General features: G+C 42.1%; 2 protein-coding genes across 4 annotated transcripts in view; one reads left to right on the top strand and one right to left on the bottom strand.

Annotated features, from left to right (window-relative positions):
* The window catches only part of COL2A1 (collagen type II alpha 1 chain), a 65,400-nt gene extending 48,575 nt beyond the window's left edge, over nt 1–16,825 (top strand). For both annotated transcript variants that reach the window (XM_040340790.1, XM_040340789.1), the window contains 16 exons: nt 1,311–1,418; nt 2,051–2,104; nt 3,740–3,793; nt 4,948–5,109; nt 5,252–5,359; nt 6,516–6,623; nt 7,169–7,222; nt 8,662–8,769; nt 8,858–8,911; nt 9,770–9,877; nt 10,684–10,737; nt 10,835–10,942; nt 12,033–12,321; nt 13,060–13,247; nt 13,407–13,649; nt 15,361–16,825. In XM_040340790.1, coding sequence (XP_040196724.1) covers nt 1,311–1,418; nt 2,051–2,104; nt 3,740–3,793; nt 4,948–5,109; nt 5,252–5,359; nt 6,516–6,623; nt 7,169–7,222; nt 8,662–8,769; nt 8,858–8,911; nt 9,770–9,877; nt 10,684–10,737; nt 10,835–10,942; nt 12,033–12,321; nt 13,060–13,247; nt 13,407–13,649; nt 15,361–15,507 — 1,947 coding nt within the window. In that variant the 3' untranslated portion in view covers nt 15,508–16,825. The remainder of the gene's footprint in view (nt 1–1,310; nt 1,419–2,050; nt 2,105–3,739; nt 3,794–4,947; nt 5,110–5,251; nt 5,360–6,515; nt 6,624–7,168; nt 7,223–8,661; nt 8,770–8,857; nt 8,912–9,769; nt 9,878–10,683; nt 10,738–10,834; nt 10,943–12,032; nt 12,322–13,059; nt 13,248–13,406; nt 13,650–15,360) is intronic.
* A 33,812-nt stretch (nt 16,826–50,637) lies between these two features.
* Nucleotides 50,638–100,475, bottom strand: TMEM106C (transmembrane protein 106C). Of its 2 annotated transcripts, XM_040340788.1 has the most exons (9): nt 100,258–100,475; nt 81,557–81,653; nt 79,265–79,476; nt 67,943–68,006; nt 64,863–65,022; nt 61,121–61,261; nt 59,614–59,663; nt 55,203–55,256; nt 50,638–52,698 (listed from the first exon to the last, which is right to left on the bottom strand). In XM_040340788.1, exons 3-9 carry the CDS (start codon nt 79,458–79,460, stop codon nt 52,584–52,586), a joined length of 780 nt encoding a protein of 259 aa, XP_040196722.1. In that variant the 5' UTR covers nt 79,461–79,476; nt 81,557–81,653; nt 100,258–100,475; the 3' UTR covers nt 50,638–52,583. The 2 variants fall into 2 exon arrangements, with proteins under 2 accessions (XP_040196722.1, XP_040196721.1); XM_040340787.1 differs by lacking the exon at nt 81,557–81,653.
* Between the last annotated feature and the right edge of the window lie 43,704 nt (nt 100,476–144,179).

Genomic DNA, 144,179 nt, shown 5'->3' with positions numbered 1-144,179 from the left:
CCTATCTACCAGGACCTTTGGGTCTTAGGTGTTTGTGCACTGCATTTTCTACGATGTAAAAACAAAATAAAAAATCCAAGAAGAATAGTGGGAATATCTCATAACATCCATGGCAAGTGTTCAGACCTGGGAAATCAAGAGCTTAGTTCTTATAAACAGAGTTTCTAAGAGATATAAAAATCCATCAGGTGATTCTGTCACTTTCCAGCATCTACCAAAACACGGATTATCAGTGTTGGATTAACTGACCCTTTGAAATTCACCCTTCACATGTGAATGGACAAGGACCAATGTCACCATTTTTGAGCCCTACGATTATCACAATTTAAAAAATGTACCACTTCTTGTCATATGTAGAAAAACTGTTTGTTTAGGCTCATGTTATAGGCTACATCACATGGCTTCTGCTTTCCAGCAGAGTTATGGATTTCTCATGTCATTAAACACTGTTTTTGGGCATTCTTCGCAAATATAATTTTTGCCACATTCACTAAGCTAAGAGGAAATATGCCTATTTGCCCAATCAACCACAGTGTGCTCAATTTGTGGTGGCTTGATTTATATCAGATTGGGCCATAGATGTTTATTTTTTAATTTTACAATCTGGTAATTTTTTGGGGGGCAAAAAATATCCATGATAACCACAAGAACAGGCAGATGTCCCATCCATATGATTACTATCTCTCGAATTTTTAGACATTTATCAATGAGCCCCACATGTGGATCAACTGTTGACAAATTCATTAATAATGAGTCTATCTATAGTAATCTGAACTAATATATATATAACAAGATAAGGGCTATCTGCCCATCAAATTCCATCCAATTAGAAATATACAAACCTATTTCTATACAAGTTTAAGGAACTGTGCAACCAGTAATATATTGATGGAATACAACACATTGAGAGGGGACCTTTATTAAAATTCAGCCTTCTGCTAACATGTATGTGTGTCAAATTCCAGAATAGATGGCAAGATTGTGTACTCCTTTGACAGACATCTTCTAGTGACTACTTAGTTTTTCATACTTGGAGATGTAGAGTTTAATTGCTCAGAAAAGTAGAACCATATTTAGCTTAGATTTGTGACCGCTCTGTACATTATAAGCCCATTTTGGTGAAATTGCTTTGTCAAAGAAAACTGAAGTATAGTCAGATCAATGGTATGAATTACCAGTCAACAAGCTTAACTGCTGTTATATAAATGTGGAAGAACTCACATGTGCCCTTATCTAATATACTGCTCAATCAATTGTTCTGATTTACTTTGTAGCAGTTGTCCTAATATGTCTATTCATTTATCTTACAGGGTGCTGATGGTCAGCCTGGTCTTAAAGGTGAACTGGGAGAGTCTGGCCAGAAGGGTGATGCTGGTGCCCCAGGTCCTCAAGGTCCATCTGGTGCTCATGGTCCTCAGGTTTGTTTAATTTTCCTTCATGTAGATATAAATTAGAAATGTATCACAATTATAAAAATAATATAGAGAAAATAAGTCACATAACTATTTTACTACTGCAAGATTCCACAATTACTATTACAACACTCTATGCCTATATGAAACATTGAAATCATTATATCAATTTCATATATTAGCTGTTCCCTATTATGCAGATATGTAGGACCTTCTTCCAGAGACTGCATACTAGAAAGCGCAATCAGAATTTTTACATAGCAAATATATTTTTAACCAGTCTCATTGGACCCACAGATTTGCAAAGATAAGATGAGCAGGAAACCATGACCATTGTCTTACACTACAAAGCATAATGTACACAATGTGATGAGGAAAATATAGCTGTTTCCACAAACATATATTTTAAAAATCACAAATAGAACCAAGGTTTTGAAAACATTAACCCACATTATTTAAACTAATCAGATCACACTGAAGAAAAAAATGAAAATAGACTAAAATTACCTTTAACAAGCAATTCAATTTATCATCAATGATATATGAGTAAACAGTACATAATTGATACAATGTTGTATATGAACCACGAGGAACAAGAAACTGTGATCACAATAAATAATACTATATTTTCCTTCTAGGGTCCAACTGGTGTTACTGGTCCCAAAGGAGCTCGTGGTGCCCAAGGTCCAGCTGTAAGTATCACCATTTATTTTTCTCTTCTAATTAGTAGAAGTCTTCTAGTCTTTAACATTATATGGCATTTGATAAATACATGCACATCATTAGAATGGCATGATACTATTTGGTAAAACTAAACAGGTATTTTCAGAACCAGCATCAAACTGGATTATTGTGTGAACAATTCAAGTTTTTCTGAAAAACCACTCGCTCCACTTTACTTCCCCCACCCAGTGCACCACTTTTCTTTGATTTAATACCCCCTGCCACATACTATTTCCACTGGGCATCAAGATGTTTGGGCAAGTAAACTTGTCATGAGAATAATACAGAAGCTGCAGTTGGGGACCTTCTAAAAATGCCTTAAAATTATGCAGGGCCTAGAGATTTTAATCTACTTTTCCTATGGAAGATCCGGTTTTTCTGTCAGCACACTTTAACCCCTGGACAGTCACTTGGTGATATTGGCAGGTGTCTCTGTAGCAGTGTTTTATTCTGGGGTTTCTGTGAAAGGAATGTATAATTTGCCCTAATAGTGCATGGAACACACATGAGGAGGCATTTGACTGCCATGGGAGGTTTTCTGGAAATTCTTAGGCAGCATGATGGACATAATGGGCAATATTTTATTACTGGACAGGATAAGCCCTTCCTCCTATTAGAAGAGAATGGTACTGGCCAACACTCTGTGGACTGTGGCGTAAAGGAAATGCAATGGAAAATCCAAAATCCTAAAGTTGTCACCTAAGCAGGAATAGAGGAGGAGTCATTCAATGGGACACCTGTTCCAATTGCATCAGCCTAAAGCTGGCCATAGATGGATCGAAATTCAGCCGGTTCAGCAGGAACTGATCGAATTTAGAACCATGGATGGCTACTATGGTTGAACAGAAGTTGACCCACGAATGTACTGTTTTACTTCTGTTCAACAACCCTGTCAGATTAAAACCGCCCAATCAGTGCAGAAGTCTGTGGACTGCCGCACTGATCTGTGTATTCTGATGGCGGAGGAGTCTCAATATACAATAGCGCAGCAATTATGGGGGATTTGGGTCAGTTCCATGATCCATGTATAGCCAGGTTTAGAGAGGATTTCTGCTGACATTGTTGTGTATGCTGTCCCAGATACACAACAGAAAGTAAGATAAAATCTCTCCAATGAGACAGGCAGTAATCATCCCCAAATCTAGTGAGAACCATTTATAAAAAGATTTAATTTTCAATTCACTTTAAACTATCTGAAAAAAAAACTATTAGGTTATTTTATTTTGTCCTTTTATTGCTCACATTCAGTGTATTTAAATAGAAGTTAAACTCTCTATTGGCATGACAGAAGCTGGGCAGTACAAATACAAGGTGTGGTAAGGAAGCTCACAGGGTAAAGTTACACCACTCACCTTCTGCCCACTGTCTGGAGCCATCTCTGGGTTTTTTAGCATAATTTGAAAGGCAAAAAAAGCATCAGAGTTCAGGCCACTAAAGTTTTAAAATTAAAAAGCAAAACAAAAGGAAAATAAGTAAGACACTTCAAATCTCATTTTTAGACAAAGGGATAATATTTTTTGAAAAATTTGCATTTTTTACTTAACTGTTTATACAGAGGACCGATTTTGCAAAAAATTAATCTATCTATATCTTCCTATGTATAGGGTGCTACCGGATTCCCTGGTGCTGCAGGCAGAGTTGGTCCACCCGGTTCCAATGTAAGTAACCTTGTTTATGAGCTTTAATTAGTGTATTCATTATGCATTATTTTCATGGTGGACATCACCTTTTTTCATGGACTTTCTGGCATCTCTAGCACCCTGAGGCCGTTCTACTTCTTCCGCTGGTCCACCAAGTTAAAGCGCTGTGATATATAATAACATCATCTGACTGTGCTTCACTTTCTTCACTATAACATGTTCAGCCCTGTACCAGATTAGCTAATGTTAGTAAACTACTTGATATATAGGTAAAGGTACTTGTTGTGTCTTTACACCAGCATTCACAAATATTGTTGTCTGTTAACTTTAGACTGCAGCTACTCTTGACTTAGAACACTGGAGACTCCTAGTATCATAGCCTATTAGAAGAAAATTGGAGCACTGTGTCTTTGGGCAAATTAAATCTTAATTGTCCTGTAACCCTAGGCCCTGGGTTTTGAAATTTGTAACAGTAATTTTTAAAATGAGCAATGAATCTAAATTATTTCATCTTGTAAAAAAATGTTTTCAATAGTTTGTAAAGCGGATATTTGTGTAAATTAAAAACAAATTCAGCAAGTGCTTTAAAGATCCCTGACGTGAATTATAAAATACCATAATATTTAATTACTGGAGAACATCCTATAATTTCTTAAAGTAGATCTGTTGTTGAAAATTATACCGCACATAAACCATTAGAGTACGTCAGCATTGCTGAATTACATAATTAAAAAAAAAACATTTCCTTTCTATTCTGATCCCCAGCTTCCTGCCCAGGAATTGTAGATCACATGTCTCCAGTCATTACTGCAGATGGTATTTAGTCTGCAATTAAAGGATCAGGAAGACTGAGATAACAACAAAATATACATAAAAATAAGGCTTTCAAAACCTTAACACATACTATTTAAATTGTTTACCTTAAGTTGATCCCTCTTTCACATGGATATATCTAAATGTATTACAAAGTCTACAGTTTTGCTATAAACTGTAGAAAACAAACATACATTTATTAAAGTGTGTATGTTAACACTAGGCAATAGCCTCTCAATTACAGTTCGTCAGCCTGCCTTGCATGTCCCTTCACTTTGCTGCTGTGCATCCTATCTGGTTAAAAGTTCATTTAAAGTTTGATATCATAAATTTGACTTATCTTTTAATTTATGTCTTAGGGTAACCCTGGACCTCCTGGTCCTCCTGGAGGTGCTGGCAAAGATGGACCAAAGGGTGCTCGTGGTGATGGTGGTCCTCCTGGCCGTGCTGGTGATCCTGGTTTGCAAGGTGCTGCTGGTACTCCTGGTGAAAAGGGAGAGCCTGGTGAAGATGGTCCTAATGTGAGTATAGATATCAATACATTTTATAAGTTACCCAATAAAAGTTAACCAATATTGAGTCATCAATTTTTACATATAAATGTAAAGGCCTGTCTTGCTACTGTCCCAGCTCTATAATTATTGCGTTATTCCCATTCATTAGGGTCCCGATGGTCCCCCTGGTCCTCAAGGTTTGGCAGGACAGCGTGGTATTGTTGGTTTGCCTGGTCAGCGTGGTGAAAGAGGTTTCCCTGGTCTTCCTGGACCTTCTGTAAGTATGAAATTAAATACCAAACAGTATTAATACAAAAATAATGTCTTCTAGCCTATAATAACTACAATGTAACCTTCAGAACAGAAGCTGTTTTGCAGGTAAAAATTGCAGGTTTAAAGTGCAGGCACATACAAAAGCCCACCCATACCTGCATCACCTTTCAAAATCTTGCAGTTAGAGCCAAATGTTGGGCTGTTTTGATAGATAAAACCCAAACACTCACTGCTAGTGAGATAATATATCACAATGTTGGGCCAACAGGAATATTGGTAGGAAATAGTTTGAGCTTTTCCGATCAAGTTTTTTTTCCCTGCAAGTTGTGGAGGAAGCTCCAGGTATTTGCAGGCACCTGTAAGGGCTGTTTTTATTACCTTGACAAGATCTTTTTAAGAATAAAAAGAGAACATCTTTAAAATCTTTAAATTATAGGAGCCTTTCTAAAACAACTAGGGATGATATAGTTATTATAGATAGTGGTGGTCATTATGGCTAGAAGTTGGAAATATGCTATAGATTTTGTTAATAGTTTTAATATTTTCAGAATTATTTTCACGGTTGACATTGCTCCTTTAAAATATAACTAAAAGTACTTTTTTTGTGTGTGGATAGAGGGGAGAGGCATGAGAACACCTGTCAGGATGTTATGCTGGCTGTGCCCCTGTTAGGATGATTTACCCTCTCTATCCAGTTTACTGTTATTACAGAGAGTGAAAATGAAAGAAAATCACAAATTTTGGGTTGCTACCAAAACAGGAATGAAGGGAAAATCTTTCAATGTGCACACTAGGTCTGTTGACCCTGTTGACAGTCAGAGATCCCCTCACATTGCAGGAATTTCATCTCACTTCCTGTTTTTACTTTGGGGCAGGAAGTGAAAGGAAATTTCTCTGATGGGACACAGATGGAAAAAACAAAAACTGACATGGGTTATAACCCTCCTATATGCCAATTGAAAATATCCTTCTTTAAGTATAAAATAAAAATAGAAAAACAGATTGAGGATTGTTTTTGTTGTCAGCTAATAATCATGTTGCTTACTTATTAAGGTAATGGAAGTCATTATGACTGGATACCCTAAATTAGCCACAGTTATTTTTCACAGGTTTACCAGTTTTGTTCTGCATCATTTTCATAATTATTATTGTTTCTTTAGGGTGAGCCTGGTAAACAAGGAAGCACAGGAGGTTCTGGGGACCGTGGACCCCCTGGCCCTGTTGGCCCACCTGGTTTGACTGGACCTTCTGGAGAGCCTGGACGTGAAGTAAGTTCTCTTTTTTTATACCAAAGAAATGCTTAAAATGCAGTTCTGAGTTTGCAAAATGTATATATATATATATATATATATATATATATATATATATATATATATATATATATAATAACAATTTATAACCACAACATTTAATACTTTTCAAAAAAATATAAACTTATATAAAATTATAGTTTCATGTACTAGCAGATAATACATTCTATACAAAACATATTCGGGTATACATGTTTTATTGAATCAAAATCATGGGGGATGCGTCAAAAACAATTACATACATCTAGTGGGTATTGATAGTAAATGCACAAGGATAATGCAGAAGTACTTGGTATTGCTAGTAGTAGACAGTTCCATTTAATTTTCAATTAACATATCACCACTCAACCCACTAGCTACCTCTGTCGTTTTGTTATTATAAACAGGTACATAATTAGGAAACACATGTTAGCACAGGGAACATACCCTAAATACATAAACACAGTGCAAATACAATAATAATCAGTTTTTTTCAATATGTAAATTGTTTATTCTTGCTTTAGGGAAACCCTGGATCTGATGGTCCTCCTGGCCGTGATGGTTCTACTGGCGTGAAGGTGAGGTTTTGACTTTAGCTCTAATGGAAAACCTTCATGAAACGTATGAGGGTAAACCAATTAGTGATCATTATGCAAAATTTATGTTTAATAGATCTCTGAGTTAGTGAATAGCCAGTGACCTTTTAATCCATATTCACAGAGATCTATATGTTTCAAGAGCTGCATACTTGGAAATATAGATAATTATGGTAAAGTTCTACTCATGAGGAGGGATATTTGTATCCAGTTGCCTTCCTCTTATTAATCCAATCATGGGGCCCTGTACAGCCTACTTGACAGGGTCCTTCTCCCTCTAAAAATATAAAATTTTATTTTCCATAAAATGCCATGGCAGAAATTATACCCTCATTGATCAAGACCCATTCAATTGAATAGCGCTGTTCTAAAAGCACCCCACAACCACATGCAAAGCATGTGGTTGTGGTTTGCTAGTGTGGGATTAAAGTAGGTAGTGAGGTGGCAATATATCAAATATATCATCAGAGAGCAAAGCATATTTAAAGAAGTTCTTGATTTTTTTTTTTTTTTTACATTTTTTAACTGCCTCTGGGGCCATTGGTGACATATCAGGGGTCTTAGGCCCCTAATGTCTCACATTTAAGACAGAGAAAGGGACTGAGGACATAGATTCATTAGTGCCTTTTACTGCTGCCTCATCTGCATGGGATAGTGATTGAATGGAAAGTGCTCTAAGGCTTTATATTCATTCACAAATGGAAGCATAGTAAACACAGTACTGATAGCTCACTGTGTTCATTCAGGAAAGGAATATGACATATTTACCACATCCTTTCTACATCCTAAAATTACTAACCTGTGTGCCAACAGCATGAGGTGAGAGAAGCTGGCAACGCTGCAGGCGAGAGGGGCACACGGGGGGGGGGGGGGAAGGACAACAGGCTGAATGGGGCTCAAATCTTAGAACCGCCCCCCTGCAGCACAGCCAGAGGGAGAAAGAGGAGTAGAAGCTGGAAGAAATGCAGGGGGGTTTGACAAGAGTCACAAGTCACAGCAATAAGGTAGTACAGTCTTTGGCAGGTGCCCAGGCCCCCTTTTGAACTGATGGGGCCTAGGCCCGATACAGGAGGGCCGGCTGTACTGCCTAATCAGTGGCCTTGTTTTCCATAGCCAAAAATGCCAGAAGATTAAGAACAATAACTGCATTTAGCATCACAATGTAAAGACAGTGGCACTCATCAGTGATGTCTAGAGATGTGTGCAGATATAGGAATCTCAATAAACTATATACTGTATTTAGTGATTTTTAGTGTATTTCATGATTATACATATATTTAACAATTGTTCTTTCAAAAAGATATATATCTGGCTTGAAACAAACGCTAATATAATTAATAGGTTATACCAATTATTGGTATTAACAGGACTAGTGTTCAAAACCTTATACTGGTACTTAACCATTTATTTTAATATTCAAGGGTGACCGAGGTGAGACTGGACCTGTAGGTTCTCCTGGTGCTCCTGGTTCCCCTGGTGCTCCTGGCTCTGTTGGCCCAACTGGAAAACAAGGAGATAGAGGTGAAGCTGTAAGTATCTTTTGAAATTAAATAATATAAAACACACATTTAATCTAAAACATTTTAACATGCAATTGTTTGCACCATTTTTTTTTAGGGTCCACAAGGTCCTTTGGGTCCATCTGGCCCAGCTGGAGCTCGTGGTCTGCCAGTAAGTACTGTTTCTTTTTTATTTGCTTTTTGTAATTGTCCTTCAGAGTTTCACATATAAAAACCTAATCCTACTCATGCAGTGCAAGCATATAAAAACATATTGATTGTGTGCACTTTAAAGCAAAATAACAATGCAACACACACACATTGCAGTCACTCAATGCAACTAAATTCTAACCAGATTTCTAATCAGTTTGGTTATATACATACTAAAAAGCCAAGTTGCAAAGAAATAGGTAGTTTTATCATGACCATCTTTACTGGAAGATGTAGCCTGCTTGGATTATAATAAGGGAATTTGGAACAGCAGTTCACGGTTTGTAGATCTTAGGGGATGTAAAATCTTTGTTCTAATTAAAACGTAAAAATTGATGTGTACAGTATATGGTTTGTGTAAGGGACCTGAAATATATTCCAATGGTAATATAGGGGATGCTTTTTACTTTGTTGTTTGGTTTATTGTTACTTTGGGTTTATTTTAATGTATTAGTAAGTAAAAAGGTTTATGACTAATGCCACTTGGCTGAAACATGTAACCTGTTTTATCCTGTAATCGCCCTATAGCTAATAAAGATTTATGCATTCGGATATTTCGGGCTTCAGGCTGCCTATCTTCATTATTATATTGATTATGGTTATAAAATGGGTCATGACTATTCAGATTCATTAAAGTAAGCATGTATTAACTACATGCAAAATAACTAACAGCACTGCATCTATGACATAACATAAATATAAATAAATATTCATAAATATGAACACAATTGTTCAATAAATTGTTAAATGTAGTCATGCTTATATTGTGTTTATCTAGCTTAGTGTTCAAGTTTTCATTGTGAAACCTTATGTATTTTAGGGTCCTCAAGGCCCCCGTGGTGATAAGGGTGAAGCTGGTGAGTCTGGAGAAAGAGGTCAGAAGGGTCACAGAGGTTTCACTGGTCTTCAGGGTCTGCCTGGACCTCCTGTAAGTACATTTGTAAAAGTATTAATTTTACAAAAAGCATTTTTTACACAACTAAGAATTCCCAGAGCACTAGAGGATAATGGAATAGACATCACAGCAGGTGCTTCTTACATTGAGACTCCCTTTGACTAATTAAAACCTCCTCTTCAGGTATTTGATAAGGCAAGAGTTTTAGCTGTAATGGCTCATTGAGTTCTGTAAACAGCCAACTTCATTTAGCTTGTATTAGCAAAGATACAATGCTTATACCATATGTAAAGCAGAGTGTGCCACTAGCTATCTGTAAAGAAGATTTTTTTTTAATCTTGAACATGATAAAGAAAGAACATATGTGGAAAACACATCAACTTTAAAGTGGCCTACTTAAAGCATTGTCTATACATAAAATGTGTTTTTCTAACTTTTTTTCTTCCTGGAACCCTTAAAGGGCAGAGATATAGACACCGGCAAAGTTTTAGCCTTTCCAGGCTTTGTTGTTAACAGTTCTAATGGCAGGGTTTTATCCCAGTGAGCGCAATGCAAATTTGCTTAACTTTTAAAAAATTGTCCTGTCGATAAATCCAGATATATTAATTTTTCTGCATATTAATATGCATCTTCCTTTTCTGCACAAAAAATCAACTGAACTGAACTGAACCTAACTTAGGTAGCAAAGCTAGCAAAACTACAAAAGGACAGAGTTAAGAGGATAAACAATATTTTTAACCAAAACGTCATGTTTACCATATAGTACAAGAATCCGTCATATGTGAAAATGTACTAAATGTAATATTCAAATGAAAACGTTATTTTTATTTACCACCTAGGGTACTGCTGGTGATCAAGGTGCCACTGGTCCTGCTGGTCCTTCTGGTCCAAGAGTAAGTATAGGTTTAACTCAAAATACATTAATATTAGCATTATTCCTGCTATCTTTCATGCTGAGCATTATTAATTTGTGTATCTTGATTTGTTTAGGGTCCTCCTGGTCCCACTGGTCCTTCTGGCAAAGATGGTTCCAACGGTCTGCCTGGTCCAATTGGTCCACCTGGTCCACGAGGTCGTGGTGGTGAAACTGGTCCTGCTGTAAGTACAAACAAAATGTTTAATGTTCTAGGTATGCAAATTTAAATGCATAGGAGTTTTACCTTTCTTAAAAGTGTTATTTGGTAGGTAATAACAGTGACAATTAAAGTGATTGTAAAGGTAAAAATAAATAACAAAATTAAATAAAAAACATGATATACTTACCTGTTCTGTGCAATGGTTTTGCACAGAGCAGCCCCAGTCCTCCTCTTCTGGGGTCCCCCGCCAGTGCTCCTGGCTACTCCCCCCTGCTGAGTACCCCCATAGCAAACCGCTTCCTATGTGGTCACTCATGCAGGCTCGCTCCCAAGCCACGCTTTGTCTGTCCATTGACACACACAGTGATGCTTGGCAATGCCCCCCCACCCTGTGATTGACAGCAGCAGGAATAAATGGCTCCCACTGCTGCTTCTGAGCCAGTGAGGAGAGAGAGAGAGCAGTGATGCCCTCGGAACACAGCGCTGGATTGACATTGGACTAAGGTAAGTATAAGGGGGGCTGGAGTGGGAGCTGCACACAGAAGGTTTTTTACCTTAAAGCGGACCTTTAGTAATTTTTCCAACTTTCCATCTATTAAATCTTCTGCCATTGTTGTTTTAACTTTGGATAGTGAAACATTTTTTTTTCTGACAGTAAATACCTTATACAGCCCACTTCCTATTTCTTGCCTGGTAAAAAGCCTATGCTTATGAAATCATACACAGCTCTCTCTCTTACTCTCCTGAGAGTTTGGCAGGAAGGGAGAGGGAATGAGTCATAAGAGGGCCAATGAGAGCTGCAGAACTGGAGGTGTGTCTCTGTGTGTCCACAGTTAAAATGGCTGCAGCCAAACTCAGTGGAGGGAGATTTCTGCAGCATATTTGGAAAGTACAGCATCACAATATATATAAAATAATATACAAAGTGGTTGGAGAGAAGCTTCAGAATGGCAAAGGTGTTTTTATTATAAATTATGAGAGCAAACTGCAGTTGCCCTGTAATTCATAAAATGCATTATGGTAAAACACCTTCTGCCTTTAGAACCACTTTAAGTAATAATAGAATATAATTAATCTCACAATTGTTAATTTTTCCTTCCATATTCCATTAGGGTCCTCCTGGTACACCTGGTCCACCTGGTCCTCCCGGTCCTCCTGGCCCTGGTATTGATATGTCTGCATTTGCTGGCCTGTCTCAGCCTGAGAAAGGACCCGATCCCCTCCGTTACATGCGTGCAGATCAAGCCTCCAGCAATCTCCGCCAACATGATGTTGAGGTTGATGCCACTCTGAAATCTCTGAACAGCCAAATTGAAAGCATTCGCAGTCCAGACGGAACTAAGAAGAACCCAGCTCGTACCTGCCGTGACCTGAAACTGTGCCATCCTGAGTGGAAGAGCGGTATGTGCAAACCAGCTACTAAAGTATTTATAACACATTAGAGAACGCCAGAGACAAGAATATTTATTTAATGTTTTTATAGCTGAATTAGATATCCACCTTTAACTCTCCATAATGCTTACATGACAAACTGTGTGGCTAAATCTTGTAAATCTGCATAATCAGCAACTGGACTGTGAAATTGGATCCAACATAGCAAGATAAAGCAGTTTCATGATTACCACGTTCCCATTATAATCTGAACAGATTTTATTTAACTACAAGAGTAGATTTTCCCCCATACATTGTATGAATGTTAGGACTTTAGACCTACAGGCTTATTAAATACAACCAGAGGTTTCAGTTTACCACATTAAAGCCCGGTAAGATTTCTAATTGATTACTGTGGATTTCTCCATTTTGCATATCACCATGGCTCTTTCAATTTCCTTATTAAATAATAATGTTGTTAATTTTTCTTAAAAGCTTCCATTGTGTTTTTAATCTGGTTTGTAATATTCTTCATCAGCCTATTTCATAGCTATTTATGTTCTCTCTTCTTCCTCAGTTCCTTTTCCTCTTTGCATAGTATTCTCTGGTTGAGATCACTGTGTGTATGTAGTGCCCAGTGTTTCTAGGATATAGTTTGTGCAATTCCTATACTGAATCCTAATGTCAACTAAATACTTAGATTATTCTTTAAGAAAATTATAGTTTCTTGCATTATTATATTTTATTGAATCTTTCCTTTTTATCTAGGTGAGTACTGGATTGATCCCAACCAGGGCTGCACAGTTGATGCTATCAAGGTCTTCTGTAACATGGAAACTGGGGAATCATGTGTAAACCCAACTCCAAGCAAGATCCCAAAGAAGAACTGGTGGACAAGCAAGACCAAGGACAAGAAACACATCTGGTTCGGAGAAACAATCAATGGTGGCTTCCAAGTAAGTGCAGCTTCTTTTGTTGGTAATTTTGATATTCATCTTTAAATCTGACCAAAACTGTTGTCTCTCTAGCTTTGTTTTGATACATTTCCCATTGACTGATATATGTTATTTAACTTGTCACCAACCAACAATTTTGTTTTGTTTTATTTATTGCAGTTCAGTTATGGTGATGACAGCTCAGCACCCAACACTGCCAGCATCCAGATGACCTTCCTACGCCTTCTGTCTATGGATGCATCACAGAACATCACCTACCACTGCAAGAACAGCATTGCTTTCATGGATGAGGCATCAGGCAACCTGAAAAAGGCTATTCTTCTCCAGGGCTCCAATGATGTAGAGATCAGAGCTGAAGGCAGCAGCAGATTTACATACAACGCCTTGGAAGATGGTTGCAAGGTAAATGTAAAATATAATATTAAAATGTAAAATAGAACATTTCACAAATCTGTAGTAAATGTTGAAGCTGAATTCCAGGTATACATTTAAATACACTGATAAAATACACATATAGATGCTGGTTTACCTGCCATTTACCTTAATGTCTATACATTCAATCCAGACATTTACATAGCTGTATTATACAACACAGCCAGGACACCACTTTTAACTTTACAGTGGTGTCATCTGATTAGCTCCTTGTACAGTCCTCTCCACATTCAGTATGAATAGGGGATTTTAGGAGGGTGATGCTAAGTCAGATTCAGGTACTATCACGTACCTGTTAGCAGAGCCTGATATGATGAGGAAGGCCTCTCTTACACCTCTGACTCTGGGCTGCTGATAGTGTAGACAGGAGGTGCAGAAGTACAGAGTGGCACAAGTGACTGTAAGTCTTGCTAGCAGCAGGGCAGGTGTCCACGCTGGGCAGGAGAAGTCCTCCAGGCAGGCAGCTGGTACTGGCAACAGCAGGCAGTCTGGGGTCATACACAGACAGGATGAATTGGGTACAGGGCACAGGCGGGAGCGTGGTCAGGAAACAAGCCAGGCCAGAAACCGATAGGTAAAGCAGTGCCAATGGAGCAGACAGAAGCAGAGGTCAGAGGACAAGCCAAGGTCGATGCAGGTGGAGTTGAGAGATTGGTCAAGACCAGCTAGGTCAGCAACTGGAATCAGGATACAGATTCACAGGATCACAGGTTACACAGGAGGCTGAGGACAAAGCAGCACTGATACAAAGCACTGGCAGAGTTTAAATAGCTCGTTTGGCCCCAACATCTGTCACAGGTGCATGCAATCGCTGGCATGCATTAGAATGCGTGACGGCTCGTGTGCGCACGAGTATGTGCAAATCTATTAGCCAGTGCCAAATTCTTGCAGGCATGAAATTGAACATGTTTTAGCCTGTGCACAGAAGGCCTTTCCTTACAGGTACTATACTAGTTGCATCTAAAACCTTCATATAATGATTATCTACATTTATATGTTTATTTAATGTCTCCCTGGAGCTCAGCTTTATTGGTGCAGTCCCCATGTATATTAGTATACAGATAATATATGTAGAAAACACTAGTTACCTCTAAAACATCCATATAATGATCTATTAATGAATACATAGAGTGTCATAGAATGTATTCATTAAATTATATATTTAATATCTCCCTGGAGTTCAGCTTTAATGGCACAGTTTCTATGTGCAGTAACATATATGTAGATAATCTATGTGGAAAACATCTTTCTATTATAATTTTTACAAAATTGGCTCAGCTGGGACAAGATCTATTTATTGCTGCACAATATTACTTTCTGGTTGACCAGAAATGTTATAGCATGATGGAAGATCTTCTGTTCAAGACACTTTTACAACACAGTTATAAGTCAGTCAGAGCTGCAGCTGTAATATTGTTAGCCCTTATAAAAATTAAAACATTGCCATTGATTAGACATATGGCTCCTCAATAAACTTTGCATGCTGCGGTTCACAGAATGTGGGAAGATTAGTGGTGCAGCTGCATCTTTAAATGGGAAATCAAGAGTTGAATAGTCTCCTGCCAATGCCAGAGGTCATGATATGATGTGATATATTATATGATGAATGTCAATTTTGCAATTAATTAGCAATTAATTTGTCATGAGTATAACTGACCACTGTTTTTATATTTTTTTCTAGAAACACACTGGCAAATGGGGCAAGACAGTTATTGAATACAGGACACAGAAAACTTCCCGCCTGCCTATAGTAGACATTGCACCTATGGATATTGGTGGAGCTGATCAGGAATTTGGTGTTGACATTGGCCCAGTCTGCTTCTTGTAAAAACCAAAAAGTAAATAAAATAAATAAAAACCCTAAGGACCTGAGTACTTTCCAATCACTTTTAGGACTTCTGCACTGAATGGCTGAACCGACCCCAAATTTCCATTCATCCACGCGCTTACATTTTGGACACTTTTATTTTGTATTGCAAGGCCAGAACTGGGCAGACTGCGGAATAAAATCACGGTATTATTTATTTATTGTCTTCCTGTAAGACCTATGGGTCAGGTGAAAGTGTGACACTAACTGGCATGGTTGAAGGCTCCCCTAAACTGATGTACGAAGTGCAGTTTAAAGCATCCCTCCCCCCCTCACAGTGTATACCAGCAGAAGTACTGTGTGTCATTGAATGAAATGGTGCTATTGTTGTAAAAAAGTTTGTATTTTGTAACATCAACTGATATAAAAAATAACTTTTTTTGGAAAGTACAAGTTGATCTGAGCTTTGTTCTTTTTTATTTTTATTATACTGTAGATAGCAAAGAAAATTCCAGGATATTGAGTTTGTCTGCCCGTTTGTTTTTTATTTCCAGTACAAGATGAAGGAAGTTTAGGGCAAAATCTACAACTTCCCAGGCTTAAGCTACCTCACACTAAGTAAAAAAAAAACTAGAAAGACACAAGTGTAATTTTGAAGCTGAACTAAACATACAGTAGAAGCTACGGAATCATGGATGGAAAGATCATGAGTCGTTTTACCAAGATAAGGTGCTTACCTTATGTTTCTGGGTTCTCCATTTAGTCGAAGACTAAAGAGACGGATCAAAGATCAAGGATCATGATGAATCAGTGGAGTTGAGAATGGTAACCTTAAGTGTTGCTGTTTTATGGTGGAACTTGGATAATGCCAAAGTTTAGCAGCTAGAGACAATAAAATCAGTATTGTAGTAGGCAAGTGGATGATTTATTTTATTCAGGTTAAAGCCATTCAAAAGTATTCCTTTGTTGTTTTATTCTTCCAAATTGTGTATGTGAATTACTGATCCCTGTATCCTTTTCCTAAAAAAGAAAACTGGTTTCTCTGCAAAAATGACAAGGGACAAACAGGTAGGCATTTCTGGCCCAGAGGGGGTGGGGGAAGCAAAACCAGAACGGATAAAGAAATAATATGTATTATTTTGTATATGTAAAATAGATTTTTTTTTTATTTTGCAATACTGATTTTCAGCATGGTAGGCTAGCGAACATGCCCAACACCAACACTAATCTTTCTTGTGAAATAATTGTCTTACTGTATCTTATTTTCTAATTTTCCCACCCCTCCTACTCTTCCGCAATAAAGATAAAAAGCTTTTTCTATTAAAAAAAATAAAACACGTTTTGTTTGATTTATTTTTTTAATTTGTATTAAATTCCGTCCTATGATGTAATCTTTGTTGAATGATGTTAATCTTATCTGGGATATTTCATGACAGAACGAAACAACACAAATAAAAATTTTAATTAAAAAAAATCATCAGGCTTTTTATTTTAATGGAATTCTATGTGATGTCTCACCTCTATACTTTAAAGATTTGAAGGATGAGAATCAATAATAACAAAACATTAATCTTAGAAACACAAAGCTAAGCCCCACACCAAGTCAATAATGTGAGTAAAGACCAAACAATTCTGGTTTTAGAGTGCCACCTATTTAGTTAGTTTAAGGGACTGCTCCAAGTAGGCAACCATTATAAAATAATTTGTTATATAAATAATAAACATTCAAATTATTGAAGGAGAAAAAACTGTGTGATTTTCTTGTGTCTCTGGCGCTGTTACATTGGTACCATTTTGCAGTATATTGAGTATATTTAAGACGGCCGTTTAGGAAAGCTGTAATATATTAGATCTGCATTGTCCAATTCATATGGGTCTGATCTGTATGAATGTATAAACTGTCTTTCTGTCATACGTTTTTTATGTAAAGAATCCAATGCTGTAGGGTCAGGGGGTAATAGGGGGTGAGGGGGTAATAGTTTTGCTTCAGTCAGGTCTTATAAATCTAGGCCTTAAAAGCCACGCAGGACATGTAGCATAGATTCATTTGATGGTTGTATTTTCTTCAAGCGTATCCCTATTGCCCTAAGGGCACTTACAGGTAACTTGGGGAAGGCATGATTTTTGACAGGTATAAATGTATTATATTGCATTGTACTGTCTTTGAGATGCATTTACCACTTACTATTAGCATTGCATGCCAATAGACTTAACGAATAAAAGTTGTTGAATGCAGAATTTGAAAAATACTATGATGTAAGGCAAAGCCACATAACTTTAAGCCTCTTAAAGTTAAAACTGAAAACTAATTCTAAATTCATATACTGCATTCCTAATCTTGAAAAATACTACACAAATACATTTCAGCAAATGCTCATGTATACTACCTATAAGGATAAACTATGAGGACTGCAGGGTTTCCTGGACACTGTCATCATTTCACTGTTGGGTTTCACATATTGTTTGGAATAGCTCCCTAAAGTGCATGTCCAGCCAAAACTTTTTATTTTCTAATTTTGCACATAGAGTGGGGAAGGAATAGAACCTCTATCTGGTTTTTACAGCCTGAGAGGAAGATTTTCCGGTCACTTACTGATGACAACAGTTTCACAAGGCAGGAAATGAGTGAACATCCTAAACATAGGCACAAACATTAATAATAAGGCTCTACCCTTCCCCTACTCTACTAAAAACTTTTTTATTTTTACTTTGTTGGAGAGTCTCCCACATGTCCTGTCTGGTGAAACTGATAATACTGGGACAGTGAGGGGAAATTTCTCTAACAGGACCCTGGATAGCATTACAAAAACTGCAAATCCTTCCCTGTTCGATAAAAAAAAAAAAAAAAAGAATACATTAGCTGGGCATACATTTTAGGAAAGGGAGGATCCAATGGTAAGCAGATGGAAAAAAAAACTGACAAGACTTCTTTAACCCTTCTTTACTCTATCCAAAATGAGAAAAAAAGGTTTTGCCTATAGTTCTACTTTAAATAATAAAAAGGGTGAGATTGGAGGTTCATGGAGCAGGAGCAGTTGAGTAATATTTCTTGGTATCCAGATCAGGTTATTATTGGTGCACTAACTATAACTGTACTGAAGGTATTGAAGAGAATCAAATGATATAGCATGCCAGTATTTTTTTATCAATAATTAATATATCACATCCAAATTGCAGTGGTTCCCGCAACGAAATGATAAAAATATGGACCACTCCCACTTGTGTTCTTCTATTCTGGAACACGTACATGGGTGATGTCTGCTTAACAAAATCTGTACTGAAAAACATATGTAGGTTTCGAATTTATTTTGGCAACACTGGCTGCACATTTGTTCTCAATCACTCAAGTACAAGTACAAAGAGCCAGCCAGACAGCTGCCATTTTAAAAGATTGTCAGCAATGGCAGCCTGATTATTTCTCTCAGTACAATTAATGCAATTTTTTTAAACTCTGATTTTTATTTCAATAATTCTAAAAGGGTGATCACTCTGGTAAGAAGGTAAAGGGGGAGGGTCCAAAATATATTTGCTTGATGTTAGGGGGAAATTAAGAACAGAACCCAGGACTGTAAAAGAAGAGTAACCAATTGGTTAAAAATAAAGGATTGAGCAAGGCTTGCAGAGGAGAAATGGTAGTGGACCAATTCCAGTTGATTTCCACTGAAAGAACATGAACAGAGTAGGCCCTAGGTGTAGAATGAAAAAAAAACCAGGTAAGACCATGTAGTTGAGGAGAACCATGCTCTGATGTAGAGCAAAATACTCACCAATAGTACCAATGATAAAGGAGGGCAGTTAGATCTTCAATTTGATCTCATTGACTTGAGCAAACCATTGGTTCAGGGTGGGGGAGGGGGAGTCTGTCTCCATAAGTTAGGATTAGTAGCACTGACAACGTTATTTGTTTTTTGTTAATGAAAGAGTAGTCAGGTGGTACAGGAATGGGGGGGGGGGGCGTTACTTATTCGGACATGTAAGTTTGCAACACAATGTTTGGACTGAGGACCAAAATATATGTAGAATATATGTAGAAGTGTACTCAGGCACCAACACTTGAGAGAGATATGAGGGTACATTCTGTTCAGTAAGTCTGGTGTCTGAAACCATCACAGAAGTAGTTTGTATCCTGCTTCTTGAGCTTTGTGCCAAAAGGAGACAACAATATTTAATATTGTGTAAATATATAATTGAGGTCTTTTTTCCAGGCTTGAATGTAAAGCAGTGGAAAAAGCTAGTTTCTACTTAAACTTAAAATGTAGCGTAAGTAAAAGAGAGAATGTGTCTGTGTGGGGATGATCCTAAACCATAGTTTGTCAAAGGGTGTGGTGTCATTAAATAGGTGGGAATCTGAAGGTAGGGAGCATAAAAAATGAGAGAGTTGGAGCTTTTGCTAATCTCCCAGGTGAGGATTTAACTGCCTCTCAAGCTGATGGGGTGGTAGAACTTACACTCTGCAGCAAAATGGGAGATGCAAAAGATGCCCAGACATACAAGATTGATGAACATGATGTCAGTGTATCACGGTAAAAAGGCAGAGGAACCCAGGATGGGAGATAGTGGAGCCTGTATTAAAGAAATTATAGTGGACAGAAAGAGTTTACAGGAGACCATGCATGTAGGATTGATCAGAAAGTGGTGGTTAAGATCTGGTGTAATTTAATTGGGATCCATGGAAGGCCATTAAAAGTGAGAAAGTAAAGCTTTGTTCAATCTGAACCCATGATTTGGAAGAGTAGGAAGTGTTCCAATCTAAAACTTTTGCCAGATGAGAGGCATTGTAATATCTTATGGATTTAGGGAAACATGGAATTTGATTCTTGTTTTTTGCTTGGTGCATAACAAAAGTATAAAAGTTGAATGCAGATCTTTGAGGTAATATGAGGGGCGATAGATTGGTAGTGTCTGAAAAAGATATGTTTGTTTAATGTTAGTTGAGTTTATAGAGATGATGTAGATCCAGGGGGTAATGGTGCCTGGGTAACAGAGATGCGAGGAAGCCCATTAAATAAATTAGATAGATTTAATACAGCAGAGTTAGAGAGTTGACTAAAATGTTGTAGTTGCGCCATACGAGCTGGTAGTGTGGTTTTGGGTCTAGTTAAGGAAAATAGAAGGTCATTGGCATAAGCAAATACTTTATGCTGACTGGATTGTGTGGAAAAACCCTGAATAGCTGATATGCTGCAGATTGCACACAGGAGAGGTTCCATTGTGAGGACAAAAATGAAAAGGGAATACAGGACACCCATGTCATGTGTGTGATCGGAGTCACTTTGGGCAGGGGGGCTTGTGGCACCCAGCTTACCTTAGAGAGCTCCCCTGGCCCCTCCTATATGTAAGTAAATCTGTGTCTATTAGGGGCACAGGGTGACCGAGAGCCCCAGTCTGATCTGCACTAATCGGACTCACCATACAACCACACCAGCATTTCCTTTTACCTGTTATTCAGGGTCTTATATGTGTGGTTTGTGTTGAAGGAATGAAGGGGCTCTTTCACTTGGGACATTATGTTTCTGAACAATATCCCTCAAGAATAAATGAAGATAAAGTCCACCTTTCGTCAGCGACCATTGCTAGATGGTTTGAGGTGGGGTGGAGGTTGCTATGTGTTTGTTAAATGCCTGTATCCCATTGTTCTATTGATTGTGTCTGCCTTGGGAGAAACCTTTTATGGAATATATATGTCTATGTGGATTAGCTGTGAGAGGGGAGGGGGGTATTTCTCCAGCAGCCCCTCTTAAAGACGGTCTACTATGGGAAAGTTGAATACACCTGTGTCATGCTACTGGAGGAGGTAAAGTTTACCCCACCCTGTGTCATTATGCAAAGAAAGGGGATTGTCCCCTGAGTGTATATTTGTGTACCTGTGTTCAAATACAGAGGTATTATTCTGGTTTACTCCAAAACTGGTATTGCCTAGTTCTTGGGGTAGAGAAAGTTCCTATAACAGGATGGGATGTGGAATTTTGAATGTTGCAGAATAGATATGTATAACAAATATATGTTTCAGCCTGGTCAAACCCCAAACAAATGGAATATACAAGCACAATTGATTAAGTAAAAAAGGTTTATTACAAAGACATAGAAAAAAATATATATAGAAATTTGGACATATGTTTAAAATGTTCAGACAAAAAGTAGAAAAAATACTAGTAGTGCAGAAAAACTGCACATAGTCTTCTTCAGACCCCACGTAGAAAGGTTCTACTAGTTTCGCCGTTACGGCTTCATCGGGAACCCGTGGAGGGTGAGAGTCTATAATAATCAAATAACATATTTACAATAGAATTAGGGACAGGAAAAAATATACAATGACAACATCACATACAACTGTTGCAAAAATAGAGTGATCATTAGTAGATATACAGACAGAGTATATATTGCGTACAAATAGATTAAGGTAGTCATATTGGGCTACAATGTATCAAACATTGAAAATCATATGATGAATGTGGACCGGGATGCCGCCCCTACCTGATAAGAATGAGATGAGGTCACAGAAGACAGCAAACGCGATAAACCCATTAACTGGATGCAGACGCCCCCTATTGGTGGAAGGTAACCCTGAATCACAGAGATATACCTGAGAGATAATGCAAATTCATGAATGAACCTATTCAGAGGAAATGAAGGGAAGATAGAAAATATGGAATAGGGAGTTCTTTCAACAGTATATTGCAAACAAAATTATTCCATGGGGTCTTAGGGTACAGATCTTCCCCAATATCAACAAGGTAGAAAATAAAGTCAAAGAGGCCTGGGAGTCTAACTTACAAAATTGCTCCATTAACATGATGCTTATACTATGTGAACAATATGCTCTTGATATGGCCAACATAGATAATGAAATCAAAGATTGGCAAGATTTGAATAAAAATATACGTACCTTTACAGGTTACGCTCTCTATGATGACCAACTCAAGACCCACTTGACCAAATATGCTACGAACCTAATTAAATTGAAAGAGAGCAAGTTTCAGAGGGACAAGAGGGCCTACGACAGTGCGCAGGCCTATAAATGGCCTAGCAACTTTCAACGTAAAAACAATATTTCTCAAAAAACTTTTGAGAACAAAGGCCAATCAAAAGCCATTAGTCCAAGAAGAGGATCAGATACATCATCTGTATCCTCGACGTCCTATATTCCAATAGAAAGGCGGAATGCTGTAGACAACAAGAAACGCAAAAGCGACTTAGATCGAAGTCTACAAGAGATCTCCCGCTCCCAGGACAAGCGCTCTCGGTCTCAGAGATCACGGGCTAGGCAATCCACCAGTAATACCAGCTCAGTGAGTAACACCTCCCTTATGCTCCCAACGCCTCCTCCAAGTGTAATGACAACCTCAACCCTTGCACCCCCCATGACCCCTACCCCTCAGGGTCACAACCAGACAGCCCCCAACCCAATAACAGATCTGAGACCTGCACCGATTTTTTCTATAGAGAGAAAGTCTAATGTCTCTGCATCTAACATCCAGCAGACAGTAAAAGAGCAGGTCCCGGCCCACACAACAATGTAGACCGGGACATGAAAAACAAAGTAGAAACCCAGAATGAGACTGATAACAAAAACATCATTAACCTCTCCTCGTACCCACTCACTCCAGAACAAGAGACCGTTCTACAACTAGGGCTATCGTTTTGCCCGGACGGCGAGGCTGACAAGTTCGAACTTGTTAAGGACTTGCACCTCTTCGCCCGGCGCCTCATGTATAAGGTTTTATATGATAAAACAGATGCTTTACCAATTATCACTAGTAATGACAATTCCATCTTAGACAACGCCTCTCTCCAAGAGTTGCAAGCCCTACAGGACTTAATGTCCTTATGGGACGAAAGCAACCCGGAAGAGGAAGGGTGGACATACCAGCTCCCTGGTATCCAGCCGGGCAGTCTGGTACAGTCCAGACATAACAAACCTGTCTACGTACCACCAAAATCTTACAAACCAAAGTCCAGATCATTTCCTGTCCTGCAGGGCAACCCCAACATTTGGGCGTTTGTCCTGCAGGTTACTAAGGCCATAGAGGCTACCAACTGGAAAATAGGCACTGCACCCAACCTAAGCCCTAAACTCAGAACAGCCCTCAATTCCATCCGTAACAATGATGACTTGGTCATCAAACCCTCTGACAAAGGGGGCAACATCGTTGTTATGGATGGGGCAGGATATGAGGAAATGTGCCATAGGATCCTCAGCAATAGAGAATGGTATAGACCTGTACCAGCCTCTATGCTATCACAAAGTATTGCCAAATATCGCTTAATCCTGAATCGGGCCCATCGTGCAGTAGTCATTGATGATAACACACTTCAATTCTTAAATGTTCTAAGCCCTACAACCCCCACATTTTACGCCTTACCTAAAATTCATAAGGGTACCTTACCACCTCCAGGCCGTCCGATTGTATCGGGCTGTGGCTCCCTGACTGAGAATATAAGCCGCATAATTGACGAATATCTGTACCCACACGTGCAAAGTCTGTTTTCTCATGTCAAAGACACGATAGAGCTCCTCAAAATTGTCGATGGACTTAACATTCCCCCAAATGCATGGCTAGTAGCCATTGATATTGAGGCACTTTACAATTCTATTCCCCATGCCTTTGGCACTCAAGTGGTGAGGAGTTTTTTGAATGAACGTGATAAGAACACGTCCAAGTACAACAATTTCATAATCGAGATGCTCGAGTTTATACTCACTAACAATATTTTTCTTTTCAAGCGCTCCCACTACCTCCAGGTGCAAGGTGTGGCTATGGGGGCTATGCCCCCTCCTATGCTAACTTGTACCTGGGGGGGTGGGAGCGCGACCTGTTCAGTGAGGAACATAACTGTAACTCGTCAGATAGCGTGCTTACATGGCACCGCTATATCGACGATGTTTTCATGGTGTGGGTGGGGTCTAAAGAGGAATTGGTGTCTTTCTTGGATGGTCTTCAAATCAATCATTACAATTTAAAATTCACACACAATTTCAGCCAGGAACACATCACCTTCCTGGACGTGGAATTGTATATAGATGAGGGTGGGTTTCTCTGTTCCACGCTATATAGGAAGCCCACGGCCGGCAATAGTTTACTGCACGCCACTAGCTCACACCCTAAGTCCCTTATCAATAGTATACCCTACAGTCAGTACCTACGACTGAGACGAAACTGCTCTCAAGAGAGCGACTTCAAAAGGGAAGCTGCGTTATTGTATTCACGCCTTAAGACCAGAGGCTACAGCAAAACCTGCCTACGTAGGGCTTACAATAAGGCAAGTGCCTTACAGAGAAACTCCCTTATATACAAATCCAAAGATATACCCAAAACCAACACCACCAGAGTGATTACACGCTTTAATCGCCAACATGGCTCAATCCACAAAATCTATAACAAATTTTGGTACTTACTCACCTCTGATGAGAAAATCAGCAAGTATATCAATTCCACACCTCAAATTACCTTCAAGCGCTCGTTATCGATCAAAGATAAAGCAGTCTCAAGCCACTATGCGGTTCAAACTATCCCCAAACCTACCCAGCTGGGTACTTTCCCCTGTGGCAAATGCAACTTTTGTCGCTACATTCTGAGGGGTACTAGCATTACCCTTCCGAATGGGGACACATGGTCACCAAAATTTCGGGCAACCTGTCAAACAGTGGGGATAATATATCTAATGAAGTGTAATTGTGGGTCTTTCTATGTGGGAAAGACGAAACGCAATTTCTTCTGTAGGATTAGAGATCACGTCCTATCAGTATCCAAAAAACTAATGGAAACACCCATCAGCCGGCACATAGGATTATTCCACAATCATAACCGTGAAATGCTAGGTTTTTATGCTCTAGCACATATACCACTGAATGAACGTGGTGGGGATGCTGACAAGCGTCTGTTACAGACAGAAGCCAGATGGATATACACGTTGCGGGCCACCCAGCATCCTGGACTCAACGAGAATATCAGTTATAAACCATTTCTTTAATGCTTACACTGTTCCATCTAGCCCGATATGTTGGGTGGGACTGCAAGGGAATATACCGCAGAGACTGTGAGGCTCTGACTATCGGATCCCGCTTTGGTTTTGGTGTTGTTTGAATTATCAGCACTTTAGATCTTTTTGAACTGGCCTGTTATATACTCCAATAGAGACTGCGCTTTTTGGTTAAATTATTGCGTGTACCTTTTGGATTGATATCTAATAACTGACATTTTCCCCATTCCTAAATGTCCCTGATCCCCCCCCTTTTTTCCCAACACCCTCACACCCTGTTTTCATGTACCCGTCCTATGCTTCAATAAGCTGGAATTTATTCCTAGCTAATCCAGTGCCCTATACCCTCTGACTTAGAGATCAGGTATCGTTTCTGTCGTGTCTGTATGCTATGCTGCCACTAGGGGAGAACTTGGACTCAAACCATTTTCTTGCAATACCCGGACAGTACGCCCTCAGCATGACAGTATTATGTTTTGATACATTATAGTTGAATATTTTCTCTCATGTCATCTGTGCGACTTCTCGCATGGTAAGACCATTATGCAGGTAGTGAACTTTGAAAGTTGTGGACTTTTGGACAGCCGCCCCTACTTCTTCCTTTGTTTTTCTTCCTCCCTTTCCCTTTCCCTTCCTTCTCATTTACAGTTAGTATTGTTTTTCACTCTTCTTTATTTTATTCTATTCTATTTCATTTTCTTTCATTATTATTATTTTTATTTATTATTATTTTTATTATTTATTTATTTATTTTATCTTATTTCATTTTTTTATTATTATTTTTTTCTTTATTATTTTTATTCAGTTTTGTTTAGTTTTATTTTTTATTTATTTTTTTTATTTTTATTTCTATTTTATTTTATTTTTATCATTCTTTATTATTATCTCCCATACTTTATATATATTTATACTATATCTGCATTTATATTTATACATTTTCTTTCTATTTATATATTTTCTCCTCTTCCTTTCCCTTTTTGATATTCCTTATCTCCCAGATGGGAACTTGTTCGCCGCACACAGCACTCGCATTATAGCCCTTTATTTGGCGTGCAGCACCTCTCACGATTTTGTTACATGACTGCCTATGTGGGCGGTTGGGGGCCCGCGCCAGCGTTATTCTCTATCTCGCTGAATTCATGCGGAGGCATGAATGCCAGCACGGGTCCGCTTACAGGCTCCTGTCACAGGTTTGTGCATGCTGGTCATATTCTCTATTATGCCCGCTGCTGGTCCCCGTTTGATGCAGCCCCCTTAAGCGTCACAGGATTCTCCTGTGTGACCAGGTTGGGCGTTATCACCAGGGAATCCCCTAATGACGTCAGCCGCCTTCCTCCGCCCACCCACATCAGGCTGACAGCCCACACTCAGGTGGTGCTGCTTCAGCCTGATTGAGGATACTACATATGCAGCTCACACAGTTACCAGCTTCAGTGTGAGCTTGCTGTGTTGCTGAAGATAGCAATGAAAAATATCTCTGTGGTCTCCCAGTTTCATTAGGTATGCTGCTGGTCATTCACTCCTTGTTTCTTTTCTTTCTTGTTGCATGAAGCAAATATTTTTATCTCTTTTTTTCTATAAAAAAATTTTGTTTATTTCTTTCAATTTATTTTTTTCATTTTTTGTATTGCTAATTTCCATCTTTGACCTTGCAGACTCATCTGGTGTTTTCACACTTGTGAGTTCTGAATATACTCAGCGCTGAGGTCCTTTGTGCCTTCAAGCAATTAAGGAGGACACACTGACTAGGTATTCCCGGTTTAACTTTAATATTTTTTTTTTCTTTTTTCTATCTTATTTTCTTTTTTCAAATAATCTCTTTTCTTGTTATACTCTAAACTGTTATGAATTAACTGATCTAATTTACTTTTAGGCTAATCTCTGCTTCACAGTAGAGGTCTTTGCAGTTTTGAATGACCATTCAGCTTACCCTCTTGGAACCACGTATCACTTTAAACATCCTCTCCTTGACATTGATTTGGCTATTTTCCCTTTGAAATATTCAGTAGACTATAGCAGTAAGTTTTTTGCTATTATCTATTTATATGTGACACTTTTCTATGCAGCAATTTGCGAGGCAATTTGCTGCTATGCTTTTTAACTGTTAAATCTCCTATATTATTCTATATTGTGTTTCTAGATATTTTCTATCTTCCCTTCATTTCCTCTGAATAGGTTTATTCATGAATTTGCATTATCTCTCAGGTATATCTCTGTGATTCAGGGTTACCTTCCACCAATAGGGGGCGTCTGCATCCAGTTAATGGGTTTATCGCGTTTGCTGTCTTCTGTGACCTCATCTCATTCTTATCAGGTAGGGGCGGCATCCCGGTCCACATTCATCATATGATTTTCAATGTTTGATACATTGTAGCCCAATATGACTACCTTAATCTATTTGTACGCAATATATACTCTGTTTGTATATCTACTAATGATCACTCTATTTTTGCAACAGTTGTATGTGATGTTGTCATTGTATATTTTTTCCTGTCCCTAATTCTATTGTAAATATGTTATTTGATTATTATAGACTCTCACCCTCCACGGGTTCCTGATGAAGCCGTAACGGCGAAACTAGTAGAACCTTTCTACGTGGGGTCTGAAGAAGACTATGTGCAGTTTTTCTGCACTACTAGTATTTTTTCTACTTTTTGTCTGAACATTTTAAACATATGTCCAAATTTCTATATATATTTTTTTCTATGTCTTTGTAATAAACCTTTTTTACTTAATCAATTGTGCTTGTATATTCCATTTGTTTGGGGTTTGACCAGGCTGAAACATATATTTGTTATACATATCTATTCTGCAACATTCAAAATTCCACATCCCATCCTGTTATAGGAACTTTCTCTAAACCATATCTTAAGTGGAACTATGTTGCAGATGGCTTTTCACTATTAATCAGTGTGCGCTCTACAATCTAATCTAGTTCTTGGGGTAACTATAGCCAGACTTGCGTGTTTCTGTGTTCCAAAACTTGGGAAGCAGCTTCTTGGCAGAGATACCTAACAGGGTGTCCGGAACCCATCACATTGGGTTGGCAGCGGTGGGATGCTTCCTTGTGCCTGGAACATCCAAACCACCAACGGGACCTAAGATCAGGATAGCAGACTTCAGTCACCCTAGCTGAGATGTGGACCTGGCATCAGAGTTCCCAGGACTGCTGTGGATCGTCCTTTCAGCATACACCAGGTCTGTGTCTGTGGATGAATACCTGGAGCTCAGGCTGCAGATTCAGGTAGGGCTCTGGATTGGAGCCCTCCAAGTCACTGGTATACACCAGGGCAAGTGCTTTCCAACCCCAGTGACCGGGGGTGACCAACGGGAGATACAAATGGCATCCCTGAGAGAGATGAGGAAGTGATCAGCGCATGTATTTCAATAAATAAATGATGAAAAGGTATACCACTGATAATATAAAACAAGGTGAGTGATATGTGACAATATTGTGCAATAAATGCTAATAGTCCCAAGGTGCAAACAAATGAATAAACAAATATAGGTAATGAGGGTTCTTGTGTGAATCCAAATGTAAAGGAACTTCATAAACTTATTGTGCAAATCTTCTAGCAACAATGTCAGCGGTGTTCAGACTCTTCTAGCCAGATTCACGTAGTCCGGCGTATTTTTAGGCGGGCGTAGCGCAGCTCATCTGCACTACGCCGACATAAAATAAAGAGGCAAGGCCAGTATTCACCAAACACTTGCTCCCTAAGTTACGTCGGCGTAGCGCAAATGGCCCGGCGTAACCCCGCCTAATTCAAAATAGGCAGGTAGGTGTAAATTACCCGTGACCCCATGTAAATGAGGGCCGTTGGTACGGCGCATGCGCGCGCATGCTCAGGATCACGTCGCAAATACTCCTTGCTTTTCGACGTGAACGCGACCTATGCCCAGCCCCATTCACGTACGCTTAAGCAAACGACGTAAAATACGACGGCAGTTCCGACATCCATACTTTGCATGGGCTGCACCACCTACAGAGGTGTTTTATTTTTACGCCGGCGTATGTCTTGCGTAAACGGCGTAGCTCACTGAGACGGGCGTATGTACGTTCGTGAATCGGCGTATCTTAATCATTTACATATTTGACGCGTAAATCCACGTACACGCCCCTAGCGGCCAGCGTAAATATGTAGCTAAGATACAACGGCATAGGAGACTTACGCCGGTCGTATCTTAGCAACAGTGAAGCGTATGTCAGTTTAAGAATTTGCTTAAAGATACGACAGCGCTCATTCGGACTTACGACGGCGTATCTACTGATACGCCGTCGTAAGTCTCTATGAATCCGGCTATTCCTGTTTCCTGGTTCAGGAAACAGGAAGAGTCTGAACACCGCTGACTTTGCTGCTATTTGTTTACTTTTATGTAAGTTTCTACATCTTTATCCATTAAAATCCCTTGCTGTACTTCTTGATGGAGTGTCTTTTTTTATACTGGGGCACATACCGAGGAGGGAACCAATGAGGCCATCTACACCCGTGGTGACGGACAATAGCCGGGGATCAATACGGAGGAACCACCTCTGGACCTACCCATGCCCATACAAGCTTACATTTACCTGCCTTAAGGTAAGCGCTCTGTGAGCCCAGCACCTAGAAGATTTGCACAAGAAGTTTATAAAGTTCCTTTACGTTTGGATTCATACAAGAACCCTCATTACCTATATTTGTTTATTCATTTGTTTGCACCTTGGGACTATTAGCACGTATTGCACAATATTGTCACATATCACTCACCTTGTTTTATATTATCAGTGGTATACAGTACAGACCAAAAGTTTGGACACACCTTCTCATTCAAAGAGTTTTCTTTATTTTCATGACTATGAAAATTGTAGATTCACACTGAAGGCATCAAAACTATGTATTAACACATGTGGAATTATACATAACGAAAAAGTGTCAAACAACTGAAAATATATTTCATATTCTAGGTTCTTCAAAGTATCCACCTTTTGCTTTGATTACTGCTTTGCACACTCTTGGCATTCTCTTGATAAGCTTTAAGAGGTAGTCACCTGGCGCAGCACCCCATCACTCTCCTTCTTGGTCAAATAGCCCTTACACAGCCTGGAGGTGTGTTTAGGGTCATTGTCCTGTTGAAAAATAAATGATGGTCCAACTAAACGCAAACCGGATGGAATAGCATGCCGCTGCAAGATGTTGTGGTAGCCATGCTGGTTCAGTATGCCTTCAATTTTGATAAAATCCCCAACAGTGTCACCAGCAAAGCACCCCCACACCATCACATCTCCTCCTCCATGCTTCACAGTGGGAACCAGGCATGTAGAGTCCATCCGTTCACCTTTTCTGCGTCGCACAAAGACACGGGAGTTGGAACCAAAGATCTCAAGTTTGGACTCATCAGACCAAAGCACAGATTTCCACTGGTCTAATGTCCATTCCTTGTGTTCTTTAGCCCAAACAAGTCTCTTCTGCTTGTTGCCTTTCTTTAGCAGTGGTTTCCTAGCAGATATTCTACCATAAAGGCCTGATTCACACAGTCTCCTCTTAACAGTTCTAGAGATGTGTCTGCTGCAAAAGGTGGCTACTTTGAAGAACCTAGAATATGAAATATATTTTCAGTTGTTTCACACTTTTTTGTTATGTATAATTCCACATGTGTTAATTCATAGTTTTGATGCCTTCAGTGTGAATCTATTTTCAATAGTCATGAAAATAAAGAAAACTCTTTGAATGAGAAGGTGTGTGCAAACTTTTGGTCTGTACTGTACCTTTTTATCATTTATTTATTGAAATACATGCGCTGATCACTTCCTCATCACATTCACTGCAGGTATTGATTCACTAATTTACCCATATAGATCTAGCAGCATTTATTTCATTGTTGGTTAATCTTTCACGGTCATTCTACACTTGAGTGGTGGAGCGGTAGCACCTTTTATCTTATTCCTGAGAGAGAGGCCCCAGGAGCAATGGGTGACTGAGTTGGACAGTCTGGTCCAGCAGGAGATAGAGCTGGACAATCGATATCGGGCTCTGCAATGGCACGCACAGCAGGAATATTTAGCAGTGACAATAGTCTCTCCGGAGGGATATGACTTTGGCGGCCCTGAATTGCTGTGGGAGAGCCTTACAGATCGTTTTGTGTTTGGCAATGAAGGGGAACCCACCCTTGAGGACCTGTGAGAACACAGAGAGGCTATGCTCAGTCTTGCAGGGGTCTCAGAGCTTAAACCTGATCTCGAATACTTGCTAAGGAAAGAACAGCATCTGCAAAGGGCATACAGGGAACTGCTAGAACACGTTCAGCAGCATGCTCTAAAATTAGCAGCGGAAACTCCGGAGATGGCCGCCCCCAAAGCTAAAGTGCTGACAACAGGGCATAGCGCTGCTTACCCCTGCCCAGCACTGATAACATCTTCTGGGTTCCACGGACAGGAGATGGTGAACCTCTATCCCCAGGCACCAGTTCCAGAGACTTATGCCGCATACACACCATCACTTTATGTGATGAAAAAAAAACGACACTTTCTGTGAAGTAAAAAATTACGTTTTTGAAACTTAAATTTTCTAAGACGAAGTTGCCTACACACCATCGTTTTTCTCACAATGTTCTTGCAAAGTGAGGTTACGTTCCACCACGTTTTACCATTGAAGCTTGCTTCATAAGTAGCTTCTGGGCATGCGTGGATGAAAAAACGTCTTAAAAAACAACGTTTTTTGCTACACACGGTCAATTTCTGTGAAGTAAAAAGTGCACTTTTGAAAAACGACACATAAAATTGAAGCATGCTTCAATTTTTTTTGGTCGTTTTTTACAAGACATAAAACGACGTTTTCCCCCACACACAGTCAATTAAAGTGACGTTTTTAAAAACGTCATTTTTTTTCATCACATAAAGTGATGGTGTGTACGCGGCATTAGGATTTAATAGACTTTTCTACTGAGGAGGAACAACCTAGAGAGCCTTCAGCAGAAGAGCTGGCTTCAAAGCATGGCAGTAGCTCCAGGAAGAGAATGCAATCGGCACCTCACAATTGCAGCTTGAGCTGATATCGAAGGATGGGACTGCGGTCTCCACTGCCAGCAACCCAGCAGAAGAGTACTGCTGGCCTCTGCCCTCAACTAACAGAAGATGGGATTCCTGTGGTAGTGGATGGGACTTCGGTCTCCACTGACCCAACCCCAGAAAAGGTCCGAGCATTGGGACAGGAGGATGTCAGCCTTGCTCTGCAAACACTGGGGAATTTTCATCTAGTAACAGTGAAGGGGACTTCAGTCTCCACCTGTATACCCCAGGGATGCTGGGCAGACGGCCCAGATACCCAACAGCATGACGAAGTGGGCCCAGTCACAATGTCTTCTCTCCAGCAACTGTAAGGACTCCAGGGGAAAGGACTTTGGTTTACTCCAAAACTGGTATTGCCTAGTTCTTGGGGTAACTATAGCCAGACTTGCTGGTCTCGTGTTCCAGAACTTGGGAAGCAGCTTCTTGGCGGAGATGCTCAACAGGGTGTCTGGAGTCCATCACAACGTGCTCTTGGAAATTGGAAAGGAGTTAAACAGTACTCAGTTTGACTTGACTGGGGAAGAAGTAGTAGCTTGAATCCACTTTCACATGTTGGGACTAATGTGGGAGGGTGTTTCAGTATGTAATTTTTAAAGCTAGTTTGAATTTCCTTTCCTATTCTGACCCTCTTTTGTTCATTCATAATCACAGTAAAAAAAGCTTATCTCATAGTTTGTGTCTCAAATGTTAAAGAATACGAAGTGAAACAAAATATAGAATGTGGAAAACTTGTGGGCAAGTTCTAACCCATCCATCAGCAACCCGTGCTTGTACTGTATATAAAAGCCCACAAAAACAGGGTGAGAGAGCCTTACCCAATGCTGCTCTACTGTTTCAACTTTGCTTTCAACAGACTGGAGGACTCTATGCTAACTCAGATTTTTGCATATCTTTTTGAGACATGAACTATATATCTGGTGATTTTTGGATGGCATTAATTCAACATTGCTTGCGGGGCGTTCCACACTAACATATGTGTTTTGAGGAACTCTCTTGTTTTCCCCTGTCTCTGTGCTATTGGTGCTGCCAGATATTTTTTTTTTTACAATTCTTGTAAATCCATAAAATCCATGGATCACGATCCAACCTATTTTTTTGTATGTGAAAGCTGAAAAATGAGAATTTGAAAAAGTGACTTAAAGTGATACTAAATAGAGAAGTTAAATTGGTTGTAAACCCTTGCAGACCACTTTTTGCTACAGGTAAGCCTATAATAAGGCTTACCTGTGACTACCCAGGATATCTCCTAAACCTACACGGTTTAGGACATATCCCCTGTATTTGCAGGGGCCCAGAGTGCCAGTGGTGGACCCAAGAATAGGAGGATCGGGGCTGCCCTGTGTAAAACTACTGCAGAGAGCAGGTATGACAAGTATGACAAGATTTTACAGAAAGCCTTTACCAAAGCCCATCAGGACAATACATTTTTTTTAAAGGAAAAGGAGAGGTGACCTGAGTTTCAAATGTGGAAACAAGGTGTAGCTGTCAACCTAAAGTTATCGTGCCTGTCCAAATATTAGGCCCTAGATATATTGGTGCATTTAGTGTAAAGAGAAAGATCAATCCAGCTGTTTACAACTATCACTACCAGAAAGATACATTTCATAGTTTTTCATGCATTTCTCTTAAAGCCTGCTGATTCGGATCCATTTCCTGGGCACAATCCTCCGGCACCTACAGTGATTGATAATAATGAAGAATATAAAAACGAGACTATTTTGGACTGCAGAAAAGTAAGAGGCCACATTCAATATCTATCTAAATGGAAGGACTACGATCCAGAAGAAAAACAAAACGAATGTTTAGGCTCCGTGACTGGTAAGAGCATTTTTTCAGGCTGATGCTTAGATGTCATCCCAGATGTGCATCTGAAGGCTGCTCATTTGAGAATGGCAGGCTCAGAAAGGTCAGGTTCATGCCAGAATAAGGAAACCAGTGCAGCATTATTTGTGTGTGCATACTTTTGCGCATGGCTTCATACATAGGGTAACTGCTGGATGTGCATTAGCGAGTATGCATGGACATTAGTGTGTTCAGGCATTAGCATGCATTCTGAGCACTGGTAGTGCCACCTAACGGCATAAATAACCTGGAACATTGTAGAGAGAAGTTGCTGAGTATTCTTCATCTATTTCTTGATTACCTGCAGCCTGACCTGCTAACTTTGCCTTTCGCTGTATGACCTGCCTCGTTCCCGTTCTGCCTCTGGACTGTGTTGCTTCAATGTGATCTCCCATTCTGTTTTAGCTTTCTGACGTACCACACCATCAGCCTTTTCTGACTCTGGTTTGTGCAACAACTGTCTTTTGATCTAGAACTCTGCTACCCATCTATTTCTACATTGGGCAAATGCCTTTAGCTAGTTCCTATCACCTGATCTGGTAACATTGGTGTTCCTGTGCTTGGTTCCAGCTCTGTGGTCAATAGTCCTCTGCTCCTTGCAGTGACACAGATCCAGAACTGCCTACAAGGCTAGCACTTGTGCCACTCTGCACTGTCTGTCACCACTTTCGGGAGTGTTAGGCATGAGGTAAGAGGTATGTGATACCTGCACATATTGTCCACTGCTATGCCCTCCCCAATCCTCTCCTGTGCATAACGCCCACTGCCAGGCCCCCCAATCCTTCCATTTACATATTGCCCAATGTCATTACCTCCCAAATCTTGTAAATATTGCCCACAGCTATTCCCTCCCAAATCCCTTCCCGCACATTCCACCCAATGTCATTCCTTCTCCTGCACATACTGGCAACTTTCATACCTTCTGTAATCCTCTCCTGCACTTACTGCCCACTGTCATAATCTTTGTAATTTGCTACTGCACATATTGCCATACCCACCACAATCCACTTCTGCACATACTGTCCACGGTCATACCCTCCACCATGCTCTACTGCCCTACAGCTGTCATAACCTCTGAAATCTTCTACTACACATGCTCCCTGCTGTTATACCCTCTGCCATTCTCTCGTACACATACTAGCTATAGTCATACCTTTTGCAATTCTCTCCTGCACATTCAACCTGCTGTCATACTCTCTGCATTCCTATCCAGCACATACTCCCAGTTGTCATAGCCCCTGCACTTACTGCCTGCTGTCAAACCCTCTACACACTTCCTTTTGTTATACTCCCACCAATCCTGTATATCCTTACTAGGGGTCAACCGATAGAGTTTTTTCAGGGCCGATAACGTTTTTTCCACTGCTTTTCAGGCCGTTAGATGGTATCAAGTGCCTAAAAGACCCCAAAAGCCCTCCTCTACACTTGAAAGTATTTTGAATACTTTCTATTTTTTTTAAACTGGTGCCTTTAAGGTTTCAGTAAACAGGAAGTGATGTCATAACATCGCTTTCGGGTTACTAGTCTCTGGCCAGCCGGCGGACATTCCGACAGCTGGTTGCTCGGGCCTCCTGGTGAGATGGGAAACCCAGGAAGAAGTCCCTTTCCGCTGCTTGTAATAATAGCCGAGCGGCTGCTTAGCTGCAATTACAAGAAAGCTGACCCTCCACTGTAAGGAACGGTACTGGGGCGATGGCTGCAGCTGCATACATCACCCGTTGAAGCAATATCGGTACGTTTCTGACCGATACTTTGTAAAATGTGAATATCGGCCTTGCTGATAATCAGTCGACCCCTAATCCTTGGCAATGCCATACCCTCTACACTCCTCCTGCACATACTCCCCATTCTACAGTCTTATCACTTCTCTCCTGCACATAAACTTAACCTTTAGAGAAGAAACTAAAGTTTTTTTATCTTTTTCACATTGTTACACCTGTATTTTAAAGGTGTGACATGGTGCAAACCCCAACCCTGTGGTGGAAGACGGGGCTTGTAGTGCATTCATTCTCGATCTTCCTCTAGCTCTTTGACACAAAATATATGCAGTGCCTATCAAATAAATAAATTATGGAATACATAAACTTAAAGAAAAAGGGGTTGAAGTGACACTAAAAGGTTCGGTTTTTATTTTGTTTAAATAACAAACATGCCATACTCACCTTCACTGTGCAGTTCGTTTTGCACAGAGTGGCCCTGAACATCCTCTTCTGGGGTCCCCCTGGTGGCTCTCTCGGCTCCTCCCCGCATCAGATAACCCCGTCTGGGATGCGCTCTCCATAGCCGCCGAATGCAGGACTCGGCCCCGGTCATTGGATTTGAATGACAGCAGCGGGAGCCAATGGCTGCGCTGCTATCAATCTATCCAACAAAGAACCCCAGGCAGAGGAAGAGCGTGGGACTTTCCAGGGCTCAGGCGAGTAAAAACAGGAGGCTGGGGGTCGGTGAAGTTTTTTCACCTTAATGCATACTATACATTAAAGCGGGGGTTCACCCTATAAATCCAGCGGGAGTGGGCGTTCCTATTGACATGCCAATTGATTGACATGCTAAACGACGGCGCGTACAGCGCGTCACGACTTCCCTAAAGAAGTTTGGGTCGGCTTGGCTCTATTCGGCGCCTGCGCACCGGCGCCGAATAGAGCCGAGCCGACCCGAGCTTCTTTCGGGAAGTTGTGACGCGCTAAACGCGCCGTCGTTTAGCATGTCAATCAATTGGCATGTCAATAGGAATGCCCACTCCCGCGGGATTCCCTACCCGGAAGCTGCGGTGAATTCTAACGATAATTGCTATCTACGGCGAAAAAAAAAAAAGGTCAGTGTAATTTTATTTGCAGAACTGGGCTGGATGTAGTGTTAGAAATTTTTTATAGGGTGAACCCCCGCTTTAAGGTGAAAAAACAGGAGGGTTTACAACCCCTTTCATCACATGTCATAAATAAATATAGAAAAAAGTCTATAAATCAGTTCAATAAAGGTGCAACAAATCATCCACCAATATAGAAAGCATGAAAAACAATGTAATATTCAAATCCTGGATCCGCAAACAGTTGAAATGGGACACATCACCCAGGAGGTAAATATTGCCTACAAGAGCTTCAACTTCCCAAATAGAGGCGGACAACACACGTGGGAGTAAATTCCCCGCTCAGACCTACCTATAGGTAAGCATAAAATAAGGCTTAACTATAGGTACTGTAAATATCTCCCAAACATACACCGTTTAGGAGATATTTACAGTACATGCAGCCAATGACATCACTGGCACATGTGCTCTGAAGGAACAGCCTCCCAGGCGGTTTCTTCAGAGTCCTGTGACATAAACGTCATGTCATCACGCCCCCGGGTAGTCACACAGCAAGAGTCTGCAGACCTGGAAGGAAGACCAGGTGAAGATGAGAGCATCTGCAGTGGTGACAGCTTTTCTCTGGAAGGCTTTGTTTTCAGGTAAGTTTAACAATGTTCTAGAATGCAATGCATACTAGCACATTATAACATTACTTTTCAGGTTCCAAAAAAAAAAAAAAAAAAAACACCCAGCAGTTTACTACTGCTTTTAGTACATTGGAGCCTGATCGACAAACAGCAGCCCTTGTGTGGTATCATTGCCTTGCCGGTCAAATGCTGCTCAGTATCATCGCGGGCATGCAGGGCAAGATAAAAAAGAGGGCTCTCATAGTGCCACATTAGAAGACTACATTATGATATCAAAGTACAACATATCATCCACCAGTATGAAAATAAAGGCAGACAGGGCATATATTAGAATCCCTGGGGTGAATGAATCACTCTGCAGACTGATCCATAGCAATTCCAGCACAGAAGCCCTTCATGTGTCTCCTTGCCTTGCTGGTTAAATGTCGCTCTGTATCACCATAAACATGCAGGACAAGATAAGCAGAGGACTGTCCTAGTGCATCATCAAAAGACTTTATTGTAAAATCAATTAACATAAAACACAAATTTTAGCTGAAAACATACAGAGCTGCCACTGTCTCCCCGGAAAGCAGCGAGTGATGCTAGCAGGCTCATACTCCACCCCATCCCCAAGTGACAGTCTGTATACAGAGGTACCAGCAGAGAGCTTGAGGAAGAGTTTGCTGGAGTCTGACTTTGCATCCACATCAACTGACTGCGGGTGCAATGCTTTGCAGGCTTCTGTAAAAATAATAATAATAAATACACATTCCTGCAAAAACATGTGCATTAATCATTTTTTTTAAAGCAGAACCTAGCCTACAAAGTTGCATACCATCCATGCAATTCATAAAGACTGCCATAAGTGTCTCATATGTGTTCGAAAAGTGGCGCAGCGTGTGCCAAAATTCTACCTGTCTAAAACTTGCACATGAATTTGGGGCATGTCACTACACTTTTAGAACACATGCGAGATGCTTTGGCAAAATCTGTCTCCGTATGCCATTAAGAAAGCAAAGTCTTAATTAGCTCCTTTATGAATAATGTCCATATTTTATTTTGAATTTGGCACAGGTTTTCCATAACAATGTAGTAGTGGAAGCATTCAGAACTACCTGCATGAGTTGATTTAAGAACAACATATTTGCCACTTCAAGACCAGACACTTTCAAACTATGGTATACGGTGTTGAAAATCGACCATTGCTGATGTAATGATGGCCCATCTCATTTCTTGAGGCCCTAAAAGGCAGGACAGTACAAATACCCCTCAAATGACCCCCTTATGCCAGTTTAAGGTATTTAACCACTTGCTGACCCGGCATTTTTCTGACATTTGTTGCTTACATGTTAAAACCAGTATTTTCTGCTAGAGAATTACCTAGAACCCCCAAAAAAGTCAGTGAAATGTTTTATGTCACACGGTTTTTGTGCAGAATTTTTCAAACGTACGTTTTTTTTAAATGATGCACTTCAATGAATTCCAAAAAAAAAACCCCCACACATAATATATACCCCCATTTTTTTATATAACATGAAAGATGAGGTTACGCTGAGTGACTAGATTACCCAACATGTCATGGTTTAAAAATCTCCATAGGCGACGCTTGAATTTTTTTTACAGGTTACTCATTTAGAGTTACAGAGGAGGTCTTATAATTATTGCTCTTGCTTTAATGATCATGTTGATACCTCACATCTGTTACATATGCCTTTGCTTCTGGGGTGCTTTTTTTCTTATTTAATTTTACTTTTTATTTTTACACTGTCCCTTTATTCATTTTTTTACTTTTATTTCCATTAAAAAGGAATATAAACATCTCTTGTAATATAAATAAGCATGACAGGTCCTCTTTATTGAGAGATCTAGGGTCAAAAAGACTCCAGATTCTGTTGCTCTCCATTTTTAGGCACTGCTGAATCTGCTGACAGCCCTAAAGAGAAAAAAAGAATAAACCCTCCAGGGGGCGTGGTCTGACCTCGCTGGTAAATGGCCGCTTAACTCCGGAGCTCCTGACGGATGATTTTTGCCTCAATGGAAGTTCTCGTTTATAGTATAAGATTGATCAGCGTCAGGACGGAACCCACAGGACTTTCCTAATTATCGGTTCCGCTTTCCCCTGGGACTAATGAACAATATACTCTGGTATTCCTCTGGATTGTCTACACTTCAAGGAGAATAATGGCGACCTTGATACAAGATGTCATACCCGCTTCAATGATACGAGTGGAATTACGTTCGTAATTACCGACTTGGAACCAAAAGAAACTCCGGTTCATACACAATTACATCTCAGCCTTCACGACCTTCATTCGGTAGTGGCTGATATCAAAAATACGCTTTCCGCTGCCATTGCTGATCTGTGTATAGACATTCGCTCAATAACAGACAGAGTACAGATCATTGAAAATTCAACTGCGCAACAGGAAAAGTCTATACACAAAATTACTAACAAAATGAATATCCAAATGCTTCAACTAAGAGACCATCACCGCCATTTAGAGGACCTTGAAAAAAGAGGTCACCGCCATAATCTAAGAATACGTGGATTAACTGAATCGGTAGATTCTGATCAATTATCCACCTCTGTCACCAAATTATTTAATTATTTACTAGATAGACCTTTATTGATGCCTATCAACATGGAACGGATCCACCGTGCGCTTAGAACCAAAGGAAAAGATTCTGACCCTTTAAGAGATGTCATTTGCTGCCTCACTGACTATAAACTGAAAGAAAATATTCTTAGAAGTGCCAGAATTAAATCCCACTTTACACATGAAGGCTTAAATGTCTGCATATATCAAGATTTATCCAGCATTACTTTACGTCACAGGAGAGACCTAAAACCACTGCTCGAGGTCCTACGCACTAAGAATATTCCATACAAATGGAAATTTCCCTTTGGACTTTCTGCCACATATAAAAATCACACAGCTTTATTACGAGTTCCGGAAGACCTTCAATATTTTTGTGATACCCTAAAAATCCCCTATGTAGATTTGGTATGCAGAATTTCGTCTATGACATAGGGGAGAAAAGAATTCAAAATGAGGAACCAATGGACGCTCAAGGAAGTAGATTTCGCAGACGACGATCCCCATCGGAGACCAGGACCTACGCTGCTATCCATGGAGATTTTCCTGCTATAAGCCCATCTAAATCTCCAAAAACAAGACGGGCTCGTCACAAGTATTGAATATAGAACTTCCCCGGATACTTGCTACTTCTATATAAACTAGTATCAATTCGACTTTTAATATTGCTACATTTTATCTTTTGTTTTGTTATTTTGTTTTTATTCCATCCGTGTTCATTACCTAATATCTTTGTTGCTTCGATAGAGATATTTTATCTTAACACAAATATTTTTGGTTGACTTAGACTCATTAAATAGGCTTAGGTAATGTATGACATCTTTCTCCCCGTTTGTTTTTTATTTCGCTTTAACTGTTAATGCCTAATATGTAAAGGAGAGCAAATCCCTTTTTTTTCAGCTTTGAAAATTCTAATTCCAAACATTTTATGTGAAATACTGTAAACTGACTTCAATTGTTAGTTTTCCTTCAATTTTTCCCTCTTACAAATACTTTTTATGAATGCATACTTGTAACAAACATACTTATCTCTAAATTGAACTAGACTCTACTCGCGCTTACAGTACACACATTATACACCGCAATTTCTTCTGCTAATATTCCCATGTCAATCCTTTTCTTCATATATTTATTTTATTGTGTTGTTCTTTATTGTGATCAATAATTAGATTTTGCTTTATTCCTTTGCATTACATTAACATTATTGACTTACGATTCTGTCTATTTACATATATAGACATATATTAAACTAATACGTGATATTACACTTACAACAGACTTTAATAATTTTAACCAATTTCTACTTTTTTTTTGAAAGACGGAAGGAATTAGGGACAGGTAGAAGGGAGAGAGGGGGAGAGAGATGAGGTGAATAGAGGAGGAGGGGGAGGAGAGAAGGGGAAGAAGGGAAAGGAGAAAGGGAGTGAAAAATTAGTAATGAATAATCAATTTCATTTGTGAATCTCCTCTTGGGTCTTAAAATATAGTATTGTCTAATATAAGCATACAACATTGTTAAATTAAATATAATATAACACCTCCACTAACAATATTATAGTTCATTTTTCAATTACTACCCTACTGCTTTATATAATATTCTTTAATGTTATATATCTCATGGCAGTTATTGCTCATGTTAAAAAACATATGAATTATAATGATACTATAATCTCCCAAAGTAACCGTATGTTTGGACTTTTGACTATACAACCTGATTAATACATTTATGCCTTAAACATATCCACTATTATGTTTAATATAACAACTAAATAATCCATCTAATATAATATTAATAATACTCGTAATAAATTAACAAGAGCATAATATATTATTTGTCGATCGTTTTTAGAGATGAAGTGAGATGGGTTGGGGATGGGAAAAAGAGGCAGGAGAAAGGGAAGAATGGAATAGAATTGGAGGAGGATAAGATAAAGGATTGTATAAAATTCAATGAGCGATGGTTATGTTGTTAGATGGTCAATGTTACTCTATTTGTTGGATTGGACTTGTATGCAATTCTCTACAAGGTCTTTTGAACACCATGAAGCATTCATCTCTTGTTTCATATTCAATATTATTTAAAAAAAAGTTGATGTTGTTGGATATTTTTATGTGATTAAAACTTAGACATCTTATTTTATTATTATCCCTTCTTCATTAATAAACTGATACTAACTTTCTTATGTAAGGGATTTCATCATACTTAATAATTTCTTGAATTCTCATTATTTCAGGTCCTAAAACATAGGACTTCATTGGTTATATTTTTACAATTGTTCCTTGATTGTTACAATCATAATACGTATTCTTATTTTAAAATTAATATACTTCCTATATATAAAATTAAATATAGAAATCTCTCCTACGGCAGGTAGTATCATTTGCTGCTCTACACTTTCGTCCATACAGCCAGGACTTATTCAACCCCCATATAGTGAGATTTGGTGTCTATATCCATCTAATTATTATACACCTAATTCTCACTATACCTTACCGTTTTGGTGAAATCTTCTGAGAAGGAACTGTTTCCTTCTCCTTTAGATTTACGATTCTTTTTGTTGGGAGTCTATTTCTCCCCTCTCTCCCTCCATCCTCTTTTGTCCTACCCCTCCTCCCCCCCCTTTTTTGTATATTCTTTCCTTATACAATACTTTAAGGAGAATGACTCTACTGAATTACATCCAATGAGCTTATGGGCAGCCCACAAATGTGCGATAAGGGGAGAGCTTATCTCGATAGCAGCAAAAAGAAGAAAATATAGACAAGCCCTTCTCTCAAACATTTCTGATCGAGTTCATTCCCTAGAAAGTAGACACAAACAATCTCTATCAGAAACTACATTAACCGAATTACTAAAAGCAAGAGAAGACCTGTTAGACGAACTTAACAAAAAGACTAGATGCAAATTTACACTGACACGCAAATTGTTTTATGAGTCTGGCAACAAATCTGGAAAATTACTTGCTAGAGCTCTCCAAACTAAAAAAGCTGCCCTAACCATTCATTCCATTACTGACCCTGTGGGCAATAAATTCTTCACTTCCTCGGAAATTGCAAACCAATTTATTTTTTTTTTACTCTAAACTGTATAATTTATCAATATAATCCTCTAATGATCAAACCAATGACAGAAGAAAATTGATCCATGACTTTTTATCACAATATAGCAAAACTCCCATTACTCTTTCAGAAGCTACGGAATTAGACAAACCAATTAATTGGGATGAAGCTGTTAAAGCCTTAAAACAACTAAAAACAGGCAAATGTCCTGGTCCTGATGGTTTATCAATCAGTTACTATAAATCCTTTACAGATACAATTTTACTGTATATTTTTAAATCATTTAACTCTATGCCTTCTTCTTCGCCAACTAACAAAGATTTACTTGAAGCACACATTACTATGATCCCAAAACCTGGTAAAGATACTACACCAGTCTCAAATTATAGGCCCATTTCACTCCTAAATGTTGATATAAAGCTTTACGCTAAAATTCTTGCCAACCGCATACTTTCTCTGATTCCTAACTTGATTTCCCTAGATCAAGTGGGGTTCATTCCCGGACGAGAAGCACGAGATAACACTATAAAAGCAATCAACATTCATCACTGGTTAACTAAATCCTCCACACCAGGCTTTTTCCTCTCTCTTGATGCGGAGAAGGCGTTCGATAGGGTAGCATTAGATTATATGATCGAAGCACTAAGAGCAATGGGATTTCAGGATCAAATACTTCAATATATTCTTGCTCTCTATGCATCCCCTACAGCTAAAATAAAAGTTAACGGGTGCTTGTCGGACGCCTTCTCTATATCAATCGGAACACGCCAAGGATGCCCTTTATCCCCCCTTATCTTTATTCTTACAATAGAACCTATGCTTCGCAGACTTCAAGCTAACAAAAATATCAGAGGAATACAAATAAAAAACAAACATTTTAAACTGGCTGCTTATGCAGATGATATTTTGCTTTTCCTTACTAATCCCATTACCACATTGCCCAATTTATTGAAAGATTTTTCTTTTAATTTGATATCCAACCTACAAATTAATTTCAATAAATCTAAAGCTTTAAACATTTCTTTGTCTACTAATATTGTGTCCCTATGCCAAATTAATTTCCCCTTTAAATGGGAATCACATGCTCTAACGTATCTTGGTATACAGATACCAAAAGGACTTAATGATCTATACTCATCTAACTTTATTCCTATGTTAAAAGCTATCCAAGATGATCTTCAAGAATGGAATAAAAGGACTCTTTTCCTGGTTCGGAAGGGCTGCAATATTAAAAATGAACATACTCCCTAGACTTCTCTATCTTTTACAAACAATACCTATTAAATTACCAGCTTCCTTTTTTTGCCACTTATAAACGAATTTGTCTAAAATTTATTTGGGCTTCTAATCAACTTAGGATAAAATGGGATAAACTAATCTTTCCTAAACTATTAGGTGGAATCTGCCTTCCGGACATTCAAAGGTATTATTGGTCCTGTCACTTATCTCGCATTATTGATTGGCACCTCCATAATACTACAAAAGCTTGGATAGAACTGGAAGCTGCAATTTTTGATATACCTTTACATCATATACCATGGATTAACCCTCGCAAAATCCCTAGCGGATATAAAACTCACCCCCTAACTGGTCCTACTCTGATAATCTTTTGATCACTTTGTAAAAATCACCCCAATAGAACATAACCCAGACTTTCCCTTGAAGATCCCTGAACTTGATGTACATGGCTTACCCATTACTTCTTGTATTAAAGCCAGATCTCATTTTGAAAAAGATTAATTTCCTTCTATAATTTTATTGCACAAAATCCAGATTGAAATATTTCCTTTTCCAAATTTATCCAAATTAAAAACTTCTTACTTAACTCTAAATCACCTTCTCAATGGTGCAGAGATCTATCACCCTTCGAAACCATATGCACAAATTTGGAACCACAATTTCAACTATGTATGCTTTGACCTTTGCTGATATTAATCCTGCAGAAGATATGACCAACCAAAAATGGGAAAAGGATCTTGATACTAGGTTTACTAGAAATAATTGGACACATAGTAGTTTTACTCATACACACAAAATCTCTTTAAAACGGATTTAAAATATACTCTACATGGTATAAAACTCCAGATATAGTTCATAAATTTGATCCCGATACTAGTCCTTTGTGTTAGCGTTGTAATACTGCACAAGGAACTATCCTCCATATATGGTGGGACTGTCCTTGAATACAACCTTTTTGGAAAGAAGTACATAGCCTTATTTCCCACATAACTATCTATACACCTGATTTCACAACTGCTCAATACCTATTACATAACACAGGGCTCAAAATTTCAAGTCCTGAGCTACTAGCCAGGCCTCAAGAGTTACTCGCCACCAGTTGCCCCACCTAATTCATACACTGCCCTGCGCTTAATTGCACCCGTAAACACGCCCTCGTAGATTATCTCATGGAATGACAATGTTTTATGCAGAATCAAGTTACAAAATTAAATATTACCAACAACTTTAACAAAATGGGACAGGGCACTGGGGGCAGACCAGAGGGACAGGGCACTGTGGGCAGACCAGAGGGACAGGGCACCAGAACTGGGTCTCTTCCCCATTCTCTTGCTGTCTCCTCTGCAACTCCCATCCATCCTCTCTCTCTCTCCCATTCATCTCATCATCAGGAGCCTGTGTGTGCGGCTCCACGCTTGCATGTCCCCACTTCCCCCTTTTATTCAGGCTGGCAGAGAGGAGAGGAGCTGCAGCACAGTGGGAGGGAGTACAATCCAGCGCTGAGATCCATACAACTGCACAGCCATTGACACCATAGTACAGCGCACACTGACAGCGCACAGCACACATTGAGACCAGTCTGTTCACAGTGCTCAGGCTAAACTGTTGGACACTTACATAAAGAACAAGGAGAAGAAAACTGCACAAACTAGAAGGCTGCCGCTCTCATGTCAGGGCAACTTTCAGTGAGCGCTGCACCGGAGTGGTAATTTTTGCAATCCTCCACCTCACTCATTACTTTCTGCTCTCCAGCTACATTGGTCGGGGGCCCGGGGGAGGGGGGCAGGCTCAGAGAGGTCATACTGTTAGGTCCCATGGCTTAATGAGAATTGTAAGGAGAGCACCTGTGTATTGCTCTGCCTGTGCACGGCTCACCAGACTACTTTTCCCGAGCATGCACCTTTCCTCTTCGGCCGCTAATCTCATCGGGACTCTAAGTGTAGGCACAGATTGGAGGGAGATTGGTCATGCAGCCCTGTCATCACTCGCCCCCAGCTTAAATCCACTCGCCAAATGCTAGTAGGCGAGTGGAAATTTTGAGGGCTGACATAACACATCCTTGCCTATTTCAACTTATAAAAAATCTCTAATAATGTATCTCATCAATGCAGCTAAACTATGTGTTCCTGTTCATTGGAAAAATACTTCACCTCCTAGTATCTCTGAATGGCTTAAAAAAGTACAGAAAATTGCTGAATTGGAGGATTTAATACATCAGGCAAATGACTCCCCATCTAAATTCCACATAATCTGGGCTAATTGGATCCACTTTACTAACTCGTCAGAGTTTCACTCCCTAATTTCTTCTGTTCCTTGACTTGACCTGGGGATACTTTTAAGTTATACTCTAGTGATTATTATGATTTTATTCCTAATATCTACTGAGTATTTATACTTTTTACTACCATATATCCCTTGTATTCCCCTCCTATGTTATTTAAGATACTGTTTGACCTTGATAATATCGTCTTGTTTATACCACTTGACTTTGTTTATGTATATGTACATGTTGAGTATTTTAATTGTTTAAAAAGATTAGAATATGCATTTACTTTTCATAATATACTTGAAAAGATAATACTTTATACAAATGAAATGTATATTGTGATGTATATTATATTTACATTGTTTTCCTTTTCCCTTTACTGTACTATAAATTATTAATAAAAACATTGAAAAAAAAAAGACCCCAGATCTCTCATTTACTTTAAAAGCAAAAGAAAAAAAACAAAAACATTTTGACTTTAACAACTTGAGCTCCGGAAGGTTTTACCCCTTCCTGACCAGGCCATTTTTTGTGACATGGCACTGCGTTACTTTAACTGACATTTGTGCAGTCATGCGACACTGTACCAAAATAAAATGTATGTCCTTTTTTCCCCCACAATAGAGATTTATTCTGGTGGTATTACATTTCTATCAGATAAACAAAAAAAAGACTGCCAACTTTGAAAAACAAACAATACTTTTTACTTTCTGCTGTAAAACAAATCTAAAATGTCTTCATCAATTTAGGCCAATCTGCATTCTGCTACATATTTTTGGTAAAAAAAATAGCTCACTGCCGCCTCCCTGGAGCAACGGGGTATGTCGTGGACGGCCCAGCGCGTAGCTAAAAGGCCAGCACGCGCTCGATGGCTGAACTGGGGGGACAAGGATCGAGGATCCAGCCTGTCAACCAGTCGGCAGTTGCTAGCAGATTTCAGGATCAAAAAAGGTAGAAAAAAAAATAAAAAATCCCCAGGCCACATGGAGCCATGTCATTCTCCTATGCTAGGCAGAAAAAAACTGAGCTGTACGGTACTGTTCGATGTGTTTTAACACTTAACATGCTGTTTTTCTGCCTAGTCAATCTCCTAAAAGGAGGATAATACCATATGTCAAGATGCTGCTGTGTCCGTCAATGAACGAAAGACAAAATCTGTTTGGAGGGCAAGAGAGAAACTATCTTGTACCCTGAGGAAACTACTTCGCAAACCCACCGGTCGGAAAGTAGGGAAGACCACCGAGCCGCCAATGTGCGAAGGCGACCCCCCCACTCGCGTGTCAGGCGGGGCAAACTTTCATTCGGTCGCAGGTTTGTGCGCAGGCTTGCGTAACCAGGGACGCTTTTGTCCTTCAGCAGGTTCCTTATCTGCAGAGCTCCTGGCGGACGAAAAAGCCGCTTATGAGTGGAGGGGGAGGGCCCATGCCTACAGCGTGGCCCCTTACCCTTCCTAGATTGCGGGAGCAGAGCACAGTATAGCGGCGGGACCGCCAAAATGGCGCCGGACCAGGTATCAAGTCAGTAAGCACACATGGCAGTGAACACTCCGGGGTACCCGACAAGGCAGAGGTCCCCCAACACAGGCATACAGCACCCGCAGGAGAGCGGACCCTCAGCGCAGCCCCCCACTTAGAGAGCAGAGGCCCCCCCTGGATACTGCAACAGGCCCAGCTAGAAGGCATGAGGAGGGAGAGAAGAGGGAAGGGTGGAAAAGAACCCCTGATCGACCTCCCGGGAATGTGGAGCCATCCCAACCCGCCGAGGCAGGGGGGATGGTACTTGCCAGTCCTGCAAGGCTTGCTGGAAGCATCCCCAACAGATCCACAACCCCAGCAGTACGGAGGTAGCCGTCGGCCCGGCACACAGTAACAGAGACAGTCATTAGCCCGGTCATATGTGTGCCCCGAAGCACGTAGCTCATCGGCCACCCTTGGAGCAAACAGGGCATGTCGTGGCCGACCCAGCGCATAGCTAAATGCCTGCACACGCTCACTGGCCAAAACTGGGGTGACATCAAGGATCTAGGACATCCAGCCTGTCGCCCAGTCAGCAGTTGATAGCAGATCTCAGGATCAAAGTAGAAAAAAAAAATTGAGAAAATACTCCAAGACCAAAGGGCCCACAGGGAGCTAGGTCCTACTCCTATGCTAGGCAGAAAAAAAAAACTGAGTTGCTGAGTGCAGGGAGAGGGGTTGTACCTAGAGGGACCGCCTCCTGGGCAGTACTGTACAGTATAAAGTTGTATTAACAATGTTTCTGCCTAGTCCTCTCCTGATAGAAGGCCAACACCCTACTGTCAAGAATAAGCTGCTGTGTCCGTCCATGAACACAAGAGAAATATGCACCGTCACTGTACTGACACTGGCTGGGAAGGGGTTAACATCAGGGGCGATCAAAAGGTTAACTGTTTGCCTAGGTTGTGCTTACTCACTGTGGGGAAGATGCTTTGACTAAGGGAAGGCAAAGATCTGTGTTCCTGCTTAGCAGAAACACAGGACCAATGCCTTCCCTTCTGACAGAATGACAATCTGCCTTGTTTCCATAGGCAGATTGTCATTCTACCTGTGTCCTGTGTAATTGGCAGGTGACTGCAGACATCAAGTCTGCGCTACCCGCTGTGTGTGATCACAACGGGAGCAGGTCGCCGGTGGCATGCATGCATGCACCAGACTCAGAAGTGTCAGATGATGTGCTAGGTATGTGATCTGGTGCAGAGCGGCTACACTGTCACAGTACATCTACATCTACAAAAAATAACAGTATTTTTATTAATAGATGTTACCATATGTCTTGACAACTTTAAATTACACCACAATTTGAGGAACGAAATACTCTCCTGTATACAGGCAAAAAGTACATTAAAATGCAGGGCTCTCTGGCATAATGATATTCATTCGTTTTTGATAAGTATCTGCAAGTGGTTAACAAAAAAAAAAAAAAAAATCCTTAGGTTATGCCCGAGAACCGGGAGTGACATCAGAGGTTGCTCCGGTCCTCCAAGGGCATAGAGCCAAGTGGGGACGATCTTGCCCTTGCCCCAGGCATCGGCCGCATCAGATCACTTACGGACATTACACATGGCTCCGGTAAGCCCAGAAACGTCTCCCACCACTTTTAAAAGTGAACCCGCAACTGGGATCACTTATCAGAAAGACTGTCACCTAAGGGGAAAAACAATACTGGGGTATGGCATCTAGCTGCAGCCATAACCCTGCTATTTAATGTCAAAAATGAATGGCGTACATTCCCTGTTAGGCAGTCGGCAATTTTTCTACTTTTCATTTACAATTCTATATAAAATATTTTTAATATCTCCCATCTTGTCCTTTTTGGAATGGATACACTTTGCTGATAAAAAAAAAACAACACAACAGTATTTTTATTAATAGATGTTACCATAGGTCTTGACAACTTTAAATTACACCACAATTATAGGAACAAAATACTCTCCAGTATACAGGTGAAAAGTACATTGAAATACAGGGCTCTCTGGCATAATGATATTCATTAGTATTTACTAAAAAACATCCATCACCAAGCCAAAAAGACAGCCCCAAATGGCACGCAACTTACTTTCCTCCTTCTGTTAGTAAAGGAAACAGACTTCACCCAAACATACACTCAATCCCCTGGGCAATGTGTATGAAATTGGGCCCGAATACTTTCAAACTCAGCAGAACCAGACATTCCAGAAAAGACACAACTACTGAACATAAAAACCTTTATTTATTTTTTAAGACAAAGAACAATGTAAAAAGGGAACACAATCAGAAAACGTCCTTTTACTTATCTGTCTATGCTGAACTGCTGGAAGATTAAAAATTTTAGTGTAACTATGGATCACCACACATTACTGAAAGGGAACCTGTCATGAGAAAAACATTCTTGGGAGAATGTAGGTGGCCTGGCTGCATGCTGATCCAATGGCTTCAATATTTTTTAAGTCACTGACCCAGAACTATACAAATCAAAAGTTCTGACTTCTTTTAGACTTCACGAAATACACAATTGCTCATGACTGAGGGGGGCAACCTGCAAAGCACTTAATTTTTCATTCACATTTAACTGCACTGCCAGGTAATCCTAGAACATCAAATGGCAGAGTGATGTGAATGGACATGCTAGGTATTCCAAGTTTTCTCTCTCTTTCAGACAAAGAACGTGCAGAGGCAAAGTCCAGGATCCAATAATTAAAGTGTTACTAAACCCAAAACAGTAAAATTAGTCTGTATATGCAGCAAAGCATGCTTGTTATATGCCTTGTGGAACCTAAGGGTTTAATACTCTGCATTGCCGTTTGATCCTGTATGCACAGTCCCTTCTCTTCTTACATTGTCCAGATAAGAGAGTTACTTGGGCCAGGCTGCACATGCTCAGTTTGGTGTGTGTACAGGGGTTTAGTAACACTTCAATTGTGGGCAGTCCTGATCACAAATGAATGTAAGCAGCTTGAAGAATCTGGTTGCACTAGATTTTGCAAAACTCTAATTCGGGGATACGGGTCCCAAAAGGAATATATGGGGTGCTATTGCTTACCTCCTTCTGAAAGTGCTAGTTGCCTGGCTTTCTCTGGTTTTAACAATGAGTTGGTGACCCAGAGCCTGGCTTTCTCTGGTTTTAACAATGAGTTGGTGACCCAGAGCAAGCATACAGCTGGTGAAGTAAAAACTTTGTATCTGCCTGAAAGTATATACAAAAGGAGTGGGGTCAGCAACAGTTCTCATGACAGGTTCAAGCCTGGTATATTATTGTTTGCTGCATAGCATTATCAGTTCACTAGTTCTACTTGTTGCTGAAAAAATAAAAAATAAAAAGTGGTGCGCTTGTAAATTTATTGCAATATTTGAGTTTGGGTACACAAATTGTCACGGATGTATAGTATTTGCAATGATACACAGAAATTAGACAGCTGGCTAATTTATATTAGCAAAAGCCTGTTTTTTGTTTTTTTTTATTTGCTCCTGTTTTTATAAATAAGTCCTGCATATTCTATACTTGCAAATCTTTCTGTATGGGAAAAAAACAAACCCCACTTTTATTTTTGAAGAAAAAAAAAAAAAAATAAATGTGAATTAAGCCTCTGAAAACCCAAGGCAGTCCGAGATAACTGTGATAAATTATGGCAAAACAGATTAAAATAGTGAAAAGTCCTGGAATATCAGCAAGTCCAAAGTAGATTTTTAATGCACATATCCTTAATAAATAGGGCAACTAGTTGGAGAATCACACACTATTCCTTCTAGTCCCAGTAAAAATCTACAACGTAATGTAAAAGTATATTCAACTATAAGTTAGTTACCGTATGTACCACAAGTATTCCCCCTGTTAACAGGAAGGGTGAAATGAGTTTTTAACGAGTGTGTATATTTTAACTTAAAATCCAAAACAGCCTATAACTAAACATAATGCCATTTTGTGCTTTCCTGCATAAAAGTTTGGCCAACATTCCTCTATAAATATGTACCAAGTTACTGAGTGGTTAAGCACAAGCTGTACAATTGGAAGAAACCGTCCGTGCACAGTGCAGTACCTTTTAATGTAAACATGCACTCCGGGCCTCCACAGTGGTATAAGGTTAATGCTCTCTGCAGGGAAATCACAATGACAGGTAAGTGATGTGGTTGATGTTAACACATTGTCTCATTAAAGTTTATAATGCATGGTGGTCAACTAGTAGAGTTGAGTTTGCTCCACAGTCAATATACTGGTATGTCTCCAAAGAGCTCTGGGATGTGTGTCCAATGTAGGAAAATTTCACTGACGTTCTATAAGGGAAAATAGAATGAATGAGTTATAACAATAATAAAGTAACAAACTTAAAAACAAACCATGGCATGCAAGATCAGTCTTATTAGCACAACAAGAATATCCATGTGTTTAAATTACGTTGCCACTGTTGGGAATATCCACTTTTTTTTTCATTTTCTTGCATTTTTCTTAATCTGAACGGATGACTTGTATGGAAAACAGTGTCCTGCCTTTCATAGCAGAAACAAGGTACAAGAGGCAGTACATACCAATCTGATAATAGGGATATATGTAGCACAGATATAAGTCTCTATTATACAAGTAATCAAAAGAGGTTGCAACTGCACAATAAAATGGGACTGAACTCCAACTTTTCAAATCAAGTTCCTCCACCCCTAACTCGCTCATCCATGTCTTTATGGACCTTGCTTCGTGCATCAGTCCAAATTATTTGGTGTGGGGGGGCGGGGCGGGGGTATTATGGTGTGGGGTTGTTTTTCAGGGGTTGGGCTTGGCCCCTTAGTTCCAGTGAAGGGAACTTTTAAGGCATCAGCATATCAAGACATTTTGGACAATTTCATGCTCCCAACTTTGTGGAAACAGTTTGGGGGATGTCCCTCTTCCTGTTCCAACAAGACTGTGCATCAGTGCACAAAGCAAGGTCCATAAAGACATGGATGAGCGACTTTGGGGTGCAGAAACTTGGCTCACCTGCACAGAGTCCTGACCTCAACCCGACAGGACACCTTTGGGATGAATTGGGATGAGCAGATTGTGAGCCAGGCCTTCTCGTCCACATCAGTGCCTGACCTCACAAGTGCGCTTCTGGAAGAATGGTCAAACATTCCCATAGATACACTCCTAAGGCTGGGTTCACACTGGAGAACAAATTTTTGGCTGAATTCGGACCTAAAAAACAGACCAAAAGATGCACAGGACTCCTGTGTGTTTCACACCGGTGCCGCTGTGGACATGTTGGACCCGACTCCATAGAGAGCCAGTCACAATCTCCTGCTATGAGAATTGGATGCAGGGAAACCCACGTCCAATTCCCTATAGTGTGAACCCAGTCTAAAACTTGTGGACAGCCTTCCCAGAAGGGTTGAAGCTGTAAAACTGCAAAGGGTTGGCCAACTCAATATTGAACCATACGGACTAAGACGAGGATGCCATTAAAGTTCATGTGAGTGTAAAGGCAGACTTCCCAATACTGTTGGCAATATAGTGTATATCTGCAGTGAGATCCAAGGCACTGCAGCCTCCGCTAACCTCAAGAGGGTTGGAGTGATATTTAGTGATGTCACTACTGTGCTGTTCACTTTTCTCTTTGATGGAGGCTCTGACATTAGGAAGCAAAGTCCTAACTCTATCAAGATGGTCACTTCCATTAAGAGACAGACAGAAAAGAATAAGGCACAGAAAGTGAGCAATGGGGGAAAATCAGCTGCAGGGATCACACAGACAAAACTGGTGGCTAGTACTGCCTTCTCTTTTTGGCACAGCCTGTTCCCTTTTAAAAACATACACGCACACCTTGAAATGTGGCTAGTTTGTGGTGTTCATCACCAATGACATTAACTGTATAGCTAGCTGGATCAAGTTCAACACATTCACTATTTAGCTGTACAGTAAACTTTATTATGTGCTATGGTAAGGAATGTACATAATTCAGTGGGCACCTCCCAAAACATGGACAGACAAGAATATGATCAGTGGAAATACAGTTCTCTTTATTTCTGTAGGTCAATAGAAGTTGTGTGCAAAAATACTGTGCGATAGAAACAGGAAGCTGCTGTAGGAAGTAGGAGAAATACAGGAAGCTGAAAATAGAGACGGTTCTCTTTCATGTATGTACTAAGTGTCAGCTGCTAAGCTACATACATCTTCAGATCTATACAGACATCTCTGTACAAGTATCTGTGGCAAGTGAGAATAAAGGTCATCAAAGGCCCAAAATAATTGTGCATGAAATATTTTGAATCGCTCTCTATGACCAGCTAACCAGCAGTGAGGATTACACTGCACAAATGCTCACTACACATTAAAAATGTATTTAAATGCACCTGTGTTCTTGCCAACTTAAAACCAGAAAAGTAAACCACCCGATACTTAAAATTCTCTCTGTGTGCACAGCTGATCCTCAAGCTGGATGCAATGCTCTGATAATGCATCATAAACTGCAATTTTTGTGGCATAAGGAGCATCCTTGTCCCTCGTGTATTCTAAACTTCAATCACACGCACAGAAAATCTCATTGGTGTAAATAGGCCCTGTATGTTTCATTTCACTAGTGCCCAAATAAACAATTTCCTAGTGTGTGGTAGATAACAAGAAAAAATAACATGCATCTAATTTTTTTTTTTTTTTTTTTTAACAGAATAGAGTGACTGAATAAGTGAAACACTTGTTGGATCTCGAATTTCATAAAACTGATTTATATAAATTTTTAATGGTGTCTTGTTAAATTATCCTAGTAATAAAAAAAAAAAAGAAGGAGAAGGGAAAATAAAGCAATACATACCGCACAAAAACAACAATGTTGTGCACTTTTACTGTAGATAATGTGCAGAAGTTGCTGGTGGGAAATAGAAAAAAAAAAAATATATTAAAATTAAACAGTCAAATAGTTTTTGCTCAAAATGTAGACTTTGTTAGACATTTGGTATAATTAAATAATAATAATGATAATAGTAATAAAAAATACTTGTTTCAGCAATTCTATATTAATAACATACTATGATCATTATTTTTTATTGCACAAATGCTGTATGTTTACAGAACACACAGACACTGACCAACTTCCAGTCCTAGAGGTGCTTAAAATTGAATGTCCTACCATAGTCATACAAAAAAAAAAAAAAAAACACAATACGGTAAATGCAGGTAAGTTGATAAAGGTGATGGATAGAGCAAATAACTCAACTATAATCAAAGAGACCAGAAATGCAACCAAAAATGCATCATAGAATAAAAAACAGTAATAAAAAGGCATCCTTAAAAAAATGCAGTAGAGATTGCCTATATAATCAACTGTATATCAATATATATTATAGATTCAAATGTAACCATCACAAGGAATCAATATATATGCAAAATCCTAGCATATATAGGGTAAATACAGCGCCTAAAGGTAAAATGATAATAAAGTGATGGATAGTGCAAATAACTATACCAAAGAAACAATATGTGCAGTCCACAACACATCATCATAAAAATGAAACACATAAAAGAGTGGCAAAGACAAGTGTCACAGAAGTAAGAAAAATCTCTGTAGGAGATAGGAGTACAGCACTCACCACCCGGAGGTAGATACTGTGCTTATTCATAGCCCCAATCAGAGACAAATAGCATGTATGAGCTGTCCCAAGCTGGATGGATTTCTCATATCGTACAATGCCAACTCCCCGCCAGTTGTGAAATGTAACCTTTATTTTGTGCAATGGTCTGTCAACATCCTCAGCCCCTGAAGATGTCCCATTAGATAAAACACGTGGGGCCCGATTTTGTGCCTGTTGAAGTCACATGCTGCTGCAGGGGTGGGCAGTAGCATGTCGCATTGTGCACACACGCACACCACTGCAACACAATGGTGTGAACTGGGCACATAGTAGACGAGGCATTTTGCCTTGTCCATGTGTTGGAACTGTGCTTGAATAGCCACCCAACTCAGTCCCACCCAGCTGGTGTGAATCAGCCCTAAAGCCCTGTACACACGATTAGAAAAATCTACGGAAAATACTAATTTCTAAGCGATTCGTCCGATATACCAGATTGTACAATTTTCGTGTCAATCGGTACAGCCATCGTTCGAAAATGCAATACAAATGCATTACAATACATGACATCACTTACGAATTTTTATTCTGTCACATGTGAATTTTCATGACTTTAGTAAACTCATCAGATTCGATCTGAGATTAGCATGCAAAAAATAAAAGAAAAAAACGGATGTTCATTCGTCCGATAATATCATTTTGTGTACCGGGCATAAGAGCTTCTTTCCTTGTCCCGTTTGCTGTGGCACAGCACTGCTTTATATCGGCAGTGCTGGGTCTCCTTTGGGAGCAGATTGGCAGGTAGTGAGCTGTGCACGGATCCATCCACGGATCTACACATGCCGTTTGCCTCCGATTGGAGCAATAAATCTCGACTGGTGGGGTGTAAGTTGTGCACACAATGAGAGATCCATCCAGATTGGGATAGCTCATGCTTGCTGTTTGCCTCGGATTGGGGCTATAAATTTCAGTAAGCACAATATTTACCTCAGGGTGGTGGGCGTTGTATTCCTATCTCATACAGATTGGAGGTATACAAGTTACCCTCATGTACACTGCTGCTGGTAAACGGATGTTTAGGAGCAGTTGGGCATTTTTTTCAACTGCCCCCTGAACTCTCCTCTATGTTATCATACGAGTACATGTACACAGGGTCGTTTATAGTAGTTTCTATGCAGTTGAGTTTAGAGGCTTTTTCTAGGACCCAAAAAAATGTGTTCAGAAGCTGTGTTTAGAGGCATTTCAAGCACCAAACGTGGCTAAACACAGCTAAATGCAGTAACTCGAGTTTAGCAGCGTTTCGTTTACAGATGTTTTTTATTTTAACCCCAAAAAAAAAATTCTAAATGCTTCTAGACGCAAATTCTGCTAAATTGCTGTTTTTTTAGACGCTGGTTTCTAGCTGTCATGTTAAATCGTTCAGGAGAGGTTGAACAATGTCATGTGTACATGAAGCCTACAGTGCATCCTTCACTTAAATTGTTTCATCGGTGGATACATCTGTATTACTGTGATGAACAATCTTTGCTGAACGCCTTTTTCTTACTTCGGTGACACTTGTCTTTGGGCACTATTTTATGTAAATCACAATGAATTTTGGGTTGCACATATGGTTTCTTTGATATAGTTGAGTTATTTGCACGAACACCTTATTATCAATTTACTTTTTGGCGCTGCATTTTCCCTATATCTGTAAAAAATTTGCATTGCATATATCAATAACTTGCAAGTTGCCTCACTAGCTATTAGTGCAGACTTCAATATTCACTTTGAGTCTATATACAGAAAAACATATGTGGGGAGATTCTGGTGAAAGCCTGTTATTATGAGGAAGCCCACTCAAACATGGGAACAATATATCCATACAGCTAGTGTAACAGTAAAGCATCAAAACCACACCTCAACAGGTACGGTAGAAGTGTCAACTGTTAAAGCAGAACTAAAGTTAACAAAATTAAAAATGGCAAGCCAGCAGGGTCTGGTCTTTATTGCAGAAGAGACATGATATGCCAGGTTACAATCTTCTTTAGACTAGATCAGGGGTCTCCAAACTTTTCAAGCAAAGGGCCAGTTTATTGTCTTTCAGACTTTAGGAGGGCCGGTTTGTGGCCAGCAGGGGCAGAAAATTTCGGCATCAGCGACAACAAAAATGGCCCCAGGATTGGTGGTCAATAAGCGGAGTGGTGCCCCTATTAGTAGGAGGAATCGTATCCCATCATTGGTATCAGTGGAAGAAAGAGTGCCCCATTGTGGGCATCAGTGTGAGGAATATCAGTGGAAGCAATATCGCCCCAAGGGCCGGATAGAAGCAAGCAAAGGGCCACATCTGGCCCTCGGGCCGCAGTTTGGAGACCCCTGCACTAGATCCACCTCAGAGCTTCGAAACGTTTAACCCCCTTTCCTGCACTACTTTAACTGATAATTGCGTGGTCATGCAACGCTGTACCCAAACAAAATTTATATAATTTGTTTTCACATAAATAGAGCTTTCTTTTGGTGGTATTTAAAAACCACTGGGTTTTTTTTATTATACAAGCGTAAAAAAGAAAGAAAGAAAGAAAAATCTACCTTTGTGTACTTCATTGGACGTCTGTGCCTACAGCTCCAACTGCTAGTCTCAAAATGAGATTTGATTACTTCACTACTGTGCTGCTCACTGTTGCTGGATGTGCTTTCATGAGAAAGCCAACCCTGCCTCTACCAAGATAGCCTCCATAGACAACGCAGAACAAGGCATAGTTCTTCAGTAATGGGGATAAATACGCTGCAGGGAGAATACAGGTGACTAGTCTTTTGCCCGTCTTTTTTGGGCACATCTTACAAAGTTCAGTTTAGGCCACCAAGGTCTAACGGGCAAAAGTTTACTTGCTTATTAACTTTCCAATTTTTAGTACAGTACAGAAGTTATCAGGATTTATAAATGTCCCCTACAACATTTATAATAAGGTTTCTTGTTGCACACAATAATAAGAACATGAATATCAAACTCATGCTGATTAAGGTCTTAAAATAACAGACTATAAAGAAACCATCTGCATGACCAAGTGCCTTTATCTTAGACGTGAGATGTAAAATGAAGCCAGAACTATCCAGCAATTCCTCTAAACATTGACCTGGAAAATAACAGACAAGCCAAGATCATTAAAAATTCCTAATCTGCATATTTGTTGTAGGTCAGGACTCAAAGCCAAAGCCACCGAATTATAATGACAGCCAGGGAACTAGTATTTTATTAAGAGAAGGCAACCTTAGTACGCTTGGCTGGCGATTCTGAGAAAATAACCCTAGGTAACTAGACAACTTCCAACAGGAATTTTATTTCTGAATATGTACCCACAAATTTATTTATGGTGATCTTCATTTCTAATAGAGGACAAACTGGATCAAGCAGATAAAGCCGACTGCACAATTCAAAAGTCCAGAGAACAGAGTGTGCTGTATATATAGAAACGCAGCAAATGTTTTAATGCATGAACACAAAACTCCCTGTGTGCGTCTACTGCTCATTTGTGATGTATACAGAACACTGTGTTCTTCATTCAGATAATATCTGATGGAGTAAGCCATCAGCCCTAATTATTTACAACTGTTTTCTCCTGCCAAAGAAAGTAGATAATATAAAAAAATCTGGTATTAAGTCTAATATATAATACTTACTATAAATAAGAAAGGATTCCACCCAACTCAAGTTTCACTGTGAAATTTACCTGAGGGAAACAGAAAATGATTCATATCACTGCTTTGCATACAATGGTTTTCTTTGCATAATTACTTGCAATCCAGAATTAAAGGGGTTGTAAAGGTACATTTTTTTTTCCCTAAATAGCTTCCTTTACCTTAGTGCAGTCCTCCTTCACTTACCTCGTCCTTCCATTTCGCTTTTAAATGTCCTTATTTCTTCTCAGAAATCCTCACTTCTTGTTCTTCTGTCTGTAACTCCACACAGTAATGCAAGGCTTTCTCCCTGGTGTGGAGTGTCGTGCTCACCCCCTCCCTTGGACTACAGGATGCTCTCTATGTTGCAGCTAAAGGAGCTGTGTGTTAGTGGGTGTCCTGACTCTCCTGTAGTCCAAGGGAGGGGGCGAGCACGACACTCCACACCAGGGAGAAAGCCTCACATTACTGTGTGTAGTTACAGACAGAAGAACAGGAAGTGAGCATTTCTCAGAAGAAATAAGGACATTTAAAAGCAAAATCGAAGGATAAGGTAAGTGAAGGAGGACTACACCAAGGTAAAGGAAGCTATTTAAGGGGGGGGGGGGGGGGGAAGTACCTTTACAACCCCTTTAAACAGAAGATCAGGGTGGTCACTGGAGGAAAGAAATATTGCAGTTTTTTGTAGTGACTTTTAAACTGGAAACAGTGAATAGCATGTGTAGAACAAAAAACGTGCAACTTCAAACTAGCACTATGGAAAAAAAAAAATCTCCATATCATACGTGTGATAAGTTGCATACACACATCAAATAATGGTCAGATGCACATTCAAGATCCAGCCGACGTTAAAAAATGTTCTGCTGCATCATCATTCATGTTAAGGAAATGAAGAAGTGAGGAGACTGCAGACAGTTCCTGCAAGTAATACAATTAGGGCATACAATAGCAAATAGACAAGGGTTCCTAACCAAGCTAGTTTCTGTGTCCTTGGAATAAAAAAAAATTTGCAGCTGGGATGCTGTCATTAATTCTTTTTTTTTTTTTTAGACACTTTTACATTGATCCACTCTTTTAGAGCGCACACATGTGGGTGATTAGCACACACTGCAAATTCCAGCAGCAAGAATCTGCAGATTTCTGCAGCTGGAATGACAGGTGAATGCAAAGAGCTGCGCCAGCGCATCCCTTACAAAGCAACGACAGGCTGACGGTAGCTGCAGCTACCCAGGACTGTTCCTGGCGGTTAGTAAAGCTAGTAATACCTGCAGTTAGGGACAGATGATCATAACAGGACGTAGCCTGCGTCCTAAGTGCAGGTGATTGCTGGCCATGTGAACAGTTTTTGCTTTGTGTGGGCTGAGCAGCCACTGCGCTTTGTACACACCGGCCATTCCAATTGCAGGAATTTGCAGTGAGTGCCAATTGCCCATATGAATGCAGACTATATGCAAAGATAGAACTGTATGGCAAATGTAACAAAGTAATGAAATGCAATCAGGTTCTCTACCGATTTATCGCTGCGTGGCTTAATGACAGACACATTGGTCTGCTGTTGAGTTCCAATGACTGTGTTCATGTACTGTACTTGGCTGATCAAGCTATCCACAGAGACTGAATAAAAGTTGGAATTGGTGAATCCCAGGGTGCTCTGTAATACACAAAGTAAAAGCATATATAAAAAGAAAGCCACTGCACAGTAGTGCACATAAACTTACACGATAAGTTACACATTTAACATTAGTACTGTATACATAGGTGTGCGCAGCCTATTGCATAAGGGTGTGTACCTTAAAGCTCTAACACATATGCATTTGACATATTTACCGGCCTCTTCCCTGCTCTCCATCCTGAAATAATAGGAGAAAGGAGGAGCAAGGGAGCACATGGGGGACCCGGGCAACAGAAGGAAGAGGAACAGGCAAAAGAGGGGGGCATATATTAGTACCGATCCCCTAAATTTTTCTCCTGTGGCAGCTGAATGTTGACAAAAGGGAGATGAGGAGAAGCCAACTTTCAGCTGCTGCAGAAGGAAAGTACAGATTGGCTCCACTAAATTCCACCCCTGCCACCTCTTCTGTCCAGGTTCCGAGGGTCAGCAAGGAAGGATTGAGCTTTACCTGTCACCTTCCCACCATTGACAGGTTGCTAACCCCAGGATAAGGGTGTGCCCAGGCACACGCCTATGACTGTATATTATATTAACAGTATGTTTATGCAAATTGTACTTTAGTCTTAAAAAAGGAGAAGTCCAGCCTGAGCTTGTTCGGCTGGGCTTCTCCTATGGGTCACAGGAGTGCAATTAGTTTTGCACTCCTGTGACCCATTTTCAGCAGAGAGCGGTCTGAAGTCAACAATCAGTCCAGGCACAACGTCATCGCAAAAATGGAAGTCTGGATCCGCCAGGTGCCTGGACTGATGCCTGTCTCAGCGAGCCGCTGAGACGGCCCTTTTCCCGCCCTCCACAGCTCAGCACTCCAGTGAGCAGAGATGCCGATTGATAGTCAGCAGCTCTCTGCTCAGGGAGCTGAGACAACTGAGCCATCTGCGATGTTCAATTCGTACCGATGCTGCATACACTTAGGGAAGTATAATGGAAAACCCCTAAACCCATACTTCTCTTTTAATATGCAAAAAAATTATAAATAAATGCTAGCGTATTAAACATGTGTCCCATTTCTAACAATGCGGAAAATTCCACTACATAAAAATGTAACTCACTAGACAAGAGGGAGTAGTGCATGTGAGGTCTACAACTTCCTTTCTTCTACAAGTAAAGGATCAGCCCTGCTGGGTAAAGATTTTCTGGAAAACTGTTGGTAGCCCTAAATGTTCATAAGGTTTCTGATCAACTTTATAAATACAAACTGTATCTACTGTATAGCTGAAACGTTTTTTTTTGGACTAAATAGATTAAGGAGGGGTTTTTCTGTTTATGGGGTAGATTTTCTGTCCCAGAGACAAACAGGAAGTGAGAGGAGATCTCTTCAAAGTGAGGGAAAACTATGAGCTAGATTCAGCATTCTTTTACGTCGGCGTATCTTTAGATATGCCGCGTAAGTAGAAAGATGCGCCGTCGTATCTATGCGTGCCATTCTGGTAGCTAGATATGCCTGAATTCTAGCTTCCTCCGACAGACGTAAGTGTTAGTACCAGGGCTGTGGAGTCGGTAGATAAATGTTCCGACTCCTCAGTTTTATGTACTTCCGACTCCGACTCCCTGACTCCTCTGTATTAATATGCAAATGTATTTTATACATTCCTTGAGGGAAAGAAACGCAACCTACCACAGGACTACTGGCTGGGAAGCCAACAGTCTACTGTATTGCACAGTTTAAGCAAAAGACAAACACAATGAAAACAATCAAGTGGCTGGATAGTAGCAGCAGGCATAAACATCAGGAACAGGATCTTTACCAGTTCAAAAATACAAACCACATTATTTGGTTGTTTTAGAACAAAAACAAAGCTTATCTATAATGAACCAAAAACAAAATCTGTAAAACCTAGAAATGGTTTATATTAATCTTGAAATGTAGTTATAGGCTTAGCAAATGCAAATCAATTCAATGTAGAGTTCTAAGGAAGATAATTGCCTCTGCCAGATCCTCTTTCATAGAAGCTCTTAAGTCAGACTGAGCCTAGGTTCACACTGCTGCGAATTCAAAATCGCGGTAAAATGCGCGATTTTGCCGCGTTTTCGGCCGCAATTTAATGTAAATCGCGGCCCGAAATCGCAAAAAGTAGTACAGGAACTACTTTTTGAAATCGCAGATGCGGCATCGCACTGATTAGGACAGTGCCATTGCCGACAATTGCCGCCGATTTGAGATGCGATTTGACATGTCAAATCGCATCTCAAATCGTTCCAAATCGTACCCAGTGTGAACCAGGGCTTTATTATTTTTAGGGCTGAAAATAATCTTTCGACACTGACTTGGGTGGGTGGCATTGCAGTAACTATTCTGGCCACATCACTAACGATCTCTGGATAAACAAGGATGGTTTCTTCAACAGTAAGTTTTGATGAGCGATCATACTTTTCAACTTTTTAGTGCTTTATAAAACTCCTGTTGGAATTTTTTTATTTGGACACTTACTGGTTCTCTAACATGTGTTCCCTGTAAAAGCAGAACACAACACTATGGAAAGTATAAGTATTGCCGCTCCTAATTGTGCGGTGCGTGCCATATAGTGAAGCACATGAAAAGCATGCTTCTTCACGGTCACTTAACGTGTTCGTTTTGCGGTTACGTGAGGCACTGCATGCATTTGTCTTTATTCTTACAGTAGAGAAGTCATTAATTATAACTTTTTGTGAATTGGGACATTTAAACTTGCTTTTTTTTATTTTTTATTCCAATCTAAATTTAGTAGGAGTCGGAGTCGGAGTCGGTGCATTGTTTGCCGACTCCAGGTACCCAAAATTTCCCCCGACTCCACAGCCCTGGTTAGTACGCCGTCGTATCTAGGGTGCATATTTACACTGGCCGCTAGGAGCGCTTCCGTAGATTTACGCGTAGAATAGGTTAATGACCTAGATACGCCGATTCACGAACGTACTTGCGCCCGCTACGCCGTTTACTTAAGGCTTACATCCGGCGTAACGTTACCTCTGCTATATGAGGCGCAGCCAATGTTAAAGTATGGACGTCGGAACAGCTGTCGAATTTTACATTGTTTACGTAAGTGGTACGTGAATGGGGCTGTGCGTAGGTTACGTTCACTTTGAAAGCATTGAGCCGACGTATCTTAGGGAGTATATGCGACTTGACTCTGAGCATGCGCGGATCGTTAGTGAAAAAATGGGGTCACGGCTACTTTGAATACAACACGCCTACTACCTTCCATATTTGAATTAGGCGGGCTTACGCCTGCCTATTTTCCCTTACGCCGGCGCAACGTACGGCGCCAGATCTTTGTGAATAATGGTCTGGGCACCCTATTTTAAGTCGGCGTAGCGCATATGAGATGCGCTACGCTGGCCAAACTATACGCTGAGCTACATGAATCTAGCTCAATATTTGTGTAAAGGAGCATGTTATCCTAATTGAGGAAAAACCTCCTCTTGTCAACAGAAACAGGGCTCTCAGTCGAAGATTTTCTCCGGCGGATTCCGCCAGGACAAACATAGGCTTGAGACTCCCTAGGGAGGACACTCCAAGACCATTTAACATTCATAGCAGAATAAAAAGGGGATTGGGTAGCCTGAGAAAAGGTTATGGAAAAAAAAAAAAAAAAAAAGTAATTACCGTCATAGCAATGTTGACAATAGCATTTTCCTTATCAAACCACACTTGTACCATTCGAATGCCGCCATCCTGCACTCCCATAGTACGTGGAAACACAAAGAACATCACCAGACCACATGTTAGGAGGCAGAAAAATATCGACAGGAAAACATACTGTTTTCTGTTGAAAAAGCATATATAAAAAACACACATTAAAGTAACATTAAAAAGTTTACCATTTTTTTATTTTAAAATAACCATTATACTTGCCTGCTCTATGCAATGGTTTTGTAGAGAGATGCCCGGATCCTCCTCTTCTCGGGTCCCCTGCTGCCATTCTTGGTGGCTCCTCTTCAGCGAGTGCCCTCATAGGAAGCTGCTTCCTATGGGGGCACTTGTGCGGGCTTGCTCCTGAGTCGCCTTGTCCGAGTCCATTGACAAACAGGGCGGCTCGGCCCCGCATCATAGAATTTGATTGACAACAGCTATAAATCTGTGCAGTGAGGAGGGACAGAACATGGAGAGACACTGCTCTCATGCACATCACTGGATAGTGATCGGGCTCAGGTAAGTATATGGGGGTGAGGGGGAAACAAGTGCATCACAGGTTATATAACTTAAAGTGTTACTAAACCTACAACCGTAAAATCAGTCTGTATAAGCAATAAAGCATGCTTGTTATACTCACTGTGGAACCTAAGGAGTAAATCCTTTGCACTGTGTAAAAAGGCTGTTTGATGCTGTATTCACAGATCCTCCCCCTCTTACTGTCTCCAATCCATCTCTTGATAGTACAGAGCCTTGGAGGCACTCTGCACATGCTCAGTTTGATGTGAATTGCTAGAGTCCGCCCCCCCCCCCCCAGATCGGCACAGGGTCAATCAGCACTGTCCAGAGAGTCAGGGGTCATGTAGCCTCATAGGATAATCAAAGGAGAATGAAAACTACTCCTACAAGCTTTAACCAGTGCTCAGGCAGACACTGATAGAAGTCACAAGACTGTTATATACTGCCGATGAGAAAAGGTATTTAGCACTTTATATTTACTAAAATAATTACATTTCCATGTTCTGTGGAAGACCAGATATAGTGAACAAAGGGTCCTGGGTTTAGTAACACTTTAATGCATAAAATGCATCCTGGAGGATCTCCAGGCTGCTTCAGAATTTTTTTTTTTAAAGTCAGCAGCTACAAATACTGTAGCTGCTGACTTTTAATATTAGGGCACTTACCTGTTCAGGGATCCAGCGGTGTTCTCACGCGTGTCAATTTTTCAATACGCTATCAGGTGCTGGGGCTGCCATCTTGACCAAGTGAAAACGGCAGTGAAGCCTTGCAGCTTCACAGCCGGTTTTCCACTGCACATGCGTGAAGAGTGCTGCGCTTTGTAAATGGGCCGCAGTCTTCTGGGACCTGCGAAGGAAGGAGGGGGCAAACTGAGCAAGAAATGGGAGCGATTACCTGTCAAAACCAGGTACCCACTTCCCCACAAAAGATGTCAAATGTGGCAGAGGAAGTAGAGAGGAGGCAGACAAGCAGGGCTTCCCTTTTTGGGGGGAGCTCTACTTTAAAGGTACAAGTATTTAGAAATTTAAATTGCATACAAGCTGAACTCATACAATAGCATGGCTATAAATTAAAAAGGGTGAAAATAAAATCCCCCAAAAATATAATGGTGCATATTGTATTTACATCTTGTGAACAAAATCAACATATTATGGTTTATTTTTACCTGTTGACTGTCAATATAAGATAAATCACATAACCTGTCCATGACCGCTACCCCGCCATCAAACATCCAGGATTGTTATTAAGGTATAGAGCAAAGTGCTGTAACCTTTGGCACCCAGTATTCATGTTTCACTGATATGAATACAATAAAATTAGAACAGCATTTTTTTTTTTTTTTACAGTTAATTGCCTTACTGTATAGGCTGATTTCCTGCAAATTACTACAGGTAGTCATTACATGTCATAAAGTCATAAATGCCAGCACATAAAATAAGGTTAAGAAATGAAAATACAACACTAAACATATCTGGAACAGCATGTATATTTGCACGATGCCTGCCTGCGGGGGGGGTTTCAGTTGGTGACATTTATACTGCATAGTAGGTGGTGTGTATTGCAGTGAAGACTTCACTTACTGGGGAGTAAAGAGGTGCCTGGGGCCCCTCATATCAGCGGGATCTCTGTCATAGCTTCTACAATGCAAGTGAATGTAGTAGATGTTGTAACCAATCCCAGCAGTGCTGTGAAAGAGTGACAGTCGGGTTTGGCACAAGATTCTATATATTACAGCTCTGGAAATAATGTCCAAGGCCCCTAGTTTGACTAACCTGCCCGACTGTTCTGTCTACACTGTTAAACTGAGTATAAATGACCAAGGTTCCTAAACGTTGTCTGCAAGTAAAATAAAATTCAAGGATAATTAATCCAATTGGCCTTGGTAGATTCTCTCTCTTTTATATGCATGTTATTATCTACTGTGAACTTCTGTTTATATAAACTATGCAATGAGGCAAGTTCAATGTCTGCTAGGCAGGGCAATTTAGGATTGCAAAGATATGTATATATTTTCCAAAAGTGGCCAGTGCCACTTATCTGGGAAACTAGAACTAGAATAAAATATAAGTTTGCAGTAATACTGCCAGGACTTTAGTAGGGAAGAAGAAGGGAATAGACTAATAACAGTTTTAGGTATGATATTATACGATTCTATTTTGCTTTCCTTAAGCCTGGTACACACCAAGCTTTTTTTCCCATTCAACCCATAACTTTCAGCTCTAGTCGGAGCCGCTGTACCAACGATCCAACGTCATTGCCTGCCCCCCCCCCGCCAAAACACTCTGGTCAGCGCTCTTAGCCATTGGCTGAGCGTGCTGATCAGGAGCCGGTCGGCTGCTGGTATTCCAGCATGCTCCTATGGCTGGTTTCTGTCGGACGGGCTTCCATACACACGGGCCGAATGTCAGGCGTTTTTATTGAACCAGCCAATGTCTTTCGGGCCAGGTGTACAGAGCTTTAGTTATCTAGAGAGAATTTTTTTTCTTTTTATGACTTTTAGAATTTTTATATTTCCACAGCAAAAGTACACTTACGTTCTTTGGGGCTGCAGTCTCTGGTCACTGTATGGTATTAATGCAACCAACTCGTTCACTTGCTCTGTAGCAAAGCAAAAACACACAATACATTTTAAACATTATTCTTGTTATTGTACAGGATTTACATAGCAAAAACAGTTTGCACAATACTTTACAAAATGGAGGTAGACAGTACAGTTACAATACAAGAAAGAGGAGTCCACACCAGACACTGGGTTCCCGCCAAATGTCAGCTGTGCTGTTAAATAAACGAAGGGGCGAGGCTACCCAATGATATCACCAGTTAGTTCCACCCCTTAGTTTATTTATGGGCAGATCGGTCATTCGGCAGGAGCCAGCGTCGGGTACGGACCTTTTTTTGTTTGGGTCGGTGGCCAGCATTCATCGTGACTGATGTTAGATCTACACCGGGGGGGAACGGGACTTTTTTTTAATAAAAAGGACTTGTCAAAAACTGTTGTTGCTTTTTTACTAACTTTTACCAGCCCCTGCTGGTACCATGTGATTGATGTGACCAATCACAGCAGATTAGGCTGGGTTCACACTACGGTTTTCCCGTCCGTCAGCCGCATACGATTTATATGAAAAACCGTATGCGGCTGAAACGGACGGGAACGTATGGAACCGCACATATGTGCGTTTTCCATTGACATTAATGTTAAAGGAAAACGTATGTGTTTGCCATACTGTTTTAAAAACGGCCGCAAAACCGTGGTTGAACACGGTTTTGCGTACGTTTAAAAAACGTTTTGCCAGCAAATCGTACGCACCCGGATGCATCTGAGTGCATACGATTTGCAATGCATTGTCTATCTATACGTTTTCCCATCCGGGCCCGTACGTTTTCAATACTGAAATCGTATGCGGCTGACGGACGGGAAAATCGTAGTGTGAACCCAGCCTTACATGACAATTGTACACAATGGATAGCTTTCATTCATGCCATCCATTGTGTTAATCTTTGTGATTGGTCACAGTGATCACATGTTACTATGTGATTAGCTGTAGCCAATCACAGCCAGAATCAATTTAATTCAGTAAAAAAAGGTTGCTTATAACAGCGAGGTTTACTGGTATAAGCAATCAATGTGTAAAAAAAAAAAAAAAGTTGCATTAGATTGGGACCGAGAAGTGAAAAAATACTCGTCACTTCCACTTTCTTAAAACAGAAATGATCGGAGATGTTCTGGTCCTCGGTCACCTCTATGGTAAGTCAGCGCAACTGCCAGTTTCAATCCCAGGCTCCCCCATGTGAGACGGGAGAGCCCGGAAAGGCACTGGAAGGTGGTAGGAGCGAAGGGACACTCCCTCCTGCTGTATATAAAAGCAATCCATCAGCTTTTTAGCTGCTAGGGTTGCCTTCACATTGTAGAGCATCGCTTGCAGAAAAAAACGATAGCAGGGTCATTACTGGAGCCATGGCCCCGGTAAAACTACTTCAACCAAAAGGACGTACGGATACGTCCTTTTGAAAGAAGTGGTTAAAGCAGAACTTAACTACAGTTGTGTACCAGCAATGCTATTTAATTCATTTTTAAAAATTAAAGAAAAATTTACCCGTTAATGCATGCCTCCATGTTTAACTTTGTTGAGGATAACTTTGAAAGACACCCCCTAGCATTTCTAGAAGTAGCCATCTTGGGCATGGAAAGATTATTCATGTAGGATATGCTTTATGGAGTCTATCTGCCCTTAGCTCAGGCATGTAGGCAGAAGGATGTGCTAAGCTGAAAAAGCCCCTCCTCCTGAAGAAAGAATAAAAATGACTATGGGATTATGACATCATTTTGGCCTAGGCCAAACACCAGGAAGCAGCTTAAACAAGTACATATAATATACCTTCCTATTTACTAGTGCTAAAAGCATAAGGATTGAAATTGTTAATGTTGACAGAGTTTAGTTCTATTTATATTTTTCGAAGGAGTCTGCAGAGCATTTTAGACTCCTGCAGACTCTTAGGATATCTGTCTGCACATATATCATACTTAACAGCAGGAAGATTAATGGACAATGAGGACGCTCACCAGCGCCCTCGCAATTCATTAAGAGCTATGAGTCATTGTAGACAATGAAAACTGTGAATCAATGCTGCGACAAAGTGGGAGGAGTGCCTGCACGGCAGTGCTCTATTTAAACTGTAACAGGTGCGGGGAGAAGATCCTCCTCTCGCTGCCAATGGGTGGGAGGTCCAGGGAGGAGAAGATAGAAAGCATGATAGAATGCAAAAAAAAAAAAAAAACATGAGTCTTTAGAACCATTATAAATAGATTAAAACCGAATTACTAAAAATCTCATAAAATTTAACATGCCTTTTGGAATTTTAAAGGTTGTTTGCAAATATTCTACATCTTCTACAACTTTAATTAAAAGAATCTTTTGTGATCGTTCCAAGAAGGTCCTGGTTTAGACATTTCCTGTTATGAGGTGACAACTGTGTACTCCTGCATTGTTCCTTAACCCCCACCACCCCTGTTAGAGAGCAGTCATGCCAACATATACTGCACAGCCATTGTCCCTGTTGCCACTAGTAGTAAGCCGGTCCAAAGCAATTGTGCCTCCGACTCTGGGGTTTGTACATGTGGTCAGAAATGGCTGAAAAAGGATGTAGGTGGGCGGAGTAACATCATGGCGCCGTAAGGACCCAGGGCGCCAGCAGCAGCTCCATGTCTCTCTCCGGGCGGCCCAGATAAGGAGGATTAGGAAACTAAACTTGTCCTGAAACACCGCTAATCTCCACTGAAATTGTCCCATTAAGATTACCTGGTCCGACGGGTGGCGTGGGTGGCTGTGTGCGGTGGAGACCGGCCGGGGGAGATCCCGGTGCTCTCTGTGCGGATCGGAGGAAGGGTCTGCGTGCTTCCATCCAGTGAGTCCCACGTGACTGGATATCAGACGGAGACGGAGACGGAGTGACGCAGGAGAGCTAGGAGGAGAGAGCAGAGGGAGCGTGAGCACCGCAGGAGGACTCGACGTGTGCCGCTCCAGACAGAAGCCAGCTCCAGACGCCAGCGTGGATGCCAAGCCCTGCGCTGCTGTGAGTGGGTCGGAAAGGAAACTGGGGCTATAGGAGCCCGATAGACACTCGCAGACGGCCAGCTGAGCGGTCAGCTCTCGTTTTAGGTCAGCCCCCCTGCATGCTTCCATCAGAACGGATGAAGGGCTCTCCCCCAACTGTCGGCTTGGGGAATCTCCAGGAGTAAGAGGGGAGGTGAGTGAAAAGCCTAGACACGGTGAAGCTGAGAAGGCAGTGAAGGTAAATTGAACAAGATGGCTCTGGGGCTTTTGTTTTTTGGCACTCTTAAACGGACTTGAATTGACTTGAATCAGTGTCTGGGTGATACTTTGCTGCCTTGCTAAAGGGGGTCTATTGGGCTGATACTCTGCTGCTAAAGGGAGTGTGCTGATATAGTCTGGCTACAATCTTCACACAATTTTATATAAATGTATATTTAAGAATGCCCAGATATACATAGAGTGCTGGAAAAAAAAAAAAAAGCAAAAAAAAAGGGGAGAGAAGAGACCTGATCCAAGGGGCCACAGGACTGTTATAATTAAATTAAACAAGGGCTTCAATATATGAGAGACAAAGTAAGAGAAACAGCAGTCCCACAGATACTGGCTCAACCTGAATTCCTTTGGGGGATTTGGACACAAGCCCTCGGAGGTCCCAGTCCCAGTCTCGGCCCCAGTCCTAAGTGATAAGGAACTAATTTTTTTTGGCACACACTGAGGTAGTGTATCAGCCGGGGAGGGGCAGTGAACCTATCATTGAACATTATCAAAACCCCCATAAAAAGGCTTTGGACAAAAGGGGAAAGATGGTGCGAAAGGCCCCAAAAAATGCGCAGGGGGGGTGTTCTGGCCGCAGCACAATGAGGTCATACCTTGTGACCGAAGGACTTGATCGGGCACCGGTCAGCCCCAAAGGAGATGGTGACAATGGCATTCCCAGGACCCCCGAGACACCAGTTAAAAATAAAGGACAAACCGAGGGGGGGACTCCAGGGAGAGAGAAGGAGAAAAACAAAGATCAATCCCCTGCTGTAAAAAGCCAAAGTAAAGTAGTAAAAACCCCGGAGTATCAACAAATACAATCTAGCTGGCCCCCTGACACTTCCCTTGGAGACACCCAAGTTCCACCAACTAGGCAGGATATGATGGACATGTCAGAAATGATACTACGCCTAGAAAGAACTATCAAAGGTGAAATGGGTGCAACTAGAAGAGACATTCAGAGTGTGTTGCAGAGAGTTGAAGGGATAGAGGAACAACTAGAGGAACATAGAAATGCAATAACGGAATTAAGAGATAGAGCTGACATGGACTGGATAGAAATAAGAAATGCTCGCTATAAATTAGAGGACCAAGAAAATCGCAGCAGACGAAAAAACCTACGCATAAAAGGCCTCCCAGAAGAAGTTAAAGACATAGAACTGGGGGAGGTGCTCAGAGGGATATTCAACACAGCTCTAAAAAGGGAGGCGACAGCCCCTATGCATTTCGAACGGGTCCACAGAATACAAAAATTTTATAACACACAAAGAGACCTACCAAGGGACACTATAGTCAGATTCCTAGAATATAATAAAAAAGAACTGGTATCTCAAACTACTAGGAATTCGGCTACTATGGAGTACAAAGGGATCAAGCTACTCTTGTTTTCGGATCTCTCGGCAGAGACACTAGCACGAAAGAGGGCGCTGAAGCCACTAACAAGTCATCTACAATCAAAGGACATACCGTATAGATGGGGGTTCCCAGCTTGCCTGTCGGTTAAGAACATGGGGATTTCAGCAGTTATCCGTTTCCCTGAAGATGTAAAAGAATTTTGCAAAAAGCTGAATATTCAGCCAATGCAAATAGACAACTGGGAAAAGAGGCCTCCAGCTTGGAGAAGATGGAGGGAACAGGAATGGAATATGGCATAGACTACTTAGGCCTAGGTGGGCCAAAGAGAGATCTCTCTAGAGTCTTGGGATGGGGGGAGGAAGGGGGGGGGGATGGGATGGTGGGGGACAGGGATGGCTGGTTATCAGGTACCTGGGAGGACTGCCCCCTACTGTCTGATCTCCCGCTTTATCCTCTCCCTTTGTAACATTAGCTGGCAGTAAGGCCAACACCTAGAGGGAGAATAGGAGATGTCGCCTGGGGAGGGGGTAAATAGGAGCTGCTGTTCTGTCCCGGGACCAGGAGCCGCTCCGATTTTGTGGACGTGGCCTGGAAATTGGGGGGTCATAGTAGACGTCCCGAGGAAAGGCTCTCTCGGCAAGCGGCCTGGATGGGCACTGACCGAGTGAGTCTTAGCATTGAGGTTCAATGCGTTGGGGGGGGGGGGGGGGGGGTATATGTTTTTTATGTGGTCTCGAGGTACCCTGATTAAGATGTTTTTGTTAACAAATATGAGTTTGAAGTTGAACCAGGAATGTGGTTTGGTTGTTCTACAGTTGGAGAAAAGGCCCGGAGTCTCTCATGTCCTGTGGGGATATGATTTCCGAACCTCATTAAGGGGTAAAAAAGTGAAGTATAATAAATGGGTGCTTTAAAAATGGTTACGTACAATGTACGAGGGTTAAATAACCCCAGTAAGCGGTATCAGGTACTACAGGAGATGAAGAGATTCTCGGCCAACATAGTGTTTCTCCAGGAAACTCACCTAAAAATAACATCAAAAACTAGATTAAATTCAAAGGAATTCCCTACATGGATTCATAGCTATTCCCCTAATAAAAGAGCAAAGGGAGTAGCAATAGGGTTTGATAGAAACACACGGTTCTCCCTAGAAGCTACAGAAATAGACCCGATGGAAGATACTTGTTTGTCAAGGGTACTATTTTGAACATGAGATACACATTGGTAAATGTGTATTGTCCTAATGTAAGGCCGGCTGTCTACCTGAGAAAAATTCTGAATAAATTAGAATGTTTTAGAGAAGGTATGGTGATCCTGGCAGGCGACCTAAACTTTGTATTTGATTCACTATTAGATACCCAACCCATCTCATTGAGATCGGAAGGGAAATATCTTAGAATGGTTAAACATAAATTACATCAAATGCAAATGGTGGAAGCCTGGAGAATCCTCCATCCAAAAGTTAAGGACTACACATATTTCTCAGTAGTCCATGGATCATATTCTAGAATCGACCATGTCCTACTAGATCATCGGCTGCTTGAAGGACTGATAAGGATGGAAATAAAATCTATAACACTGTCTGACCATGCCCCAGTGGTAATGTCTTTAGATTCAGGGGAGATCCCGGCTGGATATCCAGTGTGGAGATTAGACGAGTCCCTAATAAATAATATTAAGATAGCCGATGATCTAGAAAAGGACATGAGTATATTCTTCAAAGAAAATGATATTGAAAACATCGCACCAGCCACGCTTTGGGAAACGCACAAGGCATTTGTAAGAGGGAGGTTGATTGCAGAAAAGGTTAAGAGGAGGAAGATTAGGCAGATACGGAAACAAACACTACTAGAAGAAATACAGGCTCTTGAACGGGAGCATAAAGTAGTGCAGGAAGAGCAGGTCCTAAGGGTTCTAACTAGTAAGAGAGAAGAGCTCCGTGACCTACTTGAGCAGGAAACTAAATGGATTTTCAATAATGTGAACAACAAATTTTATGCCCTTGGTAATAAACCGGGGAGACTGTTAGCAAGGACCATAAAACCAAGAAACACACAGAACTCTATCCTGAAAATAAAAGATAGAAATGGAGAAATGAGACATTCTACTAGTGAGATAACTAAAATATTCTATGAATATTACCAAAACCTATACAATGTTAACAAGGGGCAAGGGGATACAGAAGTCCAGAATAGAAGAGAAAAAAATTAAACAATATTTAGAAAAGGTCAAGACCCCTGGCCTAGCAGAGGAAGTAATAAGTGATCTAGAAAAAGAAATAACAAAAGAGGAAATAAGTCAAGTGATCAGGAGTATCAAAATGGGGAAGAGCCCCGGCCCTGACGGGTTTACATCATTATATTATAAAAGGTTTGGGGGGATACTAGTGCCATTTTTCCAGAAGTACATGAACTCAATAGGGGGGGGCATGGTAATGCGTAAGGAGGCCCTGAATGCTCACATAACTTTGATAGGGAAGGAAGATAAGGACCCCGCCTTGTGTGCCAGTTATAGGCCGATATCTTTAATAAACGTGGACATAAAAATCTATTCAAAAATCCTCGCTGAGAGAATAAGACCGCTCTTAATAGGCCTTATAGATAATGACCAAGCGGGGTTTGTGCCTGGGAGAGAAACGAGAGAAAACATTCTAAGAGTTATATTTTTGTTACAGAAAGCCAAAAAGAACAAAGAACCAGTAGTATTCCTGTCATTAGATGCCGAAAAGGCGTTTGACAGGCTAGAATGGGAATTTATGCTAGCAAACTTATCCCATATAGGATTTGGCCCAAGTATGCTCAGGTGGATAGGGGCTCTTTATTCTGGCCCCTCAGCTCAGGTGAGGGTGAATGGCACCCTCTCGGACAGCTTTTCACTTGGTAATGGGACCCGGCAGGGGTGTCCGCTTTCGCCTCTCCTATTCGTCCTATCATTGGAGCCTTTACTGGAAACAATACGGATGAACCAGGAAATAGAAGGGATAAAATTGGAGAGAAGGGAGCATAAGATATCCGCATTCGCGGATGACATGATGTTATTCGTATCTAACCCCAGGGAGACACTGCCCAAAATAATGTGGGAATATGAACAGTACGGTGAGATTTCTAACCTTAAGATTAATAAAGATAAAACTGAGATACTAAGTATGTCATTAAGCCCACAGGATCGTAGGGAACTTGAGGGGCTCTATCCATTCAAATGGAAGCAGAGGAGGATGAAATATTTAGGTATATATTTGTCCAGCATGGAAAGATATTTCTATGAAGACAATTATATACTATTATTGAACAAAGTAAAATCAGATTTAAAAGGATATAGTATAGACAGAGTATCATGGTGGGGAAGGGTGAGTACTATAAAAATGATGATCTTGCCGAAAGTTCTTTATATTTTCCAAACACTCCCGATAAAAATTCCAGAAATATATTTTAAAATCCTGGATAAGATAATAGGAGGTTTCATATGGAGGGGGAAAAAGCCGCGTATAGCAGTGGAGACTTTGATTAGATCTAAAGAGGAAGGAGGAATACAGCTGCCGGACTTCAGAAGGTACTATGAGGCGGCAGTACTGAGGAGGATTATAGATTGGGCGCAGGGTGAGGGTGGAAGCAAAAAAAAGTGGGTAGAAGTCGAAGAAAGTTTAAGTAAAAAAGAGCTGGGAAATATAATATGGGTACCGAGGCAATATAGAGGATTACCCCTGGATATTCCTGTAATAACAAAAGAAACTTTTAGAATATGGGATAAGGTCTGTAAGAAAAATAAATTGCCCTATAATAGTCCGCTGCTGCCACTTACAGGTACGGATTTCTTTCCGCCTGGCAAGGAGGGGGGGATTATATCGGAGGTGGGCAACTTCAGACACTTTAAGATTGAAGGATATAATAAAAGGTAATGAAGTGTGTCCGGTGGGAGAACTTCAAGAGAAATATGGACGGTACCCAGGAGATAGGTGGAGACACAGACAAGTCCAACATTTTGTTGGCACTCTGTCGAAGCCCTTGCGAGCTATGAATGAACTAAATCAATGGGAAAAACTTATGACCCAAGGAGAACCTGGGAAAGGGGGAATATCAAATCTGTACAAGATGTTGACAACCAAGATAGAGTTAGGAAAATTGAAAATGATAGAAAGCTGGGAAATAGAACTTAATCAAACTATATCCAATAAGAAGAAGAGACAGGTGCTAGAATACGTCCAGGCTACAACGATGGACGCAAAAGTAAAAGAAACCAATTATAAGCTACTTACTAAATGGTACTAAGTACCAATTAAACTGCACAGAATGAATAGTGAGGCGTCCCCGTTATGCTGGAGGGAGTGCGGGATGGAGGGAACTCATGCCCACATATGGTGGCAATGCCCCCTCATACAGGTATACTGGCGGGAGATACTAGGTCTGATAAAAAAAATCAGTGGATTTGAGATAAGATATGATCCATGGGAATGTTTGTTCCACACTACGAGTATGTCCAGGAAAAAGTATAGAGGTTCCTTGGTCCCGTTCCTACTGAACGGAGCCAAGGCACTAATACCTAGGAACTGGAGGGAAAAAAGAGTACCCTTGATAGGGGAATGGCTCCAAGAAATTGATAAAATGAGAGTGATGGAGGAGCTGTGGTCTTTTCAGGTAGAGTCTGGGCCAAGATATGAAATGATTTGGAGGGGATGGAGGGATTTCAGAGCTAGGAGGAGGGAGGGGGGAGATGAGGGGGGAGAGAATGGAGGGGAATAGAGGAGACCGTTGGTGGGAATCCTTCTAGAATCCCCTTCTCTCCCCGCGTTTGTTTTTTCCACTTTTTTTTTTCTCTCTTTATCGGTGGTGGGGGTCTATATTTCAAAACGTGGGTAATATACACAATAGGGGGAAATTATAGCCCCTATAACAGAATGCTCTTTTTGCCTTTTATTTTGTTTCTGTTTCCCTCACAACATAGGGGTAATTGTTTTATTCCCCCTCTGACTAGGGGGTTTGTTTTGGGTTTTTTGTTTTTTTTTCTTCTCTCCCTCTCTCTTTTCTTTCTTTCTTTATATCTTTTGTACACTTAAGTAAAAACACAATAAGGGGAATTAACCCCTACACTTTTTCACTATATTCAAGATGGACTTAGTGTCTTTCTTCTTTTTTTTTACAACTCCCCTCCTGGCTTTGTACACTCATGTAAATACACAATAAGGGGAATTAACCCCTACACTTTTTCACTATATTCAAGATGGACTTAGTGTCTTTCTTCTTTTTTTTATAACTCCCCTCCTGGCTTTGCACACTCATGTAAATACACAATAAGGGGAATTAACCCCCTATATTTCTCACTATATTCTAGTAGGACTTAGTGTCTTTTTTTTTTTTTTTCTCCTTCTCTTTTTTTTACAACTCCTTCTCGTTTTCATATACTTAAGTAAATACACAATTAGGGGAAATAACCCCTATATTTTTCACTATATTGTAGGGGGACTTAGTGTGTTTTTTTTTTTTTTTTTTTTTTTTTAACCCCTTCTTGGTTTTGCACACACAAGTAAATACACAATAAGGGGAATTAACCCCTACACTTTTCACTATATTCTAGTAGGACTTAGTGTTTTTCTTGTCCCTTTTTTTTTTTTTCTTTCACAACACAGGGGAAAGTGTCGTCTTTTTTCTTTTTCTTTCCTTTTACAACATAGGAAAAATTGTTTTTAGTTTTTATTCTCCTTTATAAGGGGTAGTTCAATTTTTTTTTTTTTTTTTTTTCTTTCCCCTCTCTCCCTCTCTTTTATATGTCCTCCCCCCTCCACTCACTGTAGGTATAGGTAGTACGGCCCTATCTCTGGGTATCTCCCAAGGAGAGTGGAAAGGGAAGGATTGGCCCTGGGGTGGAATGACGGAGAAATACAGGAGCAGTACGTAGTATTGGTAGAAGAAGATATAGTTTTTAAGGTCTTTTCAATGAAAAGGGTACTTTTTGAGACCATATATGTCAGTCTGTATATTGATTTTATGTTGTATTAAGTGTATTGTTTTGTAAAAAAATGAATAAAAAGATTTAACAAAAAAAAAAAAAAAAGAAATGGCTGAAAAGGTTGGTACCTCCTCTCATGAAGCAGTGCTTGGGCCATGAGCTTGTTTAAATCTTTTGATTGCCATGACATGTAGAATACCTCCTTGACTGTCAAAGCATTATAAGCTTTAAAACTCTTTTTAAAGCAGAGCTCTGCCCAAAAGTAGAGGCCTCCTCCACCGTAAGGCTTTACTGCCGGTTTCCCTTAGCAATAGCAACGGCAGCACCCGGTGGCCGATGAAAAAATTGGCTGAGGTGCCGACATAGCAGGATCCCTGGACAGATAAGTGTCCAAATATTAAAAAAGTCAGCAGCTACAGCATTTGTAGACTTAATTTTTTCTAAAGGAGACTGGACCTCCTCTTTAAGAGCAATTAACAAAAAGATGCCTGGTATTACTGTTGTTAACCAGAAAATTCTCCTCTCTGTGTCTCTTTGAAATTAGGAGCCTGATTTTATCGACTTCAGGTTAAGCCAACTACAAAATATACAGTCCAGTTAAACTAACCTTACTGGACACTGGAAAGGCAACTGGTAATTGGAGGAGCCTACTCCTTAGGAGCTTAAATGGTTCATTTAGCAAGGGTTTCCCATTACCAAACTTCTTGATGGTAAACCTAGATTGAAAGCAGGAACTGCAATTAACTTCACCTGTTGGAATGCATCCAGTTCCTTGGCAAGAAGGACAGGTAATGCTGTCCCGACCAGTAAACTCAACATAAGGAAATTGTGCAATATCTTCATCTAGGTCTCTTCCAACCAACAAATCATCCTCTTCCATATTTGTGTTGCTAGCATGCTTCAGGGCTGTCACACGACTGGTATAAGCAGATGCTACGGACCCCATTGTCTTTGTTCAGCATCTGTTATGAAAATAAATATACATGGAATTAAAATTTCAAGGACTCGCAGAGGTGGCTCAAAAATGTAAATACTGTTTTTAAAACCTACTAAATGGTGTTAATAGTGCAATAGTAAAATAGGATTTTTGCACGCGACAAAATCCTTTTCTTGGTGTCCATTGACAGGAATTTCTTAACCTTTGGGCTATTATTCCAATAGGAGGATTGGACACTGGCAAAAGACTGTAGGCCAGCCCAGGATAACTCCTCCTACTAGCAGTATGCGTCAATTTTGTAGCAAAGCAGTACAGAGAGCAAAATTATAAACACGGAGGGGCTGGACTGCCCTTCGTTGGACTCCAAAATATATATTTTTTTAAGGCAAGCACAAAAAATTCCTGTTTTAGTTTTTTTGTCTATTAAGGGACACAGGAAATCTTTTAAATTCAGGATGATGAAAAGCAGTCAAACTGAGGGGTGGGCAACACAGCAATCAAACGCTAACAGGCACGAGAAAGCAACAGAGAATTGGAGACTGCATGCACCTCAACTAGCCACCTGAAGGACCTTACATTTGAAGTTGTGCTGTGAACAAAAGACCACATGGCAGCCTTGCAACTCTGAGAAACAGTAGCCCGATACTGAAAAGACCAAGTAGCACTTATAGATTTAGTTATCTATTGATAGAGAAGGGTGGAACCCAATCATCTAGACCAGAGGTGCCCAACCTTTTGAAGAGCGGGGGCCACTTAAGTGACTTGGTAACCGGTCACGGGCCACAATGAGCTGAGCGGGTGGACAGCAGCCCACTCTACTCTATAGAGCCCACTCAAGTCTTTTTTTTTGTGGATCGAATTGGAGGTAGGTGTTTGTAAACAGACACAAGTCTATTTACATCTGCCACTCCTTAGAGGTGAATGGTGGGTCCGATTGGGTCAGACTGATCATGTAAAAGAGGCCTAAGGCTGTTTTCACACTAATGCACTGTTTACCCACACCGCGGGTTCACCTGTGGCTTTCCTGTGGGTTAGATGCACTTTGCCATAAAGTAGTAATAAACGTACCTTTAATAACCGTATTCTATTATATTCCATCCCAGAGCAGGAGGTCACGGGCCACCTCAGAGGGCTCCGCGGGCCACTGGTTGGGCACCCCTGATCTAGACCATAAGCTTGGATGATGTCTGTTTAAAGCCAGGTACACACTTCAGTTTTTTTTTTTTGCATGCAATCCAACGGGTTGCACAAAAACAAACTGACAGCTCTGGTTTGAGCCGCTGTAATAACCATGCAAGGTTAGTCCAGCGATTCTCCCTCACTGAGCTGTTGTGTTCTGACAAGAGGACAGCCCTGCCTGTGTGTATGGGGCTTTAGCTATCAGGAAATGGTGGAATGAGAAACCGGTTTCAGGGTCTGTCTAGAATTACAAAGAGGAATGAGTCAGTGGCTAAGAGATAGAACTCTCACAGCCCAAATCACATCCATATAATAAAGTGAAACTACCTTTCATTGAACAAGAGCTAGACAGAATGATGGTAGAACAAAGTCCTGGTTGAGGTGGAAGGTGGAAACTACCTTAAGGCGCGGTGCGAATTTCAGCTCTCTTATCTCTGCAGAGAGATAGGAGAAGTGTTCAGCAGATTAGCAACGTTTTAGATGCAAATTTGGAGACCTGGGAGAAGTTCCGGGTGAGAGGAGAGTGGGGGAGAAGTGTATTGAGCTGAATGAGAGAAATTCCTGAACAGAACTGAACACATCTGCGAATTAGATGCATACCCATAGAAGATAATGGGACTGAATTCGCACCTGAGCCGCACCGCAAGACATAAAAACCGCACACGGTTTGGAGGCAATGCGCAGTGCGAATGCATCGCACATATGTGAACCAGCCTCATTGAAAACAATGTATTTTGAAATGTCATGCGAATTGGATGCGGTTTAAGCCGCACTCAATTCGCATAGGTGTGAACCTGGCCTTAAAGGAGTATGGGCTTATGAAAAAAATAAATCTACCTACCTACTCACCTGACAAAGACAAACCCCTTTCCATTTTTTTTTTGCTGAACCCCAATGCCAGCAGGTCAACATCCAATGTCCCCTACCTGTGACAGAGGTTCTGGAACACCTTCAGGTGTAGGGACCACTTCCCAAATTCAGAGCAATGTTGGCTGAAGAAGTCTGCCTGCCATTTTTCCATGCCTGGAATGTAAAAGGCAGACAAGGGTGGAACATGAATCTGCAGCCAAATTTCTGGTTCCTTCCCGATGATCAACAATGTACACCATGATAAATGGCACTGTGCGACTGAATCAGAATTGGATGACCAACCAACAGGATAGTCCAGCATTGCAGACACAGATCGCTCAAAGCTTCAGAATGTTGATCAGGAGATGAGGCTCCTCTGATGACCAACAGTACAAACAAATGGCCACTGCCCCCATCTATAACTGGCCTTTGCAGCAAAGAGCAAATGGAAGGGCAACACATGTAAAACAAAACCAAAGAAAGATCAAGCTCAACTAGCCAGCCTGCTACCAACTGAATTAACCTAACCGTTGGCGTTAAAAAGAGAGGTTTAATTAGCACACATTAGTAAATGAATGCGAAGGACAGTTATAGGTGGGGGCAGTGGCTATTTGTTTGTACTGTTGGAATACTGGTGAGGGGGACGCACTGGACATCTTTGTTGCCATTGTTCTATATGCTGGGTGTCCACTGTGCCCCTGTGCCTTTTAAGGAAGGGTGGGCTCCCTCCGGGCTCACCTGCCCTCTGCCTATAATGCATGCGTTTCTGCTATAGAGGCTCTCAAAAATGTATAGCGTTAGGAGTGTGGATAATAATGGGGTGCCTTGTTGCAGTCGCTGCAGCTTATGCATGTATTTGCAAATATGTGTTAACTAAACTCCTGTTTTTAATGAAAACTGCTAGACAGGTTATTTCGGTATCTTCCAAATAATGGCAAGGAGGACTCACAATTCCAGAGTCAGATTCCTGAGTCGCCAAGCCTGGGACACTCTAGTCTTCATTGCCAAACTACCGGTATTTGGTCTGTCAATGCACTACATTTTCCCACAATGGCTAAATGCTATCTTGTAAAAGTTATAAAGAGAAATTGAGCAACTGGAACTCCCTCAAAAGGAGGCTGCCATCAGATTCAAGACTCTAATGCAAAAGTGGCTAATGAGATTTCTGGGGGAGTAAACATTTTGTCAAGGCGTTTCAAATCTTTAAAGATATAGCTGGAAAAAGAGGATGCAATGGGAGGGTCTATGCAGCTTTAGGGACTCTAAAGGTCCCAAGAATGAGAACTGCACTAGAGGAAGCCACAGGCTGATCACCTAATTTCAGGGTGGTGTCCGGTGAACACTGCATCAATTAGAGCCAAAATGATCTCTTTTCATTTTGAAGTATTAACAAAAAAAAAAAGAAAAAAGAAACTGTAAAGATTCAGAAACAGAACCTCTGCGGCTGATGGCCCAGAGGCCGATAATAGAGACCTCTGTGGTCAGTCTGTAAATACCTGGGTCCTATGTGATTGGAAAAAAAGAGAAGAAAACAAAACCTCAGCTAAAAGAGTAGGGTAACTAATCACACCTGCAATAAGCACTGGAACCACTAGTATAGCATGAGCTGGGAGTGATTTTTCCATGACACCCCCCCCCCCCCCACACACACACACAAACATTTGCAAAAGGCTCAGGGTATAGGGATAAGGCACTCAAGAAACCCAAACAGTATATAGCAAAGATCGGAGTGCCACGTGGCTTTCTGTAAGCAATGCACTTTTGATGAACGAGAGCAAAGTGCTTGTGTGCACACTACACTCAGCTGATGATGTCAGCACTCGGTCCCACAGGGTTAACCCTTTTCATGGTGGAGTTAGCTTCCAGATCTCTGCTCGACTGACCTACTTATAGAGCGAGTCTCCAGGAACAGGGCAAGTGCTCAGGAAATGCCAATGGCTCTGGAACCTCTATTGTTATCTTGTTACCAAAACAGAATCTGGTAGGTGCTTTAAAGTGGATGTAAACCCAATTCATGAAATTTGAGCTTGGCACATATATAGCGGTAGTGTTTTCTTATCTATCTCCAAAGCACAGAGTCCCGTAGCTCTGTCATCAGTCTGATAACTCCTGACAGGTTCTCTGAAACAGGAGATAAAAAGCAGCCTGATTGATTTGCTTACACAACAGGCTGCTCCATGAATCAGCTTTAAAGGGGTTGTAAAGGATTATTTTTATTTTTTTATTTTTTAAACAACAAACATGTTATACTTACCTCCACTATGCAGCTTGTTTTGCACAGAGTGGCCCGAACCAGGTCTTCTGGGTTCCCTCGGCAGCTGTCTTGGCATGAATAAGCACTAATTCAGTGCGAAACACGTCGGCTATTCCCTTGTTTCTATTGCTGTAACCCTGTGATGTGATGTGATGTATCTGCTGTTCGTTTAAATAAAGACAACCTCAACGGTCATTGGAGTGCGGCTATCCATTTCTCTCTTCAATTCTTATGCATGTCTTGGCTCCTCGCTGCAAGAACTAACCCCCATTGTGGGAGCTCTCTCCCATGGGGTTAAGTTTTTGCGGGCGTGCTCCGTGATACAGCCAGCAGCCATAGCTGCTCCCTGCATCACTTAGCCCTGCCCCCCGGTGCGCCGCGTCATTGGATGTGATTGAGAGCAGCGCGAGCCGATGGCTGCGCTGCTATCAATCCATCCACTCTAGCCAATCAATGGCCAGACTGAGCAGAGAAGAGGACGTTGGGGGCGAGCACAGCAGGTGACCGGACTCAGGTAAGTAAAACGGCGGGGGGGGCATAATTGTCAGATGTTTTTAATGTCTATGCATTAAGGTGAAAAAACATGAACCTTTACAACCCCTTTACCCGCAATGACTTGCAATGGGAGGTTGCTATGAATAGATTAGCAGAACTACGTTTGATTCAAAGCAGAGTTCTGCACATTACTTCCTTTGCCAATGTGGCTTGAGGGTGTGTGCGCGCCTTTCCTCCAATCAGCTGTCTTGGCTGTATGCCAATAACCCACTCCCAGTGATCAACAGGAAGAGAAAATCTGTAACACGATGTGCCCTTACTTTCTAAAGAATATTTAAAGTTGAAGACAGCAGATATACATGTAAAACTTATGTAGGGAGATTTGTTTCATCTCTGTGTATCATCTGAGGCTGTTCACTTCACTGGGTGTATTTGAGGGTTTACATCCACTTTAAGCAAAACCCAGTAGCCAAAAGTCACTTTCAGGCTATCCCTGCAACCTGCAGTCCAGTAGGGTGCAGAAGCAGCATCCAGGGCTGAGAACAGACCTGCCGGATAGCTGCAAATAAAGAGACCAGCTCTAGCTGTGATGTAGAGACGAGTGTTAATTGAAATATTGGTTAGTTTTTTTTTTTTTTTTACAAAGAAAACATGTCCTTTCTACATGGCCACTAGCAAAAATCTAAGGCATGAGGGATTATCAAAATGTAATATGCAAATACAGTGCTACCTGATGTGAAAAAAGGTATCAAATGTGATATTAAGCAGCGCTCAAGAGAATAAAATAAAAAAAACACACATATAATATTGCTAGACTATTAAGTGAAAAATAATGAGTGATCCACCCTCTATGTGAAACAATATATCAGTGTCAAAAAATAGGTGTCAATAATACACCCAAAATAACAGGTTGGCAAAAAAAAATCCATAAACTGATTGTGTGAACGTAAATGAAGTTCATAAATGGAGAACAGAAGAAGTCCCTTCACGATCTTCAGACAGTGCTTTCACCACACCACAGTGACTGCGTGATTCCACCACCCATCAGAATGCAAACTCACCACAATAAATGGCCTGACACTCTCGTGTTAAGGCACACAGGCTTTTTAACTGAACCACTCAGTTTAATTGATGGAACTCCCTCTTTGGAAACTGGAGCACTCAGTTAAATAAATGGAGATCCGTTGGAAAAAGGAAAAACTCCAAGATGACAGCCACATGTATAATGAAGAGAGAGAGCACAATAGTGTGATATTGCAACACAACTTTTAATAAAAACACTAAAAATCTCCCAATAGATGCACTCACAAAAATGACTCTTGTCATAAGCAGTGATTAAATCCAAACATCACACGGTGTAAACACAAACGAAAATTTTCCTCCAGGTGAACCAGTGGTCACAGCGGACCAACAAATAGCCCAGGTTTACTCACAGCCCTATGAAGGTGTACTGGAGTCGCTCTTCAGATGACTATATTGGTGACAGATGGACCGTTCCACGCCCGACCAGTTCAGTTTAAGGTATGCGGTTGTAACTTAGTACCCACGCCCCGACATGTTGGCCCTTATTTCCACCTTTTTCCCATGAGGGATTATCCTTGCTTGGTTGGCTTTTTTTTCAGTGTCTAATCCTCCTGTAGGTTGGCAGTATAACCCAAAAAATGAAAAAACGTTCTGTGTCCCCAACTGCTCATTTACTTGACACACTTTTTATAGCACTCTCAATGCCAATCAAACCACCTGTCATTAAATAAAATGGTTACCTTACAGTCCTTTTCACACTATAGCACTCGCTTTGCTTAAACAATTATACCCTCTGTTGCTTTCATCTAGCTTCAGCACTTCTTCAAAATACAACCGCATCTGCGGCAGTACAAAGAGCTTAAAATAGAAATCCACCCTAAAACTAAAATCCCTACATCTATAGACATCCACGATCTAACACTAATCTATCTAGCCCTGTAAAGAAAAAAGAAAAAATCAGTATACAGTGGAACCTTGGATTATGAGCATAATCCTTTCCATGGGAATGCTTTTAATCCAAAGCACTCGCATATCAAAGCGAATTTCCCCATAGAAGTCAATAGAAACAAAGATAATTCGTTCCACATTGGACTGCTTGGAAACCCTCAGAGAGGTTCGGAAACACTCGGGAACGGAGTGGCTAAGCGGCCTTGCTGCGAAGGTGTGTGCAGGGGACACATCCGACAATGGAAACCTCATAATAACTCCATGGGTGATGTCACTTCCCGTTAATTTCACAGCCGTTGTCGGCCGTGTTCTCTGCACAGCTTCTGCTGTTGCAGATCGGTTCAGCTCGGCTTCAGAAAAGGTATGTATACAGATTTTTGTTCTTTTCAGGGCTAGATAGGTTAGTGCTAGATCATGGGTGTCTATAAATGCATGAATTTTAGTTTTAGGGTGACTCTCTCTTTAAACTTAACATTAACTTTGCTTTTAATTATCATTTCCCCTTTTGAAAATATAGAAAACATTAACTTTGCTTTTAATTATCATTTCCCCTTTGAAAATATAGAAAACCAACACACAAAGGGAATTTACCAAGCTTCATTAAAGTTTTAAAAAAGCATCACAGAGAAAAATAAAATAATAATAAAAAAAAAAAAAACATCAAAAATGCATATTAACCACTTGCTTACTGGGCACATATACCCCCTTCCTGACCAGAGGACTTTTTGCGATTCGGCACTGCGTCGCTTAAACCGACAATTGCACGGTCGTGCGACGTGGCTCCCAAATTGACGTCCTTTTTTTCCCACAAATAGAGCTTTCTTTTGGTGGTATTTGATCACCTCTGCGGTTTTTATTTTTTGCGCTATAAACAAAAATAGAGCGACAATTTTGAAAAAAAAATAATAATTTTTACTTGTTGCTATAATAAATAGCTAATTTTTTTTTAAATTTTTGACACATTTTTGGCACCATTCACATCTATACTGCGATCAGTGCTATAAATATGCACTAATTACTGTATAAATGTGACTGGCATTGAAGGGGTTAACACTAGGGGGTGAGGGAGGGGTTAAATGTGTACCTTAGTGAGTGTTACTAACTGTGGGGGAGGGGGACTGACTGGGGGAGGTGACCGATCTGTGTCCCTAAGTACAAGGGACACAGATCGGTCTCCTCTCTCCCTGACAGGACGTGGATCTGTGTGTTTACACACACAGATCCACGTCCTTGTCTCTGTAACCACCGATTGCGGAAGCCTGGCGGACATCGCGGCCGCCAGGCATCCCAGTGATGCGGCGGGCACGCCCGCCCCCCAGTGGCCAGGAGGAGCGGAGGCCGTAAAAACACGGCGGCTCAGAGAAGTATAACCTCCCTGCGGCCGTATAAAGTCGTAAGGCCGTTGGGAAGTGGTTAATGAAGAAGCCGCCTTTAATGTGTGTTGAAGCGAGTGTAAGGCTCCTTTCACACTAGCCAACTTCAAAGTTGTGCGATTTTCAGTGCAAGTTTGAGTCCAACTTTGAAGCGACTTTTATAAGACTTTTACATTCTTCGGCTTTGAAGCGGTGTCAAAGGCAGATCACAGTAATGCAGGAACCTTTTCTGAAGTCAGACACTTCAGTATTGTCAATTAAAATGGCTCTCAGAGAGATACATGGCATTTCACGTTTCCTGCGGCTTGGGATCTCCCAAGTCGGATCCTATGTTGCACAGCCTAAATGAGTCCCCAAAAAAGCATGTTGAATTGGCGGGCTTTTAACCCCTTTCTGACCCTTTTTTTGCGATACGGCACTGTGTTGCTTTAACGGACAATCATGCGACACTACCCAAATAAAATTGATGTTCTTCCCCCCCCACAAATAGAGCTTTCTTTTGGTGGCATTTGATCACCTCTGCAGGTTTTATTTTTTACTTACTTCTATAAAACATCCAATTAAAAAAATAAAAATATGTAAAAACATCAAATTTCTTCTTCAAATTTAGGTCAGCATATATTGTGCTACATATTTTTGGTAAAAGAAAAAAAAGAAATCCCAATAAGCATTTATTAATTAGTTTGCGCAAAAGTTATTGCAATTACAAACTATGGGATATTTTTATGGAATTTTTTAATTTATTTTTTACTAGTAATGGTGGCGATCAGCCTGACACTTTTTGGGGACCAGTGACACTATTATAGTGAGATAATATATATATATATATATATATATATATATATATATATATATATATATATATATATATATATATATATATATATATATATATATATATATATATATATATATATATATTATTTTAAGCACTATTACTGTACTAATGACACAGCAGGGAAAGGGTTAACATCAGGGGCGATCAAAGGGTTAATAGCGTCCCTAGGGGGTGCTTTCTAACTGTGGGGGAAGTGCTTTGACTAAAGGAAAACAGAGATCCGTGTTTCTGCTTACCAGAAACACAAGATCTTTATTTTCCCCTCTGGCAGAACGATGATCTGCCTTGTTTACATAGGCAGGCCACCATTCTGCCTCTCCTCAGAACGATCGCATGTCCCCTGGCGGACATCGCGTGCGCCCCAGGAGCCGAAGAAAAAAAAAATCACGCACAGGTACGCAATTTTGCACTTAAGGGCCACCCTGCCGCAGTATATGTACGTGGGGCGATCCTTAAACGGCAATGTTTGTTAAATTTGGCTGGGTTCACGCTGGTGCAATGCCAGACATCACATGCAATTTGCTCCGCGTGTCTGTGCACATCACACGTGATGTCTGTGCAGTGCCAATTCAGCCATACAGTTTGCATGGCTGAAATCGCATTGCATTTGCACTGGAGTCGAATCGCATGCGTTTTCAGACCAATGCGATCCGATTCCATAGTTCACACTGCGTTCTGCGACCTGATTTGTGGGTGTCATTAACTTTATATTAGGGTTGTCCCGATACCACTTTTTTAGGACCGATACTTTTTTTCAAGTAGTCGCCGATACCGAATACCGATACTTTTTTTTAAATGTGTCCCCAAATGCAGCCATGTCCCCCCACAAATGCAGCCATGTCCCCCCACATCCAGCAATGTCCCAATATCCAGCATTGTCCCAATATCCAGCATTGTCCCCCATATCCAGCAATGTCCCAATATCCAGCATTGTCCCCCATATGCAGCAATGTCCCCCATATGCAGCAATGTCCCCCGTATCTAGCAATGTCCCCCGTATCCAGCAATGTCCCCCGTATCCAGTAATGTCCCAATATCCAGCAATGTCCCAATATCCAGCAATGTCCCAATATCCAGCAATGTCCCAATATCCAGCAATGTCCCAATATCCAGCATTGTCCCAATATCCAGCAATGTCCCAATATCCAGCATTGTCCCAATATCCAGCATTGTCCCAATATCCAGCATTGTCCCAATATCCAGCATTGTCCCAATATCCAGCATTGTCCCAATATCCAGCAATGTCCCAATATCCAGCATTGTCCCAATATCCAGCAATGTCCCAATATCCAGCAATGTCCCAATATCCAGCATTGTCCCAATATCCAGCATTGTCCCAATATCCAGCAATGTCCCAATATCCAGCATTGTCCCAATATCCAGCATTGTCCCAATATCCAGCAATGTCCCAATATCCAGCATTGTCCCAATATCCAGCATTGTCCCAATATCCAGCATTGTCCCAATATCCAGCATTGTCCCAATATCCAGCAATGTCCCAATATCCAGCATTGTCCCCCATATGCAGCAATGTCCCCCGTATCTAGCAATGTCCCCCGTATGTAGTAATGTCCGCCGTATGCAGTAATGTCCGCCGTATCCAGTAATGTCCCCCACATCAATGTCCCCCACATCAATGTCCCCCACATCAATGTCCAGCAAGGTCTCCCCATATGCAGCCATGTCCTGTCCCCCTTACCTTCATCGCGCCGCATCCCCGCTGCCGCCGACTGCTTAATATGGGCGGGGAACAGCTTTGAACAGCTGTAATGATTGGCGCCGCGCTGCGTATAGACACTCCCCCTTGCTCGGGATTGGACAGTTCACCCGAGCAAGGGGGAGTGTCTATACGCGGCGGGCGGGAAAGACTACAGCTGTTCAAATGAATGCTGTAATGTTCCCCGCCCGTATTAACCAAGCGGGGAATGCGGCGGGATGCGTTGTAGCGACGGGATGCGACGGCGGCGGCGGCGGCGGGGTGGGAAGTATTCTATTTTGGTATCGGGGGTATTTGCGGGAGTACGAGTACTCCCGCAAATACTCGGAATCGGTCCCGATACCGATACTAGTATCGGTATCGGGACAACCCTACTTTATATTGACCCCCTGCAGCCTTTCGCAGAGAGCAGTGTAAACTGCCTGCGATTCAGATGCAATGCGGGAACCCACACAGAAATGGCTGTGGTTCCTGCATTGCACCAGTGTGAACTGAGCCTTAAAAGGGTTGTAGTAAAGGTACAATTTATTTTCCTAAATAGCTTCCTTTACCTTAGTGCAGTCCTCCTTCACTTACCTTATCCTTCAATTTTGCTTTTAAAATGTCCTCATTTCTTCTGAGAAATCCTCACTTCCTGTTCTTCTGTCTGTAACTCCACACAGTAATGCAAGGCTTTCTCCCTGGTGTGAAGTGTCGTACCCGCCCCCCCTCCCTTGGACTACAGGAGAGTCAGGACGCTCTCTACGTTGCAGATAGAGAAAGGAGCTGTGCGTTAGTGGGCATCCTGACTCTCCAGTAGTCCAAGGGAGGGGGCGAGCACGACACTCCACACCAGGGAGAAAGCCTTGCATTACTGTGTGGAGTTACAGACAGAAGAACAGGAAGTGAGGATTTCTCAGAAGAAATAAGGACATTTAAAATCAAAATCAAAGGATGAGGTAAGTGAAGGAGGACTGCACTAAGGTAAAGGAAGCTATTTAGAAAAAAAAAAATGTTGTACCTTTACAACCCCTTTAATGTAGAAAGAAATACACAATTCCTTTAAATAACAATCTATAGTTCCACTTCTAGCTAGTGAACCTGCAGGGGTTGGGAGCCGATTACGCGATCAGACCGGAGCGCACGAGATAGCCAACTGTACACCTCTTCCTTACACAGGTGTAGATAGAAGCAGGTGGAAGAAGGTTTAGGCCCCTTTCACACTGATCTGCTAGAAAGCACATTTCCAGCGTGACAAAAGTGCATCAGAAACATTTCCTTTTAAATCATATGAGACATTTGTTACATCACTACGTTGTGTTTTTGGGGTCACATGACCGAACCACTTGACCAGAGAGGAGCTTGGGGACCACAGTGGGAGTACAGGTAAAACTATAAAAGGTAAAATGAACATGTAAACCTGCACTGTTTAGGAGATATTCACCCTTCATGCACACTGAAGGGCCGGCACGAAGGACTCCCACGCATGACGTCCTCACGGCACCAGCCACTCACAGGGCTAGAGCCCTAAAACCAGTAAGAAACATGTCAGCCTCCTCGGCAGGGACCAAGCTTGCTGTGGGAGCCTCGTTCTAAGGTATACTAGCACAGGGTTTGACAAATTTGCTTGGAATCTATGAGGCAGCTAAAAAAGTTAGGAGCCAGAAAACGCACCCCGTCCCGACGAGCTTGCGCGCAGAAGCGAACACATACGTGAGCAGCGCCCGCATATGTAAATGGTGTTCAAACCACACATGTGAGGTATCGCCGCGATTGGTAGAGCGAGAGCAATAACTCTAGCCCTAAACCTCCTCTGTAACTCAAAACATACAACCTGTAGATTTTTTTAAACGTCACCTATGAAGATTTTAAAGGGTAAAAGTTTGTCGGCATTCCATGAGCGAACGCAATTTTGAAGCGTGACATGTTGGGTATGAATTTACTTGGCGTAACATTATCTTTCATAATATTAAAAAAAATGGGGATAACTTTACTGTTGTCTTATTTTTTAATTAAAAAAAAGTGTAATTTTTTCCCAAAAAAGTGTGCTTGTAAGACCGCTGCGCAAATACGGCGTGACAAAAAGTATTGCAACGATCACCATTTTATTCTCTAGGGTGTTAGAATAAAAAACATATATAATGTTTGGGGGTTCAAATTAGAGGGAAGAAGATGGCAGTGAAAATAGTGAAAAATGACATTAGAATTGCTGTTTAACTTGTAATGCTTAACTTGTAATACCAACGGCTCACCACCAGATGGTGCCAGCTCTTTTTTTGCCCACCTTCCAAGCCAAGTCGCCAGGATGCCATTTCTAGTCGCCATGGCGACCGGGATTTGTCGAGCCCTGTACTAGCACATTATGCTATTGTCTTGCAGGACTTTTTTTCCCCCGGCAGTTTACCATCACTTTTAGGACACTGGTGGATTCTAGCTCCTTAAAAACCGCCCCCCAACCAATGAATAACTGAAACCAAAACCAAATAAACTATGTCCTTAAAGTGTAAGTTCACCTTTACAGAAAAAACATTAAAATCAGTAAGGTGAACTTACACAGGACCCTTTCTATAAAAGGTGAACTTACCCTTTAACAACCTGATATTCACTGCCTATGCGCTGCATACAACACATTTAAAAACGCACTAGGCATTTTTTTTAAACGCATGATACGTTGTAGAAGCACTGCAGTGTGAAAATAGATGAGCTGCAGTGTGAAAGGGCAAAAACTTGGAATTCCAGGAACTTTCTGAACATGTATACTTTACAACATAACCAGGGAGAGTGCCAAGTCTGTAATGCTGCCAACGACATGCAGTTACAGCAAAAATAACGGATTTTAGCTTGTGAAGCCAACTGCTAATTTATTAAACCACCAATTTTTTTAGATTTTTTTTTTTTACCAGGAAGGTACACCTTAAAGTGTATATAAAGGCAAACCTTTTTAATCAGCAATTTAGCTGGGGAGATTCACCCTTCTATTTATCCTTGTGACTGTCATCAGCAAGACAAAAGGAGAAATCTTCCATTTTAGAGCAGTCACGACAGAAAAACGAGAAAGAAAATATTTCAATGGGGAAAAATGTTCCATGCAAAAACTGTCTAAAATGGGAATTCCTCTAATTTCAAAAGCAAGTAGAAAACATTTAATATTCGTATACATTGTTCTCTGAACAATTTCTCAGCATGCTGTGTGCTGATTTTGTATGTGTCACCAAAACTGCGCACAGCCTTGTATTCCGCATAGTCACTAATCAGGTGATAACACGAACACGTGTTTGAGGTGAGTCAATATGGGTGGAACATGCATTCTCTATAGGTGTTAATAGAGGGCACAGGGAAAGGAACAGGTACTGCTGGTACAACCGCAATATTATAAGAAAGGAGTTCATTAACTTACTGGAACTTATTAATCGCCTTTTTGTTTTAGGGATCCTTGTGAAAAGAACACAGGTCAGACAAAAACCTTCAAAAAGTTTCCAACTATAATGCCGCGTACACACCATCACTTTATGTGATAAAAAAAAACGTAATTTTCTGTGAAGTAAAAAACGACGTTTTTGAAACTTCAGTTTTCAAAAACTATGTTGCCTACACACCATCGTTTTTTCACAGTGCTCTAGCAAAGCGAGGTTACGTTCACCACGTTTTTCCATTGAAGCTTGCTTCAAAAGTAGCTTCTGGGCATGCGCGGGTGTAAAAACGTTGTTTTAAACGTCGTTTTTTGCTACACACGGTCAATTTCTGTGAAGTAAAAAAACGACGTTTTGAAAAACGACACATAAAATTGAAGCATGCTTCAATTTTTTTTTGTCGTTTTTCACAAGACATAAAACAACGTTTTCCCCCACACACAGTCATTTAAAGTGACGTTTTTAAAAACGTCGTTTTTTTCATCACATAAAGTGATGGTGTGTACGCGGCATAAGGCCTGGTTCACACCTATGCATTGTTAGTGCTTTTTGCATTTAACATGGCTTCCTATAGAACACGTTCTGCAGTACAAATCTAAAAACGCACTAAAAATTCAGAGGCCCAAAACCATATACTGTACTCATTTCCACATCCAACTGAATTTCAATTATTTCTAACCTACTCCTATTAATCTGATCATCTTGAAAACTTTCTTCTGTAAAGCTCCCCACACATTTACTGCCATAAATTCTGTGACACCATGAAAAAGCAAAGTTTAAAGGAGTTGTAAAGGAAAAAAAATGTTTTGCTGAAATGACTGTTTACAGGGTATAGAGACATAATAGTTAACTGATTCCTTTTAAAAATGATTAAAAATAGATAAAAATAAATCATATAATGTGCCTGCAGTTTCAGCTCGCTTTTCATCTAGTTTCATGCTTCTGTGAAGGACAGAGACACAGAGCCAATACAGGGCAGTGTTTGTTTTTAAAATTAAACTGATTGGTTCTGAGGGGTTTTAGACACAGTTATCACACCTTCTTGATTAGAGACCACAGAGAAAAAGCTCCCAGTACTTTTTTCATAAGGAAACAGACAACCAGGAAGTGTGCAGAACAGAGAAGGATTACAGCAAAAACGAACAATGGAGGACATGAAACCAGGATTGCATTAGGCCCCTTTCACATTGAGGAGTTTTTCAGGCGGTACAGCGCTAAAAATAGCCCTGCTATACCGCCTGAAAAACTCCTTCACTGCAGACTCAATGTGAAAGCCCGAGGGCTTTCACACTGAGGGGATGCGCTGGCGGGAGACAAAAACCATCTCCTGTCAGCAGCATCTTTGGAGCGGTGAGAGAAGCGACATGTATAACGCTCCTTCCCATTGAAAACAATGGGAAACCGCGGCAATACCGCCTGCAATGCACATTGCGGGCGGTATTTACCCTTTATCGGCCGCTAGCGGGGGTTAATACCACACCGCTAGCGGCTGTTTCCCGAGGCAATCCCGGCGGTATAGCGCCGCTATTTTTAGCAGCGTTACACCTTCACTGCGGCTCCCACCCCAGTCTGAAAGGGGCCTTAGGGTAAAGGAAGCTATTTAGCTAAAAAAAAAAAAATTCCTTTAGTGACCCTTTAAGTCATAAATGTCATTACTTTGTTAATCAGAGGGGAGGGAGAAGCCACAGAAGGCAAAATAGAAGCTGAATAAACTTCAGCTTTAGGATGGAATCTGATAAAAAAAAGCCTGGCCATTTCACATGCAGTCAGCACATAAGACACACAATGAAAGCATTAATCCTTTGTCAGCAAATGAGAAGCAAATAGCATTTGCACTGCAGCTGATCTTACTCAATTCTCAAACACTGCAAATGTATATGTAACAAGGACAAATCTGCTTGTTTGGACAGTTTGTTAATAGTTTGGTTATTTCACCACCTTTCTAACATTAAGTATTGCTGAAGACAGGGAAGTATGTATTTATTGTTATAATGTCAAATGAAATGTAATGTATAATGTTTAGTATTATTTTATTTGTGCATTTATTATTCTGAGGGCTAAAAAAATTGTGTCATTTAATTTCTTCATTTAAGAAAATATGAATTATGCCATCCAGTTCTGGGCACCAGTCATCAGTAAGCATGTCCTGGAACTAGAGAGAGTTCAGAGAAGGCAAAAAAGCTAAGGGACGCAGAGATGGCAAACTTTGGCAGCCCAGATGTTTTCGAACTATATTTCCCATAATGCTGATCTACACTGCAGAGTGCAGGAGCATCATGGGAAATGTAGTTCCAAAACATCTGGGGTGCCAAGGTTTGCCATCACTGGACTAGAGGATCTCAGCTATGGGGAAAGACTACAAGCATTGGACTTATTCTCTCTGGAGAAGAGACGCTTGAAAGGGGATATACTAGCAATGTACAAATACTGTACTGGTGACCCTGGCATAGGGAAAAAAAATTCAGTGAAAGGGAGTTTAAAAATTGGAAGAGAAGCGGTTTAACCTTAAACTGCGCAGAGGGTTCTTTACTGTCAAGGTGGTAAGGATGTGGAATTCTCTTCCACAAGCAGTGGTATCAGCAGGGAGCGTCGATAGTTTAACCCATTAAGGACCACCTAACGCCGATATACGTCAGCAGAATGGCACGGCTGGGCACAATCACGTACCTGTACGTGATTGTTAAATGCCCAGCCGTGTGTCGCGTGCCTGCGCCCTGGTCCGAAGCTCCGTGACCGCGGCACTCGCGGACCCGATCGCCGCTGGAGTCCCGCGATCGGTCCCTGGAGCTGAAGAACGGGGAGAGCTGTGTGTAAACACAGCTTCCCTGTTTTTCACTGTGGCGCCGTCATCCATCGTGTGTTCCCTAATATAGGAAACCACAATCTTTGACGTCAGACCTACAGCCACACCCCCTACAGTTAGAAACACAGATGAGGTCACACTTAACCCCTTCAGCGCCCCCTTGTGGTTAACTCCCAAACTGCAATTGTCATTTTCACAGTAAACAATGCATTTTTTGCTGTGAAAATTACAATGGTCCCAAAAATGGGTCAAAATTGTCCGATGTGTCCGCCATAGTGTCGCAGTCACAAAAAATAAAAAAAATAAAAAAAAAAAAAAAATCGCTGATCGCCGCCATTAGTAGTAAAAAAAAAAAAAAAAAAATTTATAAAAATGCAATAAAACTATCCCCTATTTTGTAAACGCTATAAATTTTGCGCAAACCAATCGATAAACGCTTATTGCGTGTTTTTTTTTACCAAAAATAGGTAGAAGAATACGCATCGGCCTAAACTGAGGAAAACAAATGTTTTTTTATATATTTTTGGGGGAATATTTATTATAGCAACAAGTAAAAAATATTGCATTTTTTACAAAATTGTCGCTATATTTTTGTTTATAGAGCAAAAAATAAAAACCGCAGAGGTGATCAAATACCACCAAAAGAAAGCTCTATTTGTGGGAAAAAAAGGACGCCAATTTTGTTTGGGAGTCATGTCGCACGACCGCGCAATTGTCAGTTAAAGCAACGCAGTGCCGAATCGCAAAAGGGGCCTGGTCCTTTACCTGCATTTTGGTCAGGGTCTTAAGTGGTTAAAAAAAAAAAAAAAAAAAGATTAGGTGAGCATCTTAACGATCGCAACATACAGTGTTATACAATGTACTATTGACATAAACACAAGCACACACCACAGGTTGACCTGGATGGACTGGTGTCTTATTTCAACCTTAAAGCGGGAGTTCACCCATTTGTAAAAAAAAAAAAAATTCTCCCCTTAGCTTCCTGCTTGTTCGGTCTAGGGGAATCGGCTATTTGTATTAAAATATGAGCAGTACTTACCCGTTTTCGAGCTGCATCTTCTTCCGTCGCTTCCGGGTATGGGTCTTCGGGAGCGGGCGTTCCTTCTTGATTGACAGCCTTCCGAGAGGCTTCCGACGGTCGCATCTATCGCGTCACTCGTAGCCGAAAGAAGCCGAACGTCGGTGCGGCTCTATACTGCGCCTGCGCACCGACGTTCGGCTTCTTTCGGAAAATCGTGACGCGATGGATGCGACCGTCGGAAGCCTCTCGGAAGCCTGTCAATCAAGAAGGAACGCCCATTCCCGAAGCCCATACCCGGAAGCGACGGAGAGGATGCATCTCGTAAACGGGTAAGTACTGCACATATTTTAAAATAAATAGCCGATTCCCCTAGTAAAAACGAGCAGCAATCTAAGGGGGAAAAGTGCCCTCTAAGGGTGAACCCCCGCTTTAATCAGGGCACTGATCATCAGTGCCCTGATTATAAGAAAAATAATTAAAAAAAAGCTTCCACAGTGCCAGCAATCAGTGCCCATTAGTGATGCCAGTCAGTGCTGACCATCAATGATGACCTATCAGTGCGGCATATTCATGCCTCATGAGTGCAGCCTATCAGCGCCCATCAGTGAAGGAGAAAAATTACTTATTTACAGAATTTACTGACAGAAACTAAGAAAAACTTTTATTTTATTTTTAAATACGATCAAAAGAAAGCTCTATATACATGGTTACAGTGTAGCATGACCGCACAATTGTCATTCAGTCCGGATCTCGACCTCCCTTCTATAACCATCAGCTGATGGTTATAGAAGGGAGATCGAGATCCAGGCCGAATCCTGTGAACGTCTACATTGTGCGTTTATTCAAATGTATTATTGCTGACCATAAACAGTATTTGGTCTGATCGGCCACCAGAGGCTATTGGAGGATATCTGGCTTGTGCAGCTGGTAAGCTTGCACTCTCTGTGGAGGTGAATTCACATTGTCTGTTTGTGAAGTCACAGGACACAGTCACCATATAGTGTAGTTTCATACACTTAGCCATTCTTCCATTGGAGAACTTTCTAGGATCGTTTATTCTCTGGATTTATTTGTCACACGATTCACCCACTGGGACTTTAGTTTTCATGTCATTAAATATTTGTATTTCGATATATGGTTTGAGAGCGCAGTGCCTTATGTTTTTCTACTATGTTTGTGTGTGTTTGTGTGTATTTCACTTTGAGTTGCAGCATTAGTGGTTTCTGTCTTCCCCCAGTCTAAGCAAACCCCCCGCTAGAAAGCACTCCCTAGTAGGGATGAACTCCGGCGTGTTCGCACAGTCCACGTGCAGAGCCCACCAGGAAGTCTGCACGGCACTGCGCTAATCACAGGCAGGGAGTAGGAATGAGCTCTGGCATGTTTGCATAGAACACGTGCAGAGCCCGCCAGGAAGTGTGCACGGCGCTGCGCTAATAACAGCCAGGGAGACATTTCACGATCCCTGCAGCCAAGCATCGGGACAATGTCTCCCTGGCTGTGATTAGCACAGCGCCGCGCACACTTCCTGGCGGGCTCTGCACGTGTTCTATGCGAACACGCCAGAGCTCATCCTTAGCAGGGAGACATTGTCCCGATGCTGGGCTGCAGAGGACGGGAAATGTCTCCCTGCCTGTGGTTAGCGCAGCACCGTGCAGACTTCCTGGCGGGCTCTGCACGTGGACTGAACACGCCGGAGCTCATCCCTACTCCTTAGGAGCACATTTAACCCTTTGATTACCCCCGATAACCCCTTCCCTGACAGCGTCGTTAATACAGTGACAGTGCATTTCTTCTTTTAGCACTGATCACTATATTAGTGTCACTGGTCCCCAAAAAGTGTCACTTGGTGTCAGATTTGTATGCCGCAATGTCATAGGTCCTGCTAAAAATTACTGATCGCCATCATTACTAAATAAATAAAATACAAAAAATATATATATATATATATATATATATATATATATATATATACACACACACACACACACATACATATATATATATATATATATATATATATATATATATATATATATATATATATATATATATATATATATATATATATATATACACACATACATACACACACACATACATACAAATACACACACTTATTGTGAACATGTAGCAGAATACATATAGGCCTAAATTGATGAAGAAATTTGATTCTTTACATTTTTTTTATTGGAGTAGGTTTTATAGCAGAAAGTAAAAAATATTTACTTTTTCTTCAATTATTTTTTTTTTTGCGCTAGAAACAAACAGAGGTTATCAAATACCACCAAAAAAAAAAGCTCTATTTGTGGGGGAAAAAAATAAAATGTTATTTGGGTACAGCATTGCATGCCTGCGCAATTGTCAGTTAAAGTAACGCTGCGCAATTGTCAGTTAAAGTAACGCAGTGCCGTATCGCAAAAAAAAAAGGCTGCCCATCTCTCCCTCTCTGTAACCACACACAGCGAGATGTCGCTTCCAATGGTAGCGATAGAGATACAGCAGCGTTCAGGCCGGCGACAGAGCGACATCTCGCAGTGCGTGGTTACAGAGGGAGCGATTCTATAGGGACAAACAGACTTTTTAGCGACCCAGCTGTTGGCGATTTGTCCCTAGTGGAAGAGTCACCCATGTGTCATCATCCTTTACGTCACCATTACAATCAATGGTCCTGACGCATGCGACTTTGATGAATTGTCAGCGGCTGGATAGTTGGTGGCAGAGGCACCCATCTGACCTCAACCTAGGAAGGAATGTTCTACAGGAAAAACACTGACTCCCAACAGAGTCAGAAGAGTTGCATGGTGTGCGATCAGCTGCGTGTATGAATTCCAGAAGAGACAACGATCCAGCAAATAAAAAAAAACACGACATAAAAAGAGGACACTTGTCACGGTGGACGGACGGTGACGTCACTCACCTGCCGGTCAGGGAGGGAGGCGGGGGCCGGGTGTCCCGCACAATGTTGATATCGGAGGCTGGAGAGAAGATCATACACCCTGCAAAAAAAACAAAACACACCGAGCCGGACAAACCCCTCCCCCCGGCTCTGTGCACAGCGTGACCGGAAGCGGAAGTGCCGTGTTTGTTTACGTGTGGCGTGTGAGCGGTGCTAGGTGTAGGGTGGGGGGAGAAGAGTGGGAACGGAGCGCCTCTGCTAGCAATTGTCACGTCCTGCCAGCATGGCCCCTGGACCTTTTATTTACTTCCGTTCTATACATTCATGGAGCCTGAACTACTGTTGTGTTATTGTTGTATTTGGCAGGGCCATAGCCGGACTATTGTGAGATAGGGGGAAACGTCACTTCAGTTTCTCTTTAGTTAAAGCTTTTTATATATTTTTTTGGTAATTAACCACTTAAGCCCAATAAGCATTTAGCCACTTCCTGACCAGGCTATTTTTGAGATATGGCACTGTGTCGCTTTAACTGACAGTTGCGAGGTCGTGCAACGTTGTACACAAATTACATTTATTTCCTTTTTTCCCTCACAAATAGAGATTTCTTTTGATGGTATTTGATCACCTAAAAAAAGGTTAAAAAAAAAACGAAGTTCTTTATCAATTTAGGCCGATATGTATTCTACATATTTTTTGTAAAAAATCTCAGTAAATGTATATTGATTGGTTTGAGCAAACGTTATCGCATCTACAAAATAGGGGATCGATTTATGGCATTTTTATTATTCTTTTTTTACTAGTAATAGTGACGATCAGCAAATTTTTGTGGCACTGCGACATTGCGGTGGACGGATCGGACACCTAACTGACATTTGACACTTTTTTGGGGAACCAGTTACATTATTACAGTAATCAGTGCTAAAAATATGCACTGTTATTGTACTAATGACACTGGCTGGGAAGGGGTTAACATCAAGGGCGATCAAGGGGTTAAATGTGTTCCCTGATTGCGTTTTCTAACTCTGTGACAGGGGAAACACACAGATTCAACCTCCTGCTTAGTACAAAGACAGGATCTGTTTGATCTCTCCTGTCAGAATGGAGATCTGCCTAGCTATGGCGATTTTTTGGATTTGCCACCTTGCCGCAGTATAATGACGGGGGCTGGTCGGCAAGTGGTTAACCACTTGACCTTGACAAGATTTACCCCCTTCCTGACCAGGCCATTCTTTGCGATATGGCACAGTGTTAGTTTAACTGACAACTACGTGGTAGTGCGATACTGTACCAAAATAAAATGTACCGTATTTATCGGCGTATACCGCGCACTATTTTGCAAAATCAGGGCAAAATCGTGGGTGCGCAGTATACGCCGATACCCGCTTTCCCGCCATGAGTTTGAATACTGCGCCCGCATATAGCGAGCGCAGTACACTCGTGAATCTTCGGCCAGTCTCGGCGCCTCTCGTACTGACGTCCTGAGCGTACAGGACGTCAGTGCGAGAGGCGCCCGAGCCTGCCCGAAGATTCACGAGTGTACTGCGCTCGCTATATGCGGGCGCAGTATTCAAAGTCGTGGCGGAAGGACGCCGGACCCGCCGAAGATGGACACCGGACCCGCCGAAGATGGACACCGGACCCGCCGAAGACGGACGCCCGACCCGCCGAAGACGGACGCCCGACCCGCCGAAGACGGACGCCCGACCCGCCGAAGACGGACGCCCGACCCGCCGAAGACGGACGCCGGACCCGCCGAAGAGGACACCCGACGAGGCCGCAGAAGGACGCCGGACCCGACGAGGCCGCAGATGGACGCCGCGCAAGACATCAAAACTGTAAGTACAAAACAACAAAAAATCTTTTTTTCCCACAGGATTGGGGGCTATATGTAATGTGCTGGGATGTGATCTAAGTGCTGGGATGTGATCTATATGTAATGTGCTGGGATGTGATCTAAGTTCTGGGATGTGATCTATATGTAATGTGCTGGGATGTGATCTAAGTGCTGGGATGTGATCTATATGTAATGTGCTGGGATGTGATCTAAGTTCTGGGATGTGATCTATATGTAATGTGCTGGGATGTGATCTAAGTGCTGGGATGTGATCTATATGTAATGTGCTGGGATGTGATCTAAGTGCTGGGATGTGATCTATATGTAATGTGCTGGGATGTGATCTATATGTAATGTGCTGGGATGTGATCTAAGTGCTGGGATGTGATCTATATGTAATGTGCTGGGATGTGATCTAAGTGCTGGGATGTGATCTATATGTAATGTGCTGGGATGTGATCTAAGTGCTGGGATGTGATCTATATGTAATGTGCTGGGATGTGATCTAAGTGCTGGGATGTGATCTATATGTAATGTGCTGGGATGTGATCTATATGTAATGTGCTGGGATGTGATCTATGTGTAATGTGCTGGGATGTGATCTATATGTAATGTGCTGGGATGTGATCTATATGTAATGTGCTGGGATGTGATCTATGTGTAATGTGCTGGGATCTGTATGTAATGTGCAGGGGGCTTTGGAATATAAAAGGGGCTGTTGAAAGTTTTTTTCCTAAAACTTCCCTCCTAAAATTAGGGTGCGCGTTATACACCGGTGCGCGTTATACGCCGATAAATACGGTATGTCCTTTTTTTTCCCACAAATAGAGCTTTCTATTTGATCACCTCTGCGATTTTTTTTTTTTTTGTGTGCTGTAAACAAAAACAGACTTGACAATTTTGAAAAAACAAAACAATATTTTTTACTTCTGCTATAAAACATATCCAATAATAAAAAAAAAAAAATCTATTTCCTTCATAAATTTAGGTAAATATATATATTCTGTTTAAAGACGCACTGAAATTTTGATGGCAGAAACATATCAGGCTAGGGCCGAAACAACTAATCGATTAATCGACAACTAATCGATTATGAAATTAATCGATTACAATTTTCATAATCGATTAATCGGCCAGTAACATAATGGGGTTAAAAAAAATTCAATTAGCCCTTTAAAGTACAAAAAAGCAAATCGCTACTGTAATTATTACTTCCACTGTCCCACAGTAAAAAAATTAACCCCTTACAGTAGCGATTATTTACTCTTTTTGTACTTATTTTTGTTTTTTTAACCCCATTATGTTACTAAACATCTCAGGCCTGGGGTCACACCTCTGTTTTTTGGTGCTTTTTGCAGAAACACACTACAGTTCATTTACATGTTTTCCTATGGAACACGTTCACATCCGTGATTTTTTTTCAGCTGCTGTGTATTTGGAAAGGGCAAGGACTTTTTAACGCAAAACAATGCTATTCATTGTTTATTTTTTTTGGTTCAATATACTTCAATGAAGAAGCTGCAGAAAAGCATGTAATGTGTTTTTGCTGCAATTTGTGTTTTGTAATCTGCCTAACAATAAATTGGCCCAAAAAAAAAAAAAAAATGCTATCTTCATTTATTTTCTTTTTTTTAAGGCTATTTTCCGATTAATCGAAACAATAATCGGCCAACTAATCGATTATGAAAAGAATCGTTAGTTGCAGCCCTATATAAGGCTAAAATGGTGTTTTCAGCATTTTGCCCATAGAGGAAAAGGTGCAGATAATGGCACCAAAAACACTATTTTACTGTGCTCATGGATTCATTGGTGTGACTCAAAAACTGCATCCAAAACGTAACATGCGTTTTTGATGCGTTTTCTTTTACTGACCAAAACTACAGCAAGCAAGATTTTTCACACCACAATGGAAGCATAATAGACCAGTGTAAAGACATACATAGAATTTAAAGGGATACAATTTTCTTGAGCTCTGCAGTACATAGGTGTGTAATACATTCATATACTTTTTGTCAGTGTAGGGACAGGTTGCTGTTTCGAGCAGGGACAGACTATAGTGACACAAATCGTTACCTAACAGGTCCACAAAAGTCCTTTCTAGCACTGGTATAGGTGTACTACTTGCTCTGCAGTACATAGGTGGGTAATACGTTCATATACTATTTGTCAGTGTAGGGACATGTTGCTGTTTCAAGCAGGGACAGACTATAGTGACACAAATCTTTACCTAACAGGTCCACAAAAGTCCTTTCAAGCACTGGTATAGGTGTACTACTTGCTCTGCAGTACATAGGTGTGTAATACATTCATATACTTTTTGTCAGTGTAGGGACAGGTTGTTGTTTTGAGCAGGGACAGACTGTAGTGACACAAATTGTTACCTAACAGGTCCACAAAAGTCCTTTCAAGCACTGGTATAGGTGTACTACTTGCTCTGCAGTGCATAGGTGTGTAATACATTCATATACTTTTTGTCAGTGTAGGGACAGGTTGCTGTTTCAAGCAGGGACAGACTGTAGTGACACAAATCGTTACCTAACAGGTCCACAAAAGTCCTTTCAAGCACTGGTATAGGTGTACTACTTGCTGTGCAGTATATAGGTGTAATATACACTTATAATATACTTTCGAATATAGAAAGCATATTATAGTGGATTTGTATTGTTCAGAATTGTGACTGGCGGTGTATTTGGTTACTGCTGAATTGTTGCCTCTTTCGCTGCGTTACCTCTGCTACACACATTAACAAAATTTCCTGAAAAAAAAGTTTCATAACTGGTGCGATAAACTAGTGGCCCCTCAAAATGACAGATTGAAGTGGGGTGTTATCTAATAATATACTTTAATAATAGTGTATTTGGGTACTGCAGAATTGTTGTCGCTTTCGCTGCTTTACTTCTGCTACACACAGTGACAACATTTCCTGAAAAACCAGTGGCCCCCCAAAACGACAGATTTTGTTATATACCTTCTTCCACATATACTGCGCTTTTCTAGAGACTTTTGTCACAAGGTCATTTAAAAAATGACAGGCAGAGGAAGAGGCAGGCCCTTCTGCAGGGGTGGTAGGGCAGGAGCACCAGGCCGGAGCCAAAGTGGGAAGTGGCACAATGTTCGTTCGATGTTGTCAAAGGACGCACCAGACTTGGTTGAGTGGCTCACCACCAACACCACCACCATATACCCTCCGCTTGAGTCACAGAAATTATTTTCCGATCCATCAGAAGACATTTTGGATGTGCAGCCATTCTTGGCATTGGATCAGGAAGAGGAGGTAGCAACAGCCGACACTCAGCAGTCTGACGACAGTACTCAGATCAGCCCAAGGAGGTTGGTGCCTGCTGCCTACTCCGAGATCTCTATTGTTAGTGATGGGGAAGGTGACGTCGATGATGACGGGTCTACAGACGTCACGTGGGTGCCCACAAGAGAGGAAGATGAGGGGAGTTCAGAGGGAGAGATGGACCAGCAGATAGGGAGGAGAAGCAGGCCGAACTTACATTGCACAGGAGGGACAAACCAGACTCATAATGTATCAGGAGCGAGCCATCAACCATGTACAGTCACATCTGGCTCTCCCAGGACGCCGGCCCATGGCTCCGCCGTGTGGGCTTTTTTTAACGTGTCCGCTGCACACAATCTGCAGCCTTTGCAGTCAACGTATAAGTCGCGGTAAGCCCAACACTCACCTAGGGACGACCGCCTTAAGAAGGCACCTGGCCTCCCATCCCCGAGCCCAGTGGGAGCAACGCCATCAGAACCCACAAAACCACACTCCAGGCTCTCACCGTCCAGCCTCTTCTCCTTCTCCTTCCGCTCTATGCTCACAATTGTCCTCCACTCCACCTTCCATCATACCGTCCTCACGTTTTTCTGCAAAAAGGCAGGCTTCCGTTGACCGCTGGCTTGTCTGAACTGATAGCCCGCCAATTAGTGCCATATAAACTGGTGGGTTCGGAGGCCTTTCGAAAATTTGTGGCCATTGGAGCACCACAAGGGAAGGTCCCAGGAAGGACACAGCCTTCTTTGACATTAGGGTTATGCTTCTTCCTACCAGGAGAGTTTAGGCAGAATTTAACAGCACTTAAAGTGTTAAAACCTTTCCTTCGTGCCGCTCCTCCCAGGGGGCGTGGCTCCCCCAGGCATAACCCACACCCTGCTCTAGGAGCCTCAGTCTTTTTCTGCCTAACGACAGGAGAGTCAGGCCCTCTCTGGAGTTCCTGTACTCTGGAGTTTTTTTCTGGCGATTTTTCTCGCTTTTATTTTTTTGTTCCTGCATTTTTTAATCCTGCGATTCTTCTATCAATAGCCGACTGGGTGACAGACTGGGTCCTCGACTCTTGTAGTCCCCCCATGTTCGGCCATCGAGCGTGTTGCGGCCCTTAGCTCAGCTTTGGGACGTCCACGACAGGCCCCGTTGCTCCAGGGGCGGCCGGGGAACTTCGGTTCTAGGGCTCACATATGACCGGTCTCTATGGCTGTGTCACAGTGTGTCTGGCCGACAGCCATGCCTTTTACAGACGTTGGTTCTGTCTGGGATACCTCCAGCCGGGTAGTCGCAGGATGGGTAAGTAGTGGCCCTTTACTCAGGTAAGTGGTCTGGCTGGAATGTTTCCCTGGGGAGGTCGACTGAGGGTCCGCCCTGCTTTCCTCTCTCCCCTTCCTCTCCCTCCTTCCCCTGACTGGGTAGTGGCTGTGAAGGGGGGCCTCCTGGGTTTTCTTTATTCCCACCGGGGCCCGTGTGTTGTTGGGGGACTGTGTTGTTACTCTGGGGGGTGCTGCTGTCTTATATGAGGTGATTTTTACCTCAGACGGTGGCCATCTTGGATTCTTCCCTGAGGTGACAGACACAGCACAGCCTCTGGTCTTTTGTGACAGTTTTAGTGCTGTGAAACGCTGTGATTCTTCCCTGAGGTGACAGACACAGCACAGCCTCTGGTCTGTGGGACAGTTTTAGTGCTGTGAAACGCTGCGTTTCTTCCCTGAGGTGACAGACACAGCACAGCCTCTGGTCTCTTGTGATGATTCTTCCCTGAGGTGACAGACACATCACAGCCAGCACATCAGAGCACACCTCAGGTTTTCAACTCTCTCTGCAGCTGGGTGGGGTGGTGAGCACCAGGGGCCCCCATGCTCTGCATTAGCTGCAAGGAGGTGACCAGTGGGGATTTTTTGTCCTGCCTTGCAGGGTGGGTGACTCAGCGCTGGCGCTATGGAGCCAGGTCTCCCTCTCCACTAGGCCTGAGTTAACCCTTAATGCCCCTTCCCCTGCCACATCTGTTATGTTGGCTGTCCTGGGTTTCTTGCCAGGTTTGAAGCAGCTAGTGCCCGGATGGGGGGTTAAAAAGCGCCCCCTCCCTGAGCCTGCTTCTGGGGATGTCTCTGACATGGAATCTGGTTCTGGTATGTCAGAGGCTGCGGGCTTGGAGGTGGATGTGTGTGCATCTTTTGATGCCTTCCTCAGCCGCAGGTGTTACAGGCGGCAGTTTATGTTTGGAGTTTCTCCGTTGAGCAACTCCGGTTTTTGTTTGGGGTGTAACCTGGTTTGCTGTGTTACTTTCCCACCCCTCTAATTTTTTGACACTGCTTGGGGACGTCCCTACTGTCAAGGAAGGCTGTGTCCGTCTATGAACGGAAGAGAAAATAGGATTTTTGTACTCACCGTAAAATCCATTTCTCTGAGTTCATAGACGGACACAGCACCCACCCCTCCTTGGTTTGTACTGCTCCTAGAGCAGGGTGTGGGTTATGCCTGGGGGAGCCACGCCCCCTGGGAAGAGTGGCACGAAGGAAAGGTTTTAACACTTTAAGTGCTGTTTAATTCTGCCTAAACTCTCCTGGTAGGAAGAAGCATAACCCTAATGTCAAAGAAGGCTGTGTCCGTCTATGAACTCAGAGAAATGGATTTTACGGTGAGTACAAAAATACTATTTTTTCACAGAAGGACATCCTAGAGCAGGGGTGGGCAATTATTTTTTCGATGGGGCCACATGAGAAACTAAAAATATTTTGGAGGGCCGGGCCAAAAGGCTAAACTCAATACTGCATAAAATCAATTGTATTTCTTTATAAAAAGCAGTAAATATCATTGTTGGAAAACTGGTACGAGTACTTGTTATAGACATGGCACAGGAGGGGGACAGAGGCTGGGGACATGGCACAGGAGGGGGACAGAGGCTGGGGACATGGCACAGGAGGGGGACAGAGGCTGGGGACATGACACAGGAGGGGGACAGAGGCTGGGGACATGACACAGGAGGGGGACAGAGGCTGGGGACATGACACAGGAGGGGGACAGAGGCTGGGGACATGGCACAGGAGGGGGACAGAGGCTGGGGACATGGCACAGGAGGGGGACAGAGGCTGGGGACATGGCACAGGTGGGGGACAGAGGCTGGGGACATGGCACAGGTGGGGGACAGAGGCTGGGGACATGGCACAGGAGGGGGACAGAGGCTGGGGACATGGCACAGGTGGGGGACAGAGGCTGGGGACATGGCACAGGAGGGGGACAGAGGCTGGGGACATGGCACAGGAGGGGGACAGAGGCTGGGGACATGGCACAGGAGGGGGACAGAGGCTGGGGACATGACACAGGAGGGGGACAGAGGCTGGGGACATGGCACAGGAGGGGGACAGAGGCTGGGGACATGGCACAGGAGGGGGACAGAGGCTGGGGACATGGCACAGGAGGGGGACAGAGGCTGGGGACATGGCACAGGAGGGGGACAGAGGCTGGGGACATGACACAAGAGGGGGACAGAGGCTTGGGACATGACACAAGAGGGGGACAGAGGCTGGGGACATGACACAAGAGGGGGACAGAGGCTGGGGACATGACACAGGAGGGGGACAGATGCTGGGGACATGACACAGGAGGGGGACAGACGCTGGGGACATGACACAGGAGGGGGACAGACGCTGGGGACATGACACAGGAGGGGGACAGACGCTGGGGACATGACACAGGAGGGGGACAGACGCTGGGGACATGACACAGGAGGGGGACAGACGCTGGGGACATGACACAGGAGGGGGACAGACGCTGGGGACATGGCACAGGAGGGGGACAGACGCTGGGGACAGGCAGCCACTGTTTAATCAATAACAATTGATTAAACAGTGGCTGCATGTGATGGCACAGTGGCTGCATGTGATGGCACAGTGGTTGCGTTTGATGGGCACAGTGGCGACAATTGATGGCACAGTGGCTGCGTGTGATGGGCACAGTGGCAACAATTGATGGCACAGTGACTGCGTGTGTTGGCACAGTGGCTGCATGTGATTGGCACAGTGGCTGCATGTGATTGGCACAGTGCCTGTGTTTGGGAACAGTGGCAACAATTGATTGCACAGTGGCTGCGTGTGATTGGCACAGTGGCTGCGTGTGATTGGCACAGTGGCTGCGTGTAATTGGCACAGTGGCTGCGTGTGATTGGCACAGTGGCTGCATGTGATTGGCACAGTGGCTGTGTTTGGGAACAGTGGCAACAATTGATTGCACAGTGGCTGCGTGTGATTGGCACAGTGGCTACGTGTGATTGGCACAGTGGCTGCGTGTGATTGGCACAGTGGCTGCATGTGATTGGCACAGTGGCTGTGTTTGGGAACAGTGGCAACAATTGATTGCACAGTGGCTGCGTGTGATTGGCACAGTGGCTACGTGTGATTGGCACAGTGGCTGCGTGTGATTGGCACAGTGGCGACAATTTATGGTGGCGAAGTGGCTGCGTGTGTTGGCACAAGTGGCTGCGTGTGTTGGCACAAGTGGCTGCATGTGTTGGCACAAGTGGCTGCATGTGTTGGCACAAGTGGCTGCGTGTGATGGGCACAGTGACCCCTCCCGGCCCTGCCTACTGTTATCACCGCGGCGGGGAACATTACAGACAGCGTTCGTTTGAACAGCTGTTTTCCCCGCTGCGCATAGACACTCCCCCTTGGACGGATCTGTCCAATCGCGAGCAAGGGGGAGTGTCTATGTGACTCCCCCTTGCTCGCGATTGGACAGATCCGTCCAAGGGGTAGTGTCTATGCGCGGCGGGGAAAACAGCTGTTTAAACGAACGCTGTCTGTAATGTTCCCCGCCGCGGTGATTAACGTGGCAGCGGCGGCGGGGGTGGGCCGGATTAAAAGGTCCGCCGGGCCGTAGTTTGCCCAGGTCTGTCCTAGAGCTATATGGCCATGTTCAGCGGCAAGTGAATGTATCTCTGGCACACAGTGACGGTGCCAAGATACATCTGACCACAAACACGTGGTCTAGCAAACACGGGCAGGGAAGGTACAGTTGCCACAAAAAAGTATGTGAACCCTTTTGGAATGATATGGATTTCTGCACAAATTGGTCATAAAATGGGATCTGATCTTCATCTAAGTCACAACAATAGACAATCACAGTCTTCTTAAACTAATAACACACAAATAATTAAATGTTACCATGTTTTTATTGAACACACCATGTAAACATTCACAGTGCAGGTGGAAAAAGTATGTGAACCCCTAGACTAATGACATCTCCAAGAGAATTGGAGTGAGGTGTCAGCCAACTGGAGTCCAATCAATAAGATGAGATTGGAGGTGTCGGTTACAGCTGCCCTGCCCTATAAAAAACACACACCAGTTCTGGGTTTCCTTTTCACAAGAAGTATTGCCTGATGTGAATGATGCCTCTCACAAAAGAGCTCTCAGAAGACCTACGATTAAGAATTGTTGACTTGCATAAAGCTGGAAAGGGTTATAAAAAGTATCTCCAAAAGCCTTGCTGTGAATCAGTCCACAGTAAGACAAATTGTCTATAAATGGAGAAAGTTCAGCACTGCTGCTTTTCCCCCCTAGGAGTTTCCGTCCTGTAAAGATGACTGCAAGAGCACAGCGCAGACTGCTCAATGAGGTGAAGAAGAATCTTAGTGTCAGCTAAAGACTTACAAAAGTCTCTGGCATATGCTAACATCCCTGTTAGCGAATCTACGATACGTAAAACACTAAATAAGGAGGGATTTCATGGGAGGATACCACAGAGGAAGCCACTGCTGTCCAAAAAAACATTGCTGCACGTTTACAGTTTGCACAAGAGCACCTGGATGTTCCACAGCAGTACTGGCAAAATATTCTGTGGACAGATTAAACCAAAGTTGAGTTGTTTGGAAGAAACACACAACTCTATGTGTGGAGAAAAAGAGGCACAAAACATCATCCCAACTGTGGAGTATGGTGGTGGGGGCATCATGGTTTGGGGCTGCTTTGCTGTGTCAGGGCCTGGACGGATTGCTATCATCGAAGGAAAAATAAATTCCCAATTTTATCAAGACATTTTGCAGGAGAACTTAAGGCCATCTGTCCACCAGCTGAAGCTCAATAGAAGATGGGTGTTGCAACAGGACAACGACCCAAAGCATAGAAGTAAATCAACAACAGAATGGCTTAAACAGAAGAAAATACGCCTTCTGGAGTGGCCCAGTCAGAGTCCTGACCTCAACACGATTGAGATGCTGTGGCATGACTTCAAGAAAGCGATTCACACCAGACATCCCAAGAATATTGCTGAACTGAAACAGTTCTGTAAAGAGGAATGGTCAAGAATTACTCCTGACCGTTGTGCACGTCTGATCTGCAACTACAGGAAACGTTTGGTTGAAGTTATTGCTGCCAAAGGAGGTTCAACCAGTTATTAAATCCAAGGGTTCACATACTTTTTCCACTTGCACTGTGAATGTTTACATGGTGTGTTCAATGAAAACATGGTAACATGTAATTCTCTGTGTGTTATTAGTTTAAGCAGACTGTGATTGTCTATTGTTGTGACTTAGATGAAGATCAGATCACATTTTATGACCAATTTGTGCAGAAATCCATATCATTTCAAAAGGGTTCACATACTTTTTGTGGCAACTGTATATAACTTTTACTGCCCACTCGGTGAACCTTCTGATGGCCGTCAAGCATGTAACCCGTGGCTAACATGTAGATTTTGTTTTTCCACCACGGATTGCATGCAAGCCTGCCTCTTCTTCTTCTCCTCCTCCTCCTACTCCATCCTCCCTCTCCTCCTCGGCTGACTCCTCATTTTCCGATGCTACCGTCTCTTCCGCTGCGCCGCCCAAGATCCCCAGAACCTATTCGACATGCCAGGTGAGACGTTGCCATGCTGTGCTGCGTCTGTTGTGTTTGGAAGACAAGAGCCACACTGGTCCTGCACTCCTTTCAGCTGTACGTCCACAGGCAGATCAGTGGCTAACACCGCTCAATTTGACAGTTGGTAAAGTGGTGTGCGACAACGGTGCCAATCTGCTGAGCGCCCTGAAACAGGGCAAATTTACACACGTGTCATGCATGGCACACGTCCTGAACTTGGTCGTGCAGCAATTCGTTGCCAAATACCCTGGGGTGCAGGAAGTTTTGCGGCAGGCCAAGAAAATCTTGTCCCATTTCAGAAGATCTTACACGGCCATGGCTCGCCTTGCTGACATTCAGCGGCGACACAACCAGTCTTATTTGTGACTGCCTGACACGATGGAACATTGTATATGCTTGATAGGCTGCTCCAGCAGAAACGTGCAGTTAACGACTACCTGTACAAACTCTGCGGCAGGACAGGCTCTGGGGAGCTTGGTTTTTTTGCACCGCGCCAGTGGCTGCTCATGCAGACTTTTGCGGCCATCTGATGAGATCACCAAACTGGTCAGTCGCAGCCAGGGCACCATCAGTGACATCGTACCTTACGCCTTCTTTCTGGAGCGTGCATTGCGTTGTGTCATTGTTTAAGCCATCGAGGACAGGACTAGGAAGATGAGGAAGTCGCAATGCTGGATGAATTCCCAGGGGGGGGCTACTCTACCTGAGACAAGTCAACAACGGGAGTCTGAAGAGGAGTCAGAGAAGGATGGTGCCGGGGGGGAAGGAGGAGGAGCAGCAAGAAGAGCATGCTTTAAACCTTTCTGGGATCCCTGGTGTTGTTCATGAATGGGGGGAGGAGAACGAGGACAACATTATCCTGGATGATGAGCAGAAGCCAGGCCAGTACAGCGCTTCCAGTTTAGTGCAAATGGGGGCCTTCATGCTCCAGTGTTCTAAGAGGGACCCCCGTATAAAAAGCATAAAGGGCAAGGACCAGTACTGGGTGGCAACGTACTTAGACCCCCGGTACAAACAAAACATGATGGAAATGTTGCCACCATCACAGAGGGCTATCAGAATGCAGCACTTCCAGGCCTTGCTTCGAGAAATGCTGCATTCTGCTTTTGCGTCCGCTGGCAAAGGAATTTCCACTCACAGAGAAACAGTTTCGGGTACCAATCCAACAGCGCTTGCAAGAAGAGGGCGGTTTGAAGATGTCTTAGTCACTAATGATATGAGATCATTCTTTCAGCTGATCCATCGACAGCTGTCCTCCGGATCCAGCATCAGGAAACGCCTAGACCGACTACATCAGGTGTCCGACTACATCGGGTTAACGGCCGATGTGGATGCACTGAGAAGTGATGAACCCCTGGACTACTGGGTGGGCAGGCTTGACCTTATGCCAGAGCTTGCACAATTTGCAATGGAACTGTTGGCTTGCCCCTCATCCAGTGTCCTGCTCGAAAGGACGTTCAGCGCAGCAGGGGGGGTCGTGACCGATAAGCGCACTCGCCTAGCTCATAACAGTGTTGACTACCTCACATTTATAAAAATGAATGAGGCATGGATCTCGGAGGAATTCAACACATGTGACCAGTAAACCATGCTTCATTCAAATTCAGGTGAACGCCTGTGGGCTAATTTTTGGGGCCTATATTGGCCGACACTTACTTCTGTATCCGGTGAATGCCTAATGTACCACCTGCCACAGAATACAAGGTTGTTTGCTGTCAGGTGAACGCCTGTGGGCTAATTTTTGGGGCCTGTACTGGCCTGCACTTACTTCTGTATACGGTGAATAGCTTAATGTACCTCCAGCCACAGAATACAAAGTTGTTTGCTGTCAGGTGAACGCCTGTCGGCTAATTTTTGGGGCCTGTAATGGCCGGCACTTACTTATGTATCCGGTTTTTCACTTATTACTTCTGGTAGGTCAGTGGCCATGTTGTAGGACTATTTGTGCACAGCTAGTAAGTATTTTGTGGCTGCAAATATGACCTGCAGGTTTTTAATATTCGCCTGCCATTAAAGTCAATGGGGCCCGCCGCAAACTTGCGGTTCGCGGACATTTGCGAAAGTTCGCTGTTAGTGTTCATGAACCGTCCCATCAGATGTTCGTCCATCACTATTCAGGAATCTCCTGCTTTGTATTTGGTGGCAACCAATCCTTTTGGATCGGTATATTCTTTCAAACTCACTTCCAACAATGCTCTTGTTCTTCTGTTTTCATTTTAGAGTGTTATATATTATAAAAACTATGAAATGTGCCTGAAGAAAGGACTCCTTACAGGTCCTGAAACGAGCCAGTCCCAGTACCAGGAGAATATTTCCATATGATCCAATTCTGCTATTACTTTTCTGTATTCTGTCATATGGTGATGCATGCACCAATTTTTTTAACATTACTAATAAAATTTCTATATTATTATAATTTAATTGTTTATCAGTTGCCTTAAAAGTTCCCTATGTATATTAAGGAATACCTTGCCTCTAAAGTTCCTTGAATTGGGATGTTGGCACCACCTGGTTTCCCTGGGTGGATCCTTATAAAAATTTCAGTGCGTTGGAGCACGTTTAACGCAGTATATTTCAGTGCGTTGGTGCATGTTTACCGCAGTAGATTGCAGTGCGTTAGTGCACGTTTAACGCAGTATATTTCAGTGCATCGGTGCGCGCTTACCGCAGTATATTGCAGTGTGTTAGTGCATTTTTAATGCAGTATGTTTCAGGGCATTGATGCACCTTTACCGCAATATATTGAAGTGCAGTCCACTGCAGCTGCCAGAGTGGCTTATTCTGCCTTTTTGTCCACAGCTACTCCTGCCATAACCCTAACATCAGGCATGGAGGAGTCAGCTTAGTTATTTGAACACAGCATCAGCTACTTGCTCCTTGACGATGCACAGCCAGTACTTGATTCAGATCTTGGTTCTGAGGTTTGAGGAAGGTAGGAACATGAGCCTACAGAGAGGGGAGAACACTGGTAAGCAACAAATTGATAGTCATGTTCCCCCAGCCGCAGCATATTGACAAGTTGGCTCCAGTAAAAATGAGGAGATCACTGACGTGACTTAAGTGCCAGATAGAGCAGAGTAGGAAAGTGAGAAAGAGGCACAACCCCAACAAGACAGCCATTATGGAAGAGTACAAAGCAGCCACCTTATTCCACCAGATTGTGGAGCTGTTATCCCCCGCTCACTTCTCACAGCTCAGCTGTCTGGGCCTTTTGTAGCACATGTGCAGCTGATCTCACTGTTGCAATTTGCAAACTTTGCCTCAAGCAGATCAGCCATTTGGGTACCACGTGCTTGACAAGGCAATTAATCTCTTTCCACTCGTTGGCAAGAGCACTTGAAAGCTATAATCTTGCAGATTGCATACCCAATATACAGAGTAAGTATTACTCTACCTGGTATCACGATTCCTTTGCCTATTCCAAGTCGAGGGGGGTCTTTATAGGAATTCATAGATCCCTACCGCATCAAATAACAGGAAGTTGGCATAGTCGAGATGGTAGATTTTTACTTTTAAAGTTAACCATTTTGGAAAAAAAATATACTAATATTAATTTATACCTACCGAATCAAGATCAGATTAATATAGGTACGCAGAAGTTGATAGATCTCATGGAAAAAGCAGAGGGGGTGACTCTAGTAGGATGGGACTTCAATTTTGTACTCAACTGGGACCTGGATACCACTAACTCTCGAATACCTCAGGCAACTAACCAAATAAATAGATTTAAAACTACACTAGATTCACTCCATCTAATAGATATATGGAGGGTACTTCATCCACTGGATAGGAATTATTCATTCCACTCGAAAGTACATGGTACTTATCACAGATTAGATTTCTTTCTAATAAATCAGATTGGAATGGCAGCGATATCCTCAGCTGACATGGGAGCTTTATTTGGTCGGACCATGCTCCAATTTTTTTGGAGATGACCATACCAAAAGGGGCCACATCCAGATGGTCATGGAGACTAAACGATAATCTGTTAAAAGACGAGGTCTGTATAGCAGAAATTAAATTAACAATTAACAACTTTGTTCTAGATCAGATTCAATGGAAGGCGCTAAAATGTGTCTTGCCAGGTATTTTTATAAAACATGGCGCTAGACTGAAAAAAGCAAGAGAATGTAATATATCTTCCTTGCTAAAAGAAATTCCTAAGCTTGAAAAGAGGCATAAGCAAAACCCGACGTCAAGGAATTTAATATAACTAACAGATAAACGGAGAGAACTACAGAGGTTACTAAATGAACAAACGCTATGCCTTAGGCCTCGTACACACGACAGAGTTTCTCGGCAGAATTCACCGAGAAACTCGGTCAAAACCCGGATTCTGCCGAGAAACTCTGTCGTCTGTACAGTTTTGGCTCGAAGGAGCCGCCGAGGAACTCGACGAGAAAATAGAGAACATGTTCTCTATTTTCTCGTTGTCCTCGTTCTTCTATGGGAGAAGCCGGCCCGCCGAGCTCCTCGGCGGCTTCATCCCAAAACTCGACGTGCCAAGCACGTCGAGTTCCTCTGTCGTGTGTACGAGGCCTTAGAGATAAGAGTCGCACATTGTTCTATCAACATGGTATTAAACCAGGTCGACTCCTAGCTAGAGCACTGACTCAAAGGACATCCATGACCCCTATAATAAAGATTAATACAGCAACAGGAGACATAACACATGATCCCAAAGAAATCTCTAAATTATTTTATTCATTCTATTCTAAACTCTATAACATACCTAGAGTATGTTAAAGAGTAGATCACCGATGATCTACTCTTTTTCTGGTGGAGGTGGAAACCTGTATTAACTAAGTGGAATCATCCTGAAAGTTTTTTATTAAATGTTTTTTATTTATTTTACTTATGGACTTTTTTTGCACACTTATTGTTTTCCTCCCAATTGGGAGTTTTCACTAATCATGGACATTAAAGCGGAAGTAAACCCATCCATAAAGCAGTTTCATTTGCGGCAAGTGCCGAAAATGTAACACTCCCATTGGTTGTGCTCTCAACCAAATTGAGAAACCATCCAATGGCTGGTGTCTAAACTGATCACATGTGCAGCATCATGGCAGTTGTAGATTAAACAGAGGCAAAGATGGCAGCTTCCTTGGCTGAAAAGGATAGGGGAGTTGGGGCGTGGCCTGGACGTCGATGGCGCTGGACGTGTTCTGAGGGAGCTCTGCCTGTCCTAAACTAATCGATAGCCATCCGGTACCGAATCAAGATTCTATTTGCCCCAAACTTAGAATCCGGTACCCGGGACTCTCCATAGGCCGCATCGTTCCTTTTTGGGAGATCCAGATGATTCGCCAGCTCACTGGTACATAAAGAGGCCTGATCCCTCATAGGATCACAGCGGCCATTTTGAGGCCTACAAAGCCTCGGACATCACCGAGCTCAATTTTGGACGGATCGGCGGAGCGGTAAAAAAAAAAAAAAAAAAAAAAAGAGGAGGAAGGAAGGGAAAAGGGAAACAAGACAGATCCCCTATACATGGTATTCCAGGCTGCCTGACTCATAGAGCGGGTGCCATTGGGAGAATACCCGTTCTTCAGCGGAGGAGCTACCCGCTATAGTGACGGACACCGAGGCCTTTTACCTCACGGGTGCACAATCACCATAACATGGCCTAAATAGACACGGTCGGGTGGAATAGGGATTGCTGACATTCCGATCGTAGTGAAACCCTTACCTGATGCCCTCCACTCTGCGGGTGATATCCGGATCACACACTCCATCTTGAAACTGGGGGAAGGACTCGTCTGCATAGTAGGAGGCCCTATGACGCAGATGGTATTACTGATGCTGAGGTAACGTTGCCATCTTGTGGCCTAACAGTATACCAACACAGGACATTCAAAGTGTGGTGGATATTGCAGCAATTGAAAACTTTCCCTCATTAAATCTGCATATAAAAGACTAGCCTTCAGAATAAGGTTACCCAGAGCCATATATAGGCCATTAATATTCTATATACAACACCGTGGAGGTGGGAGACTAATATTCAAATATATTGTACTAAGGCTAGCAGAGACCTTGATTTTTTCCAAATAAATAGGGGATTCACTGTCATATAACGGAATTCTACAAGGATTCATACTAATAATATCAACAAAGGTATAGGTATATACAGTGATCCCTACACCCTGTGGGGTGTCAAATTATCACCTCAGTACTGGATGAAATACATTGGAAAACATTTATCTTTTCTATAAACTGAGGATTTTCCTATGATTATCCCTACTATGGGAATTTACTGAGGTGTTTCAACGCACCGTCTGATGTTAGTCGACATGAGCTGCAATTCTATATACTAACATGAAACCTGCATGATTTGCAATTTGAGGCGTTTTTATGAAGCTGGTCTTTTTACAATACTTGCTATAAAGGCTCGAAACTGGGTTTGGACTGATCACATAATTAACGCCCATTGACTGATGATAATTGTAGGTCTACTACACCTATAGGAGCTGATATTGGAGTGAACTGTAGATTCTAAACTATAAAGCAACTTTACTCATACTGATACGGTTTCTTTACAGCGTTTCTCATATATGAAGGGGAAACAGGTTAAAAAAAAAAATAAGAACTCAATTATCAAAGAGTGTCTCCTTGATATGGACACCCCTCCTACTACAGGTCCTCAGGCATCTATAGTGGAACCTCAGTTAACAGAACAGTTCTCGTCTCATGTGCCGCCATCCTCACCATCTCCTTTATTAGGTTCATCTACAACTACAGCCTTATTTTCATCTGTAGTCCGGGAGGGCATAATACCCGCAATGGCAGAACATGGGATTTCTGTGGTACCTCCCTCACATGACCCTGTACAAGTGACGGCTAATACTGAAAATGCTCCAGAAGTTTCTTTCAATGTTACTGATCTCTATAATAGGATCTCTGAGATGATGGAAAGGGGTCTAGCTCTTACGGCTGAGAAAATTACTAAAGATATTAGGGCAGACTTCCAATGTCTTGGCAACAGGATTGACTCGGTGGAACATAAATTGGACACTAACGTTTCGAAAACTGAACAACATGATGACCATATCCACTTTCTACAAGAAAAACTAGAGGCAGCTCAGGCTAAAATTGATGATTTGGAAAACAGGTCAAGAAGAGAAAACTTTAGGGTTAGGGGTCTACCTGAGTCCATTATGGACGTTCATTCAGCAATACGAGACATTATGAAAATCCTACTTCCATCTATGCCTGATATAAAATTAGAAATTGATAGGGCTCATAGATCATTAGGCCCACTAAGGAAAGATGGCTTACCCAGGGATGTGGTGGTCAAGCCTCATTTTTTCTCTACCAAGGAGGACATTATGAAACGGTCCAGACAACAGGAGAATCTTCAATACCAAGGTAATACCATACAAATATTCTCTGACATTTCTCCATATACCATTCAGAAAAGAAGAGTAATGAAACCGTTACTGTTTGCCCTCATCAACAAAAACATCAAATATAAATGGGCTTTCCCTTTCGCCTTAAAATTCAATTTTAATGGTAGGAACCATGTGATCCATAGTTTCCAAGAGGGTGAAAGACTTTTGTTTGACCTGAAAATTATTTCTTTTGAACCTGCTATGGACACTACTCCACCTCCAGTTCAATCTACCAAGAGAAACACTCCTACTAGTCCGACTCAGAATCCATGGAACAAGGTCAAATACAGGAAAATTGGAAGTGACCAAACACCCTGAATATTGAATAGACTTACTCAGGACGTATTTCATATTCTTTACTTCAGATGAATTTTATCCCGGATTCCCTTTTTCTTTACAAAAAAAAGAGAAGGGGAAGACTCTGGGATTACATATCTAGTTTAATGCCATTTTTATTTAGATTTTTCTCCTCTTTTTTGGTCATCCTATGATACAAATGCCTTTATTCTAAAATTAGTTTTAAGGTGTTATGTTTTATTTGTCGGCAACTGACGACGGTGAGGTATTGAACCTCAACTTACTTCTTGTGTCGACACTTTGTCGACCCAATGGGTAAGAATATAGTCCCTTTCTGGGACTATGCAAAAATTTCTTGTTTGAATGAGGGAAGGAGAATCAATCTCTTCCCCCATTCTGGGTCACGAATTGACCTTGCACGATCTAATAGTTTATTGTGCTATATGTTTTTTTATTTTTTTCTTATTATCTCTCCTTTTCATTTCTTTTTCTTTCTTCTTCTTACTCTCTTCGTTTCTTCAGCCTGCCTGCCATTGTTCGTATTTACGAGACTATTGAGGATATATGTACGGTCCTGCATGTTCATAGATGTCGACAAGATTTATGGCTGGATCGAATGATGTATCTAAACCCCTTAGTGTTGTTACTCACAACACTCAGGGGTTGAATTCTCCTGTTAAGAGGCGCAAAGCCTTTCAAGTATACAAATCTCTCCGTGTAGATGTGGTTTTCCTTCAAGAAACCCACTTTCCTAGACGATACAACCCTTCTTTTATGCATGCCCACTTTCCATTGTTTTACCTAGCTAAAGCAGAAAACAAAACTAAGGGTGTGGCCATTTTGTTTTCTAGGTATTGTAACTTTAACCTGACTAAAGAATTTGGAGATCCGGAAGGTAGGTTTCTATTGATACAAGGTACCCTTGATGGCAGACTATACACATTTATCTCTTATTATGCTCCTAACAGAGGTCAGAAAAAGTTTTTCTCTCAGATGCTTGACACCCTCCGACCATTTATGGAGGGGATCATTCTTATGGGTGGAGACTCTAATCTAGCTTTTGACACGGGATTGGATAAATCCAAACCTTCTGCCAATGGAATCGTCAGACCGACTAAACTTAGTTTACAAGTAGCACACATTCTACATCAGTCTAGATTAACTGACATCTGGAGGGAGTTGAACCCCAAAATTAAGGACTATACCCACTATTCTAGCCCTCACCAGTCTTATTCACGTATAGATCATATATTAATCTCTAACCATCACGTCCCAGCTGCCATTAAGTCTCACATAGTTGATGTTTCTTGGTCAGATCACTCGATGGTTTTATTGTCACTGAGGAGAGAGGACACTTCTCCTAAAGTGTCTCATTGGACACTAAATAAGTCTATTTTGAAGGACCCTGCCCTAATGAAGGATATTGAGCAATCTCTTCTAGAATACTTTAAGCATAATGATACAGGAGATGTGTCCCCTGAAACTCTGTGGGCTGCCCACAAGGCTTCTATCAGAGGCAAAATTATACAAGTGGCCGCTGGCCTCAAGAAACAAAGAAACATAGACATAAGGAAGCTGGAAAACAACTATCTAGAGCTCCGTAAAAAACATAAATCTGATCCTCTTAACTTTCCTACTCAGGCACTTGATGCAGCTAGATCAGCCCTAAACTTGATACTTACCACTAAAGCTGGGGAAGATATGAAATGGACTGGAGCTAATTTCTATAAATTTAAAGATAAAATAGGCCCGATGCTAGCTCATAAACTCTCTCCCAGATTTCAATCACGATCTCTCCCTAAAATAAGGATGACTGATGGTTCTCTTACCCTGAATCCTAGGAAGATAATGGAGGCCTTTCATGATTTTTTTTCTAAGCTTTATGCATCCACTGATGATTCTTCTTCAGAGGGAATGGATGATTTTCTAGACAATTTGAACCTACCTCAATTGACTGAAATACATAAAGAAATGATGGAATCTCCCATATCAGCTGAAGAAGTGTTGTTAGTAATTAAAAACCTGAAATTAGATAAAGCCCCGGGACCTGATGGGTTTTCAAGTGCTTATTATAAAACATATTCGAGCATTTTAACACCCTATATGGTTAAATTTTTCAATCACATGACCGATGGAGTTCCCATAGGCAGGCAACTTAATTTAGCTTATATTTCGGTTATCCCAAAGCCAGAAAAAGACCATAGCCTGGTGGAAAACTATAGACCTATATCCCTCATAAACAACGATCTTAAGATACTCACTAAGGTAATGGCCAATAGAATGTCCTCTTTCATTGGCCAGTATGTTAGTAAAGATCAAGTAGGCTTCATAGCTGGAAGGCAAGGTCCTGATCAGGTTAGGAGGGCTGTGGATCTGATCTCTATTTTGAACTCGGGTTGGACTGGTGATTCTAATCAAAGGGGAATGCTTCTTTCTATTGATCTACAGAAAGCATTTGACTCAGTATCATGGCCATTCATGTTAGAAGTGATGAAACGTTGGGGGTTTGGCACGAAATTTCTTGGAGTCTTATCTGCACTTTACTCTCACCCTAAAGCTAATATACGCTTTCAGGGTATTTTTTCGGAACCTATTGAGATTCATAGGGGTACTAGGCAGGGTTGTCCTCTGTCTCCCCTGGTGTTTGCAATAGTTATGGAATCCTTGGCTATAGCCATTCGTGAAAACACAAACATCAGGGGAGTTAGATGTGCCAAAATGGAGCATAAATGTGCCTTGTTTGCAGATGACCTTTTACTGTTTTTGACCACACCAGTTACATCCCTTCCGGAATTATATTCTCTTTTAGACAAATTTTCTTTGGTTTCAGGTCTAACTGTAAATATGGCCAAGTCTAGGGCCCTCAATGTTTCTCTCTCTGAATCCACGGTTTCTCTACTGAAGGAAAATTATGGATTCAAATGGGACACCTCTTATATCAAATACCTAGGTATATATTTGACCCCCAACATCCAAAACTTGTATTTGGCCAATTATCCACCTATGTATAGAAAACTTGAGAAAGATTTGAGAGATTGGGGGACTCAGAATATAGGTTGGATTGGTAGAATTAATTCGGTTAAGATGACTCTTCTCCCTAGGCTTTTGTATCTTTTTAGATCATTACCCATACCGATAATTAAAAGTCATCTAAAATCCTTTCAAGGAAAGATCATCAAGTTTATTTGGAACAATAAGGGTCCACGTCTTTCATCTCGCACTCTCTATAACTTACCTGAACAGGGGGGTCTGGGGGTACCCAACTTATTATGGTACTATCAATCAGCAAGATTGGCACAGTTATCGGAAACTTTTCTTAAACATGAACGCCCTGACTGGTTAGATATAGAAGAGCAGGCGACCCCGAATCTAACGATAGAGGAGTTAATGTGGAGTCCTACCAAGAATAGACCTTCTATTTTATCTCCGACTCTTTCTCAAACTTTTGTTTTATGGGACTCACTAAAAAAAAACCCTTCTCTAATTTCTAAAGGCAGACCTTTATCGAGTATTTTTCTAGACCCACTCTTTATTTCTAAAATTGAAGTAGACTCGTTCAAATGGTGGCATTTGACAACCTCTGATGCAAAGGGTTGTATCGTATAGGCCGTTTTTTTTCGCGCTCGGGTCCACTTCCTGAACAACACTTCATTGACAAGCTAGGTCTTCCTATCTCAGAAAAATTAAGATTTTCTCAAATACATGACTATGCACAAAGTCTATGGGATAGTGGCTCGATATCTGGACTATTAACATCTTATGAAAGTAACTGTGATCAGGGTTTAATCAGGAAGGGGAATATTTCAATCATATATCAATCGCTTGCTAATAACTACACCAAATTACCTCATATGCTGGCCTGGGAAAGGGAACTTAATATCAACTGGGATTTATCTGACTGGTGCAGTAATTATTCTAGATCCATTAAAGGATATGTGAATATATCCCTTGTAGAGGCTAATGTTAAAATTTACACTAGGTGGTATCTGGTTCCCGTTAAACTGGCTTCCATGTATCCGTCAACTTCGCCCCTTTGCTTCAGAGGTTGTCAGGGATTGGGGTCTATGATACATATATGGTGGGAATGTCCCAAAATACGTGGATACTGGAATAAGGTGTTCAACATAATAAGACGTGTCACAGGATGTAATTTGCATCAATCCCCCACTATCGCTTTACTTCACGGGATGTTACCCCAAACCTCCAAGGTTACTAGAAAACTCATCCTATACATTCTGACAGGTGCCAGGATCACAATTGCAGCTGCGTGGAAAAAATCTACTGTCTCCATCCGGTATATGAAACAAAAGGTTACATGGATTATGGAACAAGAAAAGAGGGTCTGTTCCATGTTGGATATGTCTACTCTTTTCCATGAAATATGGGAACCATGGATGAAATTTATGGGAATATCTTATATCCCATAAAGGCTGTGGTGATATTTATATCCATAAGACGATGTTGTTCGTTGGCAGGCAGGCTGCCATCTCTTTTTCCTTTTACTTTCCCCTGACTTTCTTTTTATTTTTATTTTTCTTCTCTTTTTCTCTTTTCATTGATTGTTATTTGATTTGATAATTTTGTTTTTTACACGAGGATAACATCCTTGTTATTTCTCACTCTCAGAGTGATATGTTTAGGAAAAAAAAAAAAAAAAAAAAAGATATATATAAACATTTGTATTAGCATATGTTTGAGTTATCTAAAGATTCCACCAAATTTTAGGGGATGTTAGGTATGTTAAGGGTATTGAAAATATATTTCTACAGTTACTGGTGGGTATTGGTGATAGTTATTGGAGGGAGGAAAGGGGGATTTAAGGGTTTGCTTAACCTCTTGGACACAGACTGTTCCCAATGGGGGTGTCAGAGAGGTCTTGGTTATACAGAAGTCATGCCCTTTGTTCGTTCCATGAAATTAAATCCAGTACACACATGGGGTTTTTTTTTTTTTTTATTGTGTGACGACAATAAGTTAAAGGAATTATATAATATATGGAAATATCCTTTTATTTATTTAATTATAAATTATTGGTTATACCTAGCTTTTCTATTATCTATTACAATCTGTTATACTCTCACCGTATGGTGTTAGCATATGATATGGCTGTATATGATAGTCAGTTTCTATGACAAGAACATCTTCTATGTAAAACAATGCATTGGATTTATTATTTACTGTGTATAACTAAATTGTATACTGCTGTTTTAGTACAAATGTATGTACTTTTATTGAAAATAAACATAAATTTGAATGAAAAAAAAAGGATAGGGGAGTTTACTTACACTTTAATGTATTGTTGTGGCATTATTAATATGTACATTTGGATTTATTCATCATTTAAACAAATCACTGTTATTGACACAACTATCTATTTGTTTACACATAGAAGGTCAACACTTGCTAGCGCCCCCTTTTCTCTCTCTCAATATATACAGGTTATGGCCATCCCATCAATATCTCCGACCGAAAGAGAGGAATTAGAAAAAGCATTCTCAACAATAGAGTTGCAAAATGCAATTGACTCACTGGTACCAGGCAAAAGTCCCGGACCGGATGGCCTTACACCACGTTTTTATAGAACATTCAAAGAACAGTTGATCCCAATTATGACTAAAATCTTCAATGCAGTCTTAGCCTCTCGAACCTTTGCTCCACAAGGGTTGGAAGCATATATATCAATAATCCCAAAGCCAGAAAAAGACCATACGCTATGTGGGAGTTATCGCCCGATATCTTTAACCAACATAGATCTTTGATTATATTCCAAGATCATAGCTAATATACTCACTCCAATTTTACCAACATATGTTCATTTGGATCAAGTAGGGTTTGTAAAGGGGAGAGAGGCAAGAGACAATACATTGTAAACTTTGACACTAGTGGAATATGCCCAGCGGAACTCCATCCCAGCATATCTACTGGCGGTGGATGCTGAAAAAGCATTTGACAGGGTGGGATGGAGTTTTATGGAAGAAACCCTAGATCAGTGGGGAATAGGCCCACTGCTTAGGGCAGGGGTCTCAAACTGGTGGCCCTCCAGCTGTTGTGAAACTACATGTCCCATGAGGCATTGCAAGGCTGACAGTGACAAGCATGACTCCCAAAGGCAGAGGCATGATGGGACTTGTAGTTTTCCAACATCTGGAGGGCAGCCAGTTTGAGACTTCAGGCTTAGGGGGAAAATAATGGCCCTCTATCAAAATCCAACAGCCAGAATTCAAACAAATGGAAACCTCTCGGAACCGGTCAAAATATCGAACGGAACAAGACAGGGATGTCCCCTATCCCCATTATTATATGTACTACTGATGGAGCATTTGACTACAGCTATACAAAAAAATTGTATTACTGTCCGGAAGTGTTGATATTCTGGACTGAGATTTATAACATACATCAAAAAATCACAGGGATTAATATTCAACCAGATGTATTAGCTTCCCTTTTGTCCATGATCCCTGGGTCCATAAAAACTATTAAGAGGGACATTCTAAGATACATGCTGGTGGCAGCGCGCACAATCATAGCCCAGAAATTGGAAGAAAATGGGGACGCTCTCAATTGGAGAATGGATATGCAAAATGGGCGAGATGCATACTCTGGAGATGACTATAAAAGTAGAAGCGGGCCTTAAAGAACAAACTTTAGGGACATGGCAGCAATGGGTAGAGTTTAGAGCCTCCACATTAATATCAACATATTTGTAGAGTTTCAGGTCAGGGAATCCCCCACTCCCCTTCCCCCCCTTTCCCTCTTTTTTTTTTCTCTTCGTGGTTATGTTATGTAGTTGTGTAGATGCAATGTTAGGCAATAGGGAAGTACGACTGCAGAAAAGTTCTGGTATAGGTGTGATAAGTGCAAGAGGAATTTTCTAATTTTTATTTGTGTACATAGATGAGACCATATTTATACATATATTATAATATGGAATGGGTGGGTATTGGGTTATGTTAGACGTTGTAATATCTGTATTGTTTTGTGTAAAATGAAAAAATGTTTTAAATAAAGATTGTAAGCAATTCTTCTCATCCTCACTCCTCACCTTTCTGGTCTACCCCTGCCTCATGACCTCTCAGCAGCCTCCACTGACAGGTATGATGGTATAGAGAAGAGTGTCACAGCTCCTTGCAGCAGTCTGCCTGTAGAACTCCTGCTTTTCCATCTGGTGGATTCTGCCCCCTTCTGTGAATTTGCAGAATGTGCTGTACCACAATGGCAGGTTCCCAGTCGCTATTTCTTTACACGTAAGGCCATTCCAGCTCCATACCATCACTTGGAAGGCAATGTTGTGGCTTACCTGTAGGTAAAATGAATATCTCCTAAACCTGTATGGTGCATACTAGCTCATTATGCCTTTGCCTTACATGTTGCTATAAAAATGGTTTGTTTGTTTGTTACGAACTTTTGCCATGTTCAAACGGGGGGTTCAAACTTTTGCGATGTTCAAACCGGGAGTTGTTCGGCCCATGTCTAATCGTAATACATAGAGTTTATCACATGTTAACATAACACATAAATCTAAACAGTAATTTACAAATCATAAGAAGAACTGTGGGCACAGTAAAGACAGGGTTAAGTACCTTAATCAATATTCCACAGCTCCCTTCTAAACATTACAAATCAGGGAGAGCTTGTTAGGATTTTCAAAGTAAAAAGCACTTAAAAAAGGTAACCAGCAATTGTTTACTTATTTTTTAAGCTATGATATGTCAGCTGGAACATGTAACAAATGTAAAGTAGGTGTCAATCCAGTTTGGCTGCAAAAGTGGAAATACACTTTAGCCCTCCTTATTTACTAAGTTGACCACCACTACTCTACCAAGACTCCTTTCACACTGGGACGTTTTTCAGGCACTTTACGCTAAAAAACATTAGAAAAAGTCCTGCAAGCAGCATCTTTGGGGCGGTCCATGCTAAACAATCTGTTTCTAGCCGGTAGGGAGTCTCAGTTTATTAGAGGATTGACAGTAGAATATGAAAATGTGTGTGGTTTAAAATACTTCTGTTTTTAGTGTTTAATGTTGATGCAATCAATGTCTTTAGTATTAATATTTTGTTCCACTAGATGGAGACAAATGGCAACTTTACGTTTGAAATTTGTACAAGGTGTTGAAATGTGCATGTACGTATACTTTTCTCTTTTTTTTTTTTTACATAGACTTTAAAATATCCACTGAATTGATATTAAAAATAAAAATGGTGCTTTATGCTTTTATTGCCCCAGCTATATTATCTGTTAAAGTATAGTTCTTAAAGGAGAAGTACAGCCAAAGCTTGTTTGGCTATACTTCTCCTGTGGATCACAGTAGTGCAGTTCCTTCTGTAGTCCGGTGACCTGTTTTCATCAGACAGCGGGCTGAAATCCGTTGTCTTCTGATGTCACAGAGCTGGTCCAGGCTTGGGCAAGATCGTGACACTGGAGTCAGGATCTGCCCACATGCCTGGACCAGCACCCGGCTCAGCCTTTCAGTGAGTCGCTAGGAGCATGGGGGGGCTGCTCCCGCCCCTTCCACAGCCCATCGCTCTACTTAGCAAGGAGGGGGTAGAACAGAGAGCGGTTACTGACAGTCATCAGCTCTCTGTTCGGGGAGCTCTGAGAACCGAGCAATTGGCGGTGTTTGATCCCTTGGTTCTCAGTGTTAGATCCGGTGGGGAAAGATGCAACATCAGACTGATGCTGTATCCACCTAGGTAAGTATAAATCTGCAAAAACCCCAAACCCCATACTTCTCTTTTAAAGTACAACTAAAGGCTCCTGTATGACAAGCCTACACAAGTACCAAATCTAGTTATTATTTGATGTACGAGGCTTATAAAGTAAACAAATTATTGACTTGCCCTCCCTGACTGAGCTAAATCTTCCTTCATTTGTGCTTCACAGCAGGTTGCTATGTCATGATTTTTTTTTTTTTTTTTAGCAACAGGGACAGTGCTGTCAATCTAGAAGCAGTAGGAAGGATAAGGTGGGGCCAGGTGCTGATTGACATGCTACATGGGAATGGGAAGGAGGAATATACTGCACATGAGTGACCCCAGGAAAGGGAAAGATTTGGCACACTATGGCCTACAGGGAGAACTGACTACATGTGGCAGTGTCTCCCTCTTGTAAGTCCCCAGTCGTGCTGCTCTACTCACACCATTCTTTCACTTCTTTCACTTGCTCTTGTGCCTCCAGGGAGGGCTTCCTCCCTGTGTTGTGGCAGGATCATAATCAAACATCATTTACAAAAAAAAAAAAAAGGAAAATAATTTGTACTGGCAATATAAAATGCAAAGTAAGGCTAGTGCTGAACTAAAGACACCATCATGGATCTCAGCATATTTGTCACTGCAACCCGCAAAGGCCTTCCACAGCTCCAGAACACTTTAAATAGTATTGGGTGCCCCCCCCCCCCCACACACACACCATATCTCCAATGTGACAGTATTTGGATCTTGTGATTGATTGCCTAAGTATATTCTCCATATACCCAGAAGTACAGGTTTTTGGGATAGCTCTGACAACATTCTGCAGAGAGCAAGATGACAAAGTAAATGTATGCTGAGGCATCTAATAACTGATCTTACTTTGAGACAAAAGAAAACCAGGACAAATAGAGAAAGTAAATCTCCCCAGCAGAAGCACAGACCGCAGTAAAAAGCTCTCATCTCTCAAAACTAAAAAGAACATTTGGGCTTGAAAAAACTTACTTAGTTACATAGTTAGTCAGGTTGAAAAAAGACACAAGTCCATCCAGTTCAACCACAAAAACATAAACAAACAAAATAAAAACACAGTACAATCCCATACACCCAACTCCATACCCAAAGTTGATCCAGAGGAAGGCAAAAAACCCCAGCAGAGCATGATCCAATTTGCTACAGCAGGGGAAAAAAATCCTTCCTGATCCCCCGAGAGGCAATCGGATTTACCCTGGATCAACTTTACCTACAAATCTTAGTACTCAGTTATATTATGTACATTTAGGAAAGAATCCAGGCCTTTCTTAAAGCAATCTACTGAGCTGGCCAGAACCACCTCTGCAGGGAGTCTGTTCCACATTTTCACTTAAATTAACTATCACAGAGGATGTAATTTTCTGCCGCTATAGACTACATCTGAGTCATAATTTCGAGAAAAAAAAAAAAACATTTGGGTATGTTCTGAATACTAATTTATATTATGTACGCCAACAGGGCTGGTGCTAGACTATTTTGGACCCTAGGCAAGACTAGCTACTTCCCCCCCCCCTACCAAAATCAAAAACAAATGCTGCAAATGCAGCCTGTACAGGGATGGTTTCTCACCTCCTTGCCAGCGGTAGCTCCATGTAGAGACTGACTAGGGACACTGATGTTGCGCGCAGCATGGCTTGCTTGGCACCTCAGTGCTTGAATACCTCTTCTTCACGGATTGGCTGAAGTTTGCAGGAGAGGGCTTTGTCTCCAGCTAACATCATCCAATCCTGCAGCAGTATGCAGAACGTCGGCACAGTGTGTGGGGAACAGGGCAGCCATCACAAATGTTATGGCCCCTTACACAGCTTTAGGCCTGGGCCCCCTGGGCCTGACCCCCTTGCATAAGAGGAAGTAAGTTCTCCCCTTAGATCAGGGTCCCCAGAGCCCCCTCTCCTTTCATCAGTGTCCCCAGAGTCACCTCCTCCCCTTACATCAGGGTCCCCAGAGTTCCCCCATACATCAGGGTCCCCAGAGTTCACCCTTACATCAGAGACCCCACTTTCATTAGGATTTCCAAAGTCTCCCCTTACAGTAGGATCCCAAAGTCCCCCCTTACATCAGGTTCCCCATAGCTCTCCCTTACATCAGGTCCCCTTCTTTAAATCAGGGTCCCCAGAATCTAGCCTTACATCAGGGTCCCCAGAGTCCCCCTCCTTAAATCAAGGAACCCAGTGTTCTCATTACATCAGAGTCCCCTTTTCATTACATAGTTAGTCAGGTTGAAAAAAGACACAAGTCCATCCAGTTCAACCACAAAAAACACAGTAAAATCCTATACACCCAACTCCATACCCACAGTTGATCCAGAGGAAGGCAAAAGAAAACCCCAGCGGAGCATGATCCAATTTGCTACAGCAGGGGAAAAAATTCCTTCCTGATCCCCCGAGAGGCAATCGGATTTACCCTGGATCAACTATACCTACAAATCTTAGTACTCAGTTATATTCTGTACATTTAGGAAAGAATCCAGACCTTTCTTAAAGCAATCTACTGAGCTGGCCAGAACCACCTCTGGAGGGAGTCCGTTCCACATTTTCACAGCTCTTACTGTGAAAAAACCTTTTCCGTATTTGGAGGTGAAATCTCTTTTCCTCTAGACGTAAAGAGTGCCCCCTTGTCCTCAGTGATGACCGTAAAGTGAATAACTCAACACCAAGTTCACTGTATGGACCTCTTATATATTTGTACATGTTGATCATATCCCCCCTTATTCTCCTCTTCTCAAGAGTGAATAAATTTAGTTCCTCTAATCTTTCCTCATAGCTGAGCTCCTCCATGCCTCTTATCAGTTTGGTTGCTCTTCTCTGCACTTTCTCCAGTTCTCCTATATCCTTTTTGAGAACTGGTGCCCAAAACTGAACTGCATATTCCAGATGAGGTCTTACTAATGATTTGTACAGGGGCAAAATTATATCTCTGTCTCTGGAGTCCATACCTCTCTTAATACAAGAAATGACTTTGCTCGCTTTGGAAACCGCAGCTTGGCATTGCATGCCATTATTGAGCTTATGATCAACTAAAACCCCCAGATCCTTCTCCACTACAGACCCCCCCAGTTGTACTCCCCCTAGTATGTATGATGCATGCATATTCTTAGCCCCCAAGTGCATAACTTTACATTTATCTACATTAAACCTCATCTGCCACTTAGTCGCCCAATCAGACAGAGCATTGAGGTCGGCTTGTAAATTGGAGACATCCTGTAAGGACGTTATTCCACTGCATAGCTTGGTGTCATCTGCAAAGACAGAAATGTTACTTTTGATCTCAGACCCAATATCATTTATAAATATATTGAAAAGTAAGGGTCCCAGCACTGAACCTTGGGGTACACCACTCATAACATTGGACCATTCAGAGTAAGAATCATTAACCACGACTCTCTGAATTCTGTCTTTCAGCCAGTTTTCTATCCATTTACAAACTGATATATCCAATCCTGTAGACCTTACCTTACACATGAGCCGTGTGTGCGGAACTGTATCGAACGCTTTTGCAAAATCCAAATATATCACGTCCACAGCCACGCCTCTGTCCAGGGTTTTACTTACCTCTTCATAAAAGGAAATCAGGTTTGTCTGACAACTTCTGTCTTTCATGAATCCATGTTGTCTGCTGCTTAAATAGTTTTTTTCCAGCAAGAACTCATCCATGTGGTCTTTTATTAAACGTTCCAGTATCTTCCCAACTATAGAAGTTAAACTAACAGGTCTATAGTTACTTGGTAAAGACTTTGTTCCCTTTTTAAATATGGGCACCACATTGGCCCTGCGCCAATCCAGTGGTACTATTCCTGTCTTTAATGAGTCCCTAAATATTAGATACAGTGGCTTTGAAATGACAGAGCTCAACTCACCTAGGATCCGTGGATGGATGCCATCAGGTCCAGGTGCTTTATCCACCTTTATTCTGTCTAAATATTTCTGGACCATATCACTTTTGAGCCATTGTGGATTTGGGGCTGTGTCACTCCCACCCCCATTTTGGACATGAGCTCCCCCATGCTCCATTGTATACACAGAGCTGAAGAAAACATTTAGTAAATTTGCCTTCTCTTTGTCCCCAGTCACCCACTCTAGATTATTTTGTAAGGGGCCTACATGCTCAGACTTCACCTTTTTACTATTAATATATTTAAAGAATTTTTTGGGGTTTGTCCTACTATCTTTTGCAATCTGTCGTTCGTTTTGAATTTTTGCATCCTTGATTTCCTTTTTGCATATCCTGTTATATTCTTTGTAACATTTAAACAACACTAGTGTTCCTTCATTTTTATATTTTTTAAAAGCTACTTTCTTATTGTTTATAGCTTTTTTAACTTTGACCGTGAGCCACATAGGTTTTATTTTTAGCCTTTTAAACTTATTGCCCATGGGAACATACTTTGCAGTGAGGTTCCACACAGTCTTTTTGAAGAATTCCCATTTCTGTTCTGTGTTCATCTGTGCCAATAGTCCCTCCCAGTCCAAGTCCTGGAGAGCAGCCCTCATCCTTGGAAAATTTGCCCTCCTAAAATTTAGTGTTTTAATATTTCCTGTATGTATTTCTTGCTTATAGTTAACATTAAATGAAATCATGTTATGATCACTGCTACCCAGGTGTTCCTTTATCTGAACATTAGTAATAAGCTCTGCATGGTTTGAAATTATCAGGTCCAACAGGGCATCATTCCTAGTTGGGGCCTCAATAAACTGCACCATAAAATTGTCCTGCAATAGGTTTTTAAATTTTTGTCCTTTAACTGTCCCAGAAGTGCCATTAATCCAGTCAATTTCTGGGTAGTTAAAATCCCCCATTATTATCACCGTCCCAGACCTTGCAGCCCTTTCCATCTGTGCTAGGAGCTGAGTCTCCACCTCCTCATTAACATTGGGTGGTTTATAACAAACTCCAATGATTAATTTTGAACTACGCACATCTGTATGCAGTTCCACCCATAATGCTTCAGCCTCATCACACTCTCCATCAACCAGGTTCTCTTTCACGCTTGCTTTGAGGTCACTTCTCACATAGAGACAGACCCCTCCACCTTTCCTTTTTACCCTGTCTTTCCGAAAGAGAGCATAGCCAGGAATATTAATAGCCCAGTCATGTGAGGATTGAAGCCAAGTTTCAGCAATACCGATTACATCATAGCTCTCCTCATGCATCAGAGCTTCCAGCTCACCTGTTTTGCTTGGCAGACTTCTGGCATTGGTGAACAAACACTTAAATGTATTGTTACATTTTTCTCTGGTGTTTTTCATATAATTTATAGTAGTACAAATGGCACTATTATTTCCAATGGCTGTTTGCAACATGGGAACTTTCTTGTCACCTGCCATAACCCTCCCCCCATCTATCCCCATTCCACTCTCCATTAATGTCTGACCACTAACTGACCTGTCTGCTCGATGTAATTCTAATTCACCCTCCCCCCTCAATCCTAGTTTAAATACTCCTCCAGCATTTCCATAAACCTCTCCCCCAGCACAGCAGACCCCCTTCCATTAAAGTGCAAACCGTCTTTAGCATATAGGCTGCACCCCAATGAAAAGTCAGCCCAGTGCTCTAGAAACCCAAATCCCTCCTTCCTACACCAGGTCTTTAGCCATGCATTCAGCTCTCTAATCTCCCCCTGCCTTTCCTGTGTTGCGCATGGCACAGGCAATATTTCAGAGAATATCACCTTGGAGGTCCTTCCCTTCATCTTGCAGCCTAGTTCTTTAAATTGATTCTTAAGGAGCCTCCACCTTCCATGTCTACTGTCATTGGTTCCAACGTGGACCAAGACAGCTGGGTCATGCCCAGCCCCTCCCAGTAATTTATCCACCCGGTCCACCACATGCCGAACCCTGGCACCAGGGAGACAGCAAACCATTCGGTTGAAGCGATCCTGGCGACAAATTATTCTATCAGTCCTTCTGATTATAGAATCCCCTATTACCACCAACTGTCTAGGCCTACCTGCACTCCCCTCCCCACCTCTACTAGATGGGTTGCTCTCCCGGCTGTTAGGGGTAGCAGTAACATCTAGGGCTGCCACCTCTGTGTTTGCCACCTCCACATCATCACCCAACTTGGCAAATTTGTTTTGATGCACAAATACAGGACTGGCCTTCCCTTTCTTCACGCCCCTTCCACTCCCTCTAACTGCATTAACCCATCTCCCTATCTGATAATCCTGACTTTCCCCTCCACCCTCCACATCAACCTTACTGACCACTTGCTCAGCGAGCAGAGGACCCCTTTCAAGGTTGTCATTTCTACCCAGTGTTGCAACTTGCTCCTCCAGATCTCTAATACGAGCTTCCAGAAGGGCAACCTGCTCACATCTGTCACAGCGGTATCCATCTTGGAGCTGTTGCACCAATTTTGCATACATGTGACACACTGTGCACTGAGCAAAACCTTCAACCCTGCTAGCACTCATTTCCCAGTTACAATATAATTACTTGTATGAAGATTAAGATAATACTTACAGTTTTAGAAGACTCCTGTCTTAACTCTTGTTTTAGAATCCCGTTACATCAGGGTCCTTAAAGCGACCTTACATCAAGGTCCCTAAAGAGACCTTACATCAGGGACCATAAAAACCCCCTACATCATGATCCCTAGAGCCCATTCCCTTTCAATAGGGTCCCCAAAGTTAAAGGTGAAGAGCAAAGGGAGGTATGGAGAGTGGAGAGGTGTAAGAGAATAGTTGGGGTAGTGGATCATGATCCGTTCCTTCTCATTGCAGAAGCCGGGTATAGGACAGGTGGAAGCTGGAAGACTGGGCACTGGGACCGGATAGGTTTTGAGGAGGAAATGCATCCTAGGCATTAAGGTGAAAAAACACCCTGCACTGTCTGGCCTCCCCAAACCCCCGTTTTACTTACCGAGCCCCGAACTTCCATGGGCGCGATCCCGTGTCGTTCTCTCTGCGGCTTCTCGGCTCTTCATTGGATAGATTGATAGCAGCACAGCCATTGGCTCCCGCTGCTGTCAATCAAATCCAATGACGCGGCCAGCAGGGGCGGAGCCGAGTCATACACTCGGCAGTTATGTACGCAGAGTGTATGACATGGGAGCACGCCCGCAAGGTAACCCCCCCGGGAGAGAGCTTCCCAGAGGGGGTTATTTATTGCGGGTAGGAGTCGCGAGAGCTGCCGTGTGACCCCAGAAGAGGAGGATCAGGGCCACTCTGTGCAAAATGAACTGCACAATGAAGGCAATTATGACATGTTTGTTATTTTTTTTTTTTTTTTAAATGTGAACCTATAGTATCACTTTGGAAAAATTGGATATTGTGGAGGCAATATGGACTTTCGTGGTACAGTATGAATTAAAAAGTCAATTTTTCAAAAATATAAATTTATTTTACAATATCATACATAATAAAATCTGCCTTAAATACATAGATCATAGACATTGGATGATGTTATATGTGAAAATCCATTTATCTGACATACAAGGGACTTTAGATATAGATGGTCATTCTGCACTGGATGTGCGGATACTAATCTTCCTGATGTACGCTCAAATTTTTTCTCGTGGATAACCCCTTCTTCAGGAGTCAGAAAAGTCAGAAAAAGATCTACAAAAAAGCATATGAATCAGATATACAATAACATCAAAATATATACATATCTAGTGACCAATCTTCATGGTGTATTGTCATGTATTAAAAGTAGAATACTGAGGTATAGACTAATCCCTCTGATAAAAACTCCACAATAAGAATGGATAGGACCCAATGGAAAGATGGAATTTGGAGCAATTAAAAAAAGAAAATTGGGAATTTCAAGGCCAAAAAAGGCAATCTCCCGGGCAAGTGCAGAAATCAGGGAAGATTAAATTATGCAAACAAGCTGTTTTTATAAAGAAAAAGGATGTATGAATAGATAAGCATAACATGTAGTATCCTTGATTTATTAATCAAGGACTCTATTTCAAATTTATTGTTGGTTAGGTAAACATTTTGCTTTTTAAAAAAAAAAACACAGAGAAAAAAAGAAAGGAAATGATAATCATCATATCATTTCCAAAAAAAAAGGTTACACACCTATATGATCTTTGCTTTAAGAATCACCTAATTTGACGGGAAGTATATGTTAACACAGAGGTGGACCAGAACCAGGTGTAAATAATAAAATTCAAACAAATCACAATGGATTTAAAAGGTGATTCTATGTGAAAAAGAAAGAATATATACATATGTAGTATATATCCTAATATCAAAGTAGTAATGAATGCATTATAATATAAATCAAAGTTTCAACTTGGATCCATGGGGAGTGGTTCTAAAGAGTCACCTAACTAGAAAATATCTCTGATCTTGATAGTCAATTATCATCAGGCAGCAAAGCTGCACTCAATCAGGCCTCATGCCTCAAAAGATGTCAGAGGTAACATAGAGATATGAACAGCGAACAGATCCAAAACATTCTATAGAAACAAAGAACAAATATTTATCTCAGAGTGAAAACTCATCAGAATCGTCCAATAGATCATACTAATAATCCATACAGGAAAAGTAAATACCAATAGGTCCACCACTCAGTGTGTCTCCACTGCCACAGGGAAAGTGTAAAAGATTGATTCTCATTTTATACTATGAGATACACATGATTTCTATCCATTAGGCCCCGTACACACGACCAAACATGTATGCTGAAACTGGTCCGCGGGCCAGTTTCAGCATACATGTTCGGTCGTGTGTAGGCGCGATCGGGCCGAATTCCAGCAAACATTTGCCCGCCGGGCCTTTTCCCAGCAGACAAATATTCCTGGACGTTTTTTAAAACCGTCCGCTGGAATCCTGCCCGCTCGGACATGTACGGTCGTCAGTGCAGACCTACCGTACATGTCTGAGCCCCCGCCGTCCTTCCCATGCGTCGAATGACTTCGACGCATGCGTGGAAGCCTTTAAATGGCAGGCCCGCCCACGTCGCCGCCTCATCGTCGTGGCGACGACGTGGACACGCCCCGCGTAGTGTTTACACGCGGACTTCTGTACGATGGTTAGTACAACCATCGTACAGAAGCCCTCTGGCAGGCATGTACGGTGAAAACGGTCCGACGGACCGCTTTCATCGTACATGTTTGCTCGTGTGTACCGGGCCTTAGAGTGACATGACAGTGTGCCGAGGCGCCACTGGATGAGATCAATGGATAAGATTTCAAACATGGAGACTTGCATGCACCATCTAGTGGGCATAATGCAAACTCCAGAGAAAATGAGGAATCACACACTCATCAATGGAGATATGGACTCCCAAGGGCCGAGGTGTCAACTAGGGGAATGTGAGAGCTCCCATGATTAAGTCGCGTGCCTGTGACGTAACGCATAGGGAGGAGCCTACGATCGAATCCGAGTCCATCGGATCGAATTGAGGAGACTGCATACTGAGCGGCGTTTCATGCTTACACAAAGCAGGGATTCGTGAGTGCATATGTTGATGTATTGGATCGCATTATCCATTTGATTTGATTATTGCGCAATGAGGCTTTATTTTTCTTCCTTTCATATACATACCTGTTCTTGAGTGCCCGTTCATCTGAGTACAGCGGTGAAGTGTTGGATCTGCATTCATAGTGAAGGAAGGCACCGTATGTTTTTCCTGATTGGGACTCTTTTTGCTAATCACTGTGCACATGTTTGAGGATTTTCCACATGATTTATGTGTATTCAGTGTCACATTCACAGTTTATGGAGATTGATCCTCCCCGATTAGTTTGTACGTTTGTCACTTATAAGTTAATACTAGCGCATCTATATACATATATATTTTCACTACATTGATTTGGTATCACCCAGATAGCGGCTTTATTATTTGTTTTTTTATAAGGAAATTATTAATTTAATAGCGCTGTAGTTTACTTCATATTATATTAACATTAAAGAATGAAAGAATAAAAGCTGGCAAATGGCCGCTGCCAAACAGACAGCCAAACAGACAGCAGCATGTATTGTTAGTATGCTCAATCCCTGCCTTTCACATGTTTCATCCAATAGCACATCGTCAGGGGCTGGCAACCAGTTCAGTTGGGTTGAATAGCAAAGAAGTGTTGGATCTCTGATATAGGAGGACTGAAGCACTGAGAGTATCCATCCATCTTGGTATCAGTCACACACACACGCAATCAGCCTATTTATAAGATGGTATGGGTCTGGTAAACATATTACCTACCTTTGGTTTTGGAATCTCTGGATTTATAAACGTTGGCATTCTATACTTGAGTAATATCTACTGCTCAAATAAACTTTACATATGCTGCACTTTGAGAGCCTCCTCCCTGTTTCCTCTATGTGCTTTATAAGCTGTCTCTGAGGAGGGATATCTGAAGTGGACAGCTGGGCAGAGCAGAAAATAAGTGCCAAGTTTCTGATTAAGGCCTCGTTGTGGTTGATGCGTTTTCCTGGTGCGTTTTTTTAACACGTTAGTAATGTGTTTTTGATGGGTTTTTGATGCATTTTTGGGAGGTGTCTGCTGTCGTATGCGAGAAATCAGCAGAAAGCATCAAAAACTGCATTTTGATGCATTCCGCTGCATTTCCTTTGAAGTCTGTGGAACCAAAAACACAACCTGCTGTGGGAAAAATGGTTTATGAATGTTTCTTGATTCCACACTTTTAAAAAGTATTTATTAGTTTATACATATGTGAAAATTGATTTCATTATTGATTTATGTGCACTGAAGGTTTTCTCATAGTAAATTTCTTATCAGCATTGATGGATTATTTGATTATGAATTGATATAAGAATTAAAAAAAATTTTTTTTTGGTGCTGCAATTTATTTACATGCTTTTTGGGATTAGCATATATCAATTCCTTTTCTAGATGCCGTACCCACTTAGCACAGACTTTTTGTATTTGATTTTTCAAAAAGACATAAAACATACAGGATAGATGAAGACACGTGACTGTGTCTTAACGCGTAGGGATTGGCCGTGGACAGACATACACCTGGGGTGACGTAAGCAGGCGCTGAGGATGCCACTGGCTGTTTCTATTATTGCACTTGATTTTAATATTGATGTAAGCGCAGGTTATTCTTCAATAAACGTCCCTCTGCTTTTTACATATTACACCATTGGAGGCTCTCTGTCCTCTCTCTCTCCCCCCTCCCCTGAAACTGAGTTTCTATTAGGCCCCGTACTCACGACCAAACATGTCTGCTGAAACTGGTCCGCAGACCAGTTTCAGCAGACATGTTTGGCCGTGTGTTGGCCCGAGCGGACCATTTTGGGACGGATCGGACAGGTTTCCAGCGGACAACTGTTTCCCGGACTTGTTTTAAAACAGTCCGCTGGAAACCTGTCCGCCCGGACATGTACGGTCGTCTGTACAGACCTACCGTACATGTCCTGCCGCCCGCATCCCTCGCATGCGTCGAATGACTTCGACGCATGCGTGGAAGCATATTTAAGGCGGCCCGCCCACGTCGCCGCGTCATTGTCGCGGCGACACCGCGTCATCGACGCGGCGACACCGCGGACACGCCCCGCGTAATGTTTACGCGCGGGCTTCTGTTCGATGGTGTGTATAGCCATCGAACAGAAGTCCCCGGGCAGTCCCCGGCCAGACATGTCCGATGGAAACGGTCTGCAGACCGTTTTCATCGGACATGTCCTGCCGTGAGTACAAGGCCTCAGGGATTGATCTAGGAGGTGTGCACTAGCACCATAGAGGGAAGGCTGTGGACAGCTGGAGAGGTTGGAGAAGCACCAGTGAAGTGTGACAGGTGGGAACGTTTTTGTCTGCGAGGAGGTGGATGATGCAAGGAGACCTTGGATGCTTTTGACACTTGTTATTGAGGTGTGAGTTCTGGGAGCCCTTTTACGGATGTGATCAAATCTTTCATTGCCATCTACATACATCTCTCATAGTGGACATTCAGCTATATCTCTGTTCTCTCCCTTGGCAGTTTTTACTGCAATTTAATACACTGGACACTTACCACTATCTATTTAGTTTTTTACTTTATTGATCAACTTGTTAAAGTTTTTTGATTGATCATCACCCATCATCGTCACTTTTTGTCTGAAACTGTTCAGTTTTTGCTCAAAACCCTGCTTTTAACAACGGCATAATGTCGCAGTCCCAATAAAAATCCGCCATTACTACAAAAAAATAATAATAATTAAAATGCCATAAAACTACCCCTATTTTGTAGACGCTGACAGCTGAATGTAAAAAAAATATATAATTTGCCAGCAATAAAAAATCTGAAAAAATAAAAAACGCTTCCCCCCCTCCCCCCCCCATGCATACCAGGCCCTTCGAGTTCGGTATGGATTCTGAGGGGAACTTCAGTCAAATATTATTATGGGCAGGTCTGCAGGCTTAGACGAACATGTCCCTGCAAAGAGAATTACAAGGAACAGTCTAGTCCAGGGGTGGGCAATTATTTTTTTGATGGGGCCACATGAGAAACTAAAAATATTTTGGAGGCCCGGGCCAAAAGGCTAAACTCAATACTGCATAAAATCAATTGTATTTCTTTATAAAAAGCAGTAAATATCATTGTTGGAAAACTGGTACGAGTACTTGTTATAGACATGGCACAGGAGGGGGACAGAGGCTGGGGACATGGCACAGGAAGGGGACAGAGGCTGGGGACATGGCACAGGAGGGGGACAGAGGCTGGGGACATGGCACAGGAGGGGGACAGAGGCTGGGGACATGACACAGGAGGGGGACAGAGGCTGGGGACATGACACAGGAGGGGGACAGAGGCTGGGGACATGACACAGGAGGGGGACAGAGGCTGGGAACATGACACAGGAGGGGGACAGAGGCTGGGGACATGACACAGGAGGGGGACAGAGGCTGGGGACATGACACAGGAGGGGGACAGAGGCTGGGGACATGACACAGGAGGGGGACAGAGGCTGGGGACATGGCACAGGAGGGGGACAGAGGCTGGGGACATGGCACAGGAGGGGGACAGAGGCTGGGGACATGGCACAGGAGGGGGACAGAGGCTGGGGACATGGCACAGGAGGGGGGACAGAGGCTGGGGACATGACACAGGAGGGGGACAGAGGCTGGGGACATGACACAGGAGGGGGACAGAGGCTGGGGACATGGCACAGGAGGGGGACAGAGGCTGGGGACATGACACAGGAGGGGGACAGAGGCTGGGGACATGACACAGGAGGGGGACAGAGGCTGGGGACATGACACAAGAGGGGGACAGAGGCTGGGGACATGACACAAGAGGGGGACAGAGGCTGGGGACATGGCACAGGAGGGGGACAGAGGCTGGGGACATGACACAGGAGGGGGACAGAGGCTGGGGACATGGCACAGGAGGGGGACAGAGGCTGGGGACATGACACAGGAGGGGGACAGAGGCTGGGGACATGACACAAGAGGGGGACAGAGGCTGGGGACATGACAAAAGAGGGGGACAGAGGCTGGGGACATGTCACAGGAGGGGGACAGAGGCTGGGGACATGACACAGGAGGGGGACAGATGCTGGGGACATACGCTGGGGACATGGCACAGGAGGGGGACAGAGGCTGGGGACATGACACAGGAGGGGGACAGAGGCTGGGGACATGACACAGGAGGGGGACAGAGGCTTGGGACATGACACAGGAGGGGGACAGAGGCTGGGGACATGACACAGGAGGGGGACAGACGCTGGGGACATGACACAGGAGGGGGACAGACGCTGGGGACATGACACAGGAGGGGGACAGACGCTGGGGACATGACACAGGAGGGGGACAGACGCTGGGGACATGACACAGGAGGGGGACAGAGGCTGGGGACATGACACAGGAGGGGGACAGACGCTGGGGACATGACACAGGAGGGGGACAGACGCTGGGGACATGACACAGGAGGGGGACAGACGCTGGGGACATGACACAGGAGGGGGACAGAGGCTGGGGACAGGCAGCCACTGTTTAATCAATAACAATTGATTAAACAGTGGCTGCATGTGATGGCACAGTGGCTGCGTGTGATGGCACAGTGGTTGCGTTTGATGGGCACAGTGGCGACAATTGATGGCACAGTGGCTGCGTGTGATGGGCACAGTGGCAACAATTGATGGCACAGTGGCTGCGTGTGTTGGCACAGTGGCTGCGTGTGTTGGCACAGTGGCTGCATGTGATGGCACAGTGGCTGCGTTTGATGGGCACAGTGGCTGCGTGTGATGGGCAGAGTGGCTGCGTGTTATTGGCACAGTGGCTGCGTGTGATTGGCACAGTGGCTGCGTGTGATTGGCACAGTGGCTGCATGTGATTGGCACAGTGGCTGCGTGTGATGGGCAGAGTGGCTGCGTTTGATGGGCAGAGTGGCAGCGTGTTATTGGCACAGTGGCTGCATGTGATTGGCACAGTGGCAACAATTGTATGCACAGTGGCTGCGTGTGATTGGCACAGTGGCTGCGTGTGATTGGCACAGTGGCTGCATGTGATTGGCACAGTGGCTGCGTGTGATAGGCAGAGTGGCTGCGTTTGATGGGCAGAGTGGCTGCGTGTTATTGGCACAGTGGCTGCGTTTGATGGGCACAGTGGCTGCATGTGATTGGCACAGTGGCTGCGTGTGATTGGCACAGTGGCTGCGTGTGATTGGCACAGTGGCTGTGTTTGGGAACAGTGGCTGCGTGTGATTGGCACAGTGGCTGTGTTTGGGAACAGTGGCTGCGTGTGATTGGCACAGTGGCGACAATTTATGGTGGCACAGTGGCTGCGTGTGTTGGCACAAGTGGCTGCATGTGTTGGCACAAGTGGCTGCATGTGTTGGCACAAGTGGCTGCGTGTGTTGGCACAAGTGGCTGCGTGTGACCCCTCCCGGCCCTGCCTACTGTTATCACCGCGGCGGGGAACATTAGACAGCGTTCGTTTGAACAGTTTTTTTCCCCGCTGCGCATAGACACTCCCCCTTGGACGGATCTGTCCAATCGCGAGCAAGGGGGAGTGTCTATGTGACTCCCCCTTGCTCGCGATTGGACAGATCCGTCCAAGGGGGAGTGTCTATGCCATAGACACTCCCCCTTGGACGGATCTGTCCAATCGCGAGCAAGGGGGAGTGTCTATGTGACTCCCCCTTTTTTGCGATTGGACAGATCCGTCCAAGGGGGAGTGTCTATGCGCGGCGGGGAAAACAGCTGTTCAAACGAACGCTGTCTAATGTTCCCCGCCGCGGTGATTAACGTGGCAGCGGCGGCGGTTTCGGCGGCGGGGGTGGGCCGGATTAAAAGGTCCGCCGGGCCGTATACGGCCCGCGGGCCGTAGTTTGCCCAGGTCTGGTCTAGTCTATAGTCTAGTTCTAAAAAGAAAATTTAGAGAGTAGGGATATGAGGAGAAACATTTTGAAAGCACATTTTGAAAGCACATATGTCAAATACAGTATGGTGTCATCTATGACAATCTTACGGCACCTCATCCGATAAGAACTGCGGCTCATTCCAGTAGCACCCCACAGTTCAGATTTAGGTCCCGATATTCCAGTAAAACCTTTGAGATAAAACGTGTTGTCTCAAAAAACTGAAAAATTCTCAAACAGGACCCTGTCCTGGGAACAATACTCCCAATTAAACCACAGTTGATTTACAGGAGGCCACACAGTCTTAGAAACCTCATTGCCCTTAG

Source organism: Rana temporaria, chromosome 2 (assembly GCF_905171775.1).
Source record: "Rana temporaria chromosome 2, aRanTem1.1, whole genome shotgun sequence".
Classification (NCBI taxonomy): domain Eukaryota; kingdom Metazoa; phylum Chordata; class Amphibia; order Anura; family Ranidae; genus Rana; species Rana temporaria.
This window is presented reverse-complemented; position numbering and strand designations above follow the sequence as displayed.

Excerpts from the sequence above, each read along its gene's own strand:
- TMEM106C (XM_040340788.1), bottom strand. The coding sequence starts at position 79,460 with ATGGGGTCCGTAGCATCTGCTTATACCAGTCGTGTGACAGCCCTGAAG. Across the intron at positions 65,023-67,942 it reads AGACTGCAGCCCCAAAGAAC|AAAACAGTATGTTTTCCTGT; the intron begins GTAAGTGTACTT and ends CTTTTTCAACAG. Across the intron at positions 55,257-59,613 it reads GGAATCCTTTCTTATTTATA|CAACTTCTGCACATTATCTA; the intron begins GTAAGTATTATA and ends ATTTCCCACCAG.